Here is a 144,179-nt window from a genome sequence, read left to right as displayed (position 1 = left end):
GATGATAACAACTGGTCCAATCCTGTCTGTCAGCTGTTTGTGGTTGATGAGCATTGGGTGGCACTGCAGGAAGCAGACAGAGCTGGGTTGCAGTAGTAGTTCCTCAACAGTGCTTCTTTGCAAAGTCCAGGAGTCACATGGAGTGAGGAGAGTGTCTTGCTATGCTGTGGAGAGTAGCTGGGTAAGTGCTGCAAAGGTCCTCAGCAGAGGTGCTGAGGTACTGGAGACAGACCAGGAGGAAGGAAACAGTATTAAACTCAAGTGAGAAGGCTGCAAATCTGGATGGAGCTTAACGATTCCTGGTGGGAGGTAAGATTACAGCAGAGCTGGAGGGAAACATGACAGGGGAGAAGTTAGAAGTTCTTTGTGTTCTTAGTCCACTGCAGCAGTTGTGAATGTCATATTTTATGAAATCACTGGAAGTAAAATTGTAGTTAATAGTGTATTTGGGGAATATTATTGCAGAAGGGGCTGCTGGTCTCCTTTTACAGTAACATCCACACTTTCATAATCCTCTCTGAAATGTATTTAAAGAAAAATAGAAAGTGTTATTGGTTTTGCCAATTATTCTTTGAGCAAAAAGTAAGAAGGAAATTTCCATAATGATTACACTGGTTCCTCATTGGCTCCGATACTTTTCCTTATGAGTAAATTTTTCAGGACCAGCTCAGATGCTGATCATCTCAAGTTACCCTCATAAAACGTTATCAGATCTGCCTTCACTTTGGCACTTTTAGACACCACCCCTGATACTCTCAGGCACTCATACAGCTCAGCAATGAAATGAAACCTCATTGTGGGCTGCAGAAGCAAGAGCCCAGCCAGCAGGTCAAGGACTACAGCTGGCAAGTGAAGAATGTGATTATTCTGCTCCATTTACTACCTGTTAGGCCACACCTGGGATGTGGTGTCCAGATTCCATCTTCCTTGTCCAAGACAGACACTGAAAAATTCAGAGTAGCATAATTTCCCCTGCTGAAAATATTCAAAGCTCAGTTTGATGGGACCCTGGATAACTCAGTCTATAGCCCTGCTTTCAACAGGAGGTTTGACAGTAAAATTTCTCGAGGTGACTGCCAACCTGGATGTTTTTAAGATTCAACAGTCACAATCCACACAGACTGGGATATGCCTGTTACTTTCTGCAAAGTCATGCAGAGGTACCAAAACTGGCTCTGGTGGAGCTAATTGAAGTGCTGAAGCCTCTAAGCCTAGAAAACAGGGATAAATTTGATGAGGGAGTGTCACTCGAACACAAAATTATCACCAACTACCTATTTAAAGCTAGCTTAGATGTTTCTACACAGCATTGTGTTCTGAATGGCACACATACCTCAGGCTCACCTGGCAACACGCATATATTCTATATCCAATGCTGTACAGAAAGACTTCATGAATTCTACCATTTTACCCCTAAAAAAACATGTGGAGGCTGCTTCTGAATCTGAAACCAAAAAAGTCCAGGGAAAAAATACTTCAGAAAAAGTATAATATAGTGCTAGAACCTCTCACCAATTTAATGAACTTCTTCCTAGCTCTAAGACCTGGACAGAAATTTGAGGAAGATTTATTGATAAGCTATACTTCAACATGGTGCAATTTTGGCGTTTCTGTAGGAGGAAAAGGTAGTGAGATAGACTGAAAGGGAAACAGATTTTCTCCGTGCCATTTTTCCTCAGGTACATATAAGTAAATTTGAGTAATAATTCCCAGGTATAATAACTTGCAAAGTAGGTATTGTTTCAGTTTAAAAACTAGGAGGAGGCCACCAGATGCATTTCCACTCTTTAGAGGAGCTTAAATTTATGGCTCTGCTATGCAAAGGTGTGTGAAACAAGGAATTTCAAGTGACATTTACTCCCTGTACTTTTCCAAAATGTTCTTTCAGATGTGTCACAGGCAGTATTTCTCACTCACAGGACACCTTGCACTGCCTGGGTGACAGCCACAAATCACAACTGATCCAGAACCCAGAGAGAGAGACACTTTAAGAAACTTATTATCTATAAAATGTTTTTGGCTGATACTGATGCTGAACGGTTTTCCCTTTATAGGTAATTAATATCTTTCTATTCAGGTGCTTGAAATAGTAAAGCACAGTAGAAATATGAGTCAAAAATAGGCTTTTATTGGTAACAGCTATAAGTTACTCACTCTAATTACACACTGCCTTTCCGTTCTTCATATTAGCAGCTGATCTTTTACTTTATAATAAAATCAAACAACCTATCACAATTGCAACTTAATAACTGATCAGTCAGTCTTACTACTCACCCCAGACCCACAGCTGGCACTAGGAGGGACTCTGAGCTGATCAAAAAGCAGGCTTTCTTTAAGGGCTACAAATTATTATTAATGATGTCCTCCCTGATTCTGTGTAATCCACACTAGTTCAGTGTTGTCAGGACTATCACTCAAGCTTTAGCCACAACTAAGAGCCAGGTTACCCACAGTCAATTTAAGGTGTCCAGGTGGATCTTATTTTTTGCTTTCTGCAACTTAAATAAGCAAAAAAGAATATTTTTCTAGAAGAGCCAACCACTGTGCTTGCATAGATCCTGCCACCCTGTGTAGTCCACTTCTGAATTAGCACTCAAAAACCTTGAGTCCTGACAAAATAAATGTAGACAAACAAACCTGTGTTGCCATGGATATTCTGTGTACAACTTTAAGTTTGGAACAGTTGAAAAATCACTAGCAGCCTGTATTCTGCCTGAGCATAAAGGGCATGGTTCTCTTTCCTCAAGGACTTTTCACAATCCAGAGTAGAGATACCTTGATGCTAATCAGTCTCAAGACAAGCTGGCCTGGACTCTCATCAACTCTCAACAACTTTGGCCCTTGAAATTGTTGCTGCAATGCAAACCCAAATTAGGTGATGGTTGAATCTACATGGTACAACAGTACTATGAAAACACACTATCATACGTCTAGATTTTCAGAGTATTGCTAAAATTACCAGCAATTACTCAAAACTCATAAAATACATGCATTTCGAGTATCAGTGTTCAAAACTGGTGATGCTATAAAATAATCACATTCTGCCACCAGCTTAGTACATTGCAGCTGAAAATATAAACATGCAAGTCTGGAATCCATTATACATGCTGTTGGTAAATCCTGGGCAAAATTGCACCAATTTAGCAGGGGAAATTAGTTGTAATGATGTATATTAAGCATTTTATAACTATCTAAATCTTGATGCTAACTACAAATTAGAGACTGGCAACGAGGGTGTCTGTCCCAAATAATATTCTGGCATTTCACTACTTGGTTTAATCCTGGATTAAAGGATTGAATATTTGCCAACTACAAACATGTGGAAAGAATTCAACCTGAAAATCTCTTTTTTTGTTTTGACTGCTTGAGGAAACAACATTGTTACTTATCAACAAAATTATATAACTTCTATGTTACGTAATTATTATATTGCATCAAAAATATATATCAATATATAGCATTAAAACATTGCTTATGTTTTAACTTATGCTTAACTATGTGTAAATTATGTATCAAAAATATTGCATAATTTAAATACACATAGAGAAGCTACCTGAAGGTTTTAAAAATACCTTAGCTTTCTTTCCACTGGGATGTATTCACTCCAAAACAAGACCTAGAAGAAGCCAAGATAAAATTACTAATTTGAGAAGGCAAAAATCTTGATTCAAGGATATTTTAGCTTTAGTTCTGCCTTTGCCATGGAGTTTTTAGCTTTTTATCCGTATGCTTTTCAACATATCTTTGAGACCAGCTTATTTTAATATAATTGAAATGGTTCTTTAGCTGTCAACCACTGTTAAAATTGCAAAATACAAAAAGACAATTGCCATCACATGCCAGTCTGTTGTGTAGATCAGGACTTCCCTTGTGATTTTTCAACCAAATGTGAGGCAACCGGATGCAGTAGTTTAAAACGTTCATGTGTGAGGTTACATTTAAAAGTTACATGTCTATACTGTTGCTTTCAGAACAAGTACACTCAAATATAGCCATGTGTTCTGACAGAAATGTGTTAAGCCAGCAGGAGGGCAAAACTGACCTTGCACTGACTCAGTCCCACAGTAGGACATGTTTTACCACACATACACCTCACAGCAACCATCATTGCTTGATGAGCCTTTGACACTGGCATGGCTAATCACTTTTTAAATTAAACCAAATTTCCTAGTTTCCCTCTGCTGGCACTGTGCAGCTGGAGTGATGGCACCATGTCCTGAGATCCAGACACTGAGCTAAAATCTTGGCAGAAAGCAGAGCTGAGAAATAGTGCTGGGCTCTAGAGCAAGCTTTGTTTCATGCCTTACACTTAGGTGTCTCTGACCACATCCAAGCCCACACTTAGATCTAGATCATATTTTGCTCTTGTCCTGACCTGTTTTCTCAAAACACACCTTCAAATCATCCCCTTCACTCTGGGGAACAGCCCTTCCATGCATGTGTCTTTATGAACTGTGAGGCTCACTTCTGTGTGTATGATTTATCATTTTAGGCAGTAGTATAAAGCCCTGTTCAGAAATGGGAGGCTTTGAAGACCTCAAATTGCTAAGAAGTAGCTGCAAGGTAAGGGATGCTGTGATGCAACTAAAAATCTTCCCAAGGTTGTATGCCATGGGCAGCCCTACCCTCACATAGCACAGCCTCAAGGTTAAAGTTTTGTCATAAGCTCAAAGAAGGAAGCAAGGCAATGACTTTTTAAAGTACCAGGCCTTTTGCTTTTTGCTCTTAGAGCTTACATAGAATGAAGATCCAAGTAAACAACTATTGAAGAGTGGAGAGAAACTCTAATCTGTAAGTATACATAGAATGAAAAATAACCCCTTGGTTTGCAGTTTTTAAAAGAATGCTAGCAAGTTTGGTGGGGGAAAGCATTCAGTGGTCTGTTTTATTTTGAACCAATTTTCTGCACAAATGTTTACTCATTGTGTTTGGTAATTTCCTAGTAAGGGACAGCATTGCTTCATTCTTTTCCATATTGCTACCCTGTAGTTTTACACTGTCTTCTAAAACTGGGAGGCAGTGCATTTTGTTTTCATCCATCTCTTGAGTGTGTGTGTGTTTGATATCACCCAGTCTCTGTAAGGACAAGAAGGGTTTGTTCTCTCTGTTAAGATACAGCTAAGGAGGTAAATAATCCTTTTTAGGAACACTTCATGGTTTCCATTTTTTTTGTATAAAAATAGTGACAATCTCAAATGAAAGAGGACTAACTTAACATGTTTTTCCATCCCATTTGTTCTTCAATGGACTGAATTGAAACCACAAAATATTGGTATAATGTTGACAAGCCTGCAAGACACGAGCTACAAAATGAGTTAGGGGAATCATGAAAGGTTGTTTGAAAAAAGTCAATGTCTAAATGTAAAAATGTGCTGATATTTAATGTTATTTTAGTTTTATGGTTTTCCATTTAGCTTCAGGTCTGTGTGGTTATTTTGAAATTAAAGAAATTCTGCAATTATTCTAGTGGCATAGCCTATGTTACAATAACACAGCATGGAATTAGAAAAAATTGAAATACAATTAAAACGCCCTCAACAGAAAACATCTTTGAGACTAATGGGGATTCTGTGAAACAGATGCAGATTTTAAACAGACTTTTGTTAAAAATAATTTCTATTTTTCACTTCCTCCAACCTAGTCTAGTTCAGTGCAGGAATGTCAGTTCTGACAAACACTCATTTTTCAATATATTAAACCTGTCGAAAATAGAAATCTTTCATATGAGTTGAAGTTTTTTCTCCTCCAAATTCAAATGAAACTTCTCAGTTGGGTGCATGCAGACAGAAAATGCTTCTTCTGCAGAGCCCAACTGTCAGAACACATGAAAATCTGTGTGAAGCCTGCCAGTCTCTCAGCAGACGTGTACGGGGGGATAAATCTTGCAAACACTTGTTATACAGAGTAGAGCTCACTATACGACAGGGATTGTAAGAGTGTCATCATTTCTGACAAATGAGTGTTTTTTTTTAATAAGTTGATATAATGTTGATGTAACATAATGGTGACTCATGGACTTGGTTGGGAAAATATCATGGAATGAAGGAGCAAGCCAGTGACAGGCTGATCTGGATTGCTAAATCAGACACAAAGTAGAATGAGCATTTTACCCCTGCCAAATGCAAAGTTGTTCATCTAAGAGCCAAGTACAAGTGTAATGGCAGTTCACTGAGGAGCCACAGGTGTGGCTGGGATCCAGGGAGAATAAGCCTCTTCTGTCTCATATCCGGTATCCACAGGGGAAGGCAAAATTTGACAAAATGTTTTTAAATCTGAAGACAGAGACAGAAGTACATAAAATGCCTGGAAACTGAGGTTGTACAAATTCTGTCCAGAAGTATGGTTAATCTTTTCTTCTTTCTTACATTTTTTTCTTTTTTAAATAGCAAGATTGATAACAGTAAGATAAAAGAGAAACAAGTTCCTGAAGATTGAAATGAATATTTCTTACCTGGAAAATTTTGACAGAGATTAAATTGTTTTCATAAATCACACAAAAATTTGGGATGAAAGAGGCCTTCAAGATCATCTAGTTCCAACAGCCCTGCTATGGGAAGGGACATGCTCCACTCGAGGAGGTTGCTCAAATCCCCATCCAACTTGGCTTTGAACACAGACAGAGACTGAGCACTATGACTTTTTCTGTCCTGAAGAGAACAGTCCAGGGAAATCTTACAGAATTTTCTGCAAAGATAGTCACATAAAATGAGTGTGATGGCATTATCCACACTGACAACTGACAAATCATGAATGCACAAGAATCTGTTTGCTGATCATATTTCTGAAAGAAACTAGCCTCTGGCCTGTTGGCAACCTACCTCCTTCTTTAGACTAAAGCAACTATTTTTGCAATTGTCCCCCAGCCCTTGGCACCAGCAGCTGCTGTGGCACCCAAATGAAGTGGTGCCCACTATTGCCTTGTGGCTCAAGGTTCATGTCCAGAAGTTCAGCCAAGTCATGGGAGGTTTAACACAGAGGAAGATCAAACCTGGCTCCAAGACTTGAGCAATATCACTGAACTGGCAGTTACTAAAGGAGGTGGAAAAGCACAGAAACAAGATCAGCTGTGTCATGTGAGGTCCACATTAATTCTTTTTCCATGGACCTCCTGCTAAATTCTGGCAAAAGGACTTGTAAGTTGTATTTCAGGTCAGTAGGTTATAGCTTTGTGAATGTCAGTATGATAGGAAACCTCACTTCGCCAGAAAGCAGCATTTCCTCTGTGAAACATGCCCTGTGTTATATTACACTCTGTATTCATCACGCAATGATATTTCAGTGGGGTGCCTGTGCTACTGGGGAGCTGATAATCTCCTATCACAGCTGCTAGTAGTTTGTTTTGGTTTTTTTTGAAGATTAATGAAAATTACATCTCCTGCAGATTTATGTTGAGATTTAACAAAGACTGTAGAATTCTCCAGAAACCTTCATTTCATGGACTCAATTGCCTATTTGCAGACAGAAATAGGTCTCTTGTCCCCTGCACTGGAATGTCTGAGTAAAATACCAGTTATCTGACTTCTGCCTATCTGTTCTTACTGCCTTCAGTTCAGGTTTCACTGCTGGTCTCTGAAGGGGGACAACAAGAAGTCCTTCCTCTCCAAGTGCAGCCTTGCTGCTGGGTCTGCTCACACCAAGCCACATTTCCAGTGTGCTGCCTTTCCCTCTGTGACACTTTAAAAAGTTTTAAACTTGAAATATGCATTTAAAATCAAAACAGTGTGATAACACCTCCTTTTAGAGACATCTTTTCAAACTGAAGTTTAACAATTTGGAGAAACTGATGAAGAGCTCTTGCTAATCCCTTCTGACTTGAACGGTTGTGAGGATGAAGTACTCAGAAATGAGAACAGAAGTGGAAGGAACTTGCACCACTTCTGATGCAAGAGCCGCAATGTGCCAATCTGCAGTGACTTTAATAAAAATCTCCTTCACTGCAACCCATTGTAATTTTCTTAATTGTCCACATAACTCTGAAATGCAAGATGAAACACAAAAGGTCAGTAATGCGAGCAATCATTGCATCAGTTTGAGATATGGCACTTATATTTGTACTGATTATAATAAGATATCTGGAGTCTTAGATGCATTGGGATAGCTAGAGAATAACTTTTCAATGTAGGAAGAGATCTTTATTACTGTGAGGGTAAGTGCTTAGAAATATTGCTAAGAAAGAACACAAAACACCTGAGGTGCATAAGAGATATTCATTCCCCACTATGAGCAAAAACAGTTTATAAAACTGTTACAGGCATTTTCTCTTTTCCATAAAATGAGTGGACTGGTAAAAAACTTTTTAATCTCCCAACTTTTGGCAGTTCATGCTACCAAAAAAAAAGAAAATAAAGCTGAAGCATCACTCATACAAGGAGATTGAGGAACTGCTTTCTGAGGTGAAAAGCATTTGAATATTAAATAAAAAATCGTGAAAACTCAAGACAGAACTCCTTCTTGTGTTGTGAGATTCACTGGTAAAATGGATGACTTACCAGAGTCAGTTTTAAATCACAGTTCAGGCAGCAGTAGCAGTATAACTGTGATAATACAGAGTCCAAGACCATTCAGTTTTCCCTGCTTCTTTTCTGTAACTGTAATGTGAACATCCCCTGAACATTTTTACAGATAAAAATATGCTTCAGGGTAACACCCTACCTGAACTCTTCTCCTCCTATATGACCTTCTAGTACTTAAAATCCAACAGGAGCTGCATTTAGATTTATAAGAATTATTTCTATTCTCTCTTTTAGACTGCAATATATTAAAAATTTATAGCATACTTTTCAAACTTACTGTTAACTTGCATCTAGGTTCTGCTTGGGTCAGACAGCATGATTTACACTCACCCAGGATGTCCTTTCCTCATGTTTTTAGCAGCCCATTTCGTAACACCCAGTTACTATATGTAAGATTTGAAATGGCCCTGAGAATCAGGACAGTGCTGCCCACGCTTCTTGGCCTGGCTGGATCTAAGCAGGATTTCCATGAAGTCTGGGTATCCATGGTGTTTAATCCCTTGCTGAGAGAAACTGTCCATGGAGAAGAAGTTGACTGTAATGTGTTCAAAACTCAGCTCTCAGTAACAAACAGAATTTGTATCTTAGATAGAACAACATATGGTTGTTATCTGGCCCTGGGAAGGGCAGTTTTGTGTTGCAAATAAATAAATGGATGAATGAGTAGCAGAATTAAAACAATATCTCTGATCTTCACTGTAAAAGCATGAAGATGCTCAGAAGACAGGAGAAAAAATAACACAGCACAAAATCATCAAAATGATGTAGTTTCTCTAAGGATCATTTCTCCCCATATATTGCTGATTCATGCCTGTTTTTAGGACTATAGCTGGAAATGTCATAAGGACTAAAGAAGTTCTCTGCCCAGCCTTCTCATCCATTTTCCCTTAGGCTGGAGGATTTTGGATAAAATACAGGTTACAGCTACTGATGTCATCTGTGAGATTTCGGAATTATTCCTTTGACAAGAGCCAGGTGGGAAGTCTTCCTGGCTTTTTAGGTAGGCCATCTCATTCCTACCTTATCTTAGTCTTTTCATATTCTTTCATTTCCAGAATATGTACCAGGAAGATTTCGGGAACATGACTGAAGGGACCAGGAACAGCAGTGACTCCTCTTCCACCTTCATTCACACCAGCACCATGAGTGCCATTCTGGTCACTGTCTACTCGGTTGCCTTTGCTGGAGGTGGAATTGGGTCCATCGCCATGTCCTTTGTGCTTCTCAAGATGAACACTCTGTCTGTGACCACGACTGCCATCATTAACCTGGTCGTTGTGCACAGCCTCCTCCTCTTCACGGTGCCCTTCCGCCTCCACTATTATGTCAAAAAGAAGTGGGTATTTGATATGCCATTTTGCAAAATGGTGAGTGCCATGGTGCACATCCACATGTACCTGACCTTCATATTTTATGTGATCACGCTGGTGATCCGGTGGCTCATCTTCTTTCAGTGGAGGGACAAGGTGGAGTTTTACAGGAAGCTGCATGCCATTGGGGCGAGCGCTGCCGTGTGGGTCTTCGTCATGGTCTTTGTGGTGCCGCTCTTCTACTTCGAGTATGGACGCTCAGGCTTGTACAATAATACAACATGCTTCAAGTTCCACAAAGAACTACAGCACGAGAGCGTGAAAGCCCTGAACTACACCGTAATTGTAGCTGTTGCCCTCATTTCTTGTGTCCTCTTGAGCTTGCAGATTTTTATCCTGGTAAAAGTGGTGAGAAAATTTTCCACCTCTCTCTGTTCACACCAAGAATTCTGGGCCCAGGTGAAAAACTTGATTTTCATCTGGATCATCATAATTTGGTTCCTTCCCTATCACCTGTTCAGGGCCTACTACATACAGTATGTGAGTGATTTTGACCAGTTAGAAAGCTACAATGAGGTTTTTTTGAGCCTGACTGCCCTGAGCTGTCTGGACCTGCTGTCATTCGTGCTGAGTGGAAGCCGCTTCTTCAAGCAAAATGTGGGGATGCTCCACAGAAGGTTGCCTTGCTGCTAGCATCAGCCTCCTGCGCATCCTGCAGGTCCTGCAGCGTGTGGAGGGCCTGGGATAGAACAGTGATACATTGATGGACAGACACAGCAAACTCACTCTTCAGCAAGTTGAGGGTGTGCTCTGGAAATGGTGCAACACACTCGCACAGGGCTTTGCACATCAGCTTCCTGGAGTGATAGAACAAACTGCCTCCAGGGTCTCAGCTAGTAAACAGGAAGGTGACCTCAGCGATTTCCTCATGGTGCTACCCAGTGGTCTGTGGATGGACCTGGAGAAAAGGGAAGAAAGTTCATGGGGTCTCTGTCTTACTGTTTTTACATCAAAAGTTGTGAAGTCAAAGGCACTAGGGGGAGACTTGATAACTGCAATGCAGAAACACAAATAAGGAAGCTAGTTTATATGGACTAAGGTATAGATTTTTGAAATGTAAAGATCTATATAATTTTCCCATACATTTCATATTTATTTCCCATAAGCTCTCATAAAATATCAGGGAAGATATTGTTCTTCCTGAGCAGGTCTGTTTCTTTACTGTTAAGTGTAACTTTCTAAGTGAATTGAACTATTAAACCACCTATTTAAAAAACTAAATCAGTGATAGATAGTTATTTCTTAAAATATTTTCTCAAAATCACTTTTTGAGATGGTATCACTGCAGCAGAAAAAAAATTTTATCTTTCTCACATTATGAATATATGTCTAAAAAAATTATACACTATTACTGAAATGGACATTGTAAGTTCAAACAAAAGCCTGTATTATCATTCACAAAATTTTTCAGTTAAAAGTAATATTTTACATTCAGGACAAAATTTTAGATCATTCAGACAGAATTTGTCTTCTCTTCAAAAGACAAATATCTTAGGTATCCAGGGTAGCAATGGCTTTTTGTAAATCTTACGTTGATTTTGTGCATTTATGAAGTATATAAGTAGTTACTCACAGTGTCTTTAGCTTGGAAGCAATTCTATAAATTTTGTACCCTGTACGGATGGAAGGAATGAAAATATTGCTGCTTGGATTGGAGGGATGGAAAAAGCTAATAGACCTAGTGTAGCTAAAAAGCATATTTTATCTCAGTGAGGCATTGCCAGTTGCTGTGCCTGAAGACAGAAATAAATTCCACTAAAAAAGATTAAAATTTTGGTAAAATGTTTCTATGAAAGACATTCAACTTTTATAGCTCAGCTGCTTTATACCTATCCCTAAAAAAGAATATAAATCTCAACTCCTCTAATGTGTGACATCATTGGCTAATATATCTTTATTTTTCTTGCCATCTGCATAAGGTCACATTTTTTAATCTAGAATTAGTGGGATAATAACTTAATAATTTAACTAATTAGAGGTGATCCATTTCCATAAGAGTCTCTCCTCATGATGCTGTTGAAATCCACCTTTTCACCCTTGTGAATATTTCCATTCCTTTCTGCTTCACCTTCAACACCTCTTGCACATCAGACAGCAATAAAATAACAATTGGTTGATCTTGTTGTACCTGTGCAATCTCATTGCTGCGTTCATTGCTTTTGGTCCCACCAAGATTGTTACTTTATGGGATCCCATCTCTTCTGTAGTCTTCCTACCTTGTCTTCCTTCCTTCTTGCTTCAAGGTCCTTTATATATATCAGATGCTTGATCATAAAAAGGTATTTTCAGGTCAAAGTATGAGTCATGCTATACAACACCAAAAGGTGGAAATCACTGAAGTTCATAACACAAGTGAGGTGTTGGGAAGCTGTCATGGCTCACCTTTTGCAAACAGCCTGGACCACATCTGCAAAGAAAGAAATGTGAGACCTTGCAGTGTGTGTGTATCTGAGAAAAATCTGACCAAGAAGTCTTTGGTCCCCAAAGGATCACAGTAAAAAGGATGACAGCTACCAGCCAGATTCAACAGTAGTTGGGGAACTACTTTCAAAACATGGAGAGAATCAACTTGGATGTGTAGCTCACTATTAGTTAACTGTGTGTCATTAAGAAAGCAATAAACTGCTATGATCCAGATTTGGTTTAAAGCTACACAAATAAATCATATTCTCCTTGTGGTGGGAGAGGATAGAAATTGGCATAACATTGTTGTTTTCTCCCCTAGCAATGTGGTTGGTTAAAGAACATGCCTTGCATGCATTCTGTAGGCACTGTGTAGCTTTGTAACATTATATCATAACCCTTCTACTATAATAAAGTTATTAACAAACAAAATAACTGTCTGAAAAATTAAAGTCCCTCCTACAAAAATACACATAAATTATACAAATAATTAGAAGTATTTTATATCTGCATTTGGAATGAAACATAAAACGTGATTTTAAAAACAGTACCTTCCAACTATGCAGACCAACAAATCTTGTTCAACCATGTGTTAAAATCACAATTTAATTCCTGTAAAAATGCAAACTTTCACAGTAGCCTGCACCATAGCATCACAAAAAAATAGTAGTGGCTTCTTTCCTCCTAATAAAATTTGTTGCTAATGATGTTATTACTTACTCAGCATGATAACAAGCAAATTAGGGGGTCCAATAATTCTATTATTTAAGTTGGTGATGTTAGCCAGCAGCAAGTCATGCTTGTTATGGGACTGTCTATGCAAACTTTATGTCTACCACTTGTCTTGCTTTGTGAGAGTCAGTGTTTGGCAGAGAAAGCCTTCCCCTGCTCTGAGACAATGTGCCAGGAGTTGACCACTATAGAAGAAGGGGAATTTCCAGTTAGCTTAATCTGCTTGGTCACAGGCACCACAATCATGAAGGTGACTCTTTTTTTTCCCTAACTGGTTGACAGAAGATAGTACTAAACTAGGAAATAATCATGATCACACACTATTACAGAAGGAGGGGATAATATCTGAAGAACAGGACTGGGAACGAGGAGAAGAGAGCAGACTATCAGCATACTTCTTCCACACAGCAACAAGGCAATGTGACTGTGTCTCTGGCCTTCATCTCAGGTTATTTATTTAATCCTTTAAAGTTGCTAAAAAAATGGCACTCTCACTGATGGGAGCAAACTTGCCCTCAGCCACTGCTTGTTCCCACTCCTGCATTGCTCTTTCCATATGGCTGGAATTTGCCTCCTGAATGTCTTTCAGCTACATCAGTTCCCTTTCTAGTTCACCAGAGAATCATGGAAAATCAAGTCAAGGCAAGGACAAATACAGCAAAGACTGCATTTTGCAGCAATCCTGACTCGAGGTTTTTTCTCAGACTGTAATCCTACTTGTCTAATTCCCCTTAGGATACTGATGTTTTCTTTCTAGGCAGTTTTCCATAGGCTGTGTCACCTGACATTTCCATTTCCATGTATTCCCAATAACCAGGGTGCCTTAGACTAGAAGTACTGGTTGGGGAAGAAGGTACCTCCATAGCTGCAGGCCAAGAAAGGGGGTTCGGGGGTTTCAGGCACTTGATGCTTTCTCCAGAGATAGAGAGAAATTGGCATGAAAAACCCTGAGAGCATAAGAGGTAGCAGTTTCTGAACAAAAGCCTCAAAAGAATTGCAGAATTGGACATTTCTGACTCGTAAAGTCACTAATTTCTGCTGTTTTCAGAGAAATAGGACTTGGTGTGCATTTTCCCTATAAGTAAACCCTATGGCTAAGACTTGATTGGAAGCAAGGGCTGGCTTCCAAAGTCAAGGGGTCATTAATAAAACACCAGGCTTGACTTCCCAGACAAAAATTTCAGAAAATCAAACTAAACTTTCTGATACACAGTGAAGTAATTTTCCTCACTTGCGAACAGCTGCTTAATAATCCAAATTTTTTTTGCTGAATAGAGAAATACCAATGAAGATAATATACAGTGCTCATTCTCTGGAGGCTACCTATAAGTAATATATAGTCCTCTTTTCTCTGGTGAGGCAGCAGACATGCCATCTGGATGCTTTCACCCTCAACCAGTAACTTCCCTCTTTTTTCCCCACTGTGCATTTTCCTTTGTTGAACTTGAGACAGGTAGGCTCAGATGACTCAAGTCTTTCTAATAGCAGTGGTGCCAGAGCCATAGCTGGGGAGGGTAATGCACAACCAGCTGGTGGCTCAGTTACCAAATCCAGAGGCAACCCCACCCACAGCAGGGTCATAGTCAGGAAGAGACACATGCCCAATGCTGACAATACAGGCAAGAGAGACATTGGCAGAGAAATTTGATAGCATCCTCAAATGCCTCATCTGAACCTGTAGGAAGCAAAACCCTGATTTGTGTTCGACAGGGAACACATGCTAAGGGAAGGACTCATGGAAATGAGCTCATAGCCCCTGATCTGCTTTAGAGTCCTGCAGCATGGAGAAACACAACAACCAGCCCATGGCTGAGGGAGGAGGCATACCCCAGCAGAGTGGTGGCACCACGATCTCTAATGACAGCATGTAAGAATTGCACACAGGACTTTGTCTTCCCAGTACTTTACCTCAGTGGAATGAGAGTTCACAGAGACTTCACTAATAAAATAAATACAAAAATGTGAGAGAAAATTAGAAAGGGCAGGTTGTGTCTGCATTAATGGGAAAACATGGTGGACAACCTTCAATCATACCCTTGGAGAGGAGAGTCTCACGTGCCTGGAGGCTGCATGGAGAGAAACACAAATTCCACATATATAGAGACAGACCACAGTCCCAGTCCTCTGCTACAGAATCAGCAGCTGAATGAGAATCCTCTCAAGACATGAAATGTACACTAGAAATAGCATCACAAAACAAAGTTTCGCATAGGGAAAAGCAGTATACAAGTTAAATTCAGCTTGCAAGAATAAAACTGTCTTTACAGTGAACTGGCCTTCAGAAGTTTAAACCTGAACAGCAGACAACCTGTATATAGTATCATGAACCTGTGAAAGTGGCTATTAAAAAAAAAAAAAAAAAGCTTGGCAAATTTCAGTTCTTTCATGAAATGACAGTTTCAGCTACTATAATATGCTATAATATGACTGGGTTTAGGTATTTCAGAAAATAATGGTCATTTTATTACACCCCTGGACCACATCCTTTGCTTGGTCATCCTGATCACCTGAAATACCTACTGGTTTCCAGCACTTCATAATACATTACCTTTTATCACTATTGTTCTGGTATTGATAGAGGAAGGTCAGTTCAAATATCAATCCAAGGAACAAAAAAGTTAAAACCCCTGTAAATTTTACAAAGTTGTCCTCAGAAGGGTCTTTATTTTAGAGAATGTAATATATAGTGTGCTCAGTAATATACTGTGGAGTTTTAAATAGTCTGGGAAATAAAGTGAAAAGAGCTCTTTCTGTTATCTTTTAAACCAACAAGTTCAAAAAGCTAGAGGTTGGACATTTTGCATAATGCATGCCTAGTATTTTCTGTAGTTTCTCAAAATAACTGGAAGTCATTCTGAGAAATGATTGAAAATTTTATTCTTTTTGTAAAATGTGTGGTTTCATAATATGGCTGTAATGTATGTCAGAAATTGATGCAAGAGTAGTTCTACATAAACAGAGGGAGTTGAATAAGATTTCTCTCTAATTGCTGAGTAATCATTCCTGAAGTTGCCCCAGGATTTTCAGCTTAAATTTAGAGAACAACTGTACAAAAAGAATATTAAATGCTCCACATATGTAATCCCAAAGAGAGAATATTGTGCAACTATTGCTGGAATAAGGACAAGGAAAACAATCCCAAGACAAAGTTGAGCCATGATTACTATCTGCTTAGAAAGTAAGTGTGGAGAGCACACTCTCTCTGGCTTTTTAAGTCTAAATGTACATATCAGCACTTTCCCCATTTACATATACAGAATTATTTCTAATAAACTGCTTACTATGTGCCTCATTTCAGATATTAAATTCTACATGTGATATTTCAGATATGAAATTCTACACACTGAGAAGTTGATTGAGAGCAGGCAAACAGGAGAGGAGTCTCCTTTATGTGAGCATCAAGGATATGTAGAATATAATCATAAAAGCACATACAGCGGCAGCAGCCACAACTGTGCCATGAAACATTGTTGTCTAAGTGTGCAAACATCACCAGAGATTCTGTTGAGCACTTCAAGTCCTTCTATGTAGTGTGCCAAGGAAAGAGAAGGCACTACTTGGAATGGTTTTCTGACTGGTCTTTTCTGAACAAGGAGAACTTAGTATAGGGTAAATTGACTGTCAACATGCAGTCCATGTTTCTGGGCAGCTTGAAGTGGATAATGATGCACTAGGAGCTCCACGAAATTTTTTGTTCTCCATCCACTTACAACAACAACAAAAAAAAGGCAGCTGAAGTGGTTGTACAGCTTCTTGACATTTCTTTCACTTTTGACGGCCTTTTCATGCAGAATCATGATGGAACATAATTCATTATTGAGGTAATGCAAGAACTAAAGTATTTGTGGTCTCGGCTCAGCTTTGAGCATGGAAAACCAGGATACTGTAGAAGGAGAGAACTAGCAGAGCATACAAACAGCATAGTAAGGAGATGTTCAGCAAGTGTCAGGCAGATGATAATTCATAGGACCAGTCAGTGGGAATATGCTTTGTGAAGTTTGCTAAGAATTCAGCTCATCACTTGGGAAGAAAATTCAAGCTTACAATTTGAGCTTATCTTGCTTTTAATGAATTTACCTGGGCAAACTTATGCATCAAGTTTTTTTCAGAAATTATCTTAAAAACTGAGGAATAACAGGTCACTGATTTACCAGTCTACATGTGTGCAGGAAAGGAAATGATGAGGAAAGGAAGCTATTGGGTTTTTTATGGAAACTGGAACAAGCTCAGCCTACCAACAATGCTTACTGTCCCATGCCAATATAAAACCATGATATTGTTTATGTCATTCTGCCATAATGAAAGAGTTAGAAACTGATATACTTCGGGTTTGTATTGACTTTATTGTAAAAGTCTTTTACAGCATGAATTTAATTTCATTAGGGAGCAGAGTTAATTAGTGGAGCAGTTTCTCATTACTAATGTAACCCATATATATGCGGAGTCTCATTAGCTCTGCGGTTATCTCCTCTGTATGCTCTGTTATATAAATAAAGAGGCAATTTACTGTAGCACTGCTCTGATATTCAAGAATATGCTCCTTTCAGGGCTGCTGAGTGGATATTGCATGCTTTTGTGCACTTTACTTTGTCTCAACAGTAATCAGCCTGGAAACTCAGTCACAAATACCAAAATGAAAAATAACTACTCTTGAAAATGGGGTTCTCATTCTGTCTGCCACTGAGAGGAGACTGTAAATCTGAGCTGATACCTGTTTCACTGAGCAGTATTAATGTTCAGTCGACTAAGCAGTTTGAAAGGCTGAGCCTTCTCTGGTTCTTTTGAAGAGTTAGATCTCTTTGTAATGCAGCAGTGGGATGTGGAGAATAAACAAGGATGGCAAATACCACCAAATTTAACACCTCAATGAATGTGAAGTACAGGAAGATGCAAAATTAGAAGAACAAATAAAACACATGACAAGGCAGCTAATTCACAGAGAAATAAGAGAATCCAGGCTGTGACAAAATAGAATCCGCAAAAAGGTCTCATCTGTTTCTTGATTAAATAACCCAAACTGGTCACTCGTGAGCATATGTAAGTACACAGGGGACACAAAAGAGTGGTAGCAGAGCCATACAAAGAAATACAGCAAGTGAAATGTATCACCATAACAACATCTTTTACAAAAATGTGTAGGAGTGTGAAACCACTGCAGTACATGTGAAGTAAAAATGACAACAATAATAATTATGTTGGACCAAGGTGGTTTCACGTAGTTTAATGTCAAGGGGTATTTTTGCTAGAACAGAAAAATCCTGAGATGATACAATAATAGCAAGGACAAAATCTTGTTCTAGAGGTCAGGATGTGCGTAGGAGCAAATGATAACTTAAATTTGTGTTACAGAATGTTCCACGTTAGTAATTGCTGCCAGTTAGTAACTGCATTTAGTAACCAAATTTAGTAACTTGAACCTTCACAAACCTGTGAACACAAAGTAAAGGTGTGGAAGGAAGATTCACCTCTGTAGTGTTGAGATGAGTTTAGATCACAGTCAAAAGTGGATAGTAAGTGATCTTTCAAGATCATCCAGTCCTACCCTCTGCTCAAAGCATGGCTAAACTCAAAAGTTAGATGAGGCTGCCCAGAACTGAGTCCAGCTGTGTTTCAAAAATCTAAGAATAGAGTATCCAAACACCTTCTCTGGTGTTGGAGCTGTGGGCCTTCTGACTCATAGCTACACCATTCTCAAATTGTTATGAATACCACAGAATCCCAGATTCAATAGAATATACTGACTTGGAAGGGATCCTCAAGGATCATCAAGTCCAACTCCTGTCCCTACACTGGACACCCAAAGAATCACACCATGTGCCTGAGAGTTTTGTACAAATGCTCCTTGAGCTCTGTCAGGCTGCTGCTGTGACAGAGCAGTCCCCTGGGGATCATGTTCCAGTGCCCAATCACCACTCTCTGGATGAAGATCCTTTTCTAATATGCAACTTAAACCTCCTCTACCACAGCTCCAGGACAAGTCACAGAATACCCTGAAAGGACCCACAGGGTACAAAGCCCAACTCCTGGTCCTGTACAAGACAGCCCCAAAGATCACACCACGTGCCTGAGAGCATTGTCCAAATGTTTCCTGAGCTCTGGAAAGCTCAGGAATTACTATTTCCTGGGAAGTCTGCTCCAGTGTTCAACCACTCTGTGGGTAAAGTGCATTTTCCTAATGTCCAGCTTGAACTTCCTCTGACAGCTTGAAGCAATTCTCTTGAGCCCTATCGCCGGTCACTGGAGAGAGGAGACTGTTGCTGCCCTTCTGCTTCCTCTAAGTGCTCCTAATCCAAACTTTATTCGCTGTACCCAAAGCCCTTATCAAGAAAAAATAAAGAGATCTGACAAAAAACACACATGGAGTTCCATAATCTTATCTTTCCTCTTCTTTACAAAGCATATTTTACCAACAAACACACAGCTTGTTGCCCCAAAACATAATTAACTGAATTACAGCAGGGGAAGGCTGACTACCATTCCCCCAGCCTGCTGAGTCCCTGTGAACAGCAGCAGCATGTTACTGCTTCCTCCCACTCAATGCCATCCACAAAGCTCTGTCCTGTTACACAGCTCATGGTGGGGACACTGGAGGTTTTCAGATCCAGCACTGAAGAGCTTTGCTACCAGCTGGCTGCCAGCTTCTCCTGGCAGCTCTTCTTTGGAAGTCTTTCAGAGCCATGCTTAACCCTCACACCCTTGCTCACCTGATATGTCCCATCTTCCAGTGTCCAAACATTTTTTAACATACCCAACTCTGTCCCTGTCTTCTTCTACCAAGTGAGAATTTTGCTACCAGTGACAGATCCTTTTAGGAAAATATTAAGTAAGTATTGTCCTTATAACTGGTTCATTCAGAGGAAGGTTTAACCTAGAAAGATTTTTTTCCTGGATTAATCTATATTTGAGACAAGCTTTGCAACTTAATTTTTAAATTTAAAAAAGAAACAAAAACGTTTATTTTGAAATTATTAGTATTTTATTACATATCCAGAATATTTAAACAGTTTTCTTCACAACTGTATTTTTCTTCTCCTGTACTGGCCTGGCTGGGATGGAGCAATTTTTCTCCATAGCTGCCCATATGGTGCTGTGTTTTAGATTAGTGACAAAACAGTGTTGATAACACACCAGTGGTGTAGCCATTGCTGAGCCAGCTTTTCATGGCACCAACACCTTTTCTCTTTTATGAGTCTGCTCCTCGTGCCCATGGGCTGAGGGTGGGCAGAGGTGGGGAGGGGACACAGCTAGGACAGCTGATCTGAACTGCCTAAAAGAATCTTCTTTTAGAATCTTCTATAACAACACACTCAGCAGTAAAACTGGGAAGGGGGAGTTTTGCCAAAGTAGCTGTTGCTCAGAGACTGATTTGGCATCATTTTGGGGTGGTGAGGGATACTGCTTTTGCATTGCTTAATTTATGTTTCCTTTTATCCCTCTCCACTTATTAAACTGCCTTTATCTTGACCCAAAACTTTTCTTCTCTCTTTTGCCCTTCCAGTTCTCATCCCCACCCCTCTGGGGAAATGAGTGAGGGCTTAGCTTAGCTACCAGCCAGAATTTAAGACACATTTTTAAAGAAGGAGTTAAAAGGCTGTAAAATTCCTTAAACTTATAGTTTAAGAGCTTCAATTTTGAAAATAAAATTGGATTTTAATACAATCTTATTTTTATTCAAATTGTTAAATTTGAACATGTAAAGCAAAAAAATTCCTAAGGCTCAAAAAGGAAAAGCCTGTTATTTATTCATTTTTTAATCAGGAGGATTTGGACTATCAGGAGGATCAAGAAAACAACATTTGAATTAATTAATCTTTATCCTCTCATAGGTAGCAACTGGTTTATGCTGGCTAACAATGTTTTAAAAGCCTTGCCTAAAAGCATGCTTAGTGAAAAAAAAAAAGTAAGAAGAAAATTAATTGGCTTTTCAGTGTCCTCCTTTGAACTGAGAACATAATCCCTGGATTTATTTTTGACAGTTTACGTTTTCTTATATAAAGGAACCAAATTTTGAATTTTTCTACTCTTTAAGCCTTTATGTTTATAGCTAAATATAATGTGTTTAAAGATGCTTATTTCTAATACAATTATTTCTGCTATTTTATACATTGAAAATGTACAATTGAAGCACATAGACCTATGAAATTTGAAATGTGTAGGTAAACTTCCTGATTTTCATCTACACTTTAGATGAAATTATTATTAATCATAATTAAGGCAAATTTTTCTCTCTCTCAGACTTGAGTTAAATAACTAACTAAATAAATACATGGCTTCTCCCATCCTTCATTTCTAGGAATTACTGGTGGTTGAATAAAAAGCAATTAAGTTAATCACTCAATTTTTAACATTCCCCTCCATCCTATTCTTTTGTTCTACAATCTATTTTTGTTATAATGGAAAGATAAGTTCAACAAAACTCTGATGCACAGTTCAGTTGGAACCTATCACATATTCAATTTTCACAGTTAGGTTAAAATATGTTAATTAGCTGCATGGTCCATTTATGCTCTAGGGTAGAAATATTCTTACAATTACAGTAATTGCTCAAATCCTTGAACTGAGGAAACAAAGAAATAGTGAAAGCTATTGAATGGATCTATGTAGACAGTTTGATGGCACTTAGGATCATGATCAATTTATCATGAGAGCATTTTTGTTTGTTGTACATATTCTCTTTGCCATGTGTTGAGAGTATGGGCTATAAACAGACATAGACGTGGCATTCATTGCATTTCATTCCTATAAACAGTGTGCATAATAGAAGCATAGAGATTTCCCAACTAGCAAAAAAGGCAGCAGAAGTTTCACTGTTCCGCTGGAACCATGGATGATGGACTTGCCAGCACAGAGGTTCATTCCTGGCTGCTCCTGGTGTCATTGAAGGAGTCAACAGAACCTTTCCCGAGGCAGGGATTGGAAGGAAGTACAGTTGAAATACATGGTGGACATCTCTTTTTAAATCCCTTAAGATTATTCCTTTCTGCACAGTTCTTTAAGCTACTTCTTTTGCTGAGTGCTGCAGACCTGGTTTTTCTTTGCTGTATTTTCTTCTGAGAATGAGGAGCTTGAAGGAAAAAGACTTCTGTGGTGATATCCACAAGCAAAAACGTTCAAATTTCAAACTTGCTTTTGCTTCTTTAGGCATCTTTGGATATCTCACAGGAAATTAAATCAGAAAAGTCTGATAGCTTGCAGGATGTTTTTTTAAATTCAGTTCTCTTTTTAGTGATGGGAACTAAAAAACCTTCTCCTTTCACAACCAGTCCATTTTGTATCCCTGAGAACAGAATGAAACGTCACTATTTTTTGGAGGTGCTCTAGGTCTTCTGTTTTGTACTCATATTTAATATATTTAATTTCTTTTGTATATTAGAATTCATGCTATTGATATTCATTCCCACACTCACGAGAATAAATGCTAATTCGTTTTTTCTGATTTCCTCATAGGTTTCATTCCTATGGAGCCGATATTGGATACTTCAAATCCTCAACAGTTCAAGATCCTTTTCTTTTTCTTATTTTTTGATTAACTTATTTTATGGATGTGTATTTTGATGAAATTTGGATGACAGGCCTCTAGATACCAGACTCATCTAAATTATAAACTAATTTACTGACAAATTCAATCATTTTTAGTATTTAGAGTCCTCATCCTTGTCCTCTAGTGCTCTCTCTGCAACTCTATTCAGAAGAAAAGCTCTTGTTTTTCTTTCAGAAAACTGGGAAACTCGCCTCAGTAAAACTAGGGCTCATTTTTGTGAAATGTGGCCACAAACACAATTTTAGGATCTTAGAGAGTTTAGGATAAATGGAAATTTGTGAAAACAACCCAAACATAAAACCTGATCATAGAATCATAGAATGCCTTGGTGTGGAAGGGACACCAAATATCACTAAGTTCCAGTATCCCTGACATGAGCAGGAGCACCTTCCACTAGACTACATTACTCAAAGTCTCTTCTGTTGAAATCTTGAACATCTCCAGGAATGGGGCATCCACAGTTTCTCTGTGTAACCTGTTCCGTGCCTCATCACCCCCACAGTAAAGAATTTCTGACTCCTCTCTAATCTAAATCTCTCTTCTTTCACTTCAAAGCTATTACCATTACCCTTATCCTACCCCTACGTGTCCTTGTGAAAAGTGTCTTTCCATCTTTCCTGGAGGTCCCCTTTATATACCGGAAGGTTCTCTAAGGTCTCCTCAGAGCATTTTGCTCTCTGGGATGAACAACCCCAACTCTCTCCGCCTGTTTTCATAGGAGAGGTGCTCCATCCCTCTGATCATTTTATGGCCTCCTCTGGACTTGCTCTAGTGTCTTCACATCCTTCTTATTAACTGCATGAGTTAATTGGCTTATGTGCTTCATTTCTAATTGCTTTTTAGTTTAATAAAGATTAAGCCTTGCCCAGTTCTGTGTCGAACAAAAATTAGTTTCAGGGATCTAATTCCAGAAGAGGCTTGTTGATTTTGTGTATAATTATCAGGAAAGAATTCAGACTCTGTGGCTGTGATGTTATTTATCAAGCAGAGCATGAGAAACCAGGTATAGCAGCATTATGTGGAGATATTCCTTGAAATACAGACTTCTGAGAAAGGCTGTGAGACTGAAGCAATGGGGAAGTTTGAAAAGGACAGTCAGTAGCAGCATGGTGAAGCAGAAAGAAAAGCATTTGGGGTAAGGAAAAATTTATGATGTTGGTCCCAGATCCTTGACTTACCTGTGGTTTTCTGCAGCTGTTCCTAAGTAAAATGGCTTTATAGCCAGTAATATCAATTTCTGGAGTAAACTAAAGCAACAACTTTAATTGCCACTACAGGTGTTAGAGGGCAATTAATAACTCTTCTAACTTACTTCTAAACTGGCATGTACCAGGACAGAAGAATTATGACAAGTTCCTGAACTTATAATAACAATTCTCTTCTCTTTGCACCAAATCAAATAAATAACAGCTTTGTTTTAAAAGGTAAGTCATAGCCTGCCTGTGATATACTCTGCCAAATTCCTCCGCATATTACTTCTATTTATATAAAGCATAATGTCTACTTTTGAGGCATACTAAATAGATATGACTAAGGTAACTATATATTATGATTTCTAAAAAACAGAGAAGCCAGACAGCCTCTTCCATCCTGGCAATGCCTGAGAAATTTCTCAGTAAACCTGCAATCAAGTGATTAGAAGAGTAGTCCAAGAATCTGAAAAGTTCTGCTAAACTTGTTGACCATTTACTAGCTGAAGTTAGTAAATTTTTCATGATGCATGGGTGGGTGGGATTGGCAAATTAAAGGGATTATCCTGTATGTTCCCTAAGTATGGAGTATGAATTTCTTCCTATCCAGTACTTGTGACTCATGTCTGAAAAGTTGGGAGCGAGACACCAAGAACTGTGATTTCACCCGCAATCCCAGAGAAAGCAGTATTTTAAAGCATAACATATGGTAAAACAATTTTACCATTGTTTATGACCAATGTGTAACTCAGTTCTTGTAAGCAGCTAGGAATAAAGGATTAATATTAATAAATAATTTGAATTATCAGCAGTTATCACCCTAATCTGGAAGTAGCTAAAACTGAAAATCTATCCAGTCACAAAAGACAGGAGAGTTTTATGGCTGTTCAAAGACAGAAAGCAGGTCTTGAAACCAAATGTGAATCCTTGGTTGCTATTATACTGACCAGAAAAGACAATATTTTTGTCAACTGATGCAGGGAGAAGAGGAAATCATGCAGACATGAAATGGAGAACTTAGAGTTCTACTGTGGACCTAGTCCCTGCTTAGAGGAAATCTGCTACACGCATGCGTGGCCACCAGCAGCAACACTTCCACAGATATTCATCCCATCTCCAAACACACAACAGTTCTCGTTTCTCTTCTCTCAGCTGCTACTTCTTCTTCCTCTGTTTCATATTCCCATCTCAGTAATTGAAACCTCCACTCTTCTTTGTCTTCTGTTTACCCCAGTGTTGAACCAGATACAGGCAGTCCCTTCCTTCCTTAAAATCTATTTGTAATTCTAGTCTTGACCTGGATCTCTGCTGTGTATAGATGCATTTCACTTTCACTCTTTATTCTCACCACTGGTCAAGGCAAGCTATGTGCTGACTAAGTTTTCTCTTCCACTCAAATAACAAGCTAACCTAAAAACTAAACCTAGATTACAGGGCTGAATTGCTTGATTTTTAAATTATTTTTTATTTATTTAACAGAAGAACATGAAAAACAAGGTTAGCACACTGAACAGCATTAACATACACGTTTCAAGGGAAAAGAGACTGAGAGGTATGAAAACATCAGTTTTGGTGCCAGCCAACAGCACTGTCCCCAGGGTGACAAGAGAATTACCTGGGCAACATCTTTGCTGGGTTTTGGCCTGACTTTACATCCAAAGAGCTCAGACTGGACTCAAGAAGGTAACAGAGTGCACAAAACTCCTGATCTCAGAGTCTGATTCAGGTCTGCCTGTAATGCTGGCTGTCACAAAACAACTACTTGAGGAATGTAATTTCTTCATGTCTCTTCTGATTTTATTGTGTCGTGGTTCAAGGTTTATGGATTCCTTCAAGCTCTGTGGACAAGGCAGCAGCTTTCCCTGCTTCACCCAGAGGCCGTGGCTGTAATGTCACGATCATTCTAACACATGGAAAACATCAATGTCTGACATCCAGGCTGTTCACTACCTTCCTGTGCATTTCTGCAGACCCAGCTGATCATTTTGCCATCCAAACACCACCACTAGATTGTCAGGTAGCAGCCTGTCCTTATGTGGGATTAGGTGATGCTGGAACCACAGCTGGTGAGTACCATTACCCAGGTAGCAGCCCTCCATCAGTGCTGTAATGGAACAACCACATGTTTCTTTTACTCCAAGCCCACAAATATATGCAGCATCCAAAATGGGCATCCCTGCTGCTCTGAATCCCGGTCTGAATGAAATGGTAACTACTCACTCAAAGCTTTCAGAGTTTATCCTGAATATTTCTCATGGACTGCTGTTTCCATATCTTTGCTCACCCTCACAGACTTTCCTGTTTCTCTTTCCAACTTTTTATTTTTTTAAGTTTTGTATTTATTTAGTTCTGGTAACTCTCTTTCACATCTTGTTCTTCCTAACACTTGTTCTTAGTAGCAGACATGCCTCTCAAAGGGAACCATCCTCCCATCCACAGCAGAAGGTGGCTGACTGATGCCAGGAGCAGTGCTAGTTCAACCCCTCTGCAATATTGTTTTATGTTATAGTTTGCTCACAAAACCTTATGTGTTGCCTGTCATGTTTGAGTAGGGATAACTCTGATTGCAGTCTAGAACTTTACTTGAAAAATAAACAGGACTAACATTTTTCTGTTTAATTTTTGGCAAAGAATCTGCTTATTAATGTCTATACAAGAGATGCGACTCAAAGTCTTCCTCTTTTTAGTGAGCTGACATGTACTAATGATATATTTTGGGGTCTGCATTCATGTCTTTGGTTCAGGAATAATTTTCAAGGCCTGTTGGCTGTGTATTTTTTTAACAGCAGGAACTCTTAAGCTGCTTTTCATATATGCCTACATCTTGTTTTATGTATTGTATTTAAACTGTGAGAAATCACCTCTGAATCCTTGATGGTCTAATAACATGTTAGAGTGAAATCCCATGTTAACTCTGCTAAATACTTTGTTATTCTGGAACATTTCTCTTAATTATTAAACATAAAGCAATTTCATGGGGAAAGTGGATGTATAAGGAAAAATCCTTTGCTCAGGTGCACATTTCTTTCCTTGATCAGTGGCATTTCTCACTTGTTTAGAAGCAAAACCTGGTATCTTGTGGTAGTTGTATGGCTCAGGGAATCACTGCCTGCCTGAGCTTTAGACTTTTCAAATTGTGGTCAGAGGAAGTCCTGACTTGATCTGTTCTACATGTCCCAGCACAATGATAGTCTCTGCCAGTGCAGCAGCTTTTCTGTGGTTCTCCCTACATGATGAAAAGAGCATTAGATGTTGCACATATGAGATTGCTATCGCAGAGGAACGAAAGAAAGGCTTGTTTCTTCCTGTGTGTGGGCTGAGAAAACTCTCAGTCCTTCTTGGTCAAACAGGTCAAAGGCTGTCTTTTTCACTCTGCTTATGCACGCCATATGCTACAGCTGCATGAAATGACACATTTCAGGGTGGAGTCACAAAAAGAAGAGATTATAAGGTAAAATTCAAATACTTTATTGCTATAAATAGAAAAAAATATAATCTATTTCAAAGTGGTAGAAAATGCTGTCATTAAGTTGTAGTTATGCTGTCTAGAACAACTAAAACTTGTATATTTTCAAAGCCATTTTGGAATATCAACAATATATGTTGGAAAATGAATTGATTTGTAAAGCTTTAGGTGTAGCAAAGTTTCTGGGAAATTTGTTGTGCTTATCTTGGGATTATTAGGCAGATAAACAATTTTAAACATTTAAAAGCTTTAAGGTCATGAATATTAAAAGTGGGTGAACAGAAAGGTTAATATCAATCTTGGCTTTGTAAAGATGTTTTGCCTGATGCTTCATAAATAAGAAGTTTCTTTGAAAATGGTTTGCAGTTGTAGTCTATCACTTTATAGATGAGTGCAAAGAAATAAGGCTTGCCAATTAAATAAAACAAGTTTACTGATTTCAAACTTCAAAGGAATCAGACAGAAAAGATGATGCTCTTTTAAGAGATAATTTTTTAGCTCTTTATTCCTTCAAAACTCTGAGGTAAGGATACATTTAATTAGCAAAGTATCTATCTACTCTCTGAATTATCCCTGTATATTTGTACAGAAATCTGTATACAAAACCACATTTTGAGTTAAATCTAAATAAGAATGCAGCTGTATGTGGCTATGTGGCTATGTTCAACAAGTGCCAAAAGAATTATATCTTTCAGAAGATCATTCCTAAATCAATTTTCTCCTTCTCGTCACTTTTCATAGTAGAGTAACTCAGGTGAAATTCTGTAGCAAAAAATACTTGCAGATGAAGCAAAAAGAAATTGACTTTTCATCTGCAGAAGTTCTTTTCCATGTATCTAGAAACAAACTGTTGCTAACTATGTGTATTTTGTACCCATCCAGTAAGAGGCTAAAAAGATGGATCAGTTGTCATCGCAGACTATATATATGATAGATATGGCATTTTCATATTTCAGTATTTTCCCACCTCCAATTTAAGCTTTATAGTATGAATGCAGATAAAACTTGCACAATTTACAAACAGTATCTTCGTTATTACAAATGGCTGAATCTAGAGGCAAATAATTGAAAAAAAAAAAATCCTAGAATGCAGTTTAGTTAATCAAAATCTCATTCAAAATGATGTAAAATGCAGTTCTAACCCCAAGAGGCGTAGGTTATTTCTATCATATGTAGGATCACAACAGTTATAAGATTGTAAACTACACAGGGATAATATAATTTCAGTTGCAATTCAGTAGTGTCTCTTTAGGAATCTGCGATATTCCAGTTAACAATAAAGGAAGTAACAAAGAAAAATGTTTCGCTCCTCTTTTTCCTTTTCAGTTATCTTCAAAAGAGGAGCTTATGAGGATGCTTAACAGCTGCATAACCCAAACCCAACAGAACCACTCCTCCAATGACACAGTGATGAACTCCTCAGAGAAACTCCACACTCTTCTGATAGTCCTATACATCATCAACCTGGTTGGCGGCACCCTCGGGGTCATCATGATGTCCCAGCAGTTGTTTCAAAGGAGATCACAATCTGTGATGACCATTATGATCATCAGCCTCCTGGTGCTGCACAGCTTCATGCTCCTCAGCATACCCTTCCGCCTCAGCTACTACATTCTGGGGGAGTGGAAATTCGGGCGGTTCGCCTGCAGGCTGGCGAGCGCCATCATCTACCTGCACATGTACGCCACCTTTGCCTTTTACGTGGCCATCATCATAGCCCGCCTGCTCCACCTGGAGTTTCGGAAGTGCTGCACCGTGGCCTGGGTGGGGGCTGTCTGGCTGCTGGGAGCGCTGGTGGTCACACCCGTTCTCCTCTCCTACTATGGCACCTCGAGGACGTACCGCTCCTCCGAGTGCTTCCAGTTCCACAGGGACCTGCAGCAGGCTCACATGGTGATCGCCAACTACTGCCTGGTTGGGATTTTGGTGGTGGTGTGTGCTGCGCTCACCGGAATCCAGCTGGCTGTGATCTACAGAGTAGCCATGAAATACTGGCCTGACATTAACTCTCACGTGGAATTCAGGGCTCAGACAAAGAGTTTCTTCTTCATCTTGGTAACATTAGTCTGCTTTATGCCTCATCATGTATTCAGAGTATATTACATCCAAAACTATGACCTTGACAAAGACCATAAACTGCTCCTATACAATGAGGTATTTTTAGCTTTAACAACAATGTGCTGCCTGGATATGTTGTGTTTCATAGCAGGAATAGCCCACTGAACTGTGAGCTACCAAAAAGTCCAGCTGCAGTGTGTCAGTACTGGCTTTTGAGAGAAAACTGTGTTGGAATTTTCCTGAGCTAGGAAGACTGGTGAGTTTATGGCATGCCTCTATAGGTCCACAGCATTGTTTGGTTTTTGCAGGCCAGTAAGATTCCTCTTTCACAAGCTACTCTTTTTTATCTTCTCTCTAGAAGGCAGACACACTTGAGTCTTACTCTAGTTGTGACCTAAGAGTCATGCCCTGAAGCTTCATTAAGATTTTCCTTAGCTGTCCTTCTCTAGCAATTACACCTAGTACCCATTCCTTTGTAATTTTTTTCCTCAAAGTGTTTCAGTAACCACAATCCATTGTGGACAGTAAGTTCACTTCTCTGAAGGTCTAACTTCTTCTGGCAATTGTGATACAGAAGGGAAGAGCTGGAAAAAGAAATTCCTTTACAGCATATTTGTACTAGTGATTTTAGATAGCAAGGACATTAACTCTACTCAAATGAAAAGTATTCATAGAATCACAGAATGGGTTAGATTAGAAGAGACCACAGTGGGTCATCAGGTCCAACCTCCATTTGTATAATTTATATAAAATATATATTAAATTCAATTATGTGAAAGCTTTTCATTATCACAACTTCATCTTTATTTGTGTCATTCCAAATCCAGACGGAGCTCTGAATTGTGTTAATTAAATATTTAGAGTGAATGAGAGCAGACCAGGATTCAAAATTCTGCCTTATGTCACTCTCCCATCAGGACTGGATTTGTTATCTCTTAGGTCCATTGTATCCAAAGAAGTTGCTGTCCTTCCATAAGTGGATCTGGAATTTTGTTGAGGGGAAAGATCAGACCCTCTCCAGGACAAGGAAATACTTTATTAGCCTTCAAAAACCTTTGATGTCTGGTCACGTTCAGTTGACTGTTGATTTATTATCAGATGCCATATTTTTTCCATTTACACATATAACAAAAGAGAACCAGAATAAACTTACTGAACAGTGCTTAACCAGTTCTGCATAAGCTTGTGTGTGTATATACAAGCTTGTTCTGAAGTATATCTTTTCTCCATTAGATAGATTATATTCTGTGGGAATCACATCTGTTTTGGGAATCTCTGTTTTATCTTCATGATTTAAAAGTTATTTTTAATGATTCATTCTTCCTGCTCTGCTCAGTGCAGAAGGTCTCTAACCTCTCTGCTGAAGGCCCCACAGTCGTTTGCTGCATCCCAGCAGCTTGAGGCCAGATTTCTCACACCACAGACTCCTAAGACACACAAGGCTACACTTCCTCCTTCACAGCCCCATAAGTTCCCATAATTTTTAGTCTGGCAATCTTTGCTACAGAAAGTAGCAAAAAAGTAAATCCCTGGATTCAAATGGATTGAAGCTTGATTTGGGAGGATAATAAAGTACACTTATAAAGTAATGCTACTAACACCTCAGATTGATGACATTTCTTTGAATGAAAAAGCTTACAACTACTCTGTCAATTCTGAATAAACATTTTTGCCTTGACATTTCCATAGGAAAAAAAATTGTTGAAAACTCCTATGGTTTCAGGTTCCTCTCTGCCTCTTTAAAAAAATGTAAGGTGTCCAGAGCCCAGCAGCAAGTCCTGAAATCTGAAAATCCTGGTCTGACAGCTTCATCTGGAGTTACCTTGTCCACTCCTATTCAAAAACCAGTTTGATCAGCCCATGATTTTCAAAGGCAGCAGATAGAGCTAGAGTTTAGTATCACAGAGATGAAGTATAAAGGGAGAGATTCTAAAGCTGGGTCTACCAAAGCTTTTAGAAAAACTGGCAAAGTTGCAGGTGGTGCAACAAGTACACTGTTTTTCCCTCACTGTACTCCTGGGGCTAAATAAAAAATTTGTTCCTTGAAGAAATGTCCTATGTTGCTGCTTATTCCCACTAACCAATGTTTCCAAGGTAAAGATCACAGTCATCTGACCTTGCTTGTGAGTCTGCTGGTGATCTATCTGTCCACCATAATGGTGTGCAAGTATGGAGGAGAAAAAGGAAAATTACATGCATGTCCTCAGCCATTCAACCAATCATGTCTTAATGGCCTTGCCTGCGTATAGCCTGACATTTTTTACCTTGCTGCAATAACCGTGACCCATTGACTTGACTCCCTGGTGTGATGCTGAAGCTGTGCTGCCCATCACAGCTGTCTGGTCGACACTGGCTGCTGGCTGGCACTGGGCCTGCTCTGCTTGCCCTGCCTGGGTGCCATGGGGCCGCATGCACAAGCACCAGCTCTGGGTGGGAGGGAGTGAACTTGCACAGCACCAAGGCTTTCTCTCTTTCCCACTCTGCCTCACAGTGGGTAGGCTGTGGCAGAAAAGATTGGGAGAGCAGATGTGTAGGTCACACTATGGTCCTCCTAATTCAGAGGATAATGGATTAAGCATTGATCTCAGTGTTGTTACATCTAAGACTCACATTAAAGTGATAGAGAGATACTCTATTCAATACCTAGTCTCCTGCTGAGATATTTAAAAATGAGTTAAAGTAAAAAATGATCACTCTTCAGAAGGATGGTCTGAGAAATAAATTCTGAAAGGACAATGATATTGAGCTCAGATTGTAGGGTACTATTCCTTACTATGAATTATATAATGACATCCTCTGGAACACAGTTAAAAATGCTGATTTGAATGCCGTTTGCAGGACCCAAGTAACTGTGGAGATAATTATAGACACTAATAATTGCTTTCACATCAAAGGATCGTGTAAAATTGAAAGCCATTTAGTCACCCCATTAATTTTCAACGTTATCCAATGAAGACTGGGAAAATACTCAGACATTCTGGAGCAAAGAATATCAAACTGCTAAGAGTATCTTCCGTTGTTGTTCACTGCATGAAGTTCTGCATAAACAGAGCAGGCAAGAAGACCAAAACCAAAATCCCATTTGTATCCCTGACTTCCTAAGCTAGTTTGATGGAAAGCTATAGGTGGTTCTTACCACACAAATGAGTGTGCTCACTGCTGTCACAGCTATATGGCTGCTATAGGTGGCCTGTTCCCACCTAACTCGAGCATATCCTTCTCAACAGTGCGGGGTGACAGGGTGATATACAAGAGACATCTCTGGTTTTAATTAATACCCTACTTTTGATTCATCTGTTCCTTGTGCCTGCTCACAGAGAAAGGTCATATTGATGGCGTAGTCAGATTGACATGCCCCTCTCTGCAAACAAGCAGAAGGAACAGATGCATTAGGAGGAAACAAAGGCACACTCCCACTCCCTTTTTTTCCTTCTTCTTCTTCACTCAAGCAATGACACTCTTAACACCAATAGATACTGTCATAACTATCTGTCTCCTTTTTTTTTTTTATATGTCAACCCTAAACATAAAAACACACTACAGTCCTTGCCTTTTATGACATACATTCCAATTTGGAGCTTTGAGTGCCACCATGAGCCACAGAGCAGCTATCTGGCATACAGAGCAGAACTACATGTGGATTAAAATTATTATAGAAATTAAAAATTGCTTTATCCATAAGCACACGGGTGAAAATATTGCAGAAAAGCTACAGGAGGGCAGCACATGGTGCAATGATGCAACAGAGAATTAATACTAGACAAAGCTAAATCCAGATGAATTATGAAAAAAATAGCTTTAAAAAATATCAAAGCTACAAAAGACCATCAAAAAAAACCCTACAATTTCTTCATGCCTTCTTTACTACACTGTTTTCAGTTGTTTTCAGTTGTTTTCAGCTGTCAATGAGGAGCCACATGCTAAACCCATGATAAGGCAAGACCATGTGTTGTCACACAAAGTGGGTCACAGAAATTGTACAGAAACATCTTGTTCATCAGCCAATGATTTTCTGATTAGACTGACAATCAGAGGACAAGAGGCATTGCTCAGGAAGAGGATGATGATCTTGTACTTGATGAAAGAGTTGCAACTTCTGACTCTCTTGGGACTGAGATGGCATCCCTGCCTGCAGGAACACTCCTGCTTCAAGGAGATGCATAAAATAATTTATGGAAAACCACACAGGAGCACCAAGGTACATGTAGAAACACACGAGAAGATTTGCACACAGCAGAAGAGGGGAAATCTGGGATCCAGACGAAGTAATTTTCTTTCTGACAAGGAAAGATGTGATAGGGGCTCTCAGTGGTTCAGTGCTAGCAAAAGAGTAGTGCTGGCAACAGCTGTCTGCTTTTATGTCCTGGCAGGCAAGAACAGAGATGATGAATGTGTCAGAGGAAGGATGGCTGCAGGAGACAGACTAGAAGACATTGACTTGGATGATGATTCTTTTATTCATGAATTCTCACAAATATTTGGAAAGACTGATCTGTGCTTTCTATGACACTGCATACTGCTGAATAGAACACCTTTAAAGTTCTAAAACTCCATGGAAATAAATTGCATTAATCTACTGAGCAACAACAAACCAACCAAACAAACAAACAAACAAAAAACATTAAAAAAACCACCAAAAAAAAAAAAACCACTATGAAAAGGTAGAACTTTTCTATGATATTAAAATATAGCATGATATACATGCTACCTTATTTTCCTACTCTGATTGGCAGAAGTGTCAAACCCAGTGACATATCTTACACACTACAACAATTTATTCAAAGATGTGATAAAACAAACATATTTTTAAATAAATCCACTTCCTGTAGCAATTCTTCCTCTCTCAATTTCATATCCTCTATCTGTGGAAACCCCCTCTGAAATGTTGCAATATGGAAAGCAGCAGGTGAAAAGTCTTCCTGTTGGAAAAAAGCTGGAAGGAAAATTTTCACAAGCTCCACATTTTGTTTTTTCATTTGCACTATCATTCCAGCCCCCTTTCCAAAACTTAACCTAAGCAGGCGACTGCTTGTGTATCTTGGACAGAGTAAAAGAAGAAACAAATTCAGAAAGAGGATTTTCCACAATGAGCAGCACCAGGGTGACTCATGGACTCATCCCCTGCTCCTGGTGTCTCTCTCACTGTCCTTTGACTCTGCTGTGAAAGCACAAAATGTCAGGGCAGAGGCTGGTGTTGCCTTGTCCGATAAATGAGGCTGTGCAATAGAAGTCACCAGGAACTTCCCTGCTTTAGCTCTACTGCTACTTTCTACAGTCACACAAAAAACATTCCTATCTGTAAGAAGGCACTTTTCTTTCCCCTAGCCCATAGAACCTTTCAAAAGAGAAATAAATTTTCAGACAAATGGCACATGAAAACTGCCAGTCTTTTTCATCTCAAATTTCCCTCTTCCCCTGACATTTTAACTGCTAACTCCCTGAGAAGAGTAACATCCAGGGAAGTTACTACTGGATTAGTTAAAACCTTTTAAAATTTTAGGCTGATGAACAAAATGTATCTGTGCAACTTATGTTCCACTTTTTGCTTTATGACAGATGATCATATCTAATGACTTACTGAGTGTGTGTCTGGTTTAGCCCCAGCTGGCAATCAAGTGCCACACAGCTGCTTTACCACCTTCCTCCCTTTCTCTCCCCATGGGATCGGGAGGTGAATTAGAAAAAAGGCAAAATTTGTGGCTTGGGATAAACACAGTTTAATAATTAAAATATAATAAAATATAACAATGCTACTAATAATATATTATAAAAATTATAATTGTGATGAAAAGGAGAGAGAGAGCAAGGGGGGAAGAGAGATAAAACCCAAGAAAAACAAGCAATGCACAGCACAATTGCTCACCACCTGCCGATCAGTGCCCAGCCCGTCCCCCAGCAGCAATCAGAGGGCTTCCAGCCTGTCTCTCCAGTTTATGTACATACTGAGTAGGGCAGCCTATGCTGTGAAGTGTCCCTTCGGCCAGTTCAGGCCAGATGTCCTGGCCATGCTCCCTCACAGCTTCTTGTGCACCTGGCAGAGAATGAGACATTGAGAAGTCCTTGACTCAGGGTAAGGTTAAGCACTGCTCAGCAACACCCAAAACAGTGTGTTATCAACATTATTTTCATCTCAAATTCAAAACACAGCACTGCATTAGCTACTAAGAAGGAAATTAAATCTATCCCAGCTGAAAATATGGACTTAGCACCTGGTCCTTCCGAATACCTGAATGAAGAACCCTTTGTAAGTAGTTCTTACCCACTTTAAAGATGAGTGGTTTGGTATCATATGGCACATTGTTCATCCTCTCATTGTCTGTTTTCCTTTCCTTCTCATCTGTTTGGTGAAATGCTGTTTTTCTGTTTGTGGGTGGGAAAAACTAGCTTACTGAGCGCCAGAAAATTCAGTGTAGTTTTTCCTGGTTTCTAGACTAACTTGAGCAGGTCTGTTACTGATTATGCTAATGTTTGATTTATTTGATTTCTTGCCAGCTAAGTTCTGGCAGGAGGAACCTGGATAGTATAAAGTTTGAGAACCATTGCCTTAAAGCAAAGTTACAGTGTGATTACAATCACTTTTCAGATTTATACAGCTTTAAAGCTTATTTGGTTAACAAAAACATTTACTCAACCTGGTGTCTGCCCACAGACATATCATTTGCAGTTTAAGAAGGTTCCTACCATGCAACCATTTAAACTCAAAAGCTTTGTTCTAAGATCCATATTGTATACATGGAATGGACATAGCCCTCTGACTCACAAGACAATCTCTGTACCAAACCAGAGGCTCTTGGTTGAAATATCTGAACAGCCTTGATGGTGGATTACTCTGACAGCCCACTCTGCATAAATATGAGAATAGTATACAAAATAACAGCAGTATCTGCATGTGAAACATTAGAGCAAGATTAGAATCACATAGAGGAAGGAACTATTAGAAGTCTGCAAAACTGAGACAAAAAAAAACAACGAAATCTTAGGTTTTACAAAAGAGAAACAGCTCAATTGTAAAAGTTAGGCCATTAAAAGTCAAGAAAAAACAATGCAAGGGAGAATGGAAAAAGAAGGACTAGTTAAATTATTTAAATAATAAACTCATTGTTTATTATTTAAAATAACAAAGAAGTTAAAAGACAGCAAGAGAGAAATAAATAAAAATATTAAAAAATAAAAGAAGCACCTTAAAATGTGTCTCTGAAGTATTCTAACAAAATTCAAGGGACCAAAAATAGATAACAAATGCTATCTGACAAATAAAGGTGGCTGAAAGATGAAATGTGAGGGACATATTAAAGACAGTTTCAGGAGAGCCTTGGTAGAACAAAATAGAACAAAACCATGGGTTGCCCTTGCAGGAGTGGAATTGCCCTCTGAAATCACCTCTGAAATTAGAATATCTATATTATTAAGCATAAGGATAACAAATTCCGTTACTTTTCTTCTAGAATTTTTCTCCTACTAGCACTCACAGAGCTTGAAAAGAATTAAATTAAAAAGGAATGCTCTCCTCTCATTATCAGATGGAATAAAATCTTTTTAATCTGATCTTGTCCGATCAGGCAGAATAATAATCTAATAAGAAAGCAATACATCCTCTACACCTACTTCTGCAGTGGTGAGCCCCTCATGAAACAGCTCCTGGGAAAAAGCTGTCAGCTCACCTTTGTTCCTGCACACCCACACTGCATGAGCCAGCAGGGATCTGATCAAAGCATCCCAGGTTTTCTGCCAGCAGGTAACAGACACTGAACAGTCTCCATGTGCTGGCATTTCCCTGAGCAGTTGCCACCAGATAAGGCTACAGCTGAGGTGGCACGGAGGCACTTCCACCCCAGCAGCGTCTCTGTAATCCAGATATGGAGCATAGTCCTGTGCCTAGGATACCTCTGCCTCCAGGAAATTGTGGTGCCGGAACAACTTGAGGAGCCAGGGAGGAGTAAAGAGGTGGTCTAATTCAAGCATCTGATAGGTACTGGTTGTGCCAGTTATCAGGCTGTAAAGCCACAATCCTTGGACTTTAGAAACACTCTTCTGGCACACAGCTAGAGATTGGCTTGTTTTGCTGAATTTGTAAGTTAGAAGAGAGTCCACAGGGCTTCCCACCTATAACATCTACACACAGCTGCAATCCAGCAAGTTTTGGATCACTGGCTCTTCCTGTAAAACCAGAATAAAATATCCCCCATTCCTTCCTGCTAAGGGTAAGCCCCTGCCTTTGTTTTCTGGTGAGCAATATCCTTGCAGTAGGAGCATTTCACGAGGTGCTGCCAGCTGGCCAGTGGAACATAGCTGGGCACGTGTTCCTGGGAGGGAGGACAGTGGGAATATGGGTGTATAAGCAGCTAGCAGAACCAACAAAACACATTTTCAGAGTAATAAATGAAATGGATTCTAGCCAGTCAGAAAAATATGTGAATGCATATAAAAAATTATGGTAAGACTTTGAGAAGTTGAAATATACTCGTAATCCTGAGAAACCCTTTCTACAAAGACTTAGAAGAGGCACTGGCAAAATATCTCAAATAAACCTGATAATGATGCAGTTTGGAAATCATTAAACCACCACGTTAGCTGCTCTGGGGAATGCCTTCTGAAATCTGTATTAGCTTTCAGAGAAAAGAACTCATTAACCTGCAAATTGAAGTGTAAGTGTGCCACACCGCAATACCATGAGAACACCCTGCCACTCTGATTTATTGCTCTTAAAGGGGCTGTGCTACTACATGTCCTCAGATAAACCAATGGGCACCATGAAAATGCACAGAAAAATAATTTTCAGGACTCTTAAAGGAATTAACAGTGCAGACTTCTTTACTGGATTAATTTCACTTATCCCCATCCATCAGAGCTGTAAAGAACTCCTCTTCTCTTGCCAAACTCTCTTGCATTGTGTAACAGCATTACGAGAGTGGTTTGTTTCCAAATGATATTGAGGAAGACTAACTCTATTAGGTATGGATATGTGCAGTACTGCTATCACAGTGCTCTGCCTTGCACAGCTCCAGGCTGGCTCAGCATGAGCCAAAGTCCAAGCAGTTCTAGCTGCATGGTTGTTCTGTTCCGGCAATGGGAAGAAGGGACTAGGAATGCTCCATCCCCTATACTGATGTGCTTAGTTTTTCCTGTCTAATATTTAGACCTCCTCTTCCTGTCCATCAAAATGCCAGGACCCACCAGAGATTCTCTACATACGAAGGTGGTGTGTCTCAGAAATGATACATACATCTGGAAACAAGTAAGGCAGGAGATGTCAGTAAATTACTTGCCTGGTGCCTGTACTGAGTTTGGAGAAGCTTTACCCATGGTGTGTTAATACACCTACCACTCCCCACTGAATGTTCAGGGAAGGCAGACATTTTGCAAGACTGTTTTTCACTATGTCTAAAACACAGTTTTAGACATTGCAAGATGGGTGTATTGGACTTTGTGTCCTTTGCATCAGGAAGGAATGATCAGCAGGTCTGCATGGTAATAGTGCGGGTGCCAGCAGAGACTAAATGGCAGACTATTAACAGTACTTATATCTTTGAGATATTGACACAGTTTACTGGCAAGAACAAAATCCTAATTTTCATCACCAAAAAAAAAAAAAAAAAAGAATTATTTCATAACTTTCTAAGAGCTACAGAGAAATATTGACCACTCAGTTCTTGGTGGGAATTGAAATGCCAGAGTTTCACACAGTAGACACAGTAGCCTTGTCAGTATCTGACTTTAGCTTCATGTTTTTATATGGAGTAGCGTGCAGCTATGGACCTGCTTGTGGCAGTGATGGTTGACTGTTTTCTTATTACAGGGAAAGAAGTGACTGTGGTCAGGATGAATGGCACTGCTGCATCCCTGGCAGCATTTTTGGACATCCTAATGCAGTATAGATTATGTCACCAGACCAAATCAGCAACCAACTCCAAAAGCACATTCTGTAGGTGAACCTCTTGCTTTGGAGTGATATAATCTCCATGCGTCAAGCAAGAGGATTTGCATCAGACCCAGGTGACTGTACATTGAACCAACAGGCAGTGGTGACCACAAGATATGTCAGAATTTTCGAGGCTACTTGTTATGATATTGATACTCTGAGACTGGAAAAGGCAAGAGGTCATTACAGTTTGTCTAAGAAAAATGTGAGCAGTTTGGTAATATTGATGGAAATTAGAAATTCACAGCTATATCATAAAACATTTCATTTCTGTCAATATAAACTCTGCTGGAAGTAATGCAGAAGTGGTGCTAACAGTCTGATCCACTGATGATGATGAAAACTAGCACTAGTGATCCCACAGCACATTAATTTCACAGGTGAAGAAGTATCTGTTGCCCTGCAGCAAATCTGCAGCAGGGTGTGTGTAACGTTTCTGGATTAATCTGCAGTCCAGCATGCAGCTGCCTTTTTTTAAAGTACCTAACGACCCCTGTTTTTTAATTTAAAAGGTAACAAGCAGTGTAGCAACTGGGAACCTACCCACATAACTATTTATTTCTTTTGACTTGATTTCTGTTTTATTATGTAGTTTTTCCTGCAATGTCACAAAGAAAAAAAGTCTTCAGCTTTGTCATGCTAAGTGTCACACAAGTTTTATTTTGCAGAATGTTGTATGTGCATAGGCAACAGCTATGACAACATGGAAAGCACCACACTATGAAACTTTGAAACAATGCAATTATTAATTCAAGTCACTCAGACATGTTTTCCAACTACTGCTTTGCATGTTTGATACCATAATAATTTATGTTAGATGACTCAAAATGTGACACCATTAGAAGCCTTGTTGATGTAATTATTGTCAAACTTGTTTAACGGAACTGTGGAACTTGGTGATATCACGATATTATTTTGGTTTAGTGTCATGAAAGACTCAAGTGAGATGGCTCATCAGCATTGTCTTCCCTTTCAAGGGAAAGAGACAACCATGCTCTGTTGTATCTGCCCACTTGTCAGCTTCTCAGAAAGCTTTTACAAGCTTTCAAATCTGTTTCTCCCTCAGCCAAAGCCTAACCACCCAGTGACATTCTCAAAGTTGCCTGTATAGTTTCTATGTTTCCAACATTTTGGTTTTAAAGAGGGGCTGTCAGGTTCTTCACCATGAGCAGAGCTGGCCTCTAAGCAGATTACAGTTCATTACCCTTCACAGACACCACAAAAAAACCTCACCCACAACAGACAAGATCCCTCATACTAGTGGAGCTACTATAAACCAATTATGTCAATTAATCTACTAGTCAGAAAGTACACTGTGAAAAAGATCAGCAGAACACAACATTTAACAGAGTGTTTTTAAAAAAGATTAGAGAATTAAAAAAATATCTTTTTCCATTCAGCTGTAATGAATCACTCTTTGCTTGGTGTTATCTCTCCCTGTTTTTTCACTGTTTAAACTTCCCGTTCGTCACAAAGTCACTCACTGCTGCTGTGGCCACCCAAAAGATATCCGTGTAGTTTAAGCCAGTTATCTTGAAGAGATGGGTACTTTCAGCAGGGAGTCTAGCCCTCTTAAAATTAGGTGTTTCACATAAATAGGAGAATTAACCTCTGAACTCACCAATCTGTCATTACCACCACTGAGAGCATCCAGACATTTGCTTTATTCTGTTTTACTTTGGACCCCACCCAACCTTCAATCATTCTTGGCTTTAAACAACGAAACTCAGAGGCCACCCCTCTGATACTCCAAGATCAAACACTCAAAAGTGCTCACTGCCCTTCATTTGCACAAATTATTGTAAATTGCCTAATTGGTGTAATTTCCAGTGCTTTGCAATTTGCTACCCATGGCCTCATTATACTTTTTAATATTCTTTTAGAATTGTTTACAGTAAGAGAGCTACAGTGGACAGTGCAATCCTGATAAATCCCGAGGTCTTTGAAAGGAGCTATGCAGAATTCATAAATCAGATTATTCTTATAACACTGAAGCTGTTGAAGAGATAGCATTTGGTCTCAAGTTTGTCAATATTGATCACTAATCACAGCAATCAAGTTGCATAGCAGGATATGTTTGAAATCAGTCACTATATTTGAAAATAAAAGTACTCAGCAATACCAAGGAGATGAAAGTCTGAGATGAGTTGTAATTTAGTTGCTTAATTGAGATGCTTTTAGGATTTATTTTTTCCCTCCCCAGCTCTCCTGCTGAATGGTAAGTTAGTCAGCTAGAAAGCTACACAGTGAATTCTCATGTCTGCATCAGTCTTTCTGTCCTTTCTCACAGAAAGGTAGTCCTCCATTCATAGCTTTACATTAATAAGTGCTGTGTTTAGAGTAGTAATCTTGACTTTACATAATCCTCTCCTTTATATACTCCTGCTTTCAACTGGGAGCGAATGCTGATTTGATCATGCATAAGAGAAATACATAAATGTCAACCAGCTCGGCTGCCTTCCTCCTTTGCTTCTCAGTATTGTTGCAAGGGATGATGTTGAAGTGCATCAGTGCTGACACTTATCCTATTAAAGCTCGGGAAATGCACATAAATGCTACTGTAATATTATCATTCTTTGCATTTTTCTCTTCTGGCTGAACAGGCAGTATGATTGATGACAGAAAGCCTGGTTAAGCAGAATGAAGTTACTAGTAAAATAAGCATTTGAATGAGTCACAAAGAAATATTTAAAGGCAAGCCAGAACCTATAGTTAAACATGGGCTATAGATATATATATTTTTTTAAAGAAAACCCTTATTTCAGTTATAACTGAACTTTGACTCAAAACAACACTTCAGAAGACAAAACTACACATACATGAATCAAAACTATCTGGTTTGAAATCCAGTGAGGCAGTATGGATTCTAGAACCTGAAAGATATAAAAGGATGATAAAAATACAATCCAAACTCAAAAGATAAAGAGCACCAGAAAGTGAGAAAAGCAAAATTTGACATACACATAGACTGAATAAAAGGGAGAAAGGGAGAAACATTTCCTCCACAAAAACAAAGAGACTGCCACTCTGTGGCACCTTCTTTAACAGCATTTGTTAACAAGTTTCTTCTATGACAGTAAAAGGAAGGATGACAAATGTATGGGTTTACATGGTAGCCATACTTCATTATTTTATTTTGGTTTCATAGTTACTCTCAAAATCACTGCTTTATCATCTGAAAGATACATATATGTAGAGACAGATTCCCTTACGAAACAGAAAAAAAAATCTTCAAGCCTCACTGCTGAGACCTCTAAATTTTTACCCCTGCTAGTTTTTGTTTGAAGGGTAATTTCAAATTTGCCATAGAAGGGAGTTGCATCCACAGGTAATTTCAAACTGCTGTTGCACCATTACTCACAACCTGTGTTTTTTTTGAAGGATGCCCATTTCCAGTTGCCAGAGCTGCTGTCTCTCCACTCATCCCTTCCCAGTCTCTTCCAATGCAGTTAATGCCACTTGCTGGTTTTCTGCTGCCAGTACAGGTTTCCATGATACACTCAGCTCTGAAGAATAAACTCAGGACATCCCACTCAGTTCAGTAGATTCAGAAATTAAGATGATGTTAAAACTGAATTTCAAAAAAAACCCCAAAAAATCACCTCCTCAGTCCCCTCCTCCACAAAAACTTTTAAAAAAAATTTTAAAAATACTTCAATAAAAAAATTACCAATTCTAGAAATAGATAGATTAGCAGCAAATATCAACACTACTGCCTGAACTTGCAGGCAGACTAGTTTTATTAAATAAAATTAAATAAGTAATGTACAATTGTTTTCTTAATGGTACAAAATCCCTACTCTTGTAGGAAAATGTGAATATGACCAAGGAAAGTATCATGGAACAAAAAAGTTCAAGAGCAAGTAGCATTAAGTAGATTATTCCAAAGTGCATGTTAATTAAATACCAAAGAATAACATTTTTAAACAAAATACCTGAGGTGTATCTGAAGAATCCACCTAGATTCTCAAATTTTAAAAAAATCAGTTTATTTTTCCTTTTTTCAAGTTGCTTCTTATTTTGAGGGCAAAGAATCTCTAAAGAAAGACTCTGCAGGAAGGGAGAAGCACTGATAGCTGCTGGGTGTTTATGTGACATTACATGTCTATCACTCCAGAACAGTAGGAGAAAGTAAGTGTGAAGTTTTAGTACAAACTTGCTACCATTCTGTCAGCTGTCACCATTTCCTCACTCCATTTCTCCACCATTCATATTTCTGTCCAGGAACCTGTTCTGCTGAGGTACTAACACAATTTGCAAGCAGTTCAGGATAGATTATACCAATTTTTTAAAACTTCTGAAATTATTCATAACCATAAGACTCTGGCATTAACCACATCATATAACTCCCCTGTCTTACTGTTCTTAATTTTTACAATTTAGTAAAAAAAAAAAAAAAGCACAAAGAGAGAGCAGTATGAACTACTGCAGTCAGAGCCAAAACACTTCATTTTTAAAAAATATGTTACTATATTTTTGTTTAGAAATCTTCAACATTCTGGACAGCATATATAAAATAAATTTTCTCACCTTCCTCCCCACAGAAATAAAACTCACAAAGCCAGAGTGGCCAATGCTGGTGAAGCCTCAACAGAATAAAATCTCAGATTGTATTCAAAGTATTTTGAGGAGCTCATCTCTGGATGTATAGCAGAAACAGAACTTTACCATTTAAAGGAAAAGACTAACTATCAATGTATTTCTAGGTGCAAAAGCTTTCTTGCTGTAGATGACAGAACTCTGCTTAGCTGATAGTCAGCTTAATCAATCTGAATTGATTAGAATTTATACACTTTATACACATCTAGAATTTACACACCACACTTCAGGACCAAGAAAAAGATATGTTTTCCAAGCATACATGTTAAAACCATCATGAGGTTTTCATGGTGATACAAATAATCTTTGTGATGAACTTGCAGTGCTAATAAGCATCGTACCCATAAAGCTGCCCCCAAAAGTCACCTTTGCACCCGTGGCTCACTCACTGCACAGCTGAATAGCCACAAGGTGCTCCAGGCATCTCTAGCAGCCCTGGCAGCTGTTGTGGCAACAGGTGATAAAGCATATCCACCTGCATTCTGAGACATAACAGGCTCATTTAAGTGGTGTAGTTACTTCATCTGTTGAAAATATTAAATCTTGATTATCCAAAAATGATGGATGGATTCCACACAAAGAAAATTTGCAAGTTCACTATTTATAATTAAACAAATGGATTGCAAAATATTCTATTTAATTTATATAAGAAGTTAAAGATAATTAGTTTTGTCATGTGATACGCACATAGTTTGAAATATAAAACTGAGTTTTCCAGGATGTTATTCTTAAAGATATATGCATATTAATGCTACATTATGAAATTCAAAATTATTTCTAAACTAGGATTTGCAGCATTTGTTGGGAAGTTTATCCTTTTTATTTGCAAGAGACTTCAAAGTGTATACATTTTACTTCCCTATTCCTTTCAAAGAACACACTAGTGAAACCTTCAAGATAAATTATTTCACTAAAGCAAAACAACAAAGGACATGATGAAGGGAATGAAATACAAAACTCAAAAATCAGCAACAGGAAGGAAGAACAAGACATAACTGAAAAATGCTGAAAATTCAACAGTGATTTCCTGAATTAAGTTCAAATTTGAAAAGTAATATGGCATCCTTCCTGTAGGTTTGCATTCTGTTTGTGTATTCATGCACATAAATATCATATACAACCATTCTCTATATTAATATTACTACATTTGTATTACACTACAGGTTTCTCAATGAATCTCCACTCAGCTTTAACCAAGGATAACCAAGCAGCACTGGCTGCTTGCCAGAGAAACAGAATAATCTGCCTTTTTAAAATGTGCAATATAGAGTTTACATCATTACCACATCATATAAGACTCCAGTGTTGGATGTTTCCAGGTCCTCTTAAATTAAACTGTAGTAGAACTTGTTGGCAAATGGAAGCAAAATAAGCAAAAGACTGCTGCTGGTATAGTTGCCTATGCCACAAAAATTACGTTTCCTCAGTATGCAGAGCCATATACAAAAGTGGAGACACGAGAGAGTGGTGACTAATCCCTGCAGTGCAGCGTGCAGCAGGCCCCTTCTTTGGCTGCACAACCATGAAGGTGCACTTGGTACAGGGCTAGGGCTAGCTCAGCACAGTGCTCAAATAAATCACTGGACTGAACCCTCAAAGCCTTGCAGCCACCCCACCTGCACTTTTTGAAAATTATTAGGTTTGCTTCTCCCCCTTGGCAGATCTTTTACACACAGTCCGTCTCAAGGTGCAAATCTGTACCTGCATCTCCTCCACCTGGGAGCTGTTCTTCAGCACAGCACATGACAGATGGGCATTCCCTGGGCTTTTCTTTATTCCTTATTTTATGATGTCTTAGTCTGTTTATGCCTCTTACGACCAAGGATGTGGTCTGTGATGGGTGTCAGAGTGTGGCAGAGACCTGGAAGCCCCACATGCAAATAAAGAGGGGGCAGGCAATGAAAGTTCCTGCCTCAGGGGTAGCATGTACCCACACACATTCCACATGCGTGCCAAAGTCAACCCCAGCTGGCAGCTGTAACCACTTCAAAGTGTTGCCATCAGGGTGCCAAGCATGATAGGGAACAGAGGTCCTAGTGGGGCCCACGACTGTTTGCCAGCAGGAAAACTCTGGCTGATGCTATTTTCTCTGCTGCTGCTGCCATAGGAGATTCTCTGTTGAGGAGGAGCTGCTATCCACCTTCCAACTTCCCCCATTCCACCCTTGTGGCTGCTACATTCCCTGCCTCAGCATACCTTGCCTCACATAAAAAGGCACCTCTCTCTAAACATCCTCAGCATTCAGCCTCCCTCTCTCCCATGAGAAAATCTAAGGTATAAACCCCAATTTTGCTAACTGGAGGAAGCCCCAGGCCAGATCAAATTGTTGAGCAGGACAACCCGAGCAGGGCATCAGCACATGAGAGAAAGGCCACTGGTTTGTTCTTGGAGGTTGGCATAATGTTAGTGGAGAAGAGTGACACAAAGTAAAAATCATAAGAGAAGTTTGGAGAGTGTGTACTTGGGTCGCCCTCCTCCCAGCCCAGGCCTCAGATTTGAAGACCTACTGGAGACTGAACAGTGACTTTACACATGCCAAAATACAGCTGACTGAGGTTTCAGCTCTGTGCTCTTCTGAACACCACCTTTGTCATTTGCCATGTCTTGAAAAAACAGCACATGATATTCAGAACTCCTGTGGTCCCCAAAGAGTCTTGGACAGAGATGAACTCTTCTGAGTCTTGTTTCAGACCCTCTTTGGCTAGAAGAAGGGCAGACATCCTCCTAGCACTATGCCCTTCCTCAACTCAAGGTCAAAATCAGAAAGGTGTTTTATAGCATGACAGTATGTCCAGCAGAAGCTAGAGCACAGACTGAGGCTTACTTATGATATTGCCAGAGCACCACGTCAAAGCAAGCATGGCCATATCTGTAGGAATAAACAGCAGGGTCCCTAGAGCCCTGTCAATTTTCACATCACGAGCAGATGTCTATGAAAAGTGCTGGCTGTCAGGGATAAATACTTTTATGAGACCACTCACCACATTTACAGATGATACTAAAAGCTTACAGGCTTACTAAGCATGTCCAGCACCAGGGAATATTCTTGAACATGGTTCAATTCAGTAGGATAAATGCAACCAGAGTTTAATGATACAGAATGGATGCTGGACAGATATTAAAAGGAAAACAAGAAAATCTGAGAACTTCCACTTGGCTTGAGCAGACATCTCTGAGTGTCTTCTCTCAGTATGACTGTAATTTACTGCTATGGCTATGTTTTACTGCCAGGTTTCCTACACACACACAGACAAAATATTTTAAATGTTGTATGGAATGTTTCAGCCTAGCTAAATGGCCAAGCCACAGGGAAGCATCCAACAAAGACAAACTTCTTTAATTCAGATTCTTCCTTTGGCAGTTGTTTTTAGTATCAAAAATTCTCTTTGGAACAACTTTCTGGAATTAAGTTGTGTTGAACCCATCAGGTTGCTGTCACCACTCCTGTCTAATGTGGATCACACAGGGAAACAAAACAATCTGAAACCGAGTGATGTGGTAGGACACTGGGCCTGGAGATGAAGTTTCATATTGTAACTATTTTGGAATGCAGCATTCGTATTTTATTGTGAAATGAAAGTGAATTTGAGATGCAGAAAAAAAATTCTGACTTAATAAAGTTAAAACTCTAGGTGTCTTTATGACTGCATTGTGCTATACAGAACACTTGACTTCCATTCAAAATAAAAGCTGTTACAAATTTTATACAAGAGGAAAATGCACTTCTGCCATTTGTAACTAAAGTAAATGTCTGTGTGTGCTTCTTTGTGTGCTTGTGATGCTGAAAATTTCAGGCAAAGTGGTGAAATTATGAGGAGACCTACAAAAGTTTCAAATTTCTTTGCTTTAGTTAATGAAAACTTATGAAGTAGTTATGAGATATATTAACTGGGCGTAATTGAGAGCATTGAAGAAATAGAGATAGCAACTGTGCTCAATGAGATTTTAAAACTAATTTTATCTTTGTGTTCAAAGTTGAAAGTGAAGGAAGATTTATACCTACTCCCATAAAACAAATAGACATGTTGAGTAGATATAACAAATGGAATGTAGAAACGTGTATAATCTATTGTATTGTTTTACAGAAGAAAGAACTGAAACTAATATCTGAAAGACCCTTCACTTACTTTTAACAATATTGCTATTTTATAGCCTATAATGATTATTTTCATAATTGAAGTAAAGATAGAACCTCTCTCATTTAAGGATCAAATAGCTGCTGGTAACATGATAGAGGTTTTGTATATGTAGAAGAGCAGAAGTAATAGTTAAAAAAAAATTATTATCATAAGTCTCCCAGATAGGTCTGATGGCCTTATAATTGCATTTATATATTTATATACTGTGTTATCAGTAACACACAGAGCTCTAGAACTAAAATATGCATGGAAAGAGAAAAGATTATAAGCTTTCAGTTCAGTGGCAGAATGAAATTCATTAGATTTGGTCTTGAAGTCCATTAAATTTGATCAGTGAAGATAATTCACTGGGATATATAGGTATTTCATATTTGTGTTCCAGATCTCTACAGGGGAAACAAGTTTGTTACACCTCCAACCTCTGTGATGATCCCCTGGGACCAGCAGGGTGTTTGGCACTGGAGTTGTTTGCAGTAGGGATCCTTGCCACCAGGAACACCTCCTGTGCAGATGAAGTGTACTCAGTGCACTGCACACAGCAGGGACACAGGAAGGAAACCACGACAACACAGGCAAGTCTGGTTTTGAGATGACTCAGAGGTGATTTCTGATCCTCTAGCACACATTGTCCTGGAAACCCTGGGAGAAACCCAAGCTTCTGCTAACAAATAGGATGAGTCATCTTGCCACAGGCTTGCTCTGTATCATCCTCTTCCAGTAGGACCTTCATCCATAGATTAAAAATATACCACCAGCAGCATAAAAACTTTGTATTCCTGCTCACAAGTGGCTATTACACTCTGTCCCACTGACCACCCTGTTTGACATATGAACACTCACTACATGAGCAAACCTCTGATTTTCTTTTCTCATCCACAGGAACTTATGACAGAAATTATTGTTTGTGGTTTATCTCATGCTTCTGTCATATATTAAGGAAGCACATGACATTTATCCCTCAAAATTATGCCCTTAGCAAAAAAGCTGGCCTGTGCCAGGTGCAAAGCTTGGCTATTGCCAACCTGTGTAGCTGTGCTATATGCACATAAATTCTGCATCCATTAGACAAATTGAACCAGCATAAATCCTTGGATGGGAAACTGGCACCTGAAATAAGATCCAACATTTTAAATGTTTCTGAATGTCACCCCAGAAATGTCCAACATTTTAAGTTGTTTCTGAATGTCACACGCATATTTCTAACCAGCAATCTTTTAAGGACTGGGGTTTATTTTTGAAATCTTCAGTTGGCTAAATGGTGTGATGACTGAAGACATTGTATCAAGAACTATTTTCTGGCCCTGATAATTTTATTAACTGAACAGATATTCAACAACTCTTTCAGAAATTTATAGTCTTTTTTTACTTGCATGAATTGGATCAGAGTCTAAAAGAGTCGAGAAAGAGAAGAACTCAGTGTCATTTTTTTCTGCAGAAGCTTGAATAATGCAACTTGAAAAGTTTCAACTCCTTTGACATATTTTTAGGCTCAGAACATTTTAACAAAATTTTACTAAAACTTAGCATTCTCAATGTGATCTGTTCAACTGCCTCTGTCTTGTGCACTCTTTTTCTTTATAAACCACTCATTATCCTACTTTTTCTTCTAAATGACCACATATTGCCAAGTACTAGGGAATTTAAATACAAAACCAAAAGCAACTTACAGAAGCCAAATTGTGCTCCAATTGCTTGATTATTTTATTCATTATATCCATAAATACTTACCTCAACTAGCCTCTGGCAAAGTTTTTAGTGGTTCTTTTACTGTGTCTAATTTCTGCTCCTATTTTAGCAAGGAACAATACTTCACAGGGTACAAAATTTTTTACCCAATACAACTGTGCAGATACTAGCTTGTCTCATGACTGAAGTATAACAGCTTATTCTTCTTGGACTACATCACTGATTCAAGTATTCACATAATCTTCCATCGTATTTTCAGGTGTGGTATTTTCTAATCCCCTAAATATTTCCTCAAGCAAATTTTGGTGCTCACCTTCATGTATCGAGATGAAAATTTTCTGGTTTTTTCTGTCCTGCTGGGAATTGCTACCATGAGTATAGTCAAGCTTTTCACATATTTCAGTCACATTTTTCATATGTTCAGATTTTCTCTGCAGATGAAGTTCTCCCTGTCAAAACAGGAATATGCAAGAAAATTGTTCTAGTTGAAGGCCCCTAAAATATAGAGAGGTCTGAGTTCATCTGAGCCATCTTAAGTATTCTGTAGGTTCCTAAACTGGGGCTCTGGACATTTTTAGGTTTGGTAAAATAGAAACCACTGCTGTCTCTTTGCCAGCTACCTTTACTTAAAAATACTTATTTGAGCTCCAATCCACCTTTGTTACCTGATATCATGGGTTTTGCTTTTCAATATACAGGAAGATATTTTTCTTTATTTTCTTACACTTTCTAGATTCCATTGCAAAGACCAGTCTTCTCTGTCTCACTCTGAGTAGAAGGCTAACCTGTACACATAACTAGTGGGAAATTGTATGTAAATTTGGTGAATCAGTGCATTTGATATTGCCAGAGAGCAAACTACTAGTCTGTTTTCAAGTGTCTTAGGTATGATGCAAATCAGAGTTGCCAGTTTCTTGAGCTGTTGGAAATCACTCATTATGTCTCACTAAAGTCTTGTGTTCATGAGTTTGAACATACTACAGCTACAAAGGATGTTCCCAAAGTTACACTCTAATATTTTATAAATCAGTATGTAAGTTGTCAAATGTGTTTCACAAACTCAAAAGATGAATCAATATACAGACAAGGAATAACAAAAAATTAATACATAAAAATATTAACACTCAAATTACCAAACTAAAAAGTTTAACAGAGGGTGTAACTAAAGATAAATAAAAGAACCATGTGTACATCCACAACTATTAGAGTAAGGTAAAATTTAAAAAATCCCTTATTTTTCTTGCTCTAGGGTATTAAGCCCCAGGTAATAGCTTTATTACTTGGGAGGATTAATGCCTATACTTATAAAGGCATTTATCACACGTCTTAATCACTACATTATCTCAGTTCCTTTTCATCTGTTCATTTTATCTACATTGCACACTAACATTCTTGGGGCACAAGCTCCAGAAGTTGATGTATTAGTAACTTCCTTTGGGGCTACCATTCATCTTGTCTGCAGGGCAAATTAGGGGAATGACCCACCACTGACAAAGTTGGGTCACTTCTGAAAAACAAGCTGTCAAATCCATTGTGTCAGTCACCACCTAATGGACAAAAATAATTGCTTCTCAAACCTCCACAACTGGAATTTGTGGAGGTCTTGGGCTGCCACTCGGAAGCCAACTGCCTGGTTTTGGAATCACCTAATCTCTCAACCTGAGAGCACACAAGCTGGTGTGTCACAGTAAGTCCTTACAGAAAATTGTACATTTATTTATTTTATGCTCTTTCTTTCTTTACCAAAACAGTCCTACTGGGCAGAATTATCCCACCAGCAACTGTCTGATAGAGATCTGCACTTGCAGCAGCACAAATCATGTTCTTCAGGTTTGCACTTTCTAAACTATAAACACTATTTTTGTTTTCAAGAAATTAAATTGTAGACCATTTCACATACTTCCTTTCTGTTTTAGAGGAAAATACAAGAAATCAGAAAGCTGTTCCACTGCTATCAGATCCATAGTCTCCTTATGGCTGGTGCAGATAAAGCCAATTCACACATACAAAGTTCTCAAGTTACAGTGGCTGCTGCACTGCCAAGCTAAGAACAGTTCTGCAGAAGAGGGGGGAAGGTCAGATGTTCTCTCATCATGAGCAGTCCTAGAGTGAATCCAAGAGAGGCCAGGAGGAACACCAGGACACGCGCAGGAACTCCACCATGCATAGATTGAATCCACTGTATACATCAGTATGGTTGTGGACTATAGAGCCACAGAAGAGAACACAAAATTTATAAATTAAGGTGATCAAGGCCTCCACTGTGTTTACCAGCGGGCAGTCATCAGAGCTACACATGCATTGGCTGCTGAGCATACATTAGGGCTCATAGAAAGACTGACTAGCAGGAAAAATGCATCTCTAGTTTTGTCTCAAGGGTTGCAAGTCTCAGCAGGGTGTACAATTGCTTTCCATTACTTTGTAAAAGAATGTTAATTTGGAACTAGGTCAGTCTGGACATTAACAGCTCATGACAAAGAGCAGACCTGAAATCAAGTGGTATGCACAAAATGGAGCAAAATAGTTTGAAAGTTACTCAGAAAAATTATGCAATCATTCATTATGAATCCATTGTGGTTTATCCATTGCATATTTTCCTTATACTTTTCATATACATTATACAAAACTGGAATCATTTTGATTCAGGGAAATACCTCATAAACTCCTAACCCTTCTCTCTGGATGCCTTTTATAATGACCATGAATACTGTTAGTCTACATAAGCTAAGTATGTCATTAAATTCATTAAAAATTTTATAAACTATACTCTCTAAACTAAAGAAGGATGATATTTTCTAATTTTTTTCAGAATTTTGAAATACCAAATCCCTTTACATTAACTATTTTGGGATATCCAAAGCATACATATAATTCATTCCAACAGAGCACTTAAAGAACAGGCTGTGTCAGCCTTTTAACATTTGGTACATGAGCATTACCTCATTCTAGTGTTTCTCTTTAAGACTTTTTTTTGTTGGGGTCGATTTTAATATATAAAAAAGTGGCTGTTCATTAAGAAAGTGGTCTGGATAAAAAAAAATAGCAGTTTGTGAAGGAAATCCCAAAAACATAGCCTAGTCTTTGAGTCTAACTTCCACATGGCAGTTGGGTTAAATATCTCATCTTTTGTAGTTCTTTCCAATTTTGTATGTCTATGAAGGTTTCAAAAGTGGTTTTCCTACTTCACAGAGAAAAAGAAAGATTATTCAATGGCATTCCTCCACTCCGAAGCAGGCCAATGTAGAGCTTGTTCTAGTTCCAAAGTTAAGGTTTTCCCATAAAAAATGTAGGAAGTGATTTATATTGGTCATATAAACACATTATTTCCAATCTGCATACAAAATCTTTCTTGCCACTTAGTTGATCTAATCCAAGGTGTTAGGACATAGCACAGTCTCAGAATTGAAAACTGCTTCAGCTCTGTGGAAACACTGCCTCGTTTCCATTACTGCAGAATAAACATCCATCAGCTTGGGAAGATTTAGCAGTGAGGAAGAATGTCTATTCTAGTGCCTCTAAGAGCTTGTTTTCCCTAATTTTTTCTTCATATTATTTTCATCAAATGAAAGCTTTTTTGGGGCTTTGCAAGTCATGCTTTGGTGAGCAGCACCAGAATGATCAAGAAAAGCTACAAGAAAGTCACTGAAACTAGATTTGCTTAACATGTGGTAGACAAACATGATAGGACATAGTATGCTTGGGCAGGGTTTCAAAAATAAATTGGATACAAGGACAATTTATAATTCTGTAACAACATGCATATGTGAAATGTCTGCAGTTTAGAGACACCAACATTAGATTCATGAACATTCTCCAGCCTTTACCTTCACAAAGAAATTCCCACCAGTTACAATGCCTGTTAAGAGTTAATACATGAAAATAGTCACACTCTACTCTGGACCAATTGTGTTTTCTATGTGTACAAATAAGTTTTGCCTTTATCTTCTGTGACTTTTGGGGGGCTGCTGAGGTGCAAATGTGCATTTAAAATGATAATTTTGTTTTGCACCAGCATGATGACAGACCTGCACTGATAGCGTACGAGCATGGGCAGTCACCACTATTTGCTTTTGTAATCCTCTATTGGTCAACAGGACCACCACTAAAAGCTTCCTCTTTTAGTCTCCATTGTCTCACAATTTGCAAGTATGACAGAGTGAAGGCAAATCATTAATTAGGTGCCAAGATTAATTTTCTCACATGTTAAAATGATAAGGTTGACTCCCTGTGGGGTAAAGGAAATAGAGGAAATAGTGATGCTTCCTCCCAGCCTTTCACTCCATTTCCTTCTCAGCCTGTATCTCTGTGCCATGTCGACCCCAGACTAATAAAATAGTGTGATGGGGGGAAATGACCCTTGGGGATGGAGCAGAGAAGGGGCTGGGCTGGATGAAGGCTGGGGAGGCCGTTAGGGCGGTTGAGGGGCAGCAGTTGGGCAGCCACGGAGCGTCCCGGGTGAGCGGCTGCTCCAGGGTGCGTGCAGGTGGGCTGGGGGGCTGTGTGCTCCTGAGAGGACTCCCACCGCAGGGCTGAGTGGCACCCAAGCCACTGTGCTGTGTTGTGCTGTGCTTGCTGTGCAGGGTGTGAGTCAAAACATGGGGTACACGAGGGTCTGGGAGCTCTTCCTGGTTACAGCATCTGGTGTAGAGCAGTCAGCCCCAAGCTGGCCTGTGTGTCTGTGCATTTGTTCACTTGCACATGTTTCTCTGTTTGCATGTGTACGTGTGTGTGTGGGGAGATGATCCACCAGAGTGCCACCTAGGAACTCCCAAGGATCCACTGTCACACACAAGAGCTTATGTTCAGGGTGTTATGTGTCTGTAAGCACACAGACACAGCAGCATGTCAAAATCTCACAAGCTCTTAATGTATATATGTGTGATGAGGGTTTGTGCTAAGATGTTGAATCTTTGATCTGCAAAGACTGTGCATATTTATCAGTTTGACAGTGTATCTGAGTGTGCACCCCAATCTATTTTTATGTCTGACTAGTACAAGGAAGCAGTTTTGGTTGTAAAGAATGTAGTAGAAGATGCAGAATTTGCATATCCATGATGAAGCATGGATAGAAAAATGCCTTTTGTCAAGATTAGAGAAACACATTGCCCGTATCAGAGACAAAGGAGAAAAGCTGTTTGTTCAGGTTAAATCAGTATAGTACCGAGTGCATTACTGAGGGAATGTTATGTGATAATGTTATTTAAAAGTATAGATACCACGTGTAGCCTTCACATGTCTGTCACATACAGCTCCTATGCCAGACTAGTGTGCATATTTGCATATTTTCATACAGCAGCACATGTCTGTTCTGCAATGCTTTGCTTTGCCATCTGAGTGTGTATGACTGAATATTTTTAGTTGGAGAGCATGTGTAGAACGATTGGGATGTATACAGACCATTTTCATGTATTGGTTTACATTTTGCAGAACTGATCTTGCAAAGAATTTATTGCTATTGCTCAGTGTTAGAAGGTAACAATGAGAGATAGGTTATTTTGATGAAGATTTCCTAGTAATGTGACATATTTCTATCTGCCAGTTCCCTCTAGTGTCAGTAGTCAGCATCATCTCCTTAGAGTCTTTAAAGGATAGGAATTAATGCCATGCTTTGTACCACCACTTGCTTTAAGGGATTTGAAGAAAGCCTGAATTAAAAATTTTAATTCTTACCAACAATTTTACATGAAATGTGAAAAAAAGCATGAGGGTAAGAGCTCTCACGTTGTCTTTTGTGCCTCAATCTGTGATTTGAACAGAACAGCTTTGGTGAGTGTATCAGGATAGTTCAAACCCTGGATATATTTGCTGGTTGATTTCTCAAACAACAATGCCAGAGGAGGTCACATTCAATGGGGGCCTGTCATTTTTCCTGTGGCAAAGACCACCATCTTAACCAAGAACTCTAGAAACTCAAGCTGCCCATGCTGAAGTCAAAATCCATCCACATATGTATCAGAGCTGTTGTTCTTTCCAGTCCACAGTTAATTGTCTATCATAAATATATGAAGGACATTATTCATTAATGGCAGGATGATGAATGTATCAGGATTCTGTTTGGGACTTTAGTTATTGGAGCACAAGCATGTCACTGCTTTTTATGTATCCCAGCAGACAGGAAGACTGATTTGATGTTATTAGAGTTGAAGCTCTTTAATCAATATTTTTCTGAAATGGTCCAATGTTACAGCAGCTGTCATCCCACCAAAGTGCCTGTGGCTATTCTGAGCAGAGTGATTATAAGCTTGAAATATTGTTGAGGTCAAAAGTTTTGCACACTCTAACAGATTAAGATACTAAATTTTCTTCTTTTTCTTGTGCCATGTGGGTTTTGCAAACAAGTTGTATATTTCTCCAAAGAATTCCAAAGTGGAGTATTAACTACAATCATTGTAGGGGCTTCAGTTGAGTTAATTGCTAAGGGAATCAGAAAGCAGTGATACTTTGAGAACCATAAAAATCAGTTCTATATGTCACACAGTCTTTTAAAAATCTTTAAAAATGTTTTGGATTTCAATATTTTTCCTATAATCACAGGGAAATGGCTGGCAAGAAGAAAGAAATTCCATTTCAGGTATAAATCCTAATTTCTTGAACAACTTTAGAAGGAAATAGATGATTTTTCTGCCTTTTTAGAATGTTAAAATGTTAATTAATTTTGTTTCAGACCACAATAACCAGTCAAGAACAGTGGGATGAAATGCTGCAGATAAAGGGTATAGTAGGTACCTACAGCTGATATTTTCTTTTTAATCTTTCATGGGCATATGTGCAGGTTTTAATATTTATATATTAGCTTTAATAGATACTCTAGAAGATTAGCACCATACCTTTTAAAGAAAGGCGATATTAATATATATTTATAAAGATATATCGTAAGTCATTGAACCATAGAATTCTTTCATTTGGAAAAGACTTTTAAGATAATGTATTACAATTATGAATATGCAGTATCTTATATGATAAATACTCATCAAAATAATATTTATTTAAATTTTATTTTTATATACTGCTGTACACCAGTGTTTAGGAAATACCTTTCCAATATGGTATTCTCCATGGTAGGGAGTTGGATGCTTCTGTGTGTAAAATCTTTCACAGACTAAGTAATTATTGCAGCATTCTAGAGTGCATGTTTCATGACATGCATTATTCCCAGTTTTCAGTTCATTTTATCCAATAACTGTCTCCTAGGTTTCCTAGGAACTGTTCTTCAGTAAAAGGAAAAAAATCTGTAACAGGATCATAGGCAAAGGTAATAGGCAAAGGCTCAGGGAGGTGAAAATCCTGTAGAATAAACGTCTATATAAGAATGAAAACCAACAGTGGGAAAGAAGAGAAAATAAAAGGAAAAATAATATGAGAGAAAAGTTGCTATTTGGATTAATAAGCTCAAATAGTATTCTGAAGTAGGTTTCCAATGTCAAAAGTAATTGTATTATAGAGTATGTATCCAGCAATGTATCCACTGAATCCATTGATGTATTCCTGATACATTCATTGTCTAGAAAGGACTGAAATACCCATGTGATTGCCTTCCCAGTGCTGCTTCAGCACAAACATAAAGGTCTCATTTTATAAGTTCCTCAAGTCATCTGTTTATAATTCCAAACTATTAAATTTTAGTAATAGATGTGTATCAAGCTTGGTGTGGTCCTTGCAAAGCTGTGCAGAATTTATTGAAAAAACTAAGGATCGACTTTAGTGAAGACAATGTGCTACATTTTGCCGTGGTAAGGATACAAATAGTGCGTGTGACTATCTTTACATTTTGATTTAAATATATCTTCTGATCTGCATATACAGAGCTTTCATTTTACTGTCCTTATAGTGAGTTGCCATAATTTTGGCCTGGTTACTTTCCCTGCATATATCCTCATAAGCCTTTGCTTAGAAGTAGATTAGAAATGGTAAGATATATGTAAGAAGCTATAATAAAAAAGAGCTGATATCCCAAAACTTTTGTTTCCCTTGATGAGATTGCAGAAATATTCAAAAGCCAGACTATATAATTTTAGTTTTAAGTCTCTGCATTATAGACCATTGAATTTAAAGTTCTTATATCCCTGAAAAACTGTTGCATCTTTTCTGTAAATGTTACCTTTTATTTCAGTTTTAAGAAAACAAAAAGGGAAAAATCTAAAAAAATCACAAAACTGTAATAGTAAAAATATTTGTTTACAGTAACAGTATATATATATATGAGTGTATTATACCCCCTATTTAAAATAGATACATTTGTTTCAAAGACCCAGTTTATCCAAGATGTTGACCAAGTTCATCCTTTTTCACCTTAGTGAAAACTTAAAATTCCATTATTAAAGAACTTTACAGAAAAAACATGAATTTTCTGTAAATTAAAAAGGCAGAGAGTTATGTTCCAAGGCTATCTCATGTGCTTTCATACAGTTGACCACATTTCACAAAAAAATTAATGCACTGGATAAGTTCTTTTATCAAGACTACATTGGCTACTTCTTAATTTACATATATTTTTATAACCTACATGAGAAAATAGATATTTTTCCATGATTAATTGCTGTAATATAAAGGGAGGACAATCCCATGTTACCAAAACAGTTCTTTCTTCATCACTATAAGGACTGTTAGTTGTATTTAGGACTGCAGTTTGAGTTAGCAACACCAAAGTATTTAAGAGTGGGGTTTTCCTGTGAGTGAAAAGGTTTTCTTTATGTATGCATACATACTTACGTAAGCAAATAATCTTTTTTTGTCTGACTTCAGGCAGAAGCTGACAGCATTGAAATTCTGAAACCATTTAGGAGGAGCTGTGAACCTGTGTTTCTTTTTAGTGTTGTAAGTATATCACATCATTTTTTTTTTAAATGTGCTGCCTACTTCTGCCTTAACTTTTCAATAGATTTTAAAATAGATGTGAAGCTGTACAAATCCTATCTTTACATTTTATATGATGTAGGATGGTACTATCTGATGTTTTTTGCATGAGCCATTTCCCATGCCTGAATTTGGTGGTTCTCAAGCACATTTTTGTTGTAGCTGTCACACATACAGCCACGAAGAATTGTGGTAGTCACTGTTTTGGTAGTTAGTGAGAAATCCAGGTAACTTTTCCAGGTTTGCCTTACATAAAGTGCCTACATGTGGTTACACTGAAATGATTATTTTATGCACACTTTTCATCACGGAAAGAGAGTTTTCATTTCCTGGCATTATAAGACTTTTAAGATAACAAATAAAATTGTGTTTTCATACTTGAGAAACTGTAGCAATTAATCATATATTTATTATCTCTCACTCATGGACACAGAAAGCTGGTTCTCCTAGGACACAGCTGTAGCACACTGTTCACTTAGGAAGAGATGGGGGTTATTTTAACTTGAGGGTGCCAGGACAAGAATTTCCATAAGCAACAACCAAGGATATTCACACTTGCAGGACTCTTTCGGATTTGAATCTGAATGATGCCTAGAAATTTTGGCAGTATTCTTGGTCACCATTGGCTTCACTATTTTGCACCTGAATGTAGTAGAGAATGCACTAAAAAGTCACACAAGCACACACACAAAAAATATGGGAAACTCCATGTTACAGAAATTAAGAACAAATAAAATCCATATGTGCATCTGCTTCCAACTGTATCATTAGTATTGAGCCTAGAAATAAACATGGAAAATTTGGTAAAGAAATAAGTAAGGAATTAAATGCACAAAAGTTTCATTCTGAAATAATAGATGCAGTAGTAGCTTTGGTATTCCCTCCAGTGGGCATGAGAAATAATCCTGCAGCTGGAAAAAAATAACAAGATATTGCATATTTCAAAAACTCAAGTAAATGTGCAAATTAAGTGATGAAAACTCACTAAGAGTGTTATTTTCTCTTCAACAGCATGGTAAAATTCTTGCAATGGTGAAAGGTGTAAATGCTCCTCTCATAACTAAGATAGTAACAGATCTAGTGCAAGAAGAGAGGAAAATTGCAGCTGGAGAGAAGGAACGTGCTGAGGTACTCACAAACCAGATACTTATGCATAAATGTATATTTTTATTACACTTTCATCGTTTCTCTAATATGCCTATGATATTGTTTAATTTTTCATATTTTTGTCCTAACAATAAAATTATGTTTTTTAGGTGCATTATCTATCATGCGCCTTTTTTTTTAGAAATCAAGTAAAATTATCTGGGTTCTAAGAAACTTTTAAAGATCGTCTAGCCCAACTCCTCTTGGCACAGGCAGTGTCACCTTTCACTAGATCAGTTTGCTCAAAGCCATACGGATTGCTCTGTACCTAATGAATCCCATTTGCTACAAAAAACAAAGACCATTCAACAAGTTTATTTTATCACCTTTGACTCCTGACTTCCAGGTAACATGAGGACATAAGGACAGCTCAGTCTGACCTCAATAGCCTGCACTGTGAAAGATCCCACTGCTGGAATTCACAGTAGTAGCAGAGTCAGTCTTCCCCTGTTGCTCGTTCTCCTCAGAAATCCCAAATTTCCATTATGGTACTTTATATAAACTTCAAAAATTTACAGGTTAGACTGGCAACATAAGAAATGGAGAGATGGATGAAATGCCACTAGCTCATAAATGTTTTTGTAATCTTTTTTCTTTCAGGACTAAGTATTTCTTATATATAACTTAGGAACTACACCATATGAAACAAAGATATGGGAAATAATCATGTCTTTCTTTGTTAAAATGGAGATGAAAGAACTCCACTTAGAGTAAAAACCTTTTTAACAAACCGAAATTCAGTTAAGGAAAATCAGACTGACCAAATGTCCTTCTTAGAATTGCTTGCTTTCCAGAGTAACAAATCCATTTTTACATTAAGATTAATGTGTTGTAAAGATGTGACAGCTGTGTTTGATGACTTTGCTTTTGCACTGGTGATGCACTTTTACTCCATTGGCAATTACCTTAGGTAGAAGAAATCGTTTTTCCTGAGGAAGGTTCATCAGAAGAGTCTGATGAGGAGGCTGTAGAGGAAGGTAAATATATTTGATTTACTTTAGAAATGTTAACAGAAAGAAAAAGAACAAATATCTTTTAATTAATAATTGTCTGTGTCTAGTACTAACAGACCTTCCTTTGGTTGCATTAATTAAATGCTATGATTGAGCTTTCTTCTGTAAGGAATTAATGTACTGGGCTGTCATCATCAACATTTTCACCCCCACACTGAGAGCCTTCAGACTTTAGACAGAAGTGATATGTGCCAGGGAATTTTCTGTATAAAGTTAAGGCCTGAAAGTCATTTCTACACAGCCCCTGTGTGAGCTATGTACTTCCAAGGTGGAGTACTAATGGATGGGTCAACCTGAGAGGATTGGAAGAATTAATCTGTGAAGCAAAGGCATGCCTTCTCTCAGATTATTCTTTCACCAGATTAGATTTGATAACAGAATTTAAAAATAATATAAATACATAGTAGTAGGATAAGATTGCAAAATAATTGAAAAATAAGCACCATTCTGTTTAAAAGTCCTGTCTGTGGTTTATGTCAGGTTTTTCACTAGCTGAGACCTACATCTTTTCTATTTTTATTGTTATCTGTGGTTACTGAATGTTCCTACTGCTTCATCTATGCAGAGAATGCCATTCTACAATCCTGAGATGGAACAAACTCCTCCATCCTCTCCTTCTTCTTGATTTTGGTTTTTTTTTTCCCTCCCTGTGAGAGGCATTAGATCACAGTCATGGCATCCCTTTTCCTTTCTCTTCATGTTTTGTTTTTGTTTTTGTTTTGTTTTGTTTTTGGTTTTTTTTTATTGTTCAACTGATATATTCCTGACCTCAGCTTTAGCCTATTTTTTTTCTCATAAACCCTTTGATTTATGAGACCTAGAAGTACAGTATTATCATTTAACAATTATCGACAAACTTCACACTAATCCCCATTATCATTTAACAATTATCTACAGACTTCACACTAATCCCCAAAATCTAAACATGACAGAAAGTCAGAAAACAGAGCTTTAGCTCAGGTTCAGCTTCAGCTTCAGGTTAAGGGATCTCTCAGATACTGTAATACACTAACATTTGGCAGGAATATTTTCCTTAACACATGCAGTTGCTTAAGTGTTTGTAGTATTGGTAACAAGTAGTAGTCTGCTGTTTCCATTATCACCATCTTAAATTTTTCTACAGTTTTTGGGATCTGATTGAGTTACAGTCAAAAGTTTAACTGTAAACTTCAGGTCCAGTAAAGATGATGCTCTTTATTTTGATGAATGTATTACTTAGCACATTATTTTTTCCCTTTTTCAGAAGTACTCACTTATTCTGTTGGAATTATAAAGCCTGATGATGTCTTAGCAGGACGTGTAGAAGAAATTAAAAACAAGGTAGAGAGAATTTTAAAGTATTCATTTATTCTATTTATTTAAGAGGCACAATAGCAAAATGTAAGGTTAAGTAGATCCTAATTTATGCCCAGACTTTGGAACAGAATCTGATAAAGTTTCTCTGCTAAGGATAATAAAAGCACAATAATTTTTACCAAAAATAATATGACATTCAAATTTATACTATTGCTTTAATATTCTATGCCAGCAGAGGTTAGACATTGATTCATATTGCTTCTGTTATGAAAAAAAAAAAAAAAAAAAGCCTTACAACAATATATATCAAGACCAAATTAAAATAATTTTCATAAGTGTTGCGACAGGGACAGTGGCCTTTGTAGAAAAGGGAATCAGAGTGCTATATAGGTTGTTTCTGGCATTACTCTACCTTAGCTGGAACAGAAGGAAGCTCAGTAAAAGGGAAAAAAAAAGCAGTGCTTGAAAGAGTTTAGCTGGAGCAGCTGCTACTTGGCTGATGAGGTGTATTTTCCAACACTGGTTACACAGTCAGCCTTTTTGGGGCAGGTTGAAAACACTCAGCAGCACCACAGGGGCTTTTACAGACAGAGTGCTGGTACACAGGTTAATATTGGTGTATCATCAGTACTGGGGCTGGGTACTGCCTCGGCTGTTAAAATATCAGTATATGGTACAAACCTCATACCAATGAACTGCGAACTTTGATGCAAGTCATATGTGTACATCTGTCACAAATGCTTGCATTTAGTTCAGTAACCTAGCTTAAAACAGAAAATTATAAAGTAGATTCAGTTTTTCCTTATTTGCTGTTTCTAAAGCCAAGTAGTTTAGTCTAATACAACTGTCAACAAGAGCCCATTTATGTGACTACTATGGTTACAATATAATTTATAATATCTTGCAAAATAAGTTGCATGTTAACCACTCACAGGGATCCAAAGGAATTTAATTAATGTGAAATAAAAGGGATTACTAACTATTGAACTAATGTACTTCATACATTGAACTTCACTATATTTTTTATCAAACATTAGCTTAGGGGTATTGTAATCCTGAATTTAGTGAAGTGCTTTGAAAGGCTGGAAGTTCAGTTTAGGCAAATATAGTGGTTATATTTTGAATATTCCAGAGAATTTTAAATTTAACATAGCTTCCAAAACCAATCAATCTTTAGATTTACAATAACATATGATTTTGTATGTGTCCATTTTCAAATATCCCTAAGTAATAACTGAATAATTTCAGATTAAAGATGCAGGATTTGACATTAAAGCAGATGAGAAGAGAATGCTTACTGAAGAGCAAATCAGAGTATTTTATGCCCGGAAAAAAGAAGAGGTAAAAACAAACTAAAAACCTAAATGAAAGGAACAGGTACAACATATAATTGTTACCAGATGTGTTTGCAAGTCTCTGTATGGTAAATTTTAAGTATATTGAAGAACTGAATTAACGTAGATTTAGTACATAAAAAAAAGATACATTCTTTCTCCCTTTTCTTTCACTGACTCATATAAATATCACTATGTAGCAATCTAATATTCAAACCAAATTAAACTGACCTCCAATTAAATGTTAAAAGATTTAGGTCTTCTTTCTGTTATCTAAATGTGTATGGTCCTTAGAAATTGAGATAAATTGATAACACTATATATCAAAATTAAATTATACTGATTTTAAAACATGTTATGACAGGAGTAGTGACCTTTATAGGAAAGAAAATTATAGTACTGTATAGCTTATTTCTGCAATTACTCAACCTTAGCTATTAGGTGCTGAAATATGGCACAAACCCAAAATCCAATGTCTTCTATGTGACATTGTATATATATCTTTCTAGCCAGAAAATAAGTGGCATTACATATTATATTTTTTATTTCTTTCTAGATTTTATCATGGGGTAGTTCTGGGAATAAACATGTGCACAGGCAGAGAGGGAAAGCATCTCAGCCAAAATATTTTCTTTTTTGTGCCTTCTCCTATATTAGGGGACAAAAAATAGCTAAAGTCAGATATAAAGTTCAAGAAAAAAATTAAATTAGGCTGTCCACCAGTAAATGGCAATGATCTAGCAAACTAGCACCTGGATATGGTCATATTTTCCACCAGTGTGATAACTATAATTAACTCTTCAGAAGGATCTGAGACAAAAAATGAAGTTCCATAGCAAATATTTATGCCTTCTGCTATAAATGTAAGATAGACAGAGACAGGAATTAAAACAAACAGTTTGTTTGACTTTATTAGCGGGAGCAATGGAAGGGTTCACCTAATCTGAAGGTGAAGGTGGGAAGGTGTTCCTGTGGCATTCCAAATGAATAAGAGTGAAATGAGATAGTTCCTACTAAAGTCAGAGAAAAAAAAGAAAACTGATAGTAATCACTAGATGGCTGCACTGTGGTTTAGAAAGGAAGTAACAGGGAGATCTTATAAGAAACCATGATAAACTCAGAGTTCCTGCAATTCATAGGGGGGGAAATTATGTTTTTTAGCCTGACTTTGATGCATTCGTTCAATTCATGAAGAGTGGACCATGCCATGTTTTGATAATCACAAAAAAAGAAGCATCTGATGCTATTCCTCAGTGGATAGACCTACACAAAACAAATGAGTCTGCTGAGCCTGAGGAGCCAATCAAGTAAGTACCAATCAAAATGTGTATCTTTGATTCTGTCACATTGTTCAGAGCACATTATAAACAAAGGCATGTTCCTACAGACACAGACGTGTTTACGTGTGCAGGTCCAGGGAGCAGGAAGAGCTCATCATCTAATCCTTTACAGGACCACTAGTAGAGATGCAACCCCAGTTCTCATGGGAATTCAGAAATTCCTTGCTTCCTAGTTCAAGAATGCCAGGCCAAGGTCATTGATCTCTTTGAACTCACCTTCAGTGGGTTCTCAGAACAATGGGAACAATGACACCCTTCGAACCTGATGCAGTCCTTGCAATCCTAGTTAACCCATGCCAGGGCACTGCCTGCACTGCCTGCACAGAAGGTTGCACTCGTTCCCAAGTCTACCCCTGTATTCCTTGGGAAGATGTAGATATGGCCCAGGGCAGACCAGGGCACACCTGAGGCATGCTCTTCTCCCTGAGAACACTCTAAAAGCCAGCAGAGAAGGGGAAGCATACTGGGGCTTGGGTCCCCACCCTGCTCCAAGACACAAAAAAATTTGTAAGGATCAGATGTTCACAAATCCATGTTCACATCCATGGTATCTTGAAATGTGTGTTTTTCTTCACTGCCAAGGGTTCGTAGAGAATTTTAAGGATGATAGTTGTATACACAGCCTCAGACAATAGAGTATTCACAAAAATACAAGCATCGGATCAAGTTTTATATTTAGACATTTACTTAAAGCAACATGAGCTTAAATACTTTGCCTGAAAACGAATTTGTAATAGTAATTGACATTTTTGTTGATGCCTGCTTCATCCCTTTCTGCATTAATTTAGTACAGCTGGGGAATACTACAGTTTCCTACAAGTAGCTAAGAGAGGGACTTTATTTACATAGCTAAACAAACAGGTAAGAAACAACAAGAAGTGTTATCAACTACTCTGTAGTGCTATCATTTTTATAATCACACTGTACATAAATTAAGCACAAGACTTCTGTTGATCATTCATTATACACTGTACACTTGTCAATAGTAATTCTATCCCATGAAACAGAGAAACTATTTTGGATAAACTAGAGGGGCATAGTTTAAGCAGCCTGGTTGAGATTTCTCCTTCAGAGCACATGATCATGCACTTTTTGAGAAGAGTAATAATTCTCTTCTCAGAAATGTTACTTTACTCATTAATCTGAATTTAATAAAAACTTAATTTTGCATTCCATTCTTATGTTTCACTAGATTTTAATAAAGTATGTCTTCAAAAATTCAGCTTGTTAACACTAAGCAATGACTTAAATACTGTATCACTTCATGTTTCATCAGCTTGCCAGGACTCAAGGAAACTGAGAGTCTGGTAAATTTATGTGATGTGGAAGACAGTATTGAAGATGCCAGCAGACACCTTGCATTCTTTTTCCCAAACTTTCATACAAATAAGGGAAAACATCCCGTTGAAAGGACTTTGGCCATAATTAGACCTACTCTCTTGAAGGAAAGGCGAAGTAAGTGTTAATAACTGTGTTTGCTATCAAGGGTATATAAATACTCTCATAATTTGAATTTTGAATTATAAATTCTAACTCAATTAATGATATTTTTTTAGGTTATACTGTCTCTCCAGCATTAGGCCAGCAGTAATCCTTGCTGGAATGAATTTTGATTGAGGTTAATATTTTTCATATATTGAGATTGCAAATGTCAATGATAATTTGTTCCTTTGGTTAATTTTTCAAGAAATTCTGCAGATTAAATATTTCTAGAAGACCTTTCAGAGATGCTCGTATTTTCAAATGTAGTATAGGGGACTATATTTCTCACCATAATAAAGTAGCTGATATTCCTGAATATCAGACTCAAGATAGATCAATGGCAAGGGGAAAAATATCCAGCCCAAAATGTTCTATGCTGCATGAGGCAGTGCTGCCCAAAGGCAGTTCTAAACAAACATCATTTTTACAGATTAAGTTAAAAATCTACCCCATAACATGAAGCTTCATCCAAACAAGTTTACTTTTCTTTTCAGTCATTTATTTACATTTCTTCCTTGATTTCAGATAGTATTTTTATTTCTGACTTGAGAATCCCTGTACTTGAGCAATCTTATGTGCAGAGAGCTGAAAGACTTCAATTTTGATCTTTCCTTGTGAATTTATTTTCCTTATGGCTGTCTAGCATGTTGCTTAGAGCAGCTGTTCTGCAGTGCATGTTTAGGTAATTACACATTAATTTTGTAGGTAATTTTGACTTGTGCCAAATACTGCTGACTTACCCATGTGGTTTTGTAAGACTTAGTTAAATAAACATTTCACCTATTCAAATTCCTTAGACCTTCTTTTGCTGGTAACAACATGTATCATATTTCTCAGTCAGGATTTCCTACTAAGGTTTTTTTAAGCAAGAGAAAGCCTAAACAAAATGAGGATCACTTTTCTGAGTGTCCAGGCAACTAGTGATGCCTGCTAGCAGTTGCTTTATATTAGATGCCTGCTCTTTAGTTAGGAAACAAATTCACCCATAAAAAATTTAACATTATCATTGAAAAGTCTGTGTCATTTCTCTACAAGTATGCAAATAAATGAATGGATGGCAATTTAGCATTATTTAAATATATTTAACAGATTCCATCATTCAAAGGATAAAGGATGATGGTTTCCAAATAGCAATGCAGAAAGAAATAATTCTATCTGAGGACCAAGTACGTACATTTTACAAAGAGCATGTAGATCAAGACTACTTCTCAGTCCTTCTAGAGCAAATGACCAGGTATGCTGAATGAAAAAGCAGAGCATAAATCAATAGAATCCATATAGAATCAGAAAAGAGAGAAATTTTTACATGAAATAATTGTTGAATCAGAGACAGAATGGTCTGGGTTGAAAGGGTTCATTATTGCCCATCTAGTTCCATCCTCCTGCCATGGGCAGGGATACCTTTCATCTGAATAGGTTGCTCAGAGCCCCATCCAACCTGGTGTTGAACACTTCCTGGATAATACATGGCTGCAAGATAGACGTGTCTAAAAGCTTAGTAAAAGACAAAATAGGAACAGATAACTGCAGACAATGGAATAATTTCCAAGTACAAAAAATAAAAAAATCAAGCCTTTAAAAGCTATGAGCTACTTCATACTGCGGTATGTATGATATCTCAGTGGCCAAGTCCACTGATTTGAGTGAAAACAGTTTAGGTCTGCTCTGAAAATGCTGCATTTAGGTTGTTTGTAGGAGAGCTCTGAAATCTTCAACAAGGCTGTGTGCTGTATAACTTGGGGAAGAGAAACAAATCATGTTTGGATATTCTCTTCATATGAAGCTGGGACATGACTGAGGCATGATCAGTCTTCCTCTGTCTTGCCATTGTGACAAAACACAGTAATTTTGCAATTTAAATTAATATTTAAGCCCCATAAGGTTTTATCAGCCTGTACTTGTTTAAACAATCAGACCAGTTTTAAGGCTCCCCAATACTGGAGCTCATTTTCCTAGTCTTAGCTATATATAATCAAATTACTTTTTAAAATTTCCAAGAGTTTTTGGTCTTTTTTTTTTTTTTTAATGCACTTTTCCCCATGTACAGTGGTCCAACTCTTATATTGGCTCTAACACGAGAAAATGCTGTGTCACACTGGAGAAGTTTACTAGGTCCAAAGATCCTTGAAGAGGCTAAGGAAAATCCAGAGAGGTAATAGTCACAGAAGTGAACCATCCTTCACAGCTTCCAATTTCACGTTTCTCATCGCATTCCACATTCCAACTAGTGTAACTATAGTGACACCATCTGGACACAGATGTGCATTCATGCCGTTTTTTAGGCTTTTCTTGGAGGTAGTAGTGTATTACACATAGGAACTTCAGCATTTTTTGAGCTATAATGGCTGCTAAACAGAATTAAAATCTGAGTTTTAAAGAGTGCAATGAAGTGAAAGGCGAACTCTTGAGCCAGAGAAAAAATGCTGGTAATACCTATTTTTAATAGTGGCGAGGGTGGGGGAAGGGGTCTTGAAATGCCACCATTATTTTTTCTTGAAATACCACTAAGATTTTCTTGTAGCTTATTGAAAACTTTGCATCTGAAGAATATTTTATTTGTGACTGTTTCTCCTACACAGTTTATAAACAGACACCTTAGTTCTGCCTGCTTATCACATTGCTCTAGGAAACTGCAATGGTGTCCCCTTACCTGCTGCTGACAGAAGTGCCATTTCATTAATAAATAACTGGTATTTCTTAGAAATATAACAACACCAGTGTTGGGAGGGAGGGTGTTTATAGTTCAGATTTCCAGATCAACAGTAATTTATATTCCCTGGGTTGAGCCTAATTATAGTTCAGAGCTCAAAATGGCTATGCTTTTAAGTAACCTCACTCTTTTAATGCCTTCTAGTTTGCGTGCACAGTATGCCATTGAAAATGTACCCATCAATCAGCTGCATGGCAGCTCTACACCCAGTGATGCTCAGAAGGAACTAGAGTTCTTCTTCCCTGAGGAACAAACCTTTGCATTAATCAAACCTGATGCTGCTAAGACTCATAAAGGTAAGGCACTTAGTATCTAGTGATGTAATAATTTCTACAAAGGATTAGCAATGCACACTGCAGTAAATCACATCAAATGCATTCTTTCGACTCTCTGAAGTACATTTTCTGTGCAGAGAAATGCTTTTACATGGCTTGAATAATTCAGATAGAGATCTCAAAAGTGATATTTCTTTTTGCTTAAGCTGCCTTTGCCTTTGTCTTTCTTCACTGGAATAGTGGTGAATCAAAGAAAGAGAGTTCCTAGCTAAGTTAAACTGCTTAAGGGCCAGGCACTTCTGCAGACTACCTGCCCAGCATCTTTATTAGTCAAAGGAGAGAGGTACTTGCCAAACTTGTATTACTCATTTCAGACAGGTATCTCTACTGACTCAAAAGGTGTCATTGCTCAGTTAGATGCATTCCCATCCTTGGTTTTACTTACTGTCAGTATAAGGGAATAAGGAGGAAAAAAATCAAAATAAAAAGACCACTATGTAGAATTATGAATCTTGTCTTAAAGATGTTTTGCTGCCACTCTTTAAAAATTCTCTACCTAGACCTCCTACTTAGTGTCCGTGTCTGTATCTACAGACACAATGGGATATGACTTTTGTGAGTTTATCTTCCCGTCTTGTGAAAATACAGATTGATTTTGGCCAGCCAGCTGATGTTTGATGAAGCATTACAACTACAGTCCACTTTCTGTTAAATGTGAGAAAGAACAGTGAATGCTATTAGCATAGTTTATTAAAATCTGGGTTTGATACGTGCATCAAGATGGATAATGCAGTAACAGTGGTTTCTGCCAATTTTACAGTACTGTTGAAGTGTTTCTTGTATTGTCCATATTTGATTTGATATTGTAAGAAGAATTTTAATAGCTACTGGTGATTTTTTTTAGAAAAAGGCATCTAGTATTTTCTGAAATTTTTAAATTTTGGGTGTTTGAGGTCTGCATTTTTTGCATATAAACCATTTCAAATAAAAAATGAGCTTGTTTGTTATTGTCCTAGATGAAATTATGAAAAAAGTTAAAGAGGCTGGGTTTAGCATCTCAAAGGTAAAAGAACAAGCTTTAACTCGTGAAATGGCTGCACACTTTTACAAGGATCATGAAGGAAAACCCTTTTATGAAGAGTTGGTGAATTTTATGACACAGTAAGTGTCTTGGTTTACAGTACTGAGGTATGTAAGTAGACATCACACTTTCTACAGTGCCAACAAATCATGTTACACCATAACTGGAGCAAGGATTTTACAACCTGTCACTCTTTCTGGCAAGTTTAATGTCTTCTAGAACAGACTACTCTTCCTTTAGAAGGGAGATTTACAATTCTTTTCAAACTTATGGATAGTTTTATTTTAGATTTTATTTTCCCTAAAAAGGAACAGGTTTCCAATGGAATCCTTTTTCTTCTCATGCGGTACAAATATCTTACTCATAATATTGTTAGGATAGCTGATAAAAACAGTATGTATTGTCTTGCTTGAGAAATTATTGGGTGAGAATGCCTTTTGGACAAGAAAATCCAATATCTGATCATCATAATCTCTTTGGCTTTCAAATATGGGACTTTTCCTTAAACAAAATACACAGAAATAAATTTTAATATTTATGCAGTTTAATAAAATTAAGATAGTTCAATGCTTATTATAACACTCCATGATACCTCTGACATTAAATCTGAGGCTGCATCTCAGAAATCTCAGAATAGTGCAAGAGTTTTTTTATATTGATTTTACAGGGGTCCATCAGTGATAATGGTCTTATCAAAGGAAAATGCAGTGGAAGAATGGAGGAAACTAATGGGTCCAACCAATCCAGAAGAAGCAAAGAAGACCTCCCCTAAGTCAATTCGGGCTCAGTTTGCACATGATATTTTGTCTAATGCTGTTCATGGTTCATCTAATGTAGAACACGCAGAGAGAAGCATTCAGTTTGCATTTGGAGAGCTGGATGCAGACTAAACAATTCAGAGACAGTCTCTGAAAATTGATATTCATGTAATTAAATGGATTTGTCTATCCAACCACTATATTTAAGGCTACATAAACACACTTATTTTTCTTCAGAGTCCATCCAGTTTTAGTTGGGCAAGTTTTGTTATCAGCTCTTCCACATTGCAAAACATAGCAATGTAACAAGTAACACCTGCTAGGAGTTTGACACTAATAATGGTTTCTTTATGTATGCTTAGTAGATGTTTTTTCCTTTTAGCATTTTAACAGATTTATGCATTTCCAATAGTTCCAGGATTCTAAAGTATTTTGTGTATAGCTACTTTAAAATGAGCTAGGACAAGTGTCAAGGAAGGTGATTAAAACACTATTAAAGGCATGTCCACTGGTGATGTGGCTCGAGTTCTGCAGTTCCAAATGTGAGCCAAATGGGGCTCCTGGGCCCACTGGCCAACTGCATATGTGTGCATCCCTGGCGGAACTGCTCTGGGCTATTAAGGTCTATTGATTCCCTCAGGCCCCTGAAAAATATTTGTATTGTTTATTCATCCTTTTCCTAAATATCTTCTAAGGATTGCTGTCACAGATAGGATAATAAACTAACAGTTTGTTTCCAGTCCATTTACTTAATTCAAATACATCAGAGGAACTAAAATATAAAGCCAGCTCTTACATAACAGCTATTCTTGCCATGCACCTCCTTGACAAACTAGTGAGTTCATACCCTGCCCAGTCTAACTTGGCTGGTCTTCATGAAGAACAAAAATATTATTCTGTAGCTGATGTAGTCTCACTTTTACTGTCTAAGTCTGTTGAAGGTTGAGATTCTAAAGAACGGCATTCACTTAAAGCAATTTATTTACACAATTGACTTTAAGTGTGAAGTCTAGAAAGAAAGAAGTCCTTCTCATAATTTCTTTATTGTTCCCATTGTATTTAGTACAACTAGCTGCTATAATGAGCTTCCTGACAAATATTTCTGTTGTGATGGGGCATTTGTTATTATAGACATTCCTACAGCAGAAGTTGGACTAAGCATTCTCCGGTGGCCCATTTTCACCTACAGCTGCTTTAGTGCCACAAACTCAGCTTGAGGCTTTCTAGCCTGTAGGAGGTTGTAATTAGTGCAGAATTTCTATGTTGCCTCAGAGAGGTGAGTTCTGAGAAACTTTTTTCAGGATTGCTGTATGATCTTTGGCTTCTTTCTTACTTCAAAAACTCATTAAAACTGTTCTTCCTGGCTTTATTTAAGCACTGGGTCTTTTGGATCATGGCATGCTGTCCTTTAAACCAAGAAGCAGCCTCAGAAAATAGTAGATTGCTTGAGTAGTACAATTTCACATACATCAAATCAGCTCATTTCCTCAGATCTTCACTGGAGTTCATGGCTTCTCAACCAGTAGGACAAATACAAAGCTGAAAGTTTAGGAGCAGATATGTTGAAAACAGCAAAGTGCTTTTATGTCTTATTAAGAGTCCATAACATGTGTGGTGGAAGTTCACAATCAAAGAGCTTGATAAGTATCATATAGAGGTTATGAATACTGTGAATCACTTATTGCTTTGGTCTGAGAAATTTCAGTTTTCTGAGGAGGTACTGTAGCTCTGCCTCTGCCTATTTAAGTATGGTGAAATTCTGTATACTGAGTTATTGCTCTTGCTGAACCATTATCCTCCATACTGCATCACATCACTCTTAAACAATATAACATTTCTGTCAGTTTGGTTTAACTACTGGATTTTGAAGGATTTTGTCTATTTGGGGTTCCATATTCATATGTGTCAATTACAATCCCTGCTATGTGTTTGGTTAAAGCAATCCAGTAAATTCCACTGAAATATTATGTATAGGTCTATGACAGTTTTTTCTTCATGTTGCCTAAGTATTCAAACCCAAACAGAAATGTGGGAACATTTAATTTATTAATGCTCATTTCTTCTCCTAAATACATTCTTGATATTAAAGTCTTCTAGCAGCTTTGGAAAGGAGAAATTTAACAAATATATCTTAAAATATCAAACATAACTGTTTAATTCCGATGATGAAGAGATTCAGATTTGTAAAGCTTTCATATCTTTGAGAAACAGTTTTGTACAATCATCAAAATATGCATTCAAAATAACAGAAATCAAAATACTGTCAGCATTTTAAAAGATCACTTCATCTCTTTAAAAATTTAACTCACCCTGTAGGTATTGCACACATTATTTATACTGCCATCCACTCTGATTTGAAAAATTATATTGCTGTGATATAGATATGGATTCAATTTTTAAGAATTTTAACATTTTTGGTGGGATCATCAATCATTTGATTTATAGAGTCAGAAGGACTCTCTTCCAACATAAACTCCAAGGAGTCTCACAGATTAAAATCTTCCTGCAATTAAATTTACACAAAAATGCTGCATATAAAACTTACAGAAAGTCTGACTCTGTCTGTTTATCTCATATCTAAATGCCAAATCAAAAAAGAATGTGGCCTTTAGAACTGTTTATTTAGAAAACATCTTGTCATTCATCATAGAATTAGGTGGTGCAAAGATTTGATTATAATTCTTCCAAGACTAACAAAAGATAACATAATTATTCTTCTGATTTTTGTCCCAGCAGGAGAGAAATGGAATCAGAGGGCATGTTTATTTGTACCACAGACCACATATTTCCTTGTTTAGGAACTTTAATGAAATCATAACCTGACACTAAAAACTATATTAAAGATCTGTTTCTGTTTAGAATGGTAAACAAGAGGGTTATAAATCTCAAAATACTGTTTTAGAATAATAAGTATGTCTGATTGTCCTGAGATTTTGTACTGAATTACTACCTAAAAAAATAAGACAATTGGAAAAAAAGCTTTTTTTTATTTCCTGCCAAAAAGATGGAGTCAATCAGCTTGTGGCTCTGTACCACTTTTTTCCTTTTGCTCTGACTGCTGAATGAACTACACTGCAAGTCAGACCTTGCAAGTATCTGTTCAGTTTATCCACAGTTCTTTGTGAGCAAATGATTGTCTTTCTGGGTACCTTGCTCTGAGAATAAAAACTGAAGTTCTCTGAGTATGTACAAATTATAAAGTTTTCATCACACTGTAACAACAAGAAATCAAAAACTTAGGGTGATCTGTTTGGGGTATTTCTTGGTCACTCTGATACAAGCATTAGCCTTCTATCTGGATGTAGACTGCCTGATACATTTAAGGTACTTTTAGGGCTTGATGTTAATATCCCCATCTAGAGAAAAGGAGTGTTGCCCTCCCTTGCTTTTTTCTCATTTCCATAGTGACCTTTTGGCAGCAACAGTAACCAATCTAATATTAATAGATTACCTAGAAGCCCTCAAATTGACTGCATATCCAGCAAGGAAGTTTGAAATGCTGTTTTAAATTCCAATAAAGCTGTTGTTTCATTTCAGAGATGCTACATGTAATATAGTATTAGCAGTTGAAATTCACTGTGACTTTTCCAGAAAGCCTTGGCTAGCTCTAATTAGAAGTAATGCACTTCTGTAGAAATTAATTACTTACAAGTTATTGGGAAGTGGGGGTATTTATAAATGAAAACATAATTTTGAATGTTTGTTGACCCATACTGATGGATTATGTTTATTTACAAAATTAATTGTCACTGATGTAGCTTACCATAAAAACCTGGCTGAAGAAATATTTTCAGATGTCCATTTACATTCAACTGCTAAGCACAACCAAAAAGCCTATGTCAGTTGTGCATAATTGAGTAAATATTTTTTCAGGTTTCATTCATTTGGAATCTAGGTTACAATTCTGGATAAAAGAATTTAAGAGCTGTTTGAGTATTTTGGACAGGAAAATCTTCTTTTTATTTGCTTAGGAAGTATTTCTCAGTCATATGCACTGACTGGACGAAAGTTGCAGCCCTGAATTGAAGTGACCGGGTCATTCAAGTCTTGTGGAGGGAGGTTTATGGTTTTTTAAAAATGTGTTTCATAAAACACAGTTCTGATCTGCGTTTACAGTGAGCTACTAAAATGGTGCCAATCATTCACAATTAGAGTAAATATTTTTTCAGGTTTCATTCTTTTGGAACTGAGGGTAGAACATTCAGTGAAAATACTGAATGGCACTTCTAACTAAACTGGGCACATGTGTTTAGGAGGTAGTAAGAAACTCACTAGAAGCATATGTTTGGTGTTCCAGGCAATTTTTATTTTATATCAAAAAAATTGCCAAGCACATCAGTAAGAAGGCAGCTGCAACACTGAGACAAAACCCATTTAACACTTCAAGAATTTGGTCTCTTAATTTTTTTAATCTTTAAGTAGTTACAGTAATTACATTAATCCATCAGCAAACTATTTGTCCCCCTTTGCTGAATGGAGGTTTCATGACTCCAGTGCTGGAGGGCACCAGCACAGCAATGGCTACACCTGGCCATGGATGTGTGTGACAAGAGGGGAGTCTGACCTTGAGCTACATGCCAGGGAGCAGAGGTGGGGACTGCATCCTCTGGGGAGGAGTTTGCCTCTTCAAACAGCCCTCACTGCTCCAACACCTATTCCTGGGAAGGGGAAGGGAAAGGGCAAGGGGAAGGGGGAGGGGAAGGGGAAGCTGGAGGGTGAGGATGTTCTGGGTCTGGATTCAGCTGGCAGTTGATGTCATAGGGAGTTAGTAATTGTAGGGGATTTTCAAATTGGAATGACTTGCATTAGTGCTAAATTTGGTTGATCCATGTCTTCTTAAAATATAGGAAAAAATAGGTTTGCAAAAACATTGCTTTATTAATTTATCCCTTGTATGTCTGTTCTTTGTATTATGATATCCCTTCATTTTGTTGCATTGCCTTTCCTTCTTCCATATCAGATTGAAAGTTAATATGCATAAAGTATACATTAAAATGTTAAGAGTTTGGAAACACTTGGCTCAGTGCATCCATGTCTATTCCAGCATATTGGAATGGTCAATCTAATGACAGCAACTTGGAGAAGGAATGGTGACAATTCTCTGGAGAAAATAATTTGTACATTTTTTCCTCTGACAAAACAAACAAAAAAGTTTTATTCTAAGCATTGTACAATAATATGTGATGTTGCTGGGGAGTCTAGGTAACTGTTCCAAAAGTTCCATTTAATAAATGCCACATTTGACTATGTTCACAATAAAATTTCTTGAAGTGATATGACTTCAGTATTTGTTATTTCAACATCACATTGATGTGACTGTCACTCATTTTTTAATGGCTAACCATATATACATTTACTGGGATAGTTTAAATTGGGATCAATAGGTAATAAAAAACTTAAGAACTCTTGCTGTACAGTACATAAAACTATTCTAGAAGTTTTCCAATCTTTCTGATCATGCTTAAGTCAGCATTTTCAAACCTGACACCTGCAAGTGAAATTCTATCTCCTTTGATTTCCTTTTCAGTTTTTCCATTTCACTGAACATGATTAAGGTTTAACCTATAGGCTGTATTTAAGCATCTAAGTTTGTAGTCTGTTTTTTCAGACATGTCAAACACATAATTCCTACTAAAGTCAATATGTCCTATATATGCTCAGCATTCCTGGCACCTGGAATAAATTTTAGATCTAATTCTGCAGGTGTTCCATGTCAACAAAGTACTGCACCTGCCTAGAATTACCAGTAGTGCTACACTCAAGTTCAGCCCTTTGTATATTTTAACTAGTTGTTCAAAGCTCAACAACAACCATTTAGGTTGGTTTCCCCACCCCGAATTCTTCTATAAGCTATTATTCCATCTTCTTGTAACACCTGTCTATCTTAAACCTTGTAACTTGGCATCTATGTCCCAAATTTGCATTACCAAATTACTAAGTATGTAATTGCTGCTACCAGAATCACTCCAGCATATTTTTCTGTGAATTTCACACATGCAAATTTCATTGGAATTCTTGTCATGGCAAAGATCAACATACTGACATGACCTATTGTTATTCCTTATGATAATCTACACAGGACTTTTTTTTTTTTTTTCCTCTCTGACATAGATCTTCTCTATTATAAAAATCCTCATTTTACCAGAATTGACAAGTCTAGTTCTTAGCCTTCCTGCAGGAAACCTGGAAGGTCTTTCAGGAATCTATTATGAGCTCTTCTGATCTTAATGTTGGTGATCGTCTTGCGTGTTACGTGAAATTGAAATCAGAATGTACTATCTATGCTGCCTCATTGAAGTACACCTTGGAAGGAATAGCACAAATGACAACTTGGAGTTATATTGATTAGATTTGTATCACCTTTGCTGCTCTAATGCCTCATACAGAAAATGTTAAGTCAGTAAACATACCCCATAAATAAAATAATTTGTTCTTCTGTCACCCTTAAATGCATAAATGTTACTTTCTGATATGAAAAACTGCAGACAGCCAGTTGCTTTGAGAAGCTCATTAATAAGGACAAAGCTGATTTATGTATGTATTTATTTAATCTCAGACAAAGGTTAGAAATATGGTATCAAATAATAAAAAGTTATCCAAATGATTACTGAGCCACTTGAAGCCCTATTCTCTCCTTAATTCTGTACAGTAGCTGACAGTTATCTTTAGAATAAAGCTTCTATTCCAGTTTTCGTAGCAAAGCTATATTACAGCAAATGTGTTACTTTTAAGAATTCTACAGATCTGTTCACTTTAATCAGTCCTTTCAAAAAAATACAGATTTTTCAATTAGATGTTTAAATATATTTGAAATTAGAACAACAGAAGCCAGCCTGAAGTACAATAAAAAAATTAAATGTCTGCTTTGAATACATTTTTACTACACAAACCCACAAGATCAAATGCTATCACTGTAAGCATAATTTTGGCACACACATAAAAATGATCACATAATGTGTACCCAGATGCTTAATGGTAAACTATGCTTTTGAACACTCTGAACAAGGGCTGTGATTCCAAACAGCAGATAGGTTCAGCTCCAGCAGCTGCAGTCATTGCTGCCTGAGATATCTGCCAGAGGTTACCATCCTTCATCCTGCTCCTCAGCTGCCTGGTCTAGTGAGCTCTCAGCTAATTCACAGACTAACTCACAGACTAACTCACCAACTACTACACCAGCTGAGGAGAGAGAGAAACTCCATGCAACTCTCCAACATCTGGCAGGGAAGCAAACCAGAAAACTGGTACAAGGAGTCAAAACCTCTGGCAGCCAAGGCTAGTTCTATCTAGATGGGAAATCAGAGCCCAAAGACAAAGCTCAGTCAGCTGGAATATGCCTACCTCCTATTAGTGCAAACCTATGCTCTATGGCTTGCAGTGACATGAAAGGATGAGAAAACCTTGTAACAGTAAAGTGCAGCAAAGAGGTCTATGTAGAAACTGACATGATTTTTTTTAAGTCGATGAGTTCCAGGTTAATAAAACATGCTGACCAAGCCAGATTGTGACCCTTTTCGTGCAGGCAGAGTCTTTCCTTTTGGGAATTTCACACTCATACTTTTTTGGGGTTGATTTCTTTCTGGCCATTTCTTATTTTAATGGCCTTTTTGGGGCCACTGATCAGTGGGTTGGTGTTCTTGGTTTGCGGTTTCAGGGCTCCACTCTGACCACTGCGTCCTGAATTGTGGTTTTTACTGCGAGCAGTTCGCCGCTTTTGTTCCTGCAGCCTCTGTTCCCACCTCTGTAGAAATGCAGAAGACAAAGAGGATGAGTTAGGGAAGGACATAATCATAAATAATTACATCCTAATCAAAGCTATCCTGAACCACTGATGCTAGTGCTACCTTTAACAGTCTCATGCTCTATATTGCAAGGCCACTGATGTCAGCATGTAATGGCTATTTGCAGGGAGTGTGTTCTAGGTGAGAGGGGATTTCCACAATACCAGCTGATGGAAATGACAATTGCCCATCTCATGTGCATGCTGCATGTGACTGCCTTTTCAGAAATACAGAGGAGGTTGCATCATGCCAAAAAGTCAGGACTAGTACACTTGAGCTCCTTTGCAAGGCCCTTCTTTGCTGTCTTCCTAGACTTGCTATTTGACTTTTCCTCAGAAAAGTCTACAGGAATCAAACTATCCTTTCACAATATATATTTAAGCACACAGCTACAAGGGGAGCTGGTATTTACTTTCCACTTCTGTTTTTCTCTGGGGTGGAAAGGACTGGGCATGAACAAGCTTATGTTATGGACAGACAATAGCAATGATCACAGTGAAATCACAGTGTCGAGAGTTGCAATGGCATGGTTTGAATAATGCACCTGCAGCTTTATTCAGCAGCATCTCCAATAAATTTTGAAAAACAACAAGCCTACCAAAGATAACAGCTGTCAGATTTTCCAATAGTTCAGTAGTTACAAAATATGTTTTTACAGTAAGTTTAACTGGTCAGCTCTCCAAAACATGGAGGGATCCATAAAACAGCAACAGAGACTGCAGACTTTCACCTCCAGGAACAGAAATACCTATTTTAAGGAAAACAAGGCAGGCAATACAACCCAGAAAAGATCTCACCTCTCCCCTCTATTATCTTTCCCTTCTGAAATTCCTAAAGGCAGTGGATTTACCCAGTGATCAGAGCAAGAGAAATGTTCTCCAGCTTGCCTATTCAGTATCTCTGCACTGTCTTTGTTGCAGCTCAGACTCTTGTCCTGGCTAGAGAAAAGACCAGCAATGTTGTGGTTATGTTAACAACTGTCTTCTGTGGTTGACAGACAGCTCAAAACATCCATTGTAGGTGGGAACTCAAGACAAAATTTGGATGCAAGTCTTCAGAGATGAATGATGGGCATTAAAATGAAGCCACTGTGATACCTAGCTCCATACTGGCTTTGTGTGGTCAGAGTTATTTTATGCATCTTTATAAAACCAAAACTATCAGAAGATATTTAGTTGTGTCCCACTCAAACATGTTTAAACAAGGATTTAGTTTCTGAAATATGAGAGGAAATTACATATGCTTTGAAGGGCTTTTTTTTTTGGCAGTCATGCATCTATTTGACAATCTGAAAACTAACGCCTAAACATGATTCAAGACACAATTAGAAATGACAAAACAGTGTGAGGAGGTGACTAAAACACACTGTGCGCCAGTAACAGGCTATTAAGTTGACAGCTAAAGGATTTCAGGAATCCAAATCATATGTCAGTATTCCTCTAAATCCCACATGGCATCCCCTGCAATTGACATGCATTTATTTTTTATAGATATAAAGCATGTTTTCCACACATAGATTACAGATGAGTAAGTGAAGAGGGTATGAGAGAAGCATTGAATGCAATTTCCTGCAATAAGTTGGTCTGTAATCTAAAAGCTTCTGCTTATGGATTCCTACATTGCTTTTCCTCCTCTCTATCAATTGCCAATCAACTTATAATTGAAACATACATAAACATATATGTATGTCCTTAATGCTCTGAAAGCCTTTCTGAATTCCAAAAATAACTTTCTTCCATGTCTAAAACTGGGAGGAAGAATCAGACCTCCTCTCAATACATCCTTTCTTTCCATTAAAAAGAGGTATTTACAAATAGAGAGTGATATCAAGTGCTATCCTGAAGCCCCAAAAAGCAGGAGCATCTGATGTGCCTGCCACCCATGTCTCTATACTAAAGACATTCCTTCCAGTGTTTCCTGAATCCAGAGAAACAATGTCCAGTCTTTTGGGTGGGTCTTAGTAGGGAGTACCTGGTGAGAAGTGTGCATCTCCAGCCTGTAATCTTTAATGCAGCAAAAAACATTAAACCAGTGCAGAGGATTTTAACTTCTTTTCATAGCTAATGTGGGCTATGTACTCATCTGCATATCATCTTCCCTTTCATATCATCACTCCTTGCAGTAGCAGGGATATGAAAGAAATTCGTAGAGACATTATTGTAAGAAACCAGAGGTCACACAAAGATCATCCCACAAGGTAAAATTAAAAAAAATTTTAGAGATCCTAAAACTCAAGATTAAAGTATTCAAATTTTCACTTAAACTTGGGTAACTATGAGGGCTGAAAATGTTCAAGTGAAAATAATGATATAGATATCTGAAAGTCATTGAAGTTAATCAATACTGAAATAAAACAAAGGTGTTTAAATTTTTATCAAGAACCTCAGCCTTCTTTTCTTTGGTTGCATTTTACCTTAAATCTTCTGTTTAGTTGGTCCTTCCATTTTTCAACTAGACATCCATCAAGAAGCATCAACCTGAAAATTAAGAAATACACACAAATTATACATATTTCTGATTTTAATTCATGAGATGCCATTCCAAATGATTTGACACAGACTGGGGTTGTAATGCACCCACAGGTACTGGTCCTGACAGGTTTTATGGATGGGATGATGGTATAGCATATGTTTCTCTGTGTGTTTGTGTGAAGAGTAGATTAAACTGATGCATTTTGCATCTGACTTAAAAAAATAAGCTGTCTCACATGCACCAGCTAATATAGCTTAGCTGAAAACAGTAATATAAGTACATGATCACTTACAATTGTATCCACTTCTACCTATAAATACATGAGGATGGCAGTACATCTAACTCATTAATGAGTCCTTTAAGATTAATTTGGAAGAGGTATGGTTAGTGATACTTGCCATACTTGCCTACCAGTGAATTCTGGCTAGTTCCTGCATGAAAACATTAAGTCTAGGTGTTATGAAGTGAACAAAACAAAAATCTGACTGTTAAATATATATGCCTTAAACAGCTCCTGAAGCAGCTTATTCTAAAGCAGTCTGATGCCACATCTTCCACATCCCAACCTAGAGACAACTTCTTGGTTTTTTTGTTGTTGTTGTTTGGTTGGTTGAGATAGTAGGTCATAACATGCCGTAATATAAATGCCACTAAAATTCTGGGGGGTTGTATTTAGACACCAGTGTTGGGTGGAAACATCAAGACATTGTCATAAATGCACTGTTCTGGCTGGTGAAGGTTAAACAGTGTAGCAGGGCCTGACCTCCAGTTTCTATGAGTAGCATCACTGCTCGTAGCAGCTCAAACACAGTACAAAATGCTGTCTCTCATAGTCATTAGCCACTGTCCATCCAGTTTGACCAAACATAAAAGGCCTAATGTGAGTGCAAACCTTGGAGAATCAGGACCAGTATGTTGTACATTTTTTCAGAAGAAAAATTAGACAGCTAACGTACAGGATTGATGCCAAGGCCATACTGCCATGGATGAAACCACAACATGGGGTACATCTGGCACAGCTTTGGTTCAGGTCAAATTATCCAGTGAGGTTCTAACCCTGACAACAGGGAATAGGAATTTTGCTATTGACTGCCGAGGAGGTACAGCCTCCACCCATTTTGTCATTTCAAAAACTGCTGTAACTCAAAACCTTCTGTTTTCCTGCCACTGAGTTCAACAGGAAGCACATATAATAGTTTATGTTTCTTTTTCAAATCCACTTTAGTACACTATATGAAATTAAAAACCTCAATGACCTTTAAAAACCATCACAAGACATTTAGTGAATCACGTGTTTTTTCCATAATAATGGAGATGCCGATTGTGATCTTTGACCTATGAAATCTCCCTTTCCTATCAGTCTCCAGAGGATCCTCTGCAGCCCAGAGCTCCTCCATCACCGTTCTGGTCATTGCCCTTTTACATGAGTCAGAGCTTGTATCCCTAAAATGACTAACACAAATAGAGGGCTCTACACTAATATTTGTAAAATACTTCCAGACCTAGAGGGGCAAAGAGCTGGGTAGTAATAAAATACTGAGTCTGCTAGCTTACCAAAAAACAAGCTAAAGCAGTAAGACATCAGATGGCAAATTTTAGAAACACCTATAAAATGCTCCCAAGGCCCATCACATCCCACATGTGGATGTTCTGTGGTCCTTACAAGTGTGTGTGGACAATTAACAGCAATATCACAGCAAAACCAGCCTGCACATTTTACAGAGAGCCTTGCCTCCAAACCACAACACACAGACCTACACAGAACCTAAAGCACCACAACCTGCTCTGCTGGCATCTACTGGTGCGCTTGGGGTGCTAATGTGGATGGGATGTCCCCTTCTGCCTCAAGGAACCAGGGAGAAAAGGGAGCTGTGATTCATCACTCCTTCTCCTCCACGCCAGCATGCTGGATTTCCTTCCATGCCTGGGGCTAGGCTAACTGCCAGATGAAAGGTCTGGTAAAGTTAGTTTTGTTTTGTTTTTAATTTTAATCATATAGCAGGACTGGCAAGCTGCTCTAAGAGTATTTACTTTTCATCTGCCATCCGGGAGCTGGAGCTCCAATGGCTGCAGCTTTGGCTGGTCCTGCTACGGTTGCGGGATCAGAAACATCTCGTTGATGGCACTGGTCCAAAGTATGGACAGGCCAGAAGAGAAGGCCTGGCTCTGACTCCAGCAGCTCTGCTGACAGAGGATGTGTATCATCTCCTGCCCACTCCCCCGGTCAGGCAGAACGATGCCTTCCATGTGGTCCTGCCAACACAGATCATCATTTACAGCCACCACTAGACTTGCTGCACAAAAAGCGACTCATCCCTATGGAAAGTGGTCCTGGAAAAACATTCCCAAGCTGGAGGCGACTGAACTGCTGCATGATGCTTTATCACTATGCTGTCAGCACCTAATGCCACCAGATTTTATGCTCTTTGCGTGAGTCAAATTTTGTAAACACATCATGGCACAGAGCTGAGGCTGATGAAGTGGACAATGTCAGCTGTGAAAGTAATGGAAACATGTACATGCATGTATTTGTTTGCCTAAGAAAAACTACCAGCAAAACAAGCCTGTGTTGAGGAAGATTTACTGGTCCTCCTTCCCATCTATCACAGACGGCTCTAACACTTTTCTGCAAGACATCATGGCTCACCTTGAGCGCCACTCATAGCACATGATGAGAACATCCTGCTTTGGTTGAAGAGGCGGGCATTGGCAGGAGGAATTTGTAAGAAGAGGCACTTGGGACAGAGGAATTGGTGTTGAAGACTTGAGTATGTCTTTGACTTCAACCACAGTCGTTATCTCATTGCAGTTCCCTCTTTCTACGCTTTTTACTTTAGCGTGAATGACTGCAAATAGAAAAATAGAGGAGTGAGAACAAAAAACAGTCTTGGAAATTTAAATGCATCTCAAAATTAAATAAAATATATTGAATTGGAAGCTGTTGTTTTGGTTGTGAAACTAGAACTACTTCTGCCTGTGTGGGCATGAACAGTGGCTTAGAATAACAGAGGCCTGATCTCAATTTGGCTTTCAGTAGGACTGTTGACAACTGTAAAATTAAACATGTGCTTAAATCTTTGCCAGATCAGGCCAACCAATCTCGCCTGGAATCACACACACAAACAGCTCCTTCAACTCAGACTTGAAGAACCCTTCGCATAAATCTAACCCATTCTCCAGCCACATCTGGCTATTTCCGATTAAGTAATGAATAATTTACCTCACAGACAGCTGTTATGAATTCAGTCTTTTCAATAATAAAATCACTTCCTGTAGATTGTAATCAGGAAATATAGTCTTTTCTTAAATATAGGAAACAATGGTAGGCTAGAAACAATAGTCAAAAAAACTAAGAGGCTTAGGATTTCCATTATTTACTTGAGCTATACTTTTTTTCATCTTTTGCCTTTGGATTATCTACCAATAGTGAGATCCTCATATAAACAAGACACTGAGAAAGGTTCTTCTGACTCTGAATACACAATCATTTGTATTTTTACCTTTTATTGAGGAAAACTGCCTACACAGATGCAAGAAGGTGAAACACTATAGATTGCTCTGAAATGATCCCTGGGGTAACTTTGTACTGACAAACTCTGACATCGCCTACCACTCCAGCATTTTATCCATTCTCTCTTGTGAGAAATACCAGATCTAATAAATTAAGTATGATTTTTACATAAAGGATTTTGTCTCTAGGATACGTCAAAATAGAAAGGGCTCTACTGTCCAAAAATTCTTCAGTGAAAGAGGCATGAGAAGTGTATAGACCACAGGGTGATCAGCCTGCTCCTGCCAGCCACTGGGTCAAAAGCCTCCACACGAACCTCAAAACATTTGTAGCAAACTTCACACATAGAAAACAGGAGACCAGCACTGTTAATAGTCTGGGGTTTACCACACTACACCTTGCTACCTTTATCAGGACATGTATCAGACACAAAATATGTGAGGAATTTCAGTTTTGGAGACTCACAATCTGTTTTCAAGTCTAATTGGTACAACTGAAAGTACAATTTGGCTGTATGTCTTATTTTAAAGGTTTTAAAAAAAAAATTGATTGATTCTAAACTCATTAAATCTCGTCCCTCAATTCCTTTTCCATATAAATAGGTCTATTTATATCACAGGGTGCTGAATAAAAATTTACATCTCAAAAACAAAATCTTGATTTCATAAATTCAATGGAATTAAATTTTGGACCTCAACACACCAGTTTTACTCAAGGAACACTCCCACCAAAACCACTGGAATCAGAATTTATATGGCTAACACCTGTCTTTCATTTTGGAACAGTCATTTGATATCACTACTTTTCAAATGTTTCAGGCAACTGTGGTAGCTTATTGTTCCACCTAAACATACCTCTATGTTGTACCAACACAGATCAAACAATTATATAAAAAGAGTAAGTCGTGTAAATGCACCAAAATGCTATAATCAACAAAAAGTTGTACAATTACCTAATCTAGAGGTTCAGCTTGATTGTTCCCACCAAACATGCTAACAAAGAAGCAAATAGCTACAAACTGACTTTCATTTGATAGCAAACAAATAGGAACTGAACTATGTTATAAACCTACTGCAGAAGAACTAGATAAATGACTGGGAAAAAACCTACCATCTGAGAAAATACCCACCAAGTGCAAAATGAAGAAACACTGCATATAAAATTCAGTCAATAGAGGCTTTGTATTGACACTAAGTTTAATCTGGCATTTATCTAATATTAATTAGAGTTCTTCCTGACTCACACCATCAGAAAACTGAGGCAGGGGGAAGCCAAGGGGAAAGAGGGGTGAACACTTATTTTTACTGCAAATATGTCACCCAACATATAATAAAACTATCAGCTATCTCTGTGGCTGGATGGTGCAAATTGTCACTGAATTCAGTTATTCTCTGACAATTCTGCACCAGACAGAATTGTCTGGCTAATAAGTATATGCAAATTTCTAAAAACTTTTTACTTTGCTGCAGCTGGTTCACATTTACAAGTTTTATTTGGGTAGCAAACCCCTGTTTATTCTACCTGCTGGATGAAAACAGGAGCTGGCCAAGTCATCACACTCACATCAGGCTTAACTGCCTTTACTAGAGTGACCTTTGCAGCAGCAACTACCCTTTCTGCAGGGTGCACACTACTGGCATTTTACTGCTTTTGTCAGAAACACACCATCATTTGTGCAATTATGGTGTGTGCTACATGGTGTGTGCTACAGCTGGATTTTGGAAGAGGACAGCTAGGTATTCCCCAGCAAACACCCACTTGGAAAGGCTGTGTTGAAGGCAGTCTTCTCGTGCCACACTTGCTGGATGGAGCCTGGTGTGGGCTCAGCACCCACACAGAGCTGCCTAACTTGCAGGGACACGAGGAGGATGTGGGGCAGGCAAAGTAAAGCATTTCCCCCATGCACTTACTGTAGCTGTAGTTCTTGGCCAAGTAGGTTGACAGCGTAGGCTTTGTCTTTTTGCACCTGCACCGCTCTTCAAAGGAAGAGAAGGGAGAAAGGTTGAGGGGTGTCAGAAGGACCCTGTCTCCCGGGAGGTGGAGGCGGGGGATCGTCCTAGGCTCACCCTGGCCACGGCTCCTGCAGTCAGGCTCCAGAGGTCTGTCCGGCACCATAAAGCCCTGTGTGAAGTCCGTCCACTTCACATCTGCAAACAGAAGTGCTTCAGGGAGTGAAAACTGTCGGTAGAGGCTCCAGGACTGGAGCGTGGGGGTCCCGCAGCCCCCCCGTCCCACCCTGGGGCGTCCCGCGGCGGTGGAGGGACTCCTCCCTCCCACCTCTCGCTGCCCCCAGAGTTCTCACCCTCCGGCACGTCGGTGACGATGGCCTCTGGGGAGATGCAGACGCCGCGGTCGTAGACGGGGAGGTCGTCGCAAGCCAGGTTCTCGGGCCAGCTGTGGTTGTAGCGGCGCATGATGGGCTCGCAGCCGTCGCGGGCGCGCTGGCAGACGGAGCGGCACGGCTTGATGGGGTCGTAGAGGAACTCCAGGGTGCAGATGGGGGCGTACATGGCGCAGAGGAAGAAGGGCAAGACCGGGCTGCAGCCGGTGGCCACCAGCTCCTCGTACTGTTCGATAGCGAGGACGGCGTTTTCCTGGGTGCTGTGGTGGAGGTGGTTGGGCATGCGGGTGATATTCCAGGGCATGGAGCGGCACATGGGGATGCGCACCGCCTCGCACGGCGCGCCCTGCGCCCGCGGGCTCACCCGCAGCCACAGGGACACCGCCACCAAGGCGCGCAGCATCCTCCTCTTCCTCCTTGTCCTCCTCGTCCGCCGCCGCCCGCCGCCGCCCCGCGGGTCCCGGCGGCCGAAGGGCGCGGAGCGGCGCTGCCTCCCGGAGCCCTGCTGCAGTCAAGTCGCGGGAGCCGCCGCGCCGACAGCCATGGACATCGCAGGACCGCATTTATACCAGTGGCACGAGTGACGTGGGGCCGATCGCGCTCCCTTGGCAGCCCCGCTCCTCCGGGGGGTGGGGGGTGTGCGTGTATGTGTGCGTTTTGCTGTGCAGGCACGGTGACATCACCTCCACCCCGTTTAATCCCCCGGCGACATCACTGCGTCTCTCGGCCGCCGCTCCAGCTCCGTTTCAGTTTTCATCTGTGTCATAAATTCCTTCAGGTGGAAGGGGGGCGAGGAGGGGAAGGAAACTCAAACCACAGGGTTCTGCGGCGGGGCTCTGCGCTCCGGCGCGGGGAGAGGGAAGGCGACGGTAGGAACCGCGGCTTCTTCCCGTGGGGCTGAACTTTATACGCCGCGTTTTCTCAAGGGAGAAGAAACTTTTTGCGGGTTTGAGGGAGTTCCGGCGGCTGTTCCCGTCGCCTCCAGGGGGTTGCAAAATTTCCTCCATGAGCTCGGCATGGACGGGGAAAGGCGTGAAGTGGTCGGGCGGCCAGACGGGGTGGTGGCTCGTGGCCCGGTTTGCTCGGGGTAGGGGAAGCGGCGGCGGCCGGGCTGAGACGGGAGCGGGCGGCGGGGCCGGGGCAGCGCGGGGCCGGTGCGGGGCTGCTGTGCGGGCGGTGCGCCCGTCGCCCCGCTCCCCCGCCGCTGTCCCGCATCAATCGCATCTGCACACGAGCGGAAGAAGGGGTTTCAGACTTTTCTCAAGCTGTTTTTTATTTTTCCTTTCTTTGGCACTCCACGGCCACGCACCCCTGGTGCGGAGGAGTGGCGTGCCCAGGCGGGGACAGAGGGCTCCCTTCACTGCCCACCTCCGTCCCGCCTTGCACGGGAAGACCTCCAAGCCCGTTCTTCACTGTGGGAAATGCCGTTCCCCAGTCTTTGAGAGACCCGCTGAGATAAGAAGATTAACTCAATGCCAAGTTACCCCAGTGACCTGAGAGAGCCGCAGCGTGGCTCAGAGGTACCTGCCCCGGCCAGGTACCGTGGTGTTCCCTGCAGATGCAGCAGAGCTGCAGAAACGGAGCATCTGGGGCATGGGCCTCCCCTTCCCTCAGCGGGTGAGAAAAGCACATCCAGAGCAGGCAGGAAAGAACAGGTGATACACCTAAGAGGGCAGTGGGAGATATGGGAATACATGTGGTGAATGAATGGTTGGTGACACTGTCTGTCCGTAGGGAGGCACTGAAATGCCTCCCTCGAGGGCAACATTAAAGCCGTTTGTCCCAGCAGGTCACTCCAGTTCGCGTATCCCCTCCCTCCCCGAGCTCACGCAGAATACCCAGGGCTTGGAGCTCGCAGCTGCCCCTCTGCGCACGGCCGGGGCGCGCAGACCCTCCCGTCTGCGGGGAGGGAGGCGTGAGAGGGCGACGGTCCCGGTGGCCTGCGGCCGCGCCGCCCCGTGCCCCGGCGGCGTTCCGGGCGCTGTGGCGGCAGCGCCTCTGGCCGCCGCGGTGATGCGGGTTTGGAGGCGGGCCGCGCCCGCCCCCCGGCGCAGCCCGCCCGCCTGCGCGCCGTGCGGGCCGGCCGTGCGCCCAGGGAGCGCAGCGCAGCATGGCGCGGCCGGCGGCCGGGCGGCGGCAGCGCCCGGGGCCGGGGCGGCCGCTCCTGCTGCTGGGCGTCCTCCTGCTGCGCGGCGCGGCGGCGGCGGCGGGGGCCGAGCCGTGCCAGGCGCCGCGGCAGTGGGAAGGGCGCACCGTGTTCTACGAGCACGGCTCGGGCCGCAACACGCGGGCCGCCGTCACCTACGACGGTCCCAACCAGCGCCTCCGCATCCTGGAGGAGAGGAAGGCGCTCATCCCCTGCAAGAAGTAGGTGGCGGCGGGACCTGCGGCGGGGCTGGGCCGGGCGGGGCGGGGAGGGTCGGCACGGAGCCCGGAGGCGCCTCCCGAGGGGTGTGGGTGATGCCAAGCCGGGGGGGTCTCCCTCGGGCCCCGCGTTGCCGGCGGCTCCTCCCCTGCCTGGGTCGGCACGGCGCGGAAACGGCGGCAGGCGAGGCACCGGCGTGCTGCGAACAGCTGGCGCTAGGAAACCTGTCGCCGGCATGGTTTGCATCCCTCCTCCGTGTAGATATATGTGTGTATATATCGAGACATTTATGATCAACAGTGTCAGTTGTCATCCCCCCCCCCCCCCCAATCTCTTTTTCTATTTAAATGGAATTTGAAACAAATCCAAAAGTTTGTAGTGTTATGGGTATTCTAAGGTATTATGAAGTAATCAGCTAATAAGTTTGAGTTACAAGTTCTCTGTGTGTTCCTGGTCCTTGTCAGCGCTTGGTCCTAAGTCAGTGCCAGGGTGTCAGGATGCATCCATTACCTATGGTACAGTGTATTCTTTCCCATTGCACAGCCCTGCAGGATCTTCCTATTCTTCATTAATACAGGATGTATCTGTTAAGCCCATAACTAATCCCAAAAAAATCCCTGTGTCATTATGTGTTTCTTGATTTGCTGAAAAACAAATGTAGGAAAAAGCTGACTAAAGAAGAGCCTCTTTCCTTCCTCAGCCTGCCAAACTCAGGTTGGGTGGGAGAACTGATTGGCCTAGAGAGGCCTTTCTGAGCAAGACATTTCTGGCTACTGAGTGTCAATCACTTTCAGACAATATGTCAAAACAGTGTGAGCGTAGCAGGTCGGCCCATAACCTCCGCCTCTTCCACCTACAGATTGTTCAAATAGTAGTGCATCCATCCTGAGGATGTGTGAGACAAGGTAATGACCAGCCTACAAATGCTGTATCATCCAAACTAATGTTCTCTCCTGTTAGAAGATCAATATCTCTTTTTCCTGCTGTATTTTTGTTTCCTGACAATCAATTTCATATCAACATTGCACAGTAATTGTTTTAATCTTTCCGAAGCATATGCTCTTCTGTGATCCTTTCCCTCCAAATCTCCTGACACTCATAGAACTGGTTTGTGTGTCTCATTTTCAGGCTTACCTGTCCCTCATTGTAAGCTTTTTTCATTACTGTTTTTGCATAGGAGCCATATGAAGAATGGTAAAAACATACAGGTGTTTGCTGGTGATTTGCTGACAGAGTCTGACACTGGCTATGTGGTGTTCATGCTTCCCTCCTTCTGCAAGTCCTAGGCTGCCTTTAATTTTTGACAACCATAAAACTCTGCTTTGTGCCCGATGCAAGTCTTTTCTAGCTTCTAAGTTGTATTACACTCATTTCTTCAAGCTAATATGTATTTTGCTTGAAAACTTTATTTTAAGATTGAATAATTACTCTACATTTTGGACTCTGGGCCACATTTTGTCTTTTTCCAAGATCTTACCCTTCTACATTTTTGATAAATACCTGCTGTGGATACACTTTTGTCTGGGTTGGTAGTGCTAGAAAGAGGCAGAGTGCAGTCAGGTGTGCTTGTTGATTTCTGCTGTGTTAGATGTTTTTTGTAGACAAATTTCTGACCTCAGGGGTCTTTAATGTTTCCAGGTCCATGTTTTCTGCCATCCATAGTTGGAGAAGGGTTTTGTTATATGTGCAGTAATGTCTGCTCAGGGCATGACCCAGCTTCCATTTAAGTCAACAGAAAGTCTCCCATCAGTTTCAGTATATGTTGGATCAGGTCTAGAATTGTGATCACAACTTCATTTCACAGGGATTTATTCTGTCTTTTGAAAAATAACCTCTCCTCCACCCCGTTTTGACACTGACAAGAAAGAGGTAATTATGCTGAGGCAGTGAGTACAAAATCAACAAGAAAAATAGTGCTGCCCTGGTCTGTAAGGAAATTTCAGTCTAAATTCTCACATTTTCCTCCTATCAGATGTAACTTATGTGCAGCAATCAGGGTTGGCCAACAACCACATTTTTCTACAGAGCATTTTCTGAAGCTTGCAAATGTGGACCTTAATGAGACACAGCCCTGTTTGAGTTGTTGGTTGAGGTTAATCAAGGACACAAAGATTTGCCTGTGTGGAATGGCTTGCAGGCTCATAACCACAGGAAAACATTAAACTTTTAGGTTTTATTGTAGATCTATGTTTCAAATTCATGCATTCTGCCATGTGGCATTTTCATACCTATCTCAACTCCAGAAAAGTAGCCATAAGGTAAATGCCCATTTGCTACTTCTTTGTCCATCAGTTGTTTGAAGATCACCTGAGATGCAGTGACCCCATTGGTAAAGACTGCCCATTCCCCACTGTCCAGCTGCACTGTGTCACCTGCCACCTGGGCACATGCCTGGCTTGCCAGACAGCCAGCAGAGCCAGTTCATTAGAGAAGTCATAGTTGTGGTTTCAGCCAGCTTGTTGGGTGGGTGTTTCTCTAGGTCCACATTTGACTCCTGCACTGTTGCTCAGAGTGTAAAAACTACCAACAGTGATCCTAGGCTGAGATTTTTTGAGGAGAACCTATTCCAGTTGGATTCATTTCTGAGCTCTCTTTTTCACTCCTTTTACAGACCCTGCCTTATCTACACTCTACTTCCTCTGTTTTCTCCAGCATGCCTTGCACTGCTGCTTTCTCCTTCAGGATCAAATTTTTGGGGATAGACAAGGTGGGCAGGGACAATCTTAAAGTTTTGTGTGGTGCTCAGCTGATACCAATAGCAGAAGAAGAGAAAAGAAAACAAACATTGAGTATATTGTTCTGTTTCCCATTTGGACTAGTTCATTCCAGATATAATTTGAAAGGGGAACACTTGAAACAGCTCCCTAGACCTCTTGAGGCAAAGCTGAGTTCATGCTGTTAAACACAGAACATGTTTTTTTTAATCCTTTATGGCCTACTATATGAAATTACTTCCTTTTGTGCTCTCTGGATGTTAAACCTTCCTCACTATTGTTCAACCCTCTGTTGGCCACTATCTCAGAACACTTCACAAAATAGCAGTCACCAGCATGGTTTGCAGCTGGGGCAAGAGTTTCTTTTTAAGGTAACTTCAAATGGTGTAGATTTGAGTATGACATCTCTGCAAACTGGTGGGAAATTCTGGCACAAAAAAGTCCAAACAAAAAAACCCTACTGACTGCACTGTGGCCAGAACTTCATGTCATCCGTCACCTTTCATTTTATTGGAGAAATAGAGCAAGGGGTATGCTCTTTGGCACTGCTGAAGCCACGCAACAGGTGTTAGTGTTCAGCTATGAAGAAAGAAAAGCACAAAGTGAGAAGCAGAGCAGAAATAGTACAGGTGGTGTTTGAGAGCTGGAGTGTTACTTGCTACATGCTGTGTTCACACAGTTTCATGCTTATCTTCCGTACTATTTTCTGCAGAATGATTTACAAGGAAGGCCCAATAACATATTGTCCTATGAGAAATGTGATGGTGGGAAGAAAAGAAATTCCATGTGGTCAAGAAAGTCAGTAGGAGGAAGAAAATGCTTTTTTGTTTTTTTCTTCTGTGCATGTATTTTTACAGTAACCTCTTTGCCCTATTGTACAGTACTCAGCACATTGAGATGCCTGTGTATTTGTAGCTGTCAGGGTTAATGTCTTAAAAACTAGCTGCACCGCAGAAAAACAATCAGGAGGTGCCCTATCAATGTTAATTTAAAAAGAGAACTGCATGTTGTTAAATTCCTTTAGTTCAATCAAATTTGCAAAAGATAGGCACAATTAAGGGGAGGATAAACTTCTCACCTGGCCACACAAACTGATGGAGTGACAAAGCTATGTTTAGAGAAATAAGTCTCTTATTCTGGCAAGCTCTTTGCCTGTGTGTGTCAATCCCTGTCCCTGACTGAAGAGAGGCAGCATAAGGTCAGGTGTAAATATAACAACATTCATCTGGAGAAGAGGTGATGACTTTTCAAAATAAACAGAGTGTGGGCACACGTGTCTGACTTATCTCAACTACTTTTTAGTTGTTTTAGGATGTGTGATTATAAAGGAAAAAACAGCGGTGTCTGACCTATTAAAATCGTATAATCCATCCGTTCTGTGGTCATTGTGGTGACTCAATAGGCTAAGTATTGAGCTACGCTGAGCAACTGCAAATTTGTTTCCCAGACTTGGTTTTGGGAGTGGTTTCTGCAGTTTAATGTTTTGGGGAATGAAAGACTGTCATGGGTAAAATTTTCAGAATTGGCCAAGTTGCCCAGGAACTCAAGTTCCATTTTTTTAAGATTATGTAGAGTGTGCAGACTTGTGAGACCCTTAATTTGCCATGAAACAGAAATGAATTTTCAGCAGTTTCTCTAAATGTAACCTGAGTTCTTGGGACCTAAAATTCTTCATAAGCTGCTGTGTATATAACTTGCTTCTGATAACAAGATCTGAAGGAAGGTACTTAGCCCTCCTGCATTTACTTTCCTCCTATAGGTGTCAAGTTCTTTCAAGTGTGTGCTGCTGCTAATGACTGTGAGTTTAGAAATGTGGCTTTGTAGCTGCTATGCTGGATGCACACTGACTGTCAAATGCCAGGCAATACCCTGAAGCAAGCCTCAGTTGTTCTAATGAGAGTTGTGTGGTGGGGTATGGAGGGTTGGCTGTAAAAGCCTCAACTGCATTTCCATCATAAGCCCATTTACAAGTCAGTTTAGTGAGTCCCTCAGTGATGCTCCCTGCCAAGGCAGCTGGTTCTTTGGAGAAGAGCACTGTACTAGGAGGGAGCTGTGGCCCATGACTGCATGGAGGAGCATCTCGTCTCACTCCAGCTGTTCATTCTGTTTGCTTCTGCTCCCAGGCAGCAGCAATCATTCCCTTTTCCAAGTTCTTAGTCTTGTTGGAAGTTGGCCAGGCTATACAGCTCAGGAAGGCACTGGAGTTAATTGCTTCTGTTGTTACAGGTGGGCTGGTTGGGAAGAGATGAAAACACTGCTCAGGAGAGGCAGTTGAAATTCTTCAGCGGTTAAACTGCATCAGTAATAAACAAGTGGACTCTGTTAGAGGAAGTTGGGAACTGTTAGCTTAGCAAAGTTTTTTCTGTCTTGTGTCTGTGCTTCCTTGGACAACAGCATCTTTGTTAGTTTTGTTAGTTATTAAAAAAAAAAAAACCCAGAAAAAAACACCTGAGTATGAAAAAAGCAAATCTATTGCTTTGAAATGGCTTTGAAATGTTTAGTGTAGTGTTAGTGTAGTGTTCTTGAAACCATTGTTTATGCTGAGTGCTCTGGAGCCATTTCATACAATACCAAAACATAGCACACGTCCAATCTGAACAGAATAAACTGGCTCTTAAATTCAAAGTAGCAGGATCCACAAAACCTTTTAAAGCTAGAGGAAAAAATGGAAAAAATGTACATAAAGTGTCCAGTGACCTCAAATTGATAATTTGATAGAGCGCTGGTTGGTGTACTTAAAAACCACTGTCAGACACTACTGGGGTCATTACTACCACATGAGTTCTAGCTATTGTTTACTAGATATTGTTAAAAAACAGAGGTTCTGATTAAAATGTTTTGTTTTTCTAAAAGATGTTAAATGGTAGTCACCATTTAACACCATGCTGTACTTGATATAGTAAATTTGCTTAAGCATTTTATCCATCTGAATCCTTTAAATCTAGGGAATTACTTTCTTCCCTCTTATTATCTCTTGCTTGTCTATTTGAACCTTTTGAAATAATGTATTTTTGCATTGAAACTTATGGCTCATTTTGTACTGTTGGACATTATGGCAAAAACTTGTGGCAAGACCAGGACTGCACTGAAAATACAATATGCCTGTGTATCTATAATTTGGACTAATGTTTACAAAATATAAAATCACTGTAAATTTTATTCACTTTTTTCCTTTTTTTTTTTCTTTTTGATAGAGATTTAAAGTGGACATGAATCAAAAGAGATTCAGTGTTCTGTGGTCACAGACAGCTGATGGTGACGTGACTGCACAACTAAACAAACACAATGAAAGACATCTTTATATTCATGATCTTAATTTGGACTCCAGCTTGAGGCCTGACGCAATTCGGATGTCACAACTGACAACATCACACCTATTCTCACAGGACCAAAGGCCATTCATCTGAAAAAGTATCTCCTCTGAAGGCTAAACCAGAATTTTCTAATATAGGGTTTCTGTGAGGTAAAAAAAAAAGTTTTGTTTCCCAGATAGAGACTTGATTTGTATTGCATATCAACAGTCTTATCCATTAGCTGCATGGGACAGGTTTTCAACTGGATGACATTTCAGTGAAATAGTGCCTTATTATGCCTTTTTTAGTATGCCAAGTCATTGGTTGATTGAAAATTGAAAGTTATGGTTCAGGTATCCTTCTAGCCTCTCTATTTTGCTATGAACTAAATGGTGGCTAACCTTGACATGGCATAATAAATAATACTGAGCTATTCAGACTTGAGGCCACCCAGCTGTGAATCTGTGTAGCTGGAGCAGCAACAATCCAACTCCTCATCTTGATCAGCTTCATCCCTGTCTTCAGATGACTTTCATTTTGGCCTTACCTGTAGATTTGCTAGGAATTGCTTGCTCAGCAACTTGAGGAGTTCTCTCTCATGAAGTATTTTTACCTGTTGCTCTTCTTTACTCAAAGGGGAAATTATTTTCTCCTCCAGAGTGTTTTCAAGGCATGGTACAGTGTCTGATGTGCTGGGGAGGGGATGATGTCTGGGTAAAACAGGGACACTTTGTGCAATATTTTGGCTCTTCTAGAATAAGGAGCATTATGCCCGGCATGGCATTGCATAACATGAAGGTACCAGTGGCCAGTGAAACTTTTCCTCACCTCTGCCAAGCAGCCCTGCTTCTTTCAGTTGTTTTTGTTCACTGCCTCGCTTTCATGGCCCCAGGGGAGATGTAGGTATGTTGACTCAAGATCTGAGATTCCACAGGGATGCTTCTTTGCCTGTATCATGGTCACTTTCCCATACCTGAGAGTCATAGGCCTAGAACAGGATTTTCTGCCAAGAACTTGTTCCCATGTGTGAAAGTGCAGACAGTTCAACATGAGAGACAGTCTTTGTTTTTAGTGGTGTATTAAGTAGTGTATTTGGAGCTGGTACCTCTTATATATTTGCACTCAGGAGTAAATTGGAGGTTTCCAATAGCAGCCTAAATGTCCTTGTGCAAAACCCAATTTATGGTTTTTTTACTACAGGTGGTTTTACTACCCAATTTATGGTTTTCTTCTACAGTAAGAAAGAAGGAATCATCTGCTTTCATGTGAACTCACGCTTTTTTTTCATCTTTCATTAACAAAAATCCCTGGCTAACATTTGTTTGAGAATCAGTTTAATCATTATTTTTAGGATTATGTGCAGACATTTGGCTTTGTGTCCAACTTGATTATTAAAAGTGCTTCCCGTGTATCACAAAAAGTCAGAAAGGTATGGTAATTTCAGCAATTCTTGGTTTTGCTGTGAGAATTTTACTAGCTACATTCCTGCAGTCAATAGGGTTGTTCCCATAACTTAGCAATGACCATATTTATGCTTTTATAGATTTGTGTTTATGTGTTTTCATGATTTTAAACATTTCTGGCATCAGAACATGAATTTGGCAGGCATTTTCTTCTTGTACAGTGCTCACACTGTAGTTACTACAATTTTTCAGCCTTTGGCCAGTAAGACTTCATATGTCTGGGGAGCTACTTAGCTATTCATTCCATGAAAGCTTATTTTATCCCTTTCATTCCTTATGAAATTTACCCTTCCATTCTGGCATCATCCAGACTCTGTTTTGTGGGCTAAATCCAGCCCAGAGGCAACTTCCATCCAGCCTTCTGCCTTTCCCCACTGAATAACTCCTTGTTGGTTTAATGATTGTCTGAAATTGGATCCCAATGAGTTGCTGCCCTTCTTTGCATGTGGGAGGAACAGAAGAAACTGGATGCATAGGTTGGAAATCACCTCAGTCAACCCTGTGGCTGAGGGTCAGTGGCCTACAGTGCCGTATTGAAGGAGTGATTGGAAATTCATGGTAATATGTGTGCAGATGTCACACTGCATGTGTATAGCTTATTTCTTTTACATATGACAGTGAGTGATCTCGGGATTATTAATTTCTTGTCTGAAAAAAATAACCTGTAAGATTCCAGCAGTGAAGATGATGTAGATTTTCAAACATCATTGAGAGATACCAAATTATGTAGATTCTGGAGGTCGGTCTGCATTTTTTAAAATTTCTGTTTTGTTTTGTAACTAAAAAAAGAACATGTTTCAAAGCTTCATAGAAATACATGTAGGACTGCATAGCTGTCTGATTCAACCCAACTGTCCCCAAAGAGAGATCTAAGAGTGATAAGAGGACATCATATTTATGGAGTTCTAAAAGTAATAAAAATGTCAATTGCTGCCTTCTTTTGGATATTAGAAGATTGAAACTTTCTTGACTCTAGCTTAATTTTTTTGCTCTAGCTTCTCCCTAAATCATAAACAAAAGCAATCTCTTCACTGCTGTTCAAATTATTTTTTAATATGAAACATCTAAGTGGCTTGTCCTTAAGTTCATTAAACTCATTTGCCCTTCTCAAATGGAAAGCGATATTGTCTACATACTAGTTATCTTATTTTCTATATGTATTATTTTTCCTGAAGACTGTTCATAGTGGAATGTGATAATGTGATAGATAGCAAACAATGCAGAAGACCAATATTACCACATGTATTGCAACATCTCTTATTAAGGTTACTTACTTCTTAATTTAAAAAACATTGCAATAATACCCTGCATATTTACCTTCTGGTCAGTTGAATAGTTCACAAGTACATCATTCCAAAAACAGCTTCACTGACCCTTAATGATTGACTTCTAGTGCAGTAATGTACTCTTCAGAATCTGTTTCTTTATAGCTGTTGCCAAATATTATTTCATACTTTAGAGTGTATGTTCAAAACACACAGTCAACTGCTTTAGCAAGAAAAGTTTTGTGATGTCTGTAACTAATTTTTCAAGTTGTCTGTTTGGAATAAACCATTTTGTAATGTACATTTTCTTCAGGCTTTAATGGGGTAAGATAAAAAGAGCCCCAAAACACCTCCTCATAATGTAATCTTTATCAGCAAGATAAAGAACAAAAACCTCTATCTTCATTCTACTCTGTTCTTATTCGGAGGTTGGGACGTGCTGCAGTAAAAAAAGATAGCAAGGAAGATAAACCACTAATAAGACTTTCCACTGAGATTTTGGTCTCTGATGTTACCCATCCCTTACTCTGTCAGTCCTGGTACTTTCACACTTAGCATGCCTTAATTTGCTGTCCTTCTGTCAGTTTTTTGTGGGAATTCATAGTTGCTACTTCATCTGAAAATCAGATGGCTCAGCAGATGCGCGGGCTTCTGAAAATGTGTTGTGCTTTGCCATTTATTTTGGTGAAACACTGCACAGGAAAGCTGGTATGAGACCTGCATAGCTGCTAAACAGCTGGAAATTTCTTCTAAAGTAGTCTGTCTGCATGGAGACCTACTGTTTGTATGGATACCTGTCGTTTCAGAAATTAATGTTTCTGAGGGGGAATGGCCAGATTTTCCCCAGAATTTTCCAACAGCAGTTTTGTGCATGGCAGTGCTAAAAGGTTTTTAAACACTCATATGGAGACCGGAGTCCACCCAGTGAACACAACAAAGAAAGGTTTCATTTTTCATTCTTTCAGTATCTCCTAATAATATTTGCAACTGTGGTTTTATCATATTCAGATACTTTTCTTGCCAGGAAACTTAAGATTCTGCCATACTTTTAGGCAGCCAGCACTGGAAAGTTTACTCATGCTGTGCAGTTATGGTAATTCTCAGAGGATGCTTATTTGTAGAGCAGAATTCTGTACAGATTGAGGAATTCTTAGTAGAATTTGTTTCAAAATTAATGTATCACTATTTAATTAGATCCAGATTCGTTAACTTACATCTTCTCTACAAGAAATTAATTTCTTTTTCTTATCTGTGAGAGTACCTAGGGACTTTGAGCAATCTGGTCTAGTGGAAGATGTCCTTGCCCATGGCAGGGGGCTGGAACTAGATGATATTTAAGGTCCCCTCCACTCCAAAGCATTCTGTGATTCTGTGATTATTTGGGCACTTACTTCATTTTAAGTATCTGTGCCCAAAACTGCACAGGATTTGCAAAGCTAGACTGGTTTGATACCCTGTCTCTTCCAGAAAATAGAGGAAGGCACAAACTTGGATAATACATTGATGAAGTGTGAAGGTGAGGTATTTTTTTAATAGATGAAAGAAAAGAATTAGGGAAGGTAAAAGGAGATAAGGGTATGAGAGCAGAGTCACCCTATTACATTAAGTTTATCCCCTTGCTATTGAAGAGGGAAAATGTAAGAGACCACTTAACTGCTTCAACACAGCAGAAGATAAAAAATTCCTATTTTTTTTTAACTTCTGCTCTGCCTATCTCTAAACCAAATGTGAGCATGAAGGTATTAATTCTCAATACATTTGTGTATATTCTTTGTTTATTATTATGACACACGCACATATTTTGTTAGTTTCACTGAGTGTAAGAGTAGGTGACTTCATAAGATATGTACCTCATAGCCAGGTTATTGTAAGTTCCTAAATTCCTAAAGTAAGTAATCTAGTCCTCTGAAGAAGAAAACAGTTGGTCACTAGAGATGTCCAGTGTACCCAGTCTGTCACATAAGTTGTGCTAGCATAGTCAAGCCAAGTCAAAGTGATGTACAGTCAGATGATATTTGAGGCACTGCCTCAAAAATGTAGCTGCCACAACTGCTTATCTGGAGCCAGGTAGAGGAATCCATGGTGGGTCACGTGAGACCTCCTGTCTTGTGTTTTGGAAGTCTGACACATCTGAAACACACTTTGGTTCTTTGGATTTCCTTCCTCTGAAAGAATGGAAAAAAAATCAGGCCTACAAGCCTGATTCATACTCCCAAATATGGAAAGGCAGTTTCAGGCTGTAAAACTCTATAGATTATTTTTGTAGATAGTATTTGGTGTTTTTTTAATGTCCCTTAAAATATTACGAAAAGTGAAACAACATCTCATCATTACAGTATGTGTATGATGTTTACCAGGATCTTAGTACAGTGTATGAACAATAATCAAATATAAGGAATGAAGTCAGCTCACATCATTAGCCCAAACTGTTTGTACTGGAGTAGCACATGTAGAAATTAAGTTTTGGGAGACCAGATCATAGCACCCTCCAGGTACAATGCCCTTGAGATAGACCTGCAGTGCAGAGCACTGGAGCAGGCAGTAACAACATGAGACTTGCTTGGTGCAGAAGGTTTTTTCCATCCTCTTTCCCCCTGGTTGCTTCAGTAGCACCTCGCTCCCTCAGAAACCACTTTCCTATTCCCTGGATTAGTCCAACTACATGGTTAATGCAATGCAGAGAATGTGGGAGATCAAGTATCCCAAGCAATACAGCAGACCAGAAAACAAATTAATAAATGAAAACACTCCAAAGATTTCTCATAAGCAAATTAATTTTTCTGAGTCTCCATACTCTCAGAGTTGGAGGATTTTTGTCCAGTTAGCTGTAGCAAGAGACTACATAAAAAAACCTTCCCAAGGAGAGTTTTTATGACCAAAAGATGTTTCATGTAATTCAGGTGTTTGCTGTTAAAGATATAAAGATATTAATTACTTTGCCTAAAAACAAGGCCCAGAACACTATAAGGGATAATAAAAAGAAATATCACAAAGCACAGAATATTAAAAAGTTGGGAAAAACTTGTGGAAATATATTTTTGTGCAGTTGAAATTGCATAAAATGTTATGTTTGCCTTTCAGTATTTCTTTTTTTTTGCCCATTTGAGATAAGTTGATAGCCATGCTAGGTTTTAAACTTTTTTCAACTTACTTTTTCTTCTAAATGGAACCCCTGATTCAGCATCTGTAAAAATCAGTATACTTTTCTGGCTGATTTCACAAGACTTTAGGTCAGGTTAATGTATAATTTGGAGAAGGGGTTATCGAGCCATATTTTTCTCTAATTACATAGCTGATGGATGGAAATTGCAAACAGCAGCAGTTACATGAAGATCTGCTCTTTTGATGTGGAAAGGACAATTGTCTCTTGACAATTGGAAACATGAGGTATGAGAGAGAAAATCTGATGGGCAGAAAGTGATTTCTGCTCATATGCTTCTCTGGAGAGAGAATTCGGGAGTTTCTTGTGCAGTCTTTGAATTAAAAAAAAGCTGTCTAGTAAAATTTGGCACCTCCATTTTGCAGTGATTACTCTTGCACTGAATTTTTGAAAATACTAAATGCAGTATTTCTGAAAATTTGCTCTTTTTAAGTATCTTCATGTTGAATGCCCAAAATAGGAAGCTGTTAAAAATCACTGATCAGTTTTGAAAATTCTGCCCCTTAAGTATATAAAATAATGCAATTAGAACAGCAAAAAACTGTAATATGCAAATATGAAACTGTAATTTTGAAATAATTATAAAGTTATTTTCTCTTTTTAAAACAAGAGTTACATTCATTTCTGTTATGATTATAGGAATGGTAGAGGAAAAGACTTCTAGCATACACAAAAATTCTGAATTCATATGACTAGGCAAAGCTCAAAGAAAGCTGTAGTTCCCTGTGTGTGTGCATGTAGGACATTGGGCTCCATGTCAGGAAAACACCCCAAAATTAGGTAAACATACCAGCCTGCTAAAGACTTCAGTTTGTATTTGTGTCAGATTCTAAATGGTAAAGCTATTTTTGTCATGTTTCAAGCAGCATGGGTAGTCTAAACATGTTCAATAGGTCTAGTGACCTTTTCCCAAGTAATGGAAAACTTTCAGCTGTGCCAATGTAGTATATTTATACCAATATTATTTACAGGTCTTGCCCTCCTTGCTACTGCTTCTTAGAACTGTTCTTAAATGAAAAATAAACATGTCAGGAGTTTAATAAAATTGAAATAGCTATAAACATTCTTAAAAATAGAAATGTATGCTTAACCATGTTTCCTTTAGCTGATTGCAGTGTCTTCAGCAACTGTTGTTTCTGTGATGGACTAACAGATAACCTGGGAAGTAGTTCTCTATCAAACACACTGATGTGGTCCTAATAACTTGAAGATAAAGGTTTTGAAATTAATTTTCATGTTCTAATTACTTAAGTAGTTTCAGCCCAGCTGATTTTTATGGACATGCCAGTTTCTTGTGCTGCATCATGGTTATTGCTTACAGAGGTTTCCTACAAGCACTAGGCATGTGGTGACTGCTGAAAGCCACTCCCCACCCCCCAAAGGTGGAAAAGTTGTTGCCGTAACACAATAAACTGTAAAAAGCACAATAACTCAATAGATGACCAAAGAAAAACAGTTCTGTGAAGAACAAGTTTCACAGATAGTTCAACCTTTTCATTATTCCCTGTGAATGCTGAACATGTTTCATTTTACTCCTATCTCACCAGTATTGATTTTAGACAGTATCTGCCTTTAATTCATTCAGACACTGAAAACAGTGTGATGGTGTAATTATAGGTAATTATGCACGCAGACAGAGCTGAAGGTCATCAGTGTGCAGGAGATGGCACCATCTCTCAAATTCCTGTGTGAAATAAGATTGAGCCCTCTGCTGAGACTTCTCAGAGAATGCCACTATTGCATTTGGGAGGTCTCAGGAAGTCATCTCCACAAGGTTGTTCAGTGTCTTTATGAAGGTAGCCGTGTCAAGAATCCAGGTCTTATAATACCAGGACTCATTGATTGAGCTAGTCTGTTACCAAAAAAAAAAAAAAAAAAAAAAAAAAAAGACCAGCAGCCATCAGTTAATCGTTTATGTGTAAGGCTGGGAAGGTCCCCAAGTTGCCATATAACCTGTTCCTCCATCCTAGAGAAGAAAAGCTTTACATGGGTTGTCCCTGATCCCTGATTTTCTTACCAGTTCTTGTAGAAGCTGGTGTGTAAGAAGACCCAGATGTTTTCAGAGTATCTCCTAAGTAAGCCCTCATTGCTTCAGGTGACATGGACATGGTATTCATTTTTAGCTTTTGATATACTCACTTTCTTATCATCATACCTCAGTCTTGCTGTTGTAGACTAAACATGCTCGATTTCTTCATAGGTCCTGTTTCTTAGACATCCATCCCACTGTCCTTGATAGTGTCTGGACTATATAATATCTGTTTACCTGTTCCTTAAGTGAGGTATCCAAAACCAACAGCAGCATTGGCATTCTGGTCTCATCAGGACTAAACCGAGCAGAATAAGTGACCTCCCTAATGGACCCAGAACTGTAAACTTCCCTTTCTAAATCATCACTGCACCACTTCTCAGTGGATATGTATGCAAAATGCCATTTCCTTTCCAACCATGTGGCAGTTGCCTTCCCTAATTATATGTTTTCTTTTACACAGACATTCCCTTCTTTTCCATAATTCTTCTGTTTTGTACACTTTCAGTCAGTTACACCTGGAATTTTAACACGCTGCCCCACTAACACCTAACTATGACTTTTGATCGATAGCTGCTGAAGGAAGAAGAAAAACACCTGCACAAAGACTTCTGGTTGAAATGAAGTTATTTTTCCATTGGAGGTGGGGAGGAAGAATGTAGTTCAGTGCTATGATTTCAGGTTGCATGTATTTCCAGTGAAGTGAATCTCCATCTTTCACAAAGTTTATTTAACAATAAGCTATTCTCAGATCTTTGGATGGAGGTTGGAAAGTTGAAAAGGACTTAGCTTTCAAACTTTTGTGTCTGATTATCTGGCCTGGCTTCCAAACTCCCTTTGAAAACACACACAGTCTTTTTATTTTTTATATTGGATAGATATCAGAAAGACCTGAATCATCCTTCTTAAGGAAATCATTGCAGATAGAAGGTGGAAATCATTACATCTTGGGACAGCAATCTGGTACAAGTGCATATCCTCACAAATTTTTCCAGAGAATATTCCATCATGAAATAAAAATTTGCTCTATCAGAATAGGGACCTCCTCCCAGTCTGTTCCAAAGGGCAATCTGTTCCTTAGACTGCTTCATGATTACTTTTTCTGCAGGAATGCATACTGAAAAACAACTAACTGGCCAAGTATATTCATGATGGGATTTACAATCTCAATGAAGATCATAGGGCTTCTGAAATGCATGTAATGCCTGTTCATAGCATATGAAGATCCTCCTTTGTTTATAAACAGAAGATGTGTAAGAAGCTGCAATACCCAGTCCTAGTTGAAAAAAAATTTTTTTTGTATTTTATTATTATTCTAAAATACATGTGTGGGAAAGGGAGAGTATTTAGAGTATTTTAATTTATTTATTTGTAATGAAGGAACTTTATTCTATTATGCCTTTCTGATGTGTAAAATACTTTCATAGGGGGCAGAGCTAACATCCAATTTAATATCCTCTCTCAGACCCTGGTTAAGAGAAAGGTTAAGCGAAAACTCTAGATAAATTAGAACTAGAATGATAATTCTAATGACAATTAGAATAATTAAATTGTTTGTGTTGCAAATGACATTAGGATCATTGAGTCCAAGAATTAACTAACAACAGCAAAGGCTACTGCTAAACTGTGTCCCTAAGCACCACATCTTCAGGTCTTTTAAATACCTCCTGGGATGGTGACTCAACCACCCTGCTGAGCCTGTAACAATGCTTGAAGAAATTTTTCTAAATATCCAATCTAAACCTCCCCTGGCACAACTTCAAGCCATTTTCTCTTGTCTTATCACTTGTTCCTTGCGAGAAGACACTGGCACCCACCTGACTGCAGCCCCATTTCTGGAGTTGTAGAGAGCAATAAGGTCCCCCCTGAGCCTCCTTTTCTCCAGGTTAAACACCCCTAGATGCCTGAGCTGCTCCTCATCAGCCTTTGCTCCAGCTCTTCACCAGCTCCATTTCCCTTCTCTGGACACCTTGCAGCCCCTCAATGTCCTTGTAGTGAGGGACCCAGAATTGAACACTGAACTGACCCAGTGTAGCCTCACCAGGGCTGGGTACAAGGGGGCAGTCACTGCCTTGATCACACTTGCTCATCCAAGCTAGGATGCCCTTGGCCTTCCTGGCCATTTGGGCACACCCCTGGCTCATGTTCAGTTGGCTGACAACCAGCAACCCCTGGTCCTTTTCCATTGGTCAGCTTTCCAGCTACTCTTCCCTCAGACTGAAGTGCTTCCTATGGTTGTGACCCAAGTGCAGGACCCAGCTCTTGCCCTTGTTGACCTCATACCATTAACCTCAGCGCAATGATCCAGCCAGGTCATGGATAAAGATACTAAACAGGACTAGCCTCAGTACTCATACCGTTATGAACCCTTGGGAACAGCACTCATAACTGGCCATCAGTTGGATTTAACTCCATTCACCACCAGCTTAGTCCCGCCTTTTTAAACAGTGTTGAACCTAGCGAACAGTGCACCCATACAAACCATGGCAGCCAGTTCCTTCATGATAATGCTGTGGATAATGGTGTCAAACACTTCACTAAAACCCAGGAATGCATCAACATCCTTTCCCTCGTCCGCTGAGCGGTTCGCCTTGTCATAGGAGATTGGGTGGGCCAAGCAAGCCTTTCCTGCGGGCTGGACCCAATTCTGCACATACTGCGTAATGCCACTCGAGGTGATCGGCTCTCATGGCTGACAGGCCTGTAGTTCCTTGTATCCTCCTCCTTGCCCTTCTTGCAGATGAAGATCACATTCGATGACTTTCAGTCAACTGTGACCTCCTGTGTGAGCCAGGACTGCTGGGAAATGATGGAAAGTGTCTCGGTGAGCAATTGTGTGCACTCCCTCAATACTCTTGGGTGGATCCCATCCAGTGCACTCACAGGGGGAGAGCTGCTCCACATCCTATTGGCCTGCCCTGGCCTCTGCTGCTCCCTGTGGGCTCCATTTGGACATGCTAGGGGGATTTGGCCACCATCGCTCCTGGCCCTGCCCAGGGCCTGCCAGCCCTTGTGGCACAAGCTGCAGGCTCCTGGCTGGCCTCTAGGTGTAAAATTAAAAACAGGAAGACAGGTATGTCTTTTATGTTTGGGTATGTTTTTTTCCCTTTTTGAGATACTCCCAGTCATTGTAGCCATGTTTTTTCTGGCTCTCTACATGTTAAATTTCTGTTTCCTATTTCTTACGTCTTTACAGCCGTGCAGAGAGCCTTAAAATAATTGTACTCTCAAAAGAGTGTTTCTATGTCTCAGTTTTGAGCATCAGCTCTTCCAATTGAGTTATTTACTTCCCTTCTTCATACAGCACAAAGAGGGTGAGAAATGTAATAAATAAATTATAATGTACCACTGTAATTTTCCTCTTTATTATTTCATATTTCCTAAGGTTGTTTGTATATACTGAGAGGTGAGTCCTGGCCCTCCTCACTCTTTTTGGTCTCCTCTAAGTCCTGCTGTGATTTTCCAGTAACCTTTATTATTATTAACTTACTCATGGAAGCGTCATTATGCTAGACATTTTTACAAACCCATAACAGGAAAATAATCTCTGACCTCAAGTATATTTTGATATCATGTGGTTCTGCTATTATATACCATATTCCCTAGGAGGTGATTCCATTGATTCATTGGAAAGCATTATGGTATGCTGGCCACATCTTCCATTCCTTTCCTTTTGAGCTGCATTGTTGTCTACTGAGGGCTCCAATTACGAATATACTGTTACTTATGCAAACACACAGATGCTCTCCATTAAGGGCATTGCATCTTGTAGCCTCTTGCTTTATTGTTTTTCTGAATTTCAGCTTCAATTGCAATGCATTGTTCTCAAGGCTATGACTTGGTGGATTATTAAGAAGTGTCAAATAGCCAAAAGGGGACAGCGAGGGAAACAAGCTTCTTGCTGAAGAGCTGATTTTCCCTTAGTGTTTGCCAAAATAACTAATCTAATTTATGGGAAAACAATGAAAATAATAAGAAATTGCATCATTTTTTATTGAGTTTCATAATTAGAGTCACAAAAGTATGTTGTCCTTTAGCTGATGTAGCTTTGACTTTGCAGCTTTTGATTCTTGTATTTAAGGTTCTCTTTCTAAATAAACTGCATTATTAACAGAACTTAATTGGCTCATTCTCTCTGCTTCAGAAACTGGTAGTGTGGTCAAAGTTCCTCATATACCTTGTTAATTAGATACCTGATCCACAGGGCCTGATCACCTTGAAAATTTATTAAAAAAAAAATAGCCTTTACAATCTGTGAGTGATTTAAGTCAGACTAAAAGATACTGCTTTTACACAATATCACATTACATTTACTGTCACATGTATTCGCACAGTCCTGTATTTGTACAATATACCATAGTTCTGCCCCACTGCCAAACATGTGAGATCAAATATGGTAAATTACTGTTGTTGTTGAGGTCTGATATACCAGAAGAAAAACACAAGTCTGAAATTACCGAAAACTTAATGGAAAAGAGGAAAGGAGTTCCCAGAATATACTAAAAACCGAATGCTTCTCCCTTTTGAAATGAGCTTGCCAGATCTTTCCAAAAGCAGATGAATGTTCTTGACCTGATGAGTGTTTATCAACTGTCTGCATGTCTGCTTGGCAGCTTTGCTCCCTTGAACTATTCTTGATCTGAGAACCTGAGAAGATGGGGTTATGTAGTCACACTTCTAGTAAAGGTTCCCATTCTCCCAGTCCATCTTCAGAAAAAAATGTGTAAAAAAATTTTTTACACATTTTGGGGTAAATTGTAGGGTATTTTATCAGGAGGATACAAGATACCTCAAGAATTAAATATATTGATGTATCTGTCTGTGCACACTAGGACAGACAATTTGGGATATTTGTAGGGCAATTTCTTCTAGTCAAATGTGGGGTTAGCTTCTTCCAAAATGTTTAAAAGTGTCTTTTTACAAAGATAACTGGCAAGGAATTAAGTAGTACCACAAAGGCAGACAGATGCTTCAAGCATTAATTTAATCACCAAGGAGAAAGTAAAGTTAGCTTGCAAATAAATGCAATGACCTCAACTTGAAATATCAAATAGCAAATACTGTTTCCTGCTGAGTAATACAGTATTTCAGATACAAATGATACATAAAATTTTGCTTCCATTTTCAGTAGCTTTATACTACTAGGTAATATAGGTCCTGGCTAACATGAATGAAAGTTTTAAGGTTACAATATGTACAGCTGGGAACCCTGAATCAACAGGTTAAATAAAGTCCTAGGTTCATGAAACCCTAGTACAGCTTTGCAGTAAAGTCTGTTTTGCCATTGTTTCAGTGATTTTTGGAGGCAGGATTTGTGGTTTTGTTCTTTGTTAATACAATGCCTCACACAACTGCTTTGTGATTGCAGATTAGATTTGTGTCTCTCCAGTACTACAGCAATCAAAGGAAAACAATAAACAGAATTTTAAGGCTCTGGTACTGTAAGTTGATTGTCCAAAGCCACAGAGCACAATTATGCAGGGGCAGATTTAGCACAGAAAGAGTTTCTATTACTCAGTCTCAATCTCAGACCATTATTTTGCTTCTCTCTAGCAAATGACCTTGTCTGATATTCTTCAGTACATCACATGGGTCTTGCCAGGCCACTAACAGCACCTCTGCTCCTCTGAGTCACTACAAAGGCAGTTGGAAAGCAAGCAGCTCCTTTCTTTTTGGTTTGGCTCTCACAAGGAAGCCCTTGGAAGTGCAGAAGTAAACCCTGGGAGTCAGGCAGATGTGTTAGGTGGTGGGCAGGCTAGCAGGCTTCAGGGCTGGGAAGGACCCAGCATAGGATGCAGACAGAGCACCTGAAAAGGAGCTGGTAGCATGATCTTAACATTAAAGATTTTTGTTGTTTTTTTTTTATGACATACATTGAAAAATAGTTCACTGTTATGAATTGCATTATTAAAATAAAAAAAAAAAATCACCCATTCAGAAGACAAGTTTATTAGTTCAGGCATTTGTAAGGGTCCAGGAGTGTTTCTTTATGTTATCTGGGCTATGTCCTGAGAGGCACCTCTGCCTATCTCCCCACATTTCATGAGGAGTCTCAGAACTGGGACAGTATTTGGATGCACAGCCACCTCTTGAGTACATCTTTAACACAAGTACTTCACCTTGTGATTGTGTGGTTGTGGTATTCTGGCTTTGCATTTAACTCACTTGGTCTCTTATTCAGAAAAATACTACCTTAGATTGGGAGAAGAAAGTACTGAATCCAGCCTGCATCTGACATGATTGCTTCCAGCAAAATCAATTTAATTATTTGTGCATTATATGGTCCAGAAATTCTTTAAAGCATGGGAGCAAAAACATGTGTGTCTTTATATGCTGGGATTTATCAATTTTCAGGCACAGACAAAGGGATTATTAAGGATCATGCAAGAGTTCCGTAGTGTACAAGGGGATGAGGCATAGGCTGGGCTAGGCTAAGCTGGGCTAGGCTAGGCTAGTCTAGGAAGGGAAATAGTCTCAGTCAGTCAAATAGAATAATTTTCCAAGTAACTTCTTCACATCTGTTTCAAGGTGCCTAATTGAGGCGTAGCTGGAGCACTTGGTTTTTGGGGCTTTCTTGAAATTACAGTCTAGGTAATTAAATGATTATAAAAATAATGTTAGAAGTGGGTGCAGGCTGCAAATATGTTACATTTTTCTGAAAAAAAACAAAGTAATTAAAAATAATTTCCTCTCCTGTTTCTTTGCCAAGACCTATTCTCAGGACTCTGTGCTTCCCCTCAAGAAGCCAATGAAATACCAGGCACTTAAAACAAACAGAGGCAGTACACTCAGGACTTGGCTGATTAAAACCAAAAAGAGAAAAATATTTGTTTTTTTTTTTTTTTAATTATAATTTTTCTATTAATGCACATTTTGCTATTAATATTGGCTGATAAATACTTCTCTTTATAAAACAACAACTTAACCATTCACCTTTCATATGCCGTTAAACTTGGATCCTGTGTAATCTTAGGTTTCTGTGCTGGCTCTTTCCAGAACAGATCAATTCTCTATAAAGCTTGGATATGTGGCACATTTGGGTTGAAAAAGGACAGTGTAACTCTTGCCCCTGCTTACCCTGGACTGTCATGCACAGTGAGCAGAATGAGGTTTTCTGCTGATCTCCTCTTGTCTGCCTGCCACCAGAGAAGCAGAGTTCATCCCAGCAGCACATCAAGGTGTAGGGCTGGTGTCTCTTACACAAATGTTCTGTCCACCTCTCCTAGAACCAAAGATCTCCATGGTAGAGCCGCTTACTCTACAGAGATTATTATTGCTGAGTTTGATTTGTTTGGATTGTCCTCATTTTTATTTACTTCAGTGTTTCATAATGTCCATCTTGCTGTCTGCAGGATTGTTAAAAATGCAAGTAAAATTTCTGAATAAATTAAGTTTTAAGTGAGGATTTAAAATAAAAAAGAAATGACAGTTTCATTTTTATTCCTAGTACTTTGTAATGCTTTTCTGATCTATTGAGGTTTTGTGTTCTTTTACAAAATCACTGTATTATCACTCAGATGTCTCAAACATGGTGATAGATTCCTCTGTAAAGGATTTTCCATCCCACTTTTATGGGAGCTGCTGGGCAGCCAGCTGAAGAGTAGTTGGGTCATTACACTCTCATTGAAAACACATAAATAAATGTATTTTAGTGTTCTTGTATGTTCTCAGGACCAAATGTGATATAAACGTTATTAATGTCCATATGTGATCTCAGGTTGGATTTATGTAAGAAAAGAGTTTAAAAAGATACTGAATTCTTCATTAGCACATCATGACTGTGGAATTCTTGCCTTTGACTAAGAAAATGGCAGGGAAATTTAGGTTGGTAAAAGTCATGGCAGAAGCAGGAATATTTTAAGATATGGGCAGGAGAATGATGTACCATGGGGAAGGTCATATGTAGCCTTGCAGTTTATCAGCCTCTTTGCATGAGTCATGTCAGTGTGGGGGAAGTTCCCAGTTTCCAACTTGGAAAGCAGGACAAGCTACCTCCCATGTTTTACAAGGTTGTGAATGAGAGATAGGCCCCAGTTTACATCATGCCAGATTCCTTGTCCCATTCTATATTCTCCTTAACTGTTCAGTTTTGCTAAGGGCATTTAGCCTGACCACATTTCCATGCATGGAGAATAAATGATGCTCTCAAGAAGTGCTGGGAATGTTGCTCAGATGCTTTTAACCATGCTGAGACATTTCTTATTAGGCAATCATTAAATGCTACAATGTCAGTTGTAGGTGAGGTTATTGCTCTCTGGTGCTATTGTGTAGTGCAAAAATTAAAACTGTAAATTGTTTTGGTTTCAACCCTGTTTTATGTAAACTTTGCATCCTCCCCAAAAGAATGTGAGGACTGCAAAGAGAGACATGTGGAAGTTCTGAAATAGAGAAGGGTCTGGTCTTGCATTTGTGCATCATCTCTTCAATTACGTGAATTATGCAATGTTTTCTACTAACTTCCCATCTTTCTGGTGGCACAGAATGAATAGTGTTAGGGACTAGCATCAGATTTATGAAGTAGAAGATGTCTGTGTCCAAAGGCACCTAAGCCTTTTTTTTTTTTTGCAGGAAATGGAGGCAGCATTATGAATGAAGCAAGGAATTACAAATGGGAAGATAAAGCTGTTTCATTTCTTTTCTCTAGAGTCACTGCATAACAGTAGTCTGTAGCCAAATATTTGAGCTGAGATATTCAAGGGAAGCTTCGAATAATGAATGCAGAGTTTTGGAGGGTTTAGAAAGTGACCCCAGTAAGTCCTTTGCAAAAGATGCACAGCATGCGTGACGATGATTTGAGACATGCTTTGAACAACTTCTCATCTAATTAGTAATGCAAAGTACCCTGGAGAAGTTAAGTTGCTGCTCTTTCCAGCTGAGTATTCCAAGATCAGCTGATACTTCTGATAATTTTGATTTTTTTGTTTCTGTCTGGTTTTGTGCCTATTTAAAAGGTAAGGACCATACCACCTCCTTTTTGAAGGTATGGAAGCAATGTCACAAGTACTGGTGGTAGAGCAGACCACTAAAAAGAAACTAGATGGAAGTGTCCATATAAATGTTACTCATCTCTCCTCAGAGCCTGGCTTGGTCACTTCATACTCATTAGAAGATTGGTTTTAAATCCTTATTAACTACCCATACTGGTGACTTCACCTTCTAGCCTCCCAAGCTCATTGAGCTCCACACCTCTCCTTATCTCTGCCTTACTATTTTACTCCTCTGCTTTTTTCTTTTCACTACGTATTGGGAGAAACTGTGCCTTATGGAGGGTGACCCTCTCAGTTCTGCCCTTGGGACCATGTACATCCCCACTTCCCCCTTCACCACCATGTCCCACTTAAGCTGTGTGTGTTGCCATGGAGAAACATCTGTGAGGATGGCACATACCACATCTAACCAGTACAGAGGAAGGCTCTACCACATTCATGCAGAATTGAATCTATCCAGACTGTGCAAACAAATTTTTTTCAAAGGCTTATAACTTAGCGAAATTTGGGCAAATTTTAATAAAAACTTTTCCCCTGCCAAAATTTTAAGTCCTTTCTCCAAAACATGGAAGCACTGGAGCTTTTTAATGAAACAGTTATTAAAAAAAAAAAAATAAAAAAAGAAAAAACCAAAACAAAACCAGGAATAATAACATGTTTTTCTCTTAGTTGTTCTCAGAAAAGTTGTTCTGTTGTTCTCAGAAATGGCTGCACCAGTTCAGCCTGATTTATTTATTTTGGAAAGAATCAGCTGAGACAAACTTTTAGCATGGGAAATTTCAGCCCAACTGGTTAGTTTTTCTCAAAGTTTGGCAAAGTTTAATGCAAGTGGAAATGTTTTTATGCTGAGAAGTCAAAGGGAAGCTTACATATCAGCAATGTTCCTTGCTTGGGACAGAAAAAGACTATCTATATATACATATATATATATATATTAATTGCTTTTTCTTAATGTTTCAGGTTCTTTGAGTATATATTGCTCTACAAAGATGCGGTGATGTTTCAGATTGAACAAGTTACAAAGCTTTGTTCAAAGATTGCTCTGACAGAGCCATGGGATCCATATGATATCCCTGCCAATTCAACTTATGAAGATCAGTACTACATTGGGGGACCTGGAGATGAAGTTATGGTACAGGAATGGTCTGACAGAAAACCAGCCAGGAAATGTATGTGCATGCTTTTCTTTTATTTTAAAAATAATAATAAATTATTATTATTATCTGCTGCACAGGAAAAAATAAAATTATTCGTGTTTCACCCTGGCTTTTGATATTTCTATAGAGTTTTCTGGAAGAAGTAATGAAAATGCACTGTGCACAGAATATCATTATAATAACAATGTCAGTTTTTAGAAAAATTTCATATTTGAGCAGGATTAAATATGTTCAGGGGACTGGCTGTGTTGTATTTGGTATCATACATGGTGTGGCTTGGAACAGCATCATTTTGTGTCTGAATCTGGCAGCCTGTATCCAAAATTTATCTAGAGAAGAATTGGTACTATAATTAGGGGCACACTCAAACTAGAGTCTGTGTAACAAAAACAGAGCCGGTGTCAGTGTTTGTCTGCACATGGTTCTGCAGCCATTGAAATCCTTAATATATGCCTAAATTTTGTTGTCCTCTGTACTGGTAAGAAATATCTGCTCGCAAGGCTTAGTTCTGCACTTGGCAACTGAACACTTGCATCATAGAAGAAAGGAGACTGAATTTTCCAGTGTATAGTATGCTAGATTTTGAATGCACAGAAATTTATTTGCACTTTGGCTTCGGTTTCACCTATGGTTTATTGATGACCCGACAACTATAAAAATAATTTTAAAACCTCCATGAAATTTATGGGACTATTCAGCTAATGCAATAGTTCTGGTTATGGACATCTAATATATAGGCTGGTTTTGAACTTGAGCATTAAGCCAGAGGAAAATATTTCTTCTTGACTAAAAGTAGAAAAAATGAAGTAGAGAATGAAGGATAAGATCATTAGACCTCTGTAACTAGGTTGATATATCCTCTGGTATTCTGCAAGAGGCAAATTATCACTCACTCCAATAATTTTTTATTTTCAGATCTGAGATTTTTGTAATTTTTGTGGAAGTTTATATTCAGATACATTCAATTAATGATGTGTGATTTTTATCCTGTATTAATTTGTATCTCCAGTGCTTTCCTGTATGATCATTCATAAACATAATGTCTGAAAGTTACCTACCTACTATATACCTTTCAGATAGTATTGGTTTGAATTGTGAAAATTATATTTCTTTTACAGTTATGAAAGTTCTAGGGGAGATATGGGCTAACTGGGTAGCATTTAACCGTGATTTTTTATTCTAAATTCTGAGAGAAGGCTTGTTCAGTAAAAGGTTGCCTCTATTTCTGTGTACTCGAAACCATGTTAATTAAGGTCAAAATGTTGTTGGTGTATTAGCGTGCTCAAAAGAGGCCTATTCAGATATTGCTTAGCTTGCCACCCTTTATTTGAATACAGTATAAGTGTGTTTCATGTCACCATTTATTTATTTCTGGTAATACGGTTGTGCTACAGCCCATGACACAAAACTGCAAGTACTGAAAATAAGTGTGTGTGATTACTGCTCTATGGGAGAAAATAAATGTTCTTGGAACTAGAAAAATTTGTTACAGGCATTCTTCAGAGGAGCTGATTTATGATCACAGTTGGTAATTTTAACACCATGAGTTTCTGCTATCAAGAGATCTGAAATGCATAAAACAACAGAATGGAGTATGATTGAAGGGGTAAAGAATGACCACAAAAGGTGTCTGTGAGGTTAATAAAAGAGAGATAAAAACAAAGGGCATTCAGAGGGCACCAGTGGTATTACAGCCACTGCCTAAACAGCATAGTGGAAAAGGCAGAGGTGATGACAGTGAACAGAGAGAAAACAGAGCAAGGGGACACATCTGAGGTTAGCACACTGTGGAATTAAACTGAAATTTAAAAACTGACACAGACTTGCTACATCACATTCTGGAGGAGATCAGTGTTGAGTGTAGTCTTGAGACATGTGAACAGCTAGACATGTTTGAAAGGAATAGGAATTAAAAAAAAATTATAGTGAGAATCTGAATAGACAATGTTAAACAGAAGCAATGAGTTAAAAGAGACTGACATCATGACCCATTGATCTTGTCTTGTCACCTAAAGTAGTCGCATTTCTGGTTGGTTGCAGTGGAATCCTGGGTCGGCGTTTACACCGTCAAAGACTGTTACCCAGTACAGGAAACCTACACCAAGAACTACAGCGTGACAACCTCCACTCGCTTCTTTGACATCCACCCGGGCATCACAGACCCCTCCGTGTTCACCCCACCCAGCACCTGCCAGGCAGCCCAGCTGACAAGGATGAAAGATGAATGCTGAGTATGGACACTGGCTGCCCTGGGCAAACACATACTAGCCAAGAGGATGGTGATTAGTAGTCAGTTGTTGACAGCTAAGCTGGTTTTTCAAGCTAATTGCTCTCTTTGCAACCTGTAATTTTTCACTTGAGAGAGAATATAAACATATAAATGAGTAAAATATATAAAACAAAATATATCATTTGATCACAATCTGCTCAGTGATGCACTTGCAGTATTCTATAGTTACCATTAATATAATATTTCTAGATACTATTTATTTAAGTTTGATTTTCCTTTTGCAAAGATTTCATTATTTATTTTTTCAAGAAGACAAAGCATAGGCAGACACCAGCAATGGTGCTGTCTAGAAGAAAAAGCTAAATTTTGTTGTCACTGTTGTTGTTACTTCTGGAGACTTGAAGGGAAAGATGGATGACCTGCATAAAGCCTCATCCCTAAGTGAAAAATATAATTTTAAACTATATGCATCAAAATTGTGTTAATTTGTTCTTTTGGTTTTATTTTCTTTTGTGTTCTGTTTTGGTTGTTTTGTTTTGTTTTGTTTTGTTTTGTTTTTTTTTCTTTCTACTCTTCAGAAAGCTGATAGCCAATTTTTGAGCTAAGTTTTTTTCTTTCTGAAAAGAAACTGGTGTAGCTTTATTCATGTAATGCTTGCTGACATGCAAAAAATGCTTTTCTGTTTCCTGGGAGAATGGTGTGAATGGAAGGGAAGGAGGGAGAGATACACCTTCAAAAATAAGTAAGCCAAAGTTTTTTATGCATCTCTCTTTTGGAGAAGGCTTCCAGTAGGGTGTGATTAACAATTTTCAGTCCATTTTACTTCAGCACTCACTTTTCAAAGCAATACTATTTTTAACCTATGGAAAGGGATAAAACGGTACTACACTCTAAATGGCTTTAATGTTTTGTAATTACTTTCAACAGTCTTTACTCAGGGTGTGGAAACATCTTCATAATTCCAGTGAAGTTTGAAAAAATAAAAGCTTTTCTTTGTGTATAGTTAAGAAAGGCTGAATCAGCATTCACACAGTTCCTGGTGGCTGGGATGGAGAGAAAGACAGAGCCTGTGACCTGTGTAGAGAGGCAGGAGGGAGGAATGGGGGAGGCACAGATCTTAGATGTGTGGTATAGCAGCAAGGCACTACAATTTAAGCAGATCCATTGATGCCTGTTTTATTTACTGTTTCATCAGCATCTCAACCTTATTATCTCCACATAATCAAAAAAGTGCAGAGAGTGCTTGCATCAGAAAATTCAAACCAAACTTCCATGCACTATTGATACTCTCAGAAGTGTGATGGGTTTTGCAAGTTTACCAAATGAGATTAACTGGTTTATTCTGTAAGGTGTGCATTTTATTTGCTACTCGCAAAAAAAATTTAAAGACAGATTCTTGTCTTCTTACACATATTGGGTAGTTGTTTGCTCCAGAAGTCAACTGGATGTAAGGGGATGTAAGCAAAGGGAAGTTTCGTGTCTCCAGAGGAGAGGTGGTGGATAGGCTTTTAGTGCTTTATATACTCATAGATTTTTGTACGTAAGCAAGTGGGACAGTGGTTGCTTTTCTTTCACAGTTGTGGTCACAATGGCATTTTACTTTGCCCCATGCCTAATGAAAGCACATATACATACTGGTTAAAATTTAGCTAGTTCATTAAAAATTTCTCTTGGAGAGGGCCATTTCACTGAAATATGCTAGTGGAAGGAAGGATTGGGTTTCCTTGAATTTAGAGTGCATTTATTCTGTACTCGCCTTCTGTATTTTTTGTATGGCACCCTAAATGCTGACTGCATATTGTTCTCATTAGGACAATGATTAGCATGCATTTCTTAATATGTGTCCTGTTAGAATCTGGAAAATATAATAAATCTGGCTAGCAAGCATGAAGCTGTGGTACTGAATCGTTTGGGATGGCTTTGTTGCGGTCGAGCAGATAGCTGGGTAATCAGGGTGTCTGTATTATGTTTTGCCGACAGTGATGCAGTTTCTAGCAATAGCATTTAAGTATTCCTTTAAATATGAATTTGCAAATTTGCAAAATTCTGGTACACAAAAGTGCGTTAAAAATTTTGCCTTGACTTGCAGGGCAATTTTATATGGCTGAATATTTTCTCCTAAACCAATGCTGTTGTCTTCATATTTATTCTCTACAGTTCCAGTGCAGAGAGTTGTCAAAGAGATATCAAACAGCAAAACTTAGGATTACGTATTTTGAATTAGTCACAAACCAAATATGAAGTACACCATGCGTATGCCTGGTTTGTTATCTTTGTTATGATGTGCTTTGGTTTATTGTCGTGTACCACAAGAGACATCTTGTCTTTAGGCAACTACACCAGTGACTCAATGAGAAGGAGCATAAAAGGAATATAAGGTAGCTATGTAGTATGCTGCCACAATTGAAAAAAAACGGAGGGTTCATATGTCTGATAGTATGGGAAACTTGTTTATCACAGTTACTTGGTGAAAAATTAATAATAAATTGGTGTGTACATGAGTTGTATTGTATTCTGTGGAGTTACAACAAGAGAACCTGGTATCTGGATAGTCTGTGAGGCAAAGCTGATTTTGTGAGATTTCCAGTGTTTCCTGGCTTCAGCTGGGCCAGAAATAGTGCAAACATAGAAGTGCCTGCCATATTTTTGTGTTTCTGCTCGGAGTCTTCGCTGAAAGCAGGATGTGTAGAAGCACAACATTGTTTAATTTAAAGTTAACCAAACATTCCTGAACCTCAAAGAAAGGATTAGTTTGAGTCTGGGGAGGAGATCTGGCCATTTGGTTCAGTTCCTATTTTAACAGTTTGCTTAACTCTGGTATTAGGGACAGATTTTGTTGCCTCAAGCCATGCTGCACACCATGGAAGTTCTGCCATTTACCAGGGAATGCCAACTTTCATGAAGAACATAGGAAGAAACACAATAATCCATTGTCAAAGTCAATTTTAGTCAAGAAATCTCTTAACAGTATGACATTCTTATTTTGGGACATTAACAGAATCAGTGTATTTCTCACCTTTAAGTTAATTACATTTTAGTGCTTACAATTACTCCTTGCAAACTTGCATCTCTTTTCCCACCACCCTTTACTTCCTAATGTCAGTGAAGTTCCACTTCCAAACAGTGATTGCAACTTTCACTTGCATTCATTTCAGTAGAAATTTAGCATCTGAATACCTGATGGATCTGAGCTGTACTTGACCTATTTATTTTGTCAGCAGTTCTATCTCAAGGGCAAGGGCAGTGCCAGCCATATGTGAGCAACATACACATGTGGGTGTCCAACAGAGAGATCAGAGTTGGCTCATGTGCCATTTCTGCTGTCCCAAAATACCAGTTGATGAGAGGTCTTGGCATGTCAGTTGTATCACATCTTGCATCTGCTGCATCCCTGGCCACAAACTGATGCTGGAGGCAAACTGCAGGATGTTCCCACGTGACAGACACATCATGAGATCATCAGTATCTTACTCCCTAATTATAAGGAATAAAGATTTCAAAAGGGCACCCATGCAAATAGATAGAGGTCCCTGACTATAAAGATCTAGAGGTCACAGTCTTTGCAGGAGGCTGCATGTATGGCATGAACGCAGACACTTACAGATCTGTTCATCACATCTGCACTTAGGGATAGGAACAAATGGAGCAAGCTTGGAAAACTTTTTAAACAATCGTGAGGACTTACTGCTTTGTAAGGGGAGAGGAAAAAACCTTATGATTCAATCAGTAGTCCTGGAAAACTGTCAGAAATGTAGGACAAGGTGCTGCTCTGAAGATGCTAGCGAAATTTCCAAACACTACTTTGATTCAGTGTGCTCCAGGGTAATTATCCATGTGGTTCAGTATGGCTATGTCAGCACAGTGCCCACAACTGCATCCTGAATGAAGTGATGCACATATCTGCAGTAGGATATTTTGTTTGAAACTAAGACAAATAGCCCAGTACTATGCATTTTGCAGGTGCGAGTGCATGACTGATGACCTGTGTGTTTATCTACAAGAATGTGTGTGCCTTTAAAAGATTGCTGCCTGCAGCCTTTGAGGACTGAAGAATTCATTTTGTCACTACATCCATAAGAATCTACTTCAGATGCCTTTCTTTCCCACCCTGCAAGGTGGGAACAATAATTCTGCTTTCCACCTGCTCTTGCCTTCCTGATTGTGATAACTCTGGGCCAACATCACTGCCTCCACACTGGGGCCCTCAAGGCCTGGAGGCACTGGGGCAGTAGCAGCGATGTCACGGAGGGTTCCCAGCCCTTGCCTTACAGCGTGCAATAAAATGACGTGTGTGTGTTACACGTCTGCCCTTTGTGCCCCTGCGCGCTCGCTCCGTGCACGGGGTGTTGCTCCTGCCCTCAGCACCCGGCCGTCACCATTAATTGGGCTCAGCTCAGGCTTCCGTGGCGCCGGGCAGAGGGGCTCACGAGAGAAAGGGAAGGAGAGGAAATGAAAGGAAAACCTGCTGGGCTCACCCTGTTCCCTGCCAAGGTTTTTCCCACACTTGTCCAGCGCTGATAAACAGCTTTGACGTTCCTGAAACAGCAGAAGCTGAGTTGCCAGCTCTACGTCACGGCCCATGTCACGCTGAAGTAGAGGGCTGAGTTTCACCCTCTGTACTAAAATTATCCTTCAGGCTGGGCCAGTGACTCAGTTTTTTTTTCCATGGAGAGCGCACACCCACTCCCATCACCTTTGCCACTGCCATCCCAGCCTGTCTGGCAGGGTTTGCCTCCTGCCCCAGTCCAGCAGTCTATGACAGCCCCTGTGTGGCCAGACAGTGCCCTTCAGCCTGTCCCCACTGTCCCATCTTCATTCTTCAGATCTGTAGGAACCTCACTGTACCCACACACAGGCCAGGCAGGTCTTCTCCACTTTCCTGTAGGACTTGTAAAGTTGTGGGAAAAGCCCTTCCTATCTTCCCATTGCTGTGCCATTTTGAAATTAATTTTTTATGTGTTTTTCTTCTTCTTCTTCTTCTTCTTCTTCTTCTTCTTCTTCTTCTTCTTCTTTTTATTTTTTTTTTGTATGTGAGCTGCTTCTGTTAATTTGATGGGATGATTTTCCTTTCTTATGAATGTTGAGTTTGGGTTTTTTTTTGCCACAGACTCGTTGCCATGTAGCAACCCTTGTTTATTACTGCAATATCTCATAATCAATGACTTGCATAAAGAAGGACATTCTTGATGTTGGCAGCAGTTTGCACTGGCAAGAGCACAGGAGGTAGAAATCCTGTAAGTAATGACAGGTGACAGCAGGGATACCCTTGCTGGTTGCCCAAGTGACTACCAAGTATGATGACTGTTAAAACTCTGGGCTCTGCAGAGTCTGTAGACACTTAACCCCAGGAAATACACCATATCTCCAAAGGAGATGGAGAACTATGCTGGACAGCCCACATTGCTTTTGCTTTATTAAAGTAAGGTGCTATTACTAAATCCTGTATGTATGACCATAACTAATTCTTGAGAAGTTGCTTCATAGAGAGAGAGAAAACAAGATGTTTTCTTCTATCATTCTTCTACAGAGATGATGTAAAAGTTGTTTTCATAAAATGTTGACTTTTGAATTAAAGAAATTGTATTTAGAAAGCTCCAAAGATTTGTCATGGAACAAATGCTGTATCTATAAAGCACTATATAGCTTTAATATAAAGTTTTTAGCCTTAGAACTTCTACTTTAAGTAAATAAATAACACAACTTGTCAGAAGGTCTAAACTCTGAATAATTCCTCTCAGCTGGCATTCAGCTTTGAAAGAAGCTGCTTCTATTGTAGGCTTGAAGAGGAGCTCTTGCCTAAAGCTGGCTACTTCTGCAACCATACCAATTCAGCTAATTAAAGACATTGCCTCTTCTTGCAGACCCAGTCCTGTCAAAGAAATTTGGTTTCTTTGCTTGTGTATGGGCTCAGTACTCTGCAGATTTCCAAAGAAATATGATGTTTTATGCCAGCACAGGATGTGTTCTGAATCTTTTGTTTTGTCAAATGCGCTTGCTTGAACACAGAGGAGGCTATGAGCAACAGGCAGTATCCCTCACCATGGGAGAAAGCTTACCCAAAATGAAGACATTTTTCCCTGTTTCCAGCCTGCTGGGACATCCTAGATGGGACATCTCATTCAAAAATCTGTAAAATTCATGTTTCATGTAGGTGAGAAGGGAAGAAAAACAGCAATAATAGAGCAAGGTGAAAAAAGAAATTATGACAGTTAAAGTATACCAAGAGAGTGGTAGCTCAAAAAAAAACAGTCAACCACACCCCAAAGAAAGGGGCGGGGGGGAAGGGGGGCAGAGGGGAAAGAAAGGAAGATGGAGAACCATGTTTGCCTGCCCCTTCTCAGCCTATTTTATAAGTTTATACAAAGGACATTAATTATGGGGACCAAATCCATATTCAAAGGTTCCTAAACATCAGCATTTCTCTTTGGGTAATACAAATTCCTGAAAGACCTCACCAATCTGACAGAGCACTTCTGGGGTTTGCTCACACAGCTGCTGTTCACTCAGTGCATGAGGGCCCTATAGGGACCAGTGCATGCCTTTTGGGTGCCCTGCAAAAGGAAGGAGGCCTTGGATGGATTTGACCTTTCACGCTTGCTTCAGGGAAGTACCAAACATTTGCACCTCCCACTGAAGTGAATAGATTAGGCATGAAATAATCTCTAGCTGGTGGAAATAAACAGTCGGCACTTATGACTCTGTTCGTTCAATTCCAAGAAAAGTTTTCTTAACAGAGCTGCTGAATTTGGACATTGAAGGCGCCCAACTCCCTTCCATTTAATTTCCACCTTGCACTAGCTCACACTGCCAAAATGATATTGCCCTTATTTGTTCCAACAGTCTCACTCCCACAGATGTGGATGAAAAGGACTGATGGTCCCCTTAGGAAACATTATGAGTAATAATGAGAGGGTGAAGTCCGGAATGAGGCAAGGCAGGACAAGTTCCCATACACCTGCTGCCTCTCCCATCACTGAGCCACCTGAGGTGGACTTATGAAACAGTCCAATGGCAAAATGGCAAAAGCAAAGCCACAGGAAGCAAAGCATTATTGTGCTTCAAAGGCTGGGGCTCAATGTTGCCTAGATTAGAGCACCTCTAGCATGATGTCAGATGTGTTGTCACTAACAAAACCTCTCCCTCCACAGGATCTCTTTAAACAGCAGAAGAAAATGTTGGATATTGCGTTGCAGGGAAACATGTTCCTGCCAGCCAAAAGAAGCAGGCAAGGGCGGCCAAGCACAATATATCATTGAAACTTCCTCCTTTATTTCTACAGCAGCTGCCTGAAACATGGCTGGCAAAGGGCTGTAGAGGAGGGAGACATACATGGTGTGTGTTTGGTCAGGTGCCTTGAGCACTACAGTGAACTTTGGGCCACCTGAACCCGAGGGTGTGAGCAGAATCACAGCACTCCAGTGCTGTAAACAGCATGTGCTTTGTACCAAAAAGCTCACACTAAAGTGCCCTGCTATGTAACAGTAGCCCATAGCAAAATGTTTGGGATGAGACATAAACCTCACATCAGGCCATCAATGACAATAGTTAAAAGTAAAAGAAGAAAGCCAAGTCTCACTTGCACTTCAAAAAAAAAAATTCCACCCGCAGCAGCCAAAAGATGTGACTGTTTATTTTGATGTGGCACTCAGTGCCAATTATATAGGAAGTTGCTACTTCCAGTCTGGATTATTGCTAGATACAGCACAGGATGGCAATGCAATCAGTACAGCCTTAGTGAATTGTTTCAGGATGTGCTAGTTCAGCATCCATTTGAGTGTGGCCACTTTGACAAGACCCTGAGACAGCTCCAGGCTGAGAGATAATAGGGTTTAGACATCTGGGATGTTTTGACCAACCTGTGAGACAACAATACAGATCTTAGGCACATACATGCATGTCTAGAGAATAGCCTGTACTAGTGTGGGACAGATTGGCGCAGTTTTCCATGGCTTTTTGGCCTTCCTATGCAGCATCAAGCATGACCTCAGGTCAGGGCATCTAGGGGTCCCTTTTGGCCAGATTGCTGCCTGCTGCTCATGCCCCATGAAGGTGACCCTTATGCCCCACATCTGGGGAAAGAGACTTTCTAGGCTCTGAGGGTGGCCCCCAGGCATTGCTTCTTCTCCTGGTGTAATTGAGCAAAGATCCTTGCCAGGGCTCCTCTGGGCCTTTCCAACTCTGTTCCTGCCTGCTGCGCCTGTGCTTCCAAGGCACCACATATGCCCTAGCTCTCTCTGGCCCATTGTGAACCTGGAGTGGAGTGAGCTCTGCTCTTCCCTTGGCTCCATTTCTCCAGGGATTCTTGCTTGTGCAAAACAGCCTGTGCTTGGAAGGGCTGCAGGCTTGCAGCCCCATTAAGAGCTGCCACATTTCAGCACTCCTTGTGGGCAACACAAGCACCAGGCAGGCACAGGAGTGCTCTTCATGCATCACTATTCAAGAACCACAGCAGATAATGTTTTAGAAGGCAAAAAATGTGGTTCATGTGTTATCAAGGTGTGTCATAATTTGGAAAATACCAAGCATTACTCCTTTTCTGTGTGACTGTAACCAATCCTTATTCTTGCTTTTCAGGAAACAGGGACTGCTTGACCTGTATTCATAAACCCAAATTGTTTCAGCTTTTACACCCAAAGTAATACATGGCTTTAGTTATTGTTCTTCCTCCTTAAAGGCCAAAAATCATAATAATTTTAAAACAGAGAAAAAAGTAAAGTAAGAATGCTTGGGGGTTGGATTTTTCGAATGCCAAAATATAAATTCATACATAAAAAACACATTACCAAACAGAGAAAATCACATTTTTAAAACTTTTGAGTTTTTTATTTTCCTAGAAAGAGTCTTCTTTGTGCATCAGTTGGCTATCTACTTTCCTGTTTCTGGTAAAGATTAATACTTTTTAGATAATTTTCAGTGTTTTTTTCAATATCAGTTACATATTTTCAAGACTGTTGTATTTTGTGTGGCTTGACCCAGTGTCTGCCTCTGATTTGTGGGAGACTGGGTTCACCTGGCACCACTTCTTTTGGCTCCAGGCAGTTCCATTGTTTGGGTTATTCTATATGGCAGGCTCCAGGAAGTATGTGTGGTCAAACGAAATATGTCCTGTGACGGAATGATGTTTATAGAGCATCTTGTTCACTCTCTCCAGGGAAAGCCTGGGTGAAGGATGCTCACCAGGAAGATAAACAGCCCATAATTTAGAATATTCCAAGAAACTCTATGGGCAAACTTGCCTGGAGAGGTGGAGTTCAAAGCAACTGTGTTGGAATACAAATTGTGCCATTTACTCTGTGCCATAAGAGACATGTGAGTGAGACAGAAATCTGTTCTCCCCACACAGACCCACAAATGGCTTTCCACAAGATGTAGGGGGTTTGCAAAATTCTGGCTCTGACTTTGCCAGACTTCAAGTGATGGTTTTTCAAGCTAAACTGAGGATTGCATTAACTGCTCCTGGCTACACCTGCACATTGTGCCAATGCTTGTGAACATCTGCCCTGAAAGACAGTCAGAAACATAAATTAAAATCCTATTTCCAGTTATATCCTTTCTGTTGGAAGCAGCTTTTTAGCCATTCCCACACATGCTGGCACTGGGTACCCTCTGTACTTCCCTTTCTTATGAAGCTGCAGAGAGCAGTGAGGTTGCCTCAGCCTCCTTCTCTCCAAACTAGATTAAGCCCCTGTCCTCAGAGGACATGGCTTCCAGCTCTTTCACCATTTTGTTGTCCTCCTGTGGACACATTCAAGGGCCTTCACATCCTTGTTAAATTTTGGGACACACAGTACTCGAGATGACCCTGCACCAGTGCTAAATACAGCAGGATAATCACCCCTTTTGACCAGCTGGTTGTGGTGTTTTTGGTGCATCCTGAGATGGGTTTGCCACTGCTGGCTTGTATTGAACCTGCTGTCAGCCTGCAGCCCCAGACCCCTTCCTGTGGGGCTGCTTGCCAGCCATCCCACTCCCAGTTCATACCTGTGGAAAGTATTTCTTCATCTCAGCATTTGTTCTTGCTGTTTCATGCCACTGATGATTGCTCAGTGCTTCAGTCTATCCAGATCCCTCTGCAAGGCCTCTTGTCCCTTAAGAGAGTCAACAGCAGATTCCAGTTTAGCATCATCAGCAAACTTACAACTCCTGTCTCCAGATCATTGATAAATATATTGAACTGTCCCTAGAACTGAGCCCTGAGGAAGAATGCTGGTAACTGGCCTCCAGCCAGATTACCTACAACCTTTTGAGCCATGCACTTCACTCAATTCTTCACCCACTGAACCACCACTGTCCCTGCTGGCTTCACAGACAGGTGGCTTGTCTAGAAGAATGTTGTGAGGGACAGAATCAAAAGCCTCAATAAAATGAAATCCAGAAAATCTTTCTCTGCTGCCTTCCCTTCATCCTATAGGTGGGTGACCTTATGCTAGAAGAATATTAAATAAGTTATGCAGGACTTTTCCTTTGTGAACCTAAGTTGTTTATGCCTGATGATTGCCTTGTCCTCTAAAGGGCTATCAGTAGCATGCAGTATTATGTTCTCTGTAATTTTCCCAGATGCTGAGGCTGGGCTAACAAGGTAGTTTTTTGTAGGAAAAGTAGGGCTAACTGTAGTTTCCAAGGTTTCCCTCATGCCCTTGTAAACTAGAATAACACTGTTTTCCTTTCAGTCAGCAGGAACCTCTACAGATAAAACCAGCAGGTTCTATCACCATACTTGCAGAAGTAGCATAATTGGCCAACTGCAGTAAAAAAGGGTGCTTGAGAATGCCTAAAAATTCTTGTTCAATGGTTGTAATGGCACTATCCTTTTAATACAGCCTTCTATGAAAAACATCTGGATGACTGCATCATCTAATCTTCTAGAAAGCTGAAAGCCTAAACTTTCTGTGAGTTTAAGTATGGTGTCAAGGTCAGGGGGAGATGGACTCAGACAGTCCACTTTTTATTTTGCTGACAGACAATGAAAGATTCGTCTCACTCTTTGCACAGTGTCAGATAACAGAAATAAAGTATGCAGCTTCAGATCAGACTTTCAGCAACATTATTCTGGCAATTATGACAGGAAAGCAGACATCCCAGTAAGCAGTTCAAGACTGATAATGTGATGTTCAGTAGCAGGGGCATCAACAACTCTGTAATCTGCATCTGGGCATGAAGGAGCATCATGACAGAGTCTATCAAACATCTTTGGTTGCAGTCCAGTATGACAATGATTTGGGCTCCTTATTTGTTCATTGATCATTGCATTTTTTAAATACTTCTTGTGAAATTTCTTTATGAAAGACCGGAAAACTCTAAGAAGGAAAATTATTGTCTGTAATTTCTGCAGTTCTCAGAAGAGCACAGGCCAGTTCACTCTATAGTTCCTAGTATTTTATTTCAAATTATCTGCAGTAGATGCAGGGCTCAGCTGCAACTCATAGAAGTTTAAGCTTATACCTTTCTGCCAAAAGTCTTTCCTCCTCTCTCTGCACTATGGCTGGCCTCTGCTCCAAGCTCTCTCACATCACTTTGTTTTTCCACTTACTCCATCCTGATGCTTCCATTGTTTTAACTTACTGGCATATTATGAATATTTCCTGTTTGGTACTAAAATGCTTGATCCCTTTTCACATAGCAATTGAGAACACCTAACCCCTCACTCTTAATGGCATATTATATTCAATTGTCATGCATTTATGTATAATAGAAGGATAACATATATAATTGCCAAGTCATAAAAACACTGGTTACTATTGGTGTGGTTATTTACTCTTCGTTTTACATGCAATGGTTATAACACCATGTTTGGAAGTTTCCAAACTTCTATAATCATTATATTAAGCTTTTTCAGTCTTACTCGTCTTCTTCTGTTCCTATACCTCAAACCCTTTGTTTCAGTCTAACATTAAAAGGGGTTGACATCTGCTCATGAAACTCATTGCTATTTTGATGTTCCTTTGTGACAAACCCTGACAAGGTTATCTGAGAGTGTGGTGTTCTTTATCACTGTATAAACCCTTAAAATACATTTATTACAAAAAGATTTTCATTTGAACTTCTGCTCTCGTGGTAGGGGTCTTGTTAAGTTTAACATGGCCTCTCCAAGAAAGAAGCTTTTCCAGATGGTGTGAGCTCATTTTTGTTCTGTGTTTAGCTTTAGTGTTGTTTCCAGAGGATCTAAAGACGGGCTGAAGTTAAAAAGCAAGTGGAAGACTAAATTGCCAGGGAGATGGAAAAGAGTGTTTTCATGAGGTCTATAAATCTACTCAATATATTCTAAAATTACAGATAGATGCCTTGTCCAGAATTGATGCTAGCAGTCAAGAAACTAAGCACTAATTTTACATTTTTAAGCTGTCTTAGAATGTGTTTACATTTCAGCTGGGATCTGGGTGACTCATAGCAATCAGAAGGTGCAAAAGACCTTGCTCCACATCTCTGTGCAGTGCAAAACTGTGTCAGTCCACAGCATTCAGTGGAGGTACTTTGGCTGGCACCGAGCAAGTCACTGACGCTTGCATACTATTTTCTGTCTGTGAAGTCCAGGATAGCAACCTTCCTGGAGCTGGGTAGCTCCAAAGGCTGTATCAGAGAACTCCATGGCTCAGCCTAGTCTCCATTTCAACAGACCTCAGCAGCAGAGTGATGGTCAACTGCCTCTGAAACAAAATGTGAATCCATCAGTTTTGCTGGTCTGTCCATGCAAGTACAGGACATGTGACATGATATGGGGGACGTGACCTCACAGTTCTGAGCACTGACATTGGCTCCTCTCCGGAGTGATGAAGGCAGGATATTTTCACGTAAGCAACAAACGAGCACGCCCTTGATTTTACTGTCATTTCCTTGTCACCCTGCAAGGCGCAGCAGACGCCAGCGCCGTCTGCAGTTGCATAAACACACACCGTCAAAGACCTGGAAGTCACACGCTGGCACAGCACACAGGCAGCGCTCCCGCTCTTGTAATTAATGAACTCCTGGCAGGAGGCTGCTGGGATCTCAGCAGCCCCCAAGGAGCACATGCCAGACTGCTCAGGGGTGGCACTCGCTGAGATTAAAGACTTGGCTCCAGCGAAAAAGAAAGCGGAAGCAAACAGCAGCCTTCTGCCAGTAAGTGCATTTCATAAGGCCAAGGCTCAGTGTTGGTGCTCAGCACAATCTGGATTTTCTTTACTCGTGCTCAGCTCTGTGCTTTTCAGCATCTCTCACGGGTTCTGTGATGTTGCCTGGGTGTCCTGTTTGGTGGACAGGGCCCATGGGTCACACCTCAGTGCACCTGGTGCACCACAAAAGGTCACCCTGACATGATGAACAGAAAAGCTTTGGCCTCACAAGCTGTAATGCATGTGTGCAACTCCAAGAGGTCCCTGTTGCTTGAGGTATCCATACACTGTAGATGGTGGCATCCTCTGCTAATAATCTGGATAGCTAGTTCCATCTGGGTGAAATTCCTTGAGAGGACTGAAATTGAGGCCACACAGTGTTTTGCAAGGATTCCAAGAGGCGATGTGAACACGGCTGGGCAAAACTCATATAATCTACTCGAAAATCTGGAGTGTAATGCTATGCTAACTCTAGGACATTGTGACACCAGGTTCATCATCTATTCAAGGTAAATGAACTCAAAACAAGACCCAAACCCTCACTGGAGGACTGCAAATGGGCATTTTCAAAGTTAACCCAAGGCCATCAAGGTAACTCCTTTTCAAGCTTTACCTTCTAAGGCAGCAACTGTGCATTTTTTTGCCATTGTGGCGCCCAACATCCAGCATCTCAGTCTGAAAAGCTCAGCACCAGACTGCATGGGGTGAGCAGGAAAATGTCCCACTGTGATGCCTTGCCTTTGTGAAAGCTGCTGGAACACAGACAAGGTACAGTGGATTTCATGGAATGTTTTGCTCAAATGAGAATTTCTCTGGCATAAACTCAATTAGTCTTGTTCCTAACCCTTACTTCTTCAGAGCCAGCACAGCTTTGGCCTGATTTATGCCCCAATTTCTAACATCTAAGTTCTGGCTGATATTCATTACCCTTAATAATGTTCAATTTTCCAGCACTAGAGATTTCTTACTACTCATTTTAAAATCACAGTAAACATTAAGAAACCAAATCACCTTGCTATTTATGGCTTGAATGGATTTATAATGTTAGAAGTTATGGTTAACCTCTTATTTTCTGACCTTCATTTCTTATACTTTGAATTTAGGAAGAAATTTTGGACAGGAGTGAATCCTATCTTGATGTGAGAAATAGACAAAGAGGGCAAAGTGACACTAGGCAACAGACATATATAACCAAGTGGAAATGTTTTTTTTATTTAATTTTGAAAGTAACCCACACATTGAAAAATAATCTATTGCCCCAAAACACTTTGTTCTCTCTTTTGCAGATAACATACGCAAGCAAGCCAGCATTTAGGTCAAAGACTTAGTGACTCATTTCATATCTCTCTAGTGAAAATAAACAAAATATTTCAGTTTATCAGGAATTTTTAAGCTCAGTATCCATAAAAAAAAATAAAACAACCCCAAAGTCATAGATTCAGGTTTCTAAATTGTTGCTGTTGTTACAAGTATTGCCTTATATTGCAAATTTTAACAAAACTTGCTATGAATTTTCCTTTAGATAGAAATATCATGAAGTGATTAATTTCCTAGATTTTTTTATCCTCCTTTATCACATAACTGATTTATTGGAGTATTATTATTGTTATTAAGTGTTCTGAAATTCAGACCTGTAAGTCTCTATCCATGTTTTTCATTTACTTAAATATGGATCAAATACTCCTACAGCTGATGATAAAATGGGACATTATTACTTTGATGGGAAAACAAATGTTTTCTCTTCTACCAAAACCTGAGGAAGCAAATAAAATGTTTTGCTAATCTCTGCAGTGTATTGTCTTTAAGTGAGAGGGGAAAAATACTTCTGTTTGTTCAAACCACTTTATGAAATTGAACCTTGTCAATGTACAGGAAACAAATTTTTTTAATTGTTAAATGAAACAAAATAAGCTTTCACAATTCAGTTTCTTAAATTCACATTTAAGCACTTAAAGGACATTATCAAAGACTGGTTTATTAAATGTTCAACCCCTGGAAAAAAAACCAAAAAGTTAATATTTCAATTGCCTGTAAATTCTCTTGAAACTGACTTCTGACATTCACTTTCAAAAATTGGAGTCAATACTTTGATAACATTAATCAAAGGAAATAAAGTGATTTCTACAGGCAATCCAGAGAGATCCAGCATCAATGCAATAATATTCTCTATGTGAAAGTTAGAGTAAGTTTTAGACCCTTTAAACTTAATTTTTGCTATTCTTCAGAAATGTATACAGGCAATACCGAGAAAAAAATCTGTAAGTTCAAATTGTAGATATAAACACTTAGCAAATAATGTTAAATTATACACTTACTAAACTTATTAATAGATTCAGAGAATTGTTTAGGCTGGAAAAACCTTTCAGATTATTGCATCCAGCCATTAGCACACCTCTGTCAGTGGTTCGGTCTACTATAATATACCTTGAAAATGAAACTTTAAATTTTTTATTGTGTCTTATAAACCTTTATTTCACACTATAATATTATATATTTTAACTTAAAAGATGCCAAAAAGAGCTGCAAAGCTTAAAAATGGAGAAAGGTCAAATTAGAATTGCCTTAAAACAAAGAAACTCAACTTGGAGTTCATGTTCTGTACACTGAGCATTGCCTCACTGAAATGAAGACTGTAGGATACATCAAAGAAAGGGGAAGCTGAAGCTAAGGAAATGAGGAACAAAAAAAGAAAGAGAAGAAAATGTAGGGCCTCTTGAAAGCAGCAACTTATGCACTGTGGATTCCAGTTTATATCTCCTTGAAATGTTCAGTTCCAAGAACACGTATCTCCCAGTGTTATTCGAGAATTAACAAGCAACATATTGACTCCCAAATATGAAGTTATGTCTCTGTCACACTGAAACTTACTGCTAGTTAAAGGTGATAGAAGGTTTATCTGCCTAGATAATGATCCCTATTTGCTCTACTGCAGTAGAGTATGTGCTGAAACTTAATGAGAGTATTGCAAAGGTGCCCATTGATTTTGAAGAGATTTGGATCTGGTCCTGAAGTGCTAAAGAGAAAAAAGCTATTCCTCCTCTTTCCCAATTCTAAAATAAATTGTGAGTGTGATTCCTATGTCTCTCATAGCTGACTCATCATCCTCCTGCATTAGGGTAAGGATAGATTTAGATCAGATATTAGGAAGAAATTCTTTACTGTGAGGGTGGTGGGACACTGGAACCTGTTGCCAGAGAACCTGTGGACACCCCATCACTAGACATATTCAAGGCCAGGTTGGATGGGACTTCGAGCAGCCTGGTCTAATGGAAGATGTCCCTGCCCAAGGCAGGGGATTTGGAATGAGATGATCTTTAATGTCCCCTCCAGCCTAAAACCATTCTATGATTCTGTGATTGTTTGGCATCAGCATCCTACTGCATCTCTCTCTGAGAGTTTGATCTCCTGAGGGTGGCCTGTGGGGTGAAGAGATTCTGTGGCAGCCCTGTTTAGCAACATCCCACCGACAACATGGCAGAAATAGTCTTTACCACAGATGGATCTGTGTTGCTGTTTGCAATTTGTCTGAAACAAATGACTTCATAGAGGTAAAACTCTTGAACCTCTTTTCCATCCCCTGGTCAGTGCAGGTCACAGACTGGGTTACACGCACACTGCACAGAGACAAAGGAAAATTTTGTCTGGGTGCTCAGAACCTTTTTTAATCTCACCCACACTATAATAACTTGTCCCTGTCCGACAGCAGTGCAGGGGCTGGACAGGCTTCCTGCATTGTGCTCCCAGTGTCTCCTGGCTTGGGAAGTGACAACATCTTGAACTAATTTTTTTAAATGGGGGTTGATTTTAAGCAACATATTTTCCAAACTGTTTTTTTTAAGTGTAAGTCTAATTTTTTTTTCTTCTTTTTCCCCCTTTTTTTTTGTTTTTAACCACTTGGCAGAGAAAGGAATTCCATGCAGGACCTTGAATGAGGGACACTCAGGGCAGCCAAAGACATCAGCAACTTCTGCCAGCCACCTCTGGAAGGCAGGAGCATCGCTAAAGGCTGGATGTAGGCTCCTCCATCAGCGAGCCTCAGCCGCAGATGGGATCGGTAACCACAGCCCAATCTGCTGCTCTTTCTGCAGCAGACAGTTGTCCTTTTCCACATGGCCAGGTATGACACTTCTGGGACAAATTTGGGGGCATTCATCACCAGTGGTGAGGGCGTGGGAGACAAGTTGCATCCAAATAAAGGACCACCTTGTGTTGGGGCTTCAGTAGAAAGGTCTTGTGTTTACTGTCCTGCACATGCAGGGAGAGATTTTCACTGTATTTTCTCCTCCTGAGTTATTTGAAGCAATATGAAATGGGCAGCCAAAGTTTCATCTCCCCCCCACTGCCTTCTCACCTTTGGGCTTCCACTTGTGGAGCTTCCTTGGCACATCATGAGTCTGCGCAACAGGGAAGAGGACTTGGCCAGCCCCAGCTGCTTCAGGCTTGTTGGCTTACCTTGCGTGGAAAATCCAGGAAGCGCCAAATATCATCCACTGAAGCTGTTTCATCAGCCCCAAACATCCAAATATCAAGAAAAATCCTCCCAAATATAATGAGTGGGTTAAAGCCCCTAAAATTAATGTGTTAGATTGTCAGTGGATGTACAATTGTTTTTTTTGCAGCTCATGGTCAGACACTCCTGCATGCCAAAGAGGACAAGTTTCCCAAAGGGTTTTTCCTTTCCTTAGGCTTGCCTAGGGAAATGGAGTGGTGAAGGTGCTGCATGGGTGGGACAAGACAAGGTCCCATGCCATGCTCAGGACTATCACCTACTGCAGCACTTGGAAGGGTAAACCCAGATTCTTCACAAAGGCTCAAGTTTTTCTCACTTTGTGAAATTTTCCACCTCCTTCACAGAGAGGGTTCTCTGGCTTTAGGCTGGTTTCCATGAGGCTGGATGAGAAAGCTTCACAGCAGCAGGACGTTTTATTTCTGCCTTTTGTATTTTGCCCAGACAGCATTCCTCTGACCCTGTGCCCACTGTCAATGAATGTAGATTTTTCTTTGGTGCTTTGGGTGCTTTTATCTTCCTGAAAAGCCGGCTCCTAAGAGTATGACTGGCAGGCAGCTAATATTTAAGCTAATATTTAAGCCAGGACTCACTGCCAAGGACTGATCTCTACCCAGAGAGGCCTGGATCTTGCCCTGCAGCAGAAGACCCTTTGCCATGTGGCTCCCTTGCGCAACATGAACAACTGGGTGTAGGTCCTGACACCCAGCCTAATCTCTCCATCTGTCTTCCTGAAGCAAGGGGGAGCTTTTAATCTAGAGTTAGTGTTTTATCCAAGGACAGGAAACTCACAAGAGGTATAGCCCAGGGAGCATCTTGACTATGGCCAGCTTTCTAGTTCCAGTAAAGTTACAGCCTCACTTTTCCACATTAGTCTTGTGTCAGTCTCATGGCTTAACCTCTCACAATGGGCAAAACTAGGCTGTAGTTAGTTTTAGCACCTCTGTCTCTCCAACAGCTAAGCTAGAAAATGGTTGCTTTAAGCAATATAAATTTAGTTTCAGGCTGTAAATTATATATTACATATTCTTTACACTGACAGTTTGTGTCCAGGTCTGCACAAAAGCATTAGTCTGTAAAGGTCTGGGCATTTTAGGAGTGGGTAAATTAGGAAACTGAGGAAGGAAAATTTACCATAAACATCCTTTCATTTCAGCTGAGGTACCAAGCTCAGGTTTCCTGCAGTAAAATTTTAACTATGATAGCAAAATAATATATCTTAGATTGAGCTAAAAATTGTATTTAATATTTAGACATCATGCATAATAATCAACTGGTACTATAACAAAATTTTGCTCTGAGAGACTCTTGAGCCATTGCATCCCAGCCCTTGGTTTAAACTTCAGAACAAAGTGGGCAAAAGGAGCTAAACCAGCAATTTTGTATTAAGAAAGAGGGGAGAAGTTTTTCAGAGGGGCCAAGAAGCAACTAGCTCAGCAGCAGGTGACAGGGAGGGCTCAGGCCTTGCTGCATGAATGTTTCTTATGAAAGAAGCAGGATCAGGAGTGTGTTTCAGTGCCTTAGCTAGTCATTTCACAGCAGAGGTTTTCAAAAATTATTGAATGACATTAGAACATCTTTTATCAAGGCTGCCACTGAATTTTATCAGAGTTTCCAGAAATCTACTGGGAAACTGAATCATTGTTACAGGAGCAGAAAGGAGCACAGTCTTAAACTTGCAATTTTGCCATTAAAGGATTCAGATGCCTGGCATGGGTTCTGGTAGCCTCCAGTCCTTTTTGACACTATGAGGTTGTCACGATTAGCAAATGCAGAAGTTTTGGCAGGACTTGATGCAAATCCTTCACCAAGTTCTGAACCTGCCACCCAAAGTACACTCAACCCTCCTCCACACTGATGTAAAATGCTATGGAAATGCAAAGTGCTGACCTAGAGGTGAGGGTTGTAGTGCCTGGGCTGTGGATGGGGAGGACATCTCCCAAGAGCAATAAATCCCACTCCTGCCGGTCTTTCCTGCCCCCAGCAGCAGCATCTGGCTTCTCCAGAGCTTCTGTCCTGCTTCCCTTTATGCTTTGGGATTTTGCCTGTCTAAAATTACTCTGTGTTGATGCAAAAAGAAAATAATTGGAAATATGTCTCATAGTCATATGATACCAGTATCTACAAGACAGGTGAGCACCAAAAGTATCTTAATTTTAGGTAGCCTTTTGACTTCAAAGCACATTTTAGATGGGTGAAGGAGATGGAGTTGACTGTCATACCCCATGGTGAGATGTAGGGCTATACTTTAATGACTTGGAAATATTTGAATCAGGTTTAGCAGTGCAAATATGACAAGCAAAGAGGTGAAACTCAGCACACTGATACCTAGAGGTACCAGTAAGTGATAGTTAATCCTGCGCACATCACAGGTTTCTCCTACAGATATTTTAATTGTGGGAGTGAGGGAGTTGCAGGAGGCTTGGGGCAGACCCAAGGACTTTGTCCTTGCAAAGGATGTCCCAATGCCCCTGTAAGATCTCCAGCCTGAAAGGGTGGACCATGCATACAGCAGCAGAGGTGGCTGTCCATGCTTGTCTGCAGATTTTGTGAGCTTTTGTTTGCCAGAGCCCTGAAATGGAATATTTAGCACATGCCACTACTGCCTCTCAGACAGAAAACTCAGAAGTTTTTATCCAATTCTTAGTTTCCCCTTTGTTTGCATATCCTGCATGGGAGTAGAAGGTGATCATAAAGGCAAAAGTGCTTACATAATGTTTCTCTTCCAAGGCCCACATTGAACTGACTTGAAAGATTCCAGTTAGCTTCAACAGGCTTTGGACCAGTGTCTCAAGGAAAAGATGCAAACTTTGATTTGCAATCTCCTGTACCATCCAGCTGATTTAGTTTGGAAAGCTAACTTGTAATTTAGCACTTAAAACATTTTAACCACTGCTTCTGAGGAATTTTAAACCTAAGCAGTATAAAAAATCATTACTCATGAACTCTTTAATATACTCAAGTTTTTAATTTGCATTTAAGTCATGATTTCATCAAGCATTGTCTTCCTTTATAGATGGGATTTTAAATTCAGAAAACTGATAATTTACGTTTCCATATCTAGTAGAGGACTAGAAAGCCTCCACTGATGTTCACAAAGCCTAGCCTTATGTTAGATTTGAAGACTGTGGCAGCTCTGTTTATACCATAGTTTGGGAGAGGATTGTCTGTCTTTTCAAAATATTTTCAGCCTTAAAATGTTAATCAGTGGAGTTAAAAAAAGATTTATGTCTTCCGATTTCACTACTATGACCTTTTTTTTCCTCTGTGAGGCAACATGCAAAGTAAAAGTAAAGCCAAACCTACTTTTGGAAAATATTTTCAGAGAATAAAGGTAGTAAATTTTTGAGGATTTAAAAAAAAAATGGCACTCATTTAAACTTATTATAGTATCATTGTTACAGACACAGTGAATGTTTTCTAACAAGAACTTTCTCTTAAATGAAAATGAAACCCACAATATCATAATGAACTGGAAGAGGATTACCTTCGAGACTATCCAACAGTTTTCAGCTACTCAGTACTATTGTCAGTTTGCTGCTGACTTAAGGATTTGAACTAAATCCTTTCAGAAGACAATGATTTCTCATTGTACTTTGTAAAAAGTGCATCCTTGAGAGAACTTTAGACTATTTTCTATAACCAGAGTACTCAAACTAGATTTCTATTCTAAACCTCTCTTCTGAAGCCATTTCTCTTCTTTCACCTTATCTCTCTGAAGGGTATGAGAATGATTTCTTCAGTCTTTGCACATCTACGCTACCTGGGTGTCTTACATGAAAGACATTTTCCCAGGGGATAGTTGAGGCTGGAAGTGACTGCTGGTGGCCCCCAAGTCAATCTTTGCTCCTTTCAGGGCTAACTCCAAAAGAAATTCAAGTTACTCAGGGCCATGTCCAGCGGTGTCTTGAGCTTCTCCAAAGAATGCACCTCCAAGGATGAAGCTTCCTCTCTCTCAGAGCTGCACCACTCACCCAGTGGATTTTCTCCCCACGCTTACATCCAGCTAGCACCTGCCTTGCTGCAAATCTCAGCTGTTGCTTTCTGACCTTTCCCTAGAACTTTGGAAATCCTGGCTGAATCTAATCTATAGCCAGACTTCAGGGAGTGAAGGACAAAGACAGCAACCTTCTTTGCCTGCTGTGTGTGCCACCTCAGACAGGATATCACCACTCTGGTGGGTCAGTGATGCCAATTGCCCACACAGGTAGCTCTTGATCTCAGACACTCAGGAGACTGCTGGTTCTGGTATGCACCAAAAGCTCCTATGGCTCAAAATCCTAGGAAGCACCTTCCTCTTCCTGACTCCAAGGGTATTTGGGTGTTGAAATGTTGGTTCTCTGCCACCCTTGCTGTCTCACCTGCAGATGTTTACAAAGCCTGGGCTATTGACTCCTACACCTTAGTCCCCTTCTAGGTGTCTCTCAAGTGTGTTCAAAGAGGTAGTAGAGAGAATGGAGAATATGGCAAATTAACTAAATAATCCAAGTGTTTGAAGACTTTTTTGTATTTTCATCAGTATTTTACAATATTTGCTATTTTCCCTTTGGAACAAAGCTGTCTAATTTTCAAATGAATTTGGGAATGAAATGTTGATCTATTACAGAAAGGAACCTTATTTTGTCACATAAAAGAATGAAGAGGCATCTGCAATGGATGAAGTCCCCAGACATTGTGTGGTAAACCAGTAGACAGACTTTGTAAAATGAGGAGTAATTTATGGTCTCTTATTGGAGGATCTTTATGAATAATTCTAGCCTGGAAACAACTTAAACAGTGCCAGCTACATTTTTAGAAACATTGGTAAAAAGTCAGGTCTTTTAAATTCAAATGACTTTTTCAAAATATCACAAAACACAAATGCAGTCATCAGAGTTGATCACCTTCAGAAAACAGAGGAAATAATTTCAATTTACTTCACTTGCTTTCACTGTCATTTAGACTGAGCAACATCCTCTGGAACTGAAATTTCAACTTTCTGCAGCAAATACTCTAATTCTGGATGCAGCAAGGAAGAAAAGTTTATACTGGGGAAAGCCTTTTACTTCTAAGGTGACAGACACAGAAACACAACACCAAGGTTGGTATACAGGCGTGAACTGCTTCACTTCTTAATGTCTCTGCAGATTTTCCTCGATCACCTGAGAGCAGTGGATAAATCAAAGCTTTAAAAGCTGCAATTAGTTTTTGAATAAAATATTCAAAATTGATGGATAACTTTAAAAAGGAAAAAAAAAAAAAACTGGTATAATTCTTGGGAGTATAGAGAACAGAGACTTGGAAAAATCAGGCAAATTTTAGTTTTAAACTTAAAAGTTTTTAAACCTGAAATTTTTAAACCTAAAGTTTTAAACTTTAGTTTTGTCTTCTCCAAACCTAACCTCAGTGGCTGATGTAAATTCACACTCTGAATTCATAAACAATAATTTAATATGGACATATTTTGCTCTAACTGAAGTAAAGCATTCACCTACCTCTGAACTAAGTAAAGCACCTGGATATATAATTAGGGAAATCAATAATTCTCTTCAGATTTAATTTTCACTTCCTCCAGAAACCTAAAAAGTTGCCATGTGCAACTTGCCATACTGTACAATACAAGGCAATAAACTCTAGCCCTAACTTTTCTGCCCAGGGTAGATCAGTCATCCTCAGGCAGGCAAGAAACCAAGAACAGCTTTAGTCTCATGTCTGCAAATTTTTGTCCCTGTGTACAGAAAAGGCACATTTTCTAATGCACATTTCTAACAGTTTCTTTTTAAACTCATCAGTGCAGCAAAAATATTTTTGTAGCTTTGTGCTAGGGTTGCAAATAGCAATAAAAGAATTGTAATGAAGCCTTTGGGTATTTATCATTCCAGATTCAGAAAGCCAGATGTACCAGATGGGAAGAATTATACAGGTCATTGCAGGAAGTGTCTCCAGGGTCAGCACCACCACTAATGCACCTTTTAAAATAAAAGGAGAGTGCTGAGCATCCCTAACAGTTTCTAATGATCCTCTGAAGGTTTGCTTTTTCCTCTCCTCTGCTGGTCTGTAACCTGGCCACAAAGGGCTGGCAATGACATGCATATCCCCATGCCACTGGAGATGCCTTCAACAACTGCACTTGTCAACAGGATTATAAGGAGATTTATGGACTGATAAAATACTGAATTAGAAGTCCTTTTAATGCCCTGCTTGGATGGAAAAATAGTTTCATGTTAGCTGACCGTAGAAGTTAGGTGTAGTTGAATGTATTTTCCTAAAATTCATTTCCTTCTGCACTGAAGATAGAGCATTTACTGCAATATTATTGTTGCCCCAGAAGGAACCCTAGATTAGACAGCATCTGAAGGAATAATTGTACAAAAGCTAAAAAAACCCCTTATTATTTACCAAGAGGCCTCCAACCCAAAACACAACAGAGACAAAGCCACTACATTTCACAAGACCAGTCTGAAAGGAAATTCTTGTGTGTCATTTAAAAGGCCATTTATTTTTACAATATAGGACCCTCTAATGAAATAAGTGTTTCACCTTCATCATTCTTATATAATTTTTGGCATATTAAAATATTGACTTCATGAAGACTTATTATCTTTCTTCATAATTATGAGAGAGAAAATCCAAAAGGACAGTCCGAGGGGATGGCTAATTATAGGGTATCTTTGTTTTTACTGAAAAGACTCTGTTAAAAAAGTTAAAGAATAACAACTTTAAATATTGACCTTGCCATCCACTTCTAAATGTACTTTTTTTTTTGGCAGGAGTATTTTTAAATTCCTCTCAAATAACTTTTTGATAATATTTAAACTTTATTTTTATATACTCTTTGAAAACAAACCCGTTTGTTGAATCTTTTTGTTCTGCAAATTTAGCAATAGCATAAGGTCCTCTGCTTTAACAAAACCAATATTTTAACACTGAGATATCCAAAACTTCCTGCAAATTAGTTATCACATAGTGCAACCTCGGAGAGCAGCAATTACAACACTAGCAAAGTTACCTTAAAGTTTAAAAGAACTTTTCCCAAAGTACTAGCTTGGTGTACTCCAATCTTTTTCTCTCAAAGCTCTAGAAGAGTAGAGGGATGAGAGGTAGTACAAGAATCACAGACTGCAGTACAGGAACAATTTTTTAAAATTTTACCTCAATTTTACTTGTAAGACCATGCTTTGGTAAAGATTTAAACTTTTACAGTTAGAATTCCAGGAGATTATAAAGAGAATTTAAGTTAAGAGTGTTAAATCTACAAGTGGTGAGCAGACAAAATGGAATTCATTCTTATATCTAATTGTTAAATAACAATACATTTGTCATTTTTAGAAAGTGTTTTGAGTTGTTGAATGAAAGAGAGCGTGACTGTAGGAACTGATGTACCTTTTCCTCATTTTTTAAGACATGATGGAAGTTCAAGGGTGGTGTAAACTCAGGCAGGGCAGGATGCACTCAATGTCAGCCTTCAAGATTGTAAATTTTGAAGTCAATTAAACACAAAAAAAGAAAGATAAAAATCCTTTACATAAACATGTAGAAACATGGGGGTTTTGTGCTAATTTTTTAAAAATAAATAATCTGTTCTAGAGACACTTTTTGTTTAGTCAATAATAAATCAAAGAAACATCAGCTAAAGCATTTCTGTATAGCCTGAAGTCAGATGCAACAGTTACTCTGTACCTTCAGGAAAACCAGAAAGCCAAATGCCAGTGGATTTTTTCCCTGTCTCCACAAGAAAACTGTATCCTCTATCAGTGAACAGGAATGCAGTTCTTACCATGACTGTAAAACAAATGCCACAGGAAGAGCCAGAGACCAAGATAAATAATTACAACCCTGTTACAGGCTTTACAAACAAAACCCAATAGAACAAAACTGTACAGAACTTTCAGCAGATGAGTGTTTTTGTTCCTGGCAGATGGACATGATGTACCATAGAAAAATGTTGCCTTCTGTACCCAGCTATGACCTGAATCCTGTGCTGTCTTCCACTTCAGGAAAAGCATCAGGTGCATCATGGTAAATCAGTTCAAAGTAAACTGCAGAGAAACAAAACCATTCCTCTGCGCTAGAAACTTGTGATCACTAACACCAATGGTTTTGTGTGATTGATATGGGTGTTAATTAACCCCTTAATCACTGCTTTTCCAGGTGAAACCACTGCCAGATATTGCTTACTCAGACCAACTGGCATCGAAAACTACTCACAAGATTTTGCAAGGTGAAGATTTTAGCAGATAATCTTTCCTTTGAAAAGTTTTAAGTGTCTGCCAAATGTCTCCCAAACACCTTACTCTTTATTTCCCAAAGCTGGTCTTTAAACGTCAACTTCTTACAATCAATACCTACACAGCAAGTGCTACAGACATGAGGATTTATTTGAAAACTTTCTTATCTGGGCTATTCATTAACGCTGTCCATCAGTTCACATTAAAATGAGTACTTTGAAGCGAAATCTGGAAGATGAATCCATACTTGCTTTCTCATAAATACCATGTCCTCTGTTCCAGACCTGTTGCTGACTTGCTGTGTCTATTAGTAAATCTTGCTTTTACGTATATTGAATTATTTGGTAATAGTATTCTCTAACATCTCTCTTCCAAGAAGACCATGTGCCATATATAAAAAAAAATATTTTTGATTGTAGGTGGTGGCTGGTACTTAAATCTGGAGAAAAATTGCTCTCAGAAATTATTTTGATTATTTTGTTTTGCAGAGCAGCCAGCAATACATTTTCTGCAGTATAGATAAGACTGGTAAGATAGGCAAGAGGATCATTAACATCTCTGTTTCACCCCCAAAAATACCCCAAATCAACAAGCAACTAGGTTAGGTATGCAACTGAAGGAAGTTACGAGAACTACTTGTAAAATATTCTAATTCTGCATAAAGGTGGCCAGCACAACAATCCAATGTGCTTCCAAGTATTCCCATTACCATTTGCTCATGGTGTTTTTTGGAAAATGGCTCCAAAAGATAGATACCTGTCCATTAGCCAAAAATTTAAATGTGGTAACAGTTGTCTAAGGAGTTGTAGGTCAAGTCCATATAGAAGGCTGAAGCAGCTCAGAGATTGAGCAATCTTGGAACCAAACAAGACAAAGATGTATAAGATGTGGTTGTAACATGGCATCATACATAGAAGAGCTCCCTTATTTTCTACTTTGTCAAATCCCCAAATTACATAATAACATTTTAGAAGCAGAAGAGCTTTTTAAACTTAAGCACATGAATATTCAAGAATAAAGGAGCCTCCAAGCATGGCACACAAAACCTTCCCATGGCATGACTGCTGGTTATGACAGCTGTCTTTTTTTAGGCTATGTTGACCACTCCAGATGTTCATCTTCAACATTGTGCCCCAAAGTCCCTATGGGAACATCTGTTATCTTGACTACAGAGAGATGATAAACAGTATTGAGGTCCTGGACATAGACAGTAAAGTATAGAGTAGTACAGCTGTAGTGCAGAGATCATGGGATGTAGTAATAGATTCCTTCTCCTGGTGGAGGCTGGTGCTATTTGATAGTGGGTAGGAAAAACTGACACAGGCAATGCTGGGAGCCAGTTTCCAGCCTTGGGTAAAGATCCTACTGCAACAGTCTCAAAACAGGGCAGGCAAAGCACATCCCAAAGAGCCTCTGCTGACTCATAGGTGTTAGTGGTGTCAAACTTAACTGGGATCAAGGAACAGTTGCAGACATGCGGTGAATCATTCTTCCAGTTTTATTCTAGGCAAAAACTCCCCAGTCCCCCAGCCATATTATTAAAGCATGAAACGTTTTCAAAAACTGCTTCAAACCAACTTTAAGACAACAAAATATTTCCTCCCTGCACCCTTTTCCTCCCAGTTACTTAGAGAAGTTTGTCTCTTTCTGTCATTCTGTTCGTTGTGTCTCTGTTTCCATCCATTATAGGGAAGGGCTTCACCTTCCAATTCCTGTTGAGAAATGTAGTATATCCAAGCAAGGCATTAAAACTCTTCCCTCAGAGGTTTATTTATTTATTTTTAAAATTTCATTTTCATTGGTTAGGAGAACAGGATTATTTTAACTGAAATTGTGACAAAGGTTTTATTGTCTCATTGTGTTGCTGCTATCCAAATAATTACTAGCATGTTATCTGCAGATGGGTTTATAGTTCTATTCTCTAGAACACGAGTTTTAAAAAGTCTGGAGATTTTACCAACAAAACTAAGAAAAATTATTTAGGCAGCTAAACTCCTTTTGAGCTCAGCATGACTTTAGGAAAATAAATGCAACTGGGGACCTCAGAAACCTGGCTAACTCAGATTCTTTTTTGGCTTCCTAAATCTTCAGGGACAGATTACGTGAATGATTGGGCATTTAGCATCCCATTTGTAAACAGACAATATTCTCTGCAAATATTTTTAAATTAATATTCCAAAATAAAAGAAAGATAAAATAAGCCTTTCATACATAAGGAGCTCCCCAAAGAAACTGCATTGCAGCAAGTTCAAAAAGTTACATGAAATAGAAGTGTGCCAGATATGCCTGGAAGACTATGCACTTCTGATCATCACTTATCCAGTTTTTGTTGGTCTAAAAGTCAGACTAATGACTGTCAAATTTCAAGCTGATGAAACAATTTTCATCACGCCTTGATGTTTGCAGAATAAAGTCAGCAGAAATTGTCGTGTAATGCATGAAAATGTTCTCAAGTTCCAAGCATTGAGTGAGGGCAGTCAAGGGATTATTACTGTTAGCAGCAATGAAACTAGCATAAATGCCCAAGCACATCACCTGAAACTTCTTCTTACAGAACTCTGTGAAATAAGGTTTCTTTCCATTAACAGTTTTAACTCAGTGCTGACACTACAGTAAACATTATTTTATGGTGTCACTGTTCAGAAAGAATTGAGGGGAAAAGAGGCCACCGTGCTAAGGTGTAGGAGACAGAGTGCATTATGGAG

At 39.2% G+C, this 144,179-nt stretch overlaps 5 protein-coding genes across 5 annotated transcripts; 4 read left to right on the top strand and 1 right to left on the bottom strand.

The window, feature by feature from the left end:
* Window positions 1-267: 267 nt before the first annotated feature.
* LOC110483379 (putative G-protein coupled receptor 141) lies at window positions 268-10,516 on the top strand. Its single transcript, XM_021553276.2, has 2 exons — window positions 268-309; window positions 9,569-10,516. Exons 1-2 carry the CDS (start codon window positions 283-285, stop codon window positions 10,514-10,516), a joined length of 975 nt encoding a protein of 324 aa, XP_021408951.2. The 5' UTR covers window positions 268-282.
* Window positions 10,517-27,088: 16,572 nt separating this feature from the next.
* Window positions 27,089-29,545, top strand: LOC110483380 (putative G-protein coupled receptor 141). Its single transcript, XM_021553277.3, has 2 exons — window positions 27,089-27,200; window positions 28,542-29,545. The coding sequence occupies exon 2, from the start codon at window positions 28,563-28,565 to the stop codon at window positions 29,436-29,438; it is 876 nt and encodes a 291-aa protein (XP_021408952.3). The 5' UTR covers window positions 27,089-27,200; window positions 28,542-28,562; the 3' UTR covers window positions 29,439-29,545.
* A 26,609-nt stretch (window positions 29,546-56,154) lies between these two features.
* NME8 (NME/NM23 family member 8) lies at window positions 56,155-71,036 on the top strand. The gene is made up of 15 exons (XM_077790903.1): window positions 56,155-56,187; window positions 56,281-56,338; window positions 57,240-57,346; window positions 58,359-58,430; window positions 59,481-59,597; window positions 60,526-60,592; window positions 61,872-61,948; window positions 63,173-63,265; window positions 64,420-64,565; window positions 65,875-66,053; window positions 67,170-67,314; window positions 68,128-68,232; window positions 68,935-69,086; window positions 70,082-70,226; window positions 70,814-71,036. Exons 1-15 carry the CDS (start codon window positions 56,155-56,157, stop codon window positions 71,034-71,036), a joined length of 1,719 nt encoding a protein of 572 aa, XP_077647029.1.
* Window positions 71,037-77,433: 6,397 nt separating this feature from the next.
* Window positions 77,434-87,534, bottom strand: SFRP4 (secreted frizzled related protein 4). Its single transcript, XM_021553266.2, has 6 exons — window positions 86,971-87,534; window positions 86,735-86,815; window positions 86,579-86,644; window positions 83,805-84,003; window positions 81,099-81,162; window positions 77,434-78,645 (listed from the first exon to the last, which is right to left on the bottom strand). The coding sequence occupies exons 1-6, from the start codon at window positions 87,410-87,412 to the stop codon at window positions 78,457-78,459; spliced, it is 1,041 nt and encodes a 346-aa protein (XP_021408941.2). The 5' UTR covers window positions 87,413-87,534; the 3' UTR covers window positions 77,434-78,456.
* A 1,585-nt stretch (window positions 87,535-89,119) lies between these two features.
* EPDR1 (ependymin related 1) lies at window positions 89,120-118,173 on the top strand. Its single transcript, XM_031503909.2, has 3 exons — window positions 89,120-89,376; window positions 113,246-113,454; window positions 115,483-118,173. The coding sequence occupies exons 1-3, from the start codon at window positions 89,120-89,122 to the stop codon at window positions 115,671-115,673; spliced, it is 657 nt and encodes a 218-aa protein (XP_031359769.2). The 3' UTR covers window positions 115,674-118,173.
* Window positions 118,174-144,179: the final 26,006 nt, after the last annotated feature.

Source organism: Lonchura striata, chromosome 1 (genome assembly GCF_046129695.1).
Source record: "Lonchura striata isolate bLonStr1 chromosome 1, bLonStr1.mat, whole genome shotgun sequence".
In the NCBI taxonomy this organism is placed as follows: Eukaryota; Metazoa; Chordata; class Aves; order Passeriformes; family Estrildidae; genus Lonchura; species Lonchura striata.
This window is presented reverse-complemented; position numbering and strand designations above follow the sequence as displayed.

What these genes read in the sequence shown, in the direction of transcription:
- LOC110483379 (XM_021553276.2), top strand. Translation starts at nt 283, where the DNA reads ATGGAGCTTAACGATTCCTGGTGGGAG. An exon ending in TTAACGATTCCTGGTGGGAG is followed by an intron (nt 310 to 9,568) that starts GTAAGATTACAG and finishes TTTCATTTCCAG; the next exon opens with AATATGTACCAGGAAGATTT.
- LOC110483380 (XM_021553277.3), top strand. Translation starts at nt 28,563, where the DNA reads ATGAGGATGCTTAACAGCTGCATAACCCAAACCCAACAGAACCACTCC.
- NME8 (XM_077790903.1), top strand. Translation starts at nt 56,155, where the DNA reads ATGGCTGGCAAGAAGAAAGAAATTCCATTTCAG. An exon ending in GAGAGAAGGAACGTGCTGAG is followed by an intron (nt 59,598 to 60,525) that starts GTACTCACAAAC and finishes CAATTACCTTAG; the next exon opens with GTAGAAGAAATCGTTTTTCC. An exon ending in TTGGTGAATTTTATGACACA is followed by an intron (nt 70,227 to 70,813) that starts GTAAGTGTCTTG and finishes TTGATTTTACAG; the next exon opens with GGGTCCATCAGTGATAATGG.
- SFRP4 (XM_021553266.2), bottom strand. Translation starts at nt 87,412, where the DNA reads ATGCTGCGCGCCTTGGTGGCGGTGTCCCTGTGGCTGCGGGTGAGCCCG. An exon ending in CGTCACCGACGTGCCGGAGG is followed by an intron (nt 86,816 to 86,970) that starts GTGAGAACTCTG and finishes TTCTGTTTGCAG; the next exon opens with ATGTGAAGTGGACGGACTTC. An exon ending in GGCCAAGAACTACAGCTACA is followed by an intron (nt 84,004 to 86,578) that starts GTAAGTGCATGG and finishes TTCTATTTGCAG; the next exon opens with TCATTCACGCTAAAGTAAAA.
- EPDR1 (XM_031503909.2), top strand. Translation starts at nt 89,120, where the DNA reads ATGGCGCGGCCGGCGGCCGGGCGGCGGCAGCGCCCGGGGCCGGGGCGG. An exon ending in GCGCTCATCCCCTGCAAGAA is followed by an intron (nt 89,377 to 113,245) that starts GTAGGTGGCGGC and finishes TTAATGTTTCAG; the next exon opens with GTTCTTTGAGTATATATTGC. An exon ending in CAGAAAACCAGCCAGGAAAT is followed by an intron (nt 113,455 to 115,482) that starts GTATGTGCATGC and finishes GGTTGGTTGCAG; the next exon opens with TGGAATCCTGGGTCGGCGTT.